This window comes from Megalobrama amblycephala, linkage group LG7 (genome assembly GCF_018812025.1).
Source record: "Megalobrama amblycephala isolate DHTTF-2021 linkage group LG7, ASM1881202v1, whole genome shotgun sequence".
In the NCBI taxonomy this organism is placed as follows: domain Eukaryota; kingdom Metazoa; phylum Chordata; class Actinopteri; order Cypriniformes; family Xenocyprididae; genus Megalobrama; species Megalobrama amblycephala.
Genome location: NC_063050.1, coordinates 31,445,235 through 31,589,413, shown reverse-complemented (window position 1 = coordinate 31,589,413; position 144,179 = coordinate 31,445,235). Strand labels below are relative to the sequence as shown.

The following is a 144,179-nucleotide window of genomic DNA, read 5'->3' as shown; positions in this document are numbered from 1 at the left end:
GACATAAGATCATCAGGCTATTGACACTCTTTGTTTATTTTTGTGGTGTGTGTTTTCTTGTAATTCAGTATTTTTAGTATTTTGGCAGCATCAAAGGTTAATGCCAACTTTGTTGTAAAGTTCTGCAGATATATGTAGTTTTCATAACATTTTCACCAACAGTCATTATTACTTAACTTAGCCTATTTTGTGATCTGGCTGTTTTACACAGGTAGCCCTATTAGTATCATATATTTAAGTTGTTATTTATCAGTTGGTGATTAAAAAGCTATGAGAATGGACCAAATTATGTTTTTCTACATGCAGATGTAACAGAAGATGGTGCCCCAGTTCATATACCTCCCACCATGCTGTCTTTTGTCTCTGTGTCCTACTAGTTTGGACAGAACCCCAACTGACAACAGAGGCTGGTGTGAGTCTGTAAAGTTGTACATAAACATGAATGCTTCCAAGGAATAAGACCCACCCAAGCTGTTAGCCTATTTAGCCTGTTTGAATCACTTAGATTAGATTAAGGCATCAGCTACAAACACTATTTTGTACATGTATCTCTGTATTGTAATGTTTTTTTTGTTTTATTTGTGGGTGAGGTAATAGGAGAGGGATAGGAGAGAGTTTTACATCAAAAGAATTACACACTTCACCTTACATATCACTCTGCCTAGCAAAGCAAGCAAACAAACAAACAAACAAACAAACAAACTTTTTACCAATTTACAAGTCAGTCCTCCTCTCTGTTTGAATTAGATTAAGGCATCAACTACAAACTTTAATCATGATCAATTGCGTAACAAAAGACATAGTAAAAGCATATAGAACTATTGAAACTCAACTACCCTTAAGATTCTCAGTGTCTGACCAAAGTCATTAAAGCAGTAAAAAATATAGATGCTGAATGGAATACCAGAATGTTAATTCACAGCAGTTACAATGATTAAAACCTCTCCTAACATTCCTACTTTTGTCTATCAGCCATGTCAACATGTTGCTATAGTTCTGTTGGCATTAAACAGCAGTATTCTGTGTAAATGGGCCCCAGGACTAAAGTACTTATTCAAATCGGCCAAGTGGATTGCCTTGTGTCTTTCTTTTGTTGTTCCATTGAAATTTTCATTTTTGTATTTACTACCCAACCCCATTCAGTGTTGCTATGTTGGGCTGCTCAGACAAGTAAAGCAATGTTGTAACAGCCACAGAGTTTAGAGTCACACTTTTTGGAGAAAATCAACTTACCAATGGATTACTTATAGTTGTCTTGGCATATAAGCTGACAGAATTTTAACATCGAAAACACAGACTTTTTATCTCACAATTCTCTGTTTTATTTTGCGATATCTTTAAACTAGACATCGAATACATCACTCTGCCCTCACTGCATACCTCCCTCCTAAGTGGGACAGGACTAGGCCCCGTCTATGGACTTTAATTGCTTCTTTGTTTACAGGACTTCAAAAGGAAACCTTTCTGTGTGCTGTATCCCCTTTTTCCACATTAACTCTCTAGTCAGGGCACATAAAAGAACAGTAATGGGCTCATTACTGGAGAGATGTGTCCACTGGGTTGTTCTGTCTCATATTAACTAGACTAGTCTGATCATGTCTAAATTTCCACATTTTTTGACGTACTCATAAGAGAACAGAATGTAATCAAATTATCAGTGAAAAGTAAATAGGGAAGTCCACACCACACCACATAACAATAATGACACAGATGAATGATATCGCTGGAGAAACTTTCAAAATGATTTAATTTCAGCTGATGAATGATAAAAACATTAATAACCAATTAGAATCTACCTGACTTTAAAGAGCTTGAGCATTTAAATTTGCAGACAACATAATGGCAGCTTGTGCTTATATTTGGGCCTTAGAACAAGATTATTGTGTGTAGTTTGTTTGTTTGATTTGATTTATGGTAGCTAATATCAGTTGTGAAAAGATGAGGAGCTGAGAAACATTCATAGAATTCTGCCCTAGTTTTCACCTCCTCTTCTCTGTGAGTTGAAGTTTGAGAAGTACTAATGTTTTCACCCCCAGTGAGACAATATTTGTAAAGGCAACTATACACATTATCTTAAAGTATTTATTATGAATCTGGAAATCATGCTTCACATGGGCTTAGGCTAGGGGTTTATCAAGACCTATTCACATTGAATGATAATTTTTGCACATTCAGTCTCTCATTCAGTTCAGTCTCTTTTTATTTCGGATTTTTAAGAAAACTTGCTTAATGAGGTATGAGCTTTAGGTCATGTTACTGTACATGAGCTGCTGCTGCTGCTGTTACACAAATTTCCATTGCATAAGTTGTGCTGTTTTGTCAAGTGGCATTGTATTTCTTTTCTTCTCTCTCATCATAAGAGCTGGATGGTAGACCTGCTGAAGGTGTGTTTGTCAAACAGCACCACCTATCGTATGGGGAAGAATTTTATCTTTATTTAGCCCAGTGGATAGTTTTGTGTCTTGGTGTAAATAGACCTCTCCAATGCATTGTACCTTGCATTTTGTCTGTGTGAACAGGCCTTGGCTTTAACTAAACAGAAATATGTGCTGCAGACAAGATTTTAAATAGAAACATTTTATTCCTATTCCTAATAATGTTCATTGAAAGCACAGTTTTGTTTGTGATGACGGAACTTGCAAAGTTGTGACCAGTTGGCCAACATTGCTTTTGGGAAACACACCATTGATTTAGTGTTTGATGTTTAACTCTCCATGTAATTATTGTTACTTTTAGTGCTCTTTGCTGTTATACTGTAGTTGTCTTGTCCATGTAGTGCCGGAATGTGCACTTTTCAGTGTTAGTCATCAAATTCTCCTCTTTGATTATTACAATTTTCAGTACAGTACCCACAAAATGTTTCTCTATATTATGATAAAGCACAATATTATCTTTTGTTTTGCTCACAGTTGACTCTGCTGTTTTAAATGATTAATGAGGTCTAAAACAATTAATTAAAACAAACAATATACTCAGATTCATTCAAACTAACTGAAGGCCTTTTTTATTGGTCGTCAGTTTGGTGGAATTATGAAGTTCTGCGACATAAATTAGAGCCAATCTTTATCCATTGTTTTCTCTATTGTCAGCTAAATGGCTCTTGCTCTGAGCATCTCTGGAAACCCCAAATGTAGCTATTGTCCCTCTTAAATAACAATAAACAGTGAACAGAGTAATTATAGCTACTATAAGAGAGAGAAAGAGAGAGAGAGAGAGAGAGAGAGAGAGAGAGAGAGAGAGAGAGAGAGAGAGAGAATATCTCTTAGAAAATCTCTGTGGCCCAAAAAGGTCTAAGAATTGCAGTAAAAGCTTGACAGGGCTACAGTGAAGTATTCATCCCCTTGGAAGTCTTCACATTTTTGGTTTTCCAACACTGAACCATAAATAATTTTAATTTGGCCTTTTTGACAGTGAACAACATAAATATATTCTTTCATGTCAAAGTGAAAACAAACTTCTACGAATTGGTTGAGAGTTATAATGGCCAATTGTGGTTTCATAATATATTTCAAATAAAGTTGCTCCCAAATATCAGTCAGACAGTCTCTTCCTGTCTAAGTAGGTTGTTGGGAAGTATAAGCTGCATTATAGGATTGGATGGATGTGGATTCGATATGGATTGGACCTTTTCCCTTTATTTTGGCAGCATTCATTTTATCCTATTCTCTACCAAGCCTTCCAGCCAGGGCCTGCTAGAGAGAAGCATCACCATCCTTAATGGTGTGGATGGTGTGCTTCTGATGATTGCATTTTGTCTGATGGCCAAAAATCTCAAGTGCAGCCTGCTCTTTACAATTCTGCCATACTGTTTCAATTTCCTAACTATTGATTTAACTGTGCTCCAAGGGATATTCAGTGACTTGGAAATCGTCTTGTATTCATCCAACGCCTTGTGCTTTTTAACTACTTTTTTCCTTTATGGTGTAAGTTCTGCTGCAGTACTGACTAACCAGAAGTTGGACCTTTCAGATAAAGGTGTGTTTATGTCACTGAAAATCTGAATAACTGAAAACAGGCCTATATCAAATATTTCTTTGTATATATATATATATATATATATATATATATATATATATATATATATATATATATATATATATACACACACACTGCACATATATACATATATATATATATATACTGCACATTGGTGGTGGATGAGGAGAGACCCCTGATATGATTGTAAAGCGCTTTGGGTGTACAGTAGTACATGAAAGCGCTATATAAATGCCTCATTCATTCAATCATTCATTCATATATATATATATATATATATATATATATATAAATTTTGATTATAAAAACAAAGAAATAATTATTTCTTGAACAAAGGAATTATATAAGTAATGTATAAAAATCAACATGGAACAACATTTACGTTTTACTTCCATAATGTGACATAAATGTAAAGATAAAAAATGTAAAGCAGCACTTCATTTTATACAACAGGAATTGAATTGTTCCATACCAGAATGGAGCCAAACCTGAATGCGAGTTTTCCAACAATTATGATGGCTAAAGTTCAAGTTCACCTTTGAGAGCATCTGGTAATGCTTATTTTTCAAATCTAATGTTGTTTGCTATTATTTCTAAAATCTTTGTGGCTACATTACTGCACTATCTTTTTGCAATATTTTAAAAATCTACGTAATCTACAACAGTATCCTGAAACAATGTTAAAATAAATATTAACTTCAGAGCCATAGCCTCATGGGCAGCGCTCTGACACACAGTGCTGGAGCATAATAGGTGACTTGAGATTGATTCCCAGCTTGACATCCTAGTTGATCCCTGTCTCTCATTCACTGGCCTTACCTAATAAAACTTAGAAAAGTGCCCCTAACAAAGCTATTAACATCATCCAAAAGGAAACGGCTAGAATATTAATAATTATTATTATGATTATGAATGATTGTGAAGACTTTTTTTTTCTTTGGACTGATGAAGTATGCACAATAAAACATGTGTGTATTAAGAAAATAAATGTTAAGTTCAGTGTTGACTTTAAACATGGAGAACGCACTATAAGATGTTTATGTAAGATTTTTTGATGTTATGTTAATTTATGTTATTTAAATACAAATACTGTTAAACTCTCCTTTTTTCATTTCTTGCAACTTTGACATCATGGCCAATATATAATGATTTTGTGCTTATTATAATGCTTAGGGACCAGTTATGCCAAAGTGTGTTGTGGTTGCCATCTGCTAAATAAAGAATAATAACTCCCAGTTCTCTGATAAAAATAATAGCTTTGCGTACGTGCATTTTATTTTAGTTTATTGCGATGAGAAGATAAACTGTGCCAGACAGCATCTCTCATCTACCAGACAAACACTTAATCTGTGACAGTGACCTATAAATTTAGAGATTATTGTAGTATGTCAGAGCAAAACCGACCCTGAGATTCTCAAGAGAGCCCAGTCTCATGACAAGTTCCCCATTGGTTCCTATTGTCTTCGGTTCCACCCCCGAATAGTCTTAAATGTCACTTGTGATGACATATAGCATGAAAATAAACTAATTCATGTTATGGCATCAGTGAAAATGTGAAATACACATTAATTCTGTTCCTGATTCGTTCCCATAGTGTGATATAGTCCATTATACACTATACTAGTGTCAGTCAGAGGCTTAGATAAATATCTTCTCTTCTCATCCACCAAACCAAGGTTGTTTCCCTCCAGGAAGTTAAAAATTAACTTTCTGAGCTCAAATTTGTTAATACAAACTGTATATTTCATTCTAAAATTGCTTGTAAAATGTGACACTTTAAAGGAGGTAAGAACTCTAAATTGCTTCCAGAAGTACGAGATTGTTTACAGCACATCCACTACTCGCATTCCTTTACTTGCTGTGTTTTTGATGCCTGGGGAGGGTAGGTGTTTTAATGTGGTGGATAGTAATCTCTTTACACCTTTTTCAGTTCACTTTTTTATGGTAATGGTCTGGGAAAGTGTTTTAAAAGCATAATGTGCCCTACATCAGTATGAGGAGACAACTAATACCATTTGGTTCCAAAATAAATAATCATTAAGATAAGCTGAAGATTAAATGTTTAACAAACACAGCATAACTAGTGTAAAATCTTGGGTGATACATCAAAATCATTTTTGAAACATTCATGGGTCATTTATACAATTAGAGAATATCTATAAAAATGCTTGAAATATTCTAAGACTTTGCAGTAAAAATTGGGCATGGCTAGAGTTCCTATAAAAAGTATTCACCCCTAGGACGTTTCTTTTTTTTTTTTCTTCTTCAATTTTTCAACAATAAACAACAAAGTGTTCAGATTGGCTTTTTTTGGGACAATGTGCAACACATAGATTTTTTCATGTCAAAGTGATAACAAATTTCTACAAATTGGTTGAAAATTATAAAAGCCAGTTGTCCAATATAGGAGCACTGGTGTAAAATCTTGGGTGACACATCAAAATCCATCACTAGAGACATTTTAGAGTCAATTTACTGCGTATATCACAGAAGTATAACACAACTGCATTATCAAGCGGACACTACAAAATTAACTTTGCTCTGCTACCAGTCATGTTGTGTCCAATCAAGCATATGTTCATTATTATAACCTATGGGGTGCCACCTCTTTCAGGATCAGGATTTAATGTGATACTCCTGAGTGTCTGCTTTTTACCAAGGGGACTGTTGAAATACGACCTCATATACTCTCTGGGTTTTTAAGGCTCCTTAAAAGGTAATGATAGAGATGGTATTTAGTGTGCTCTCTTTCCTGGACAGTTGTACTTTACCAGTACGCACAAGTCTTTTGTTTAGCTGAATGCAGCAGAAGGTCATGTGTATGAGAATTAATACTGTTTAAGAGGATTCCAGACAGATGGTATTTCTTTGTTGGACCATTGTGTTTTTTTTTATTTATTAGAAAACCCAAGCATGCCATCTAAATGTGGATTTTTGGAATAAAATAATTGCTGAAGCGTTTTTGCGCCTCTTATAGCACACATCACTTTTAATTCATATCTATGTGACCCCTGTCCTAATAAGTACTGTTCATACATTTCTGTCCTCCCATCAATTCGGAGAGGAAGGAGGACAGAGAGAGGGAGGGGGATGGAGAGAGAGAGAGAGAGAGAGAGAGAGAGAGAGCATGTGTGACTGTTTACAGCTGGGACTATCTGTTTATGTCAACCTGACTGGCAGTGGAGTGGCTGTTTTTCCTAGCCTCTGACGGATTCTCTCTCCTCAGCGTAGCTGCTTGTAGGTTAGCCTATAGTCTTCTCTAAGCCTTTACGTGAGACCTTCTTCGACTGAGCTCGTATCGTTTATGAGCAAGTTATTTACGCGAAATCCGATCTGACAAAATATTTATAGGCTATATTTGAGGTGGACTGTGATATACTCCTATATTGGAGCGAGAGAGACCAGGCAAAGGGAAATATATTCAAAATACTCGTTTCCAAATGGATGGGATGAAGCCAGAATCGACGGCTGAGGAGAATCAGGATGAAAGGGAAGAAAGCAAAGGTTTGTAACTGTGTGTAATCGTTTTCTGCTTTGTACTTCGACTCGGATTTATTGTGCTAGATGTTTAGAGAGCGGCTTAACCTATTTGCGAAGGCTTCGCTTGCGCGCCGTTCATTGCGAATGAATCGAATATTTTATTGATTGAAGTGCTTGTGATCCTCATCGTGTCATTCACTTATCATTAAAATGCTTTTACGCCGTTAATTCGATTAGAGAAAGCGCATGTTTTATCTAGGCACCTTTGGAGCGCTCGTGATGCCAAATCTTTCCTCTGCGTCTTTGGAGAGCAGTTTCCATGATGATTTGAATAAGAGCTGCTCCTGTTACCTTAGTGATTTCCCCTCAGCAATAATAAAGAAGAACATTTCTTTGTTCGGACCATATAGATTCATAAATATGAAATACTATACTATATTGATTATATTTCGAGCATATTCTAAATGTTGTGTTGTCTTAGTGTCGATAGTATTGTTGATGGTGACGAGGTGGAGGTGTCGCATTGTATTGAAGGTGTTGTTTACATTGCTGTAGTGTTCGCTGCTAAAACCAATGGACAAATTCCTCTGTTAAATTTGATAAATAAATTTGATGAATTCCTTTGCTGTTCAACGTTGCGCTATATAAACAGTTTTTGACAAAATCCAAAAACATTATGAAATTATTAGTATCTTTTACAGCTGACTAGTAGAAAATAAAAGCGCCAGATACGCAAATAGAATGCATGCTTTGAATATGTAAACTCTCAGCACTGTAGTGTAACCTACAGCACCGGATCCCTTGAAGAAAACATGTAATAAAATCTTCATAAATTTTGTGTCTTTAAAAACAGGTTATTAGCGATTACCGAGTTTAGTGATGATATTGGTGCAGGATTATCTGAACAAGGTTATTTATATAATAAAAATCATCTTAGCATAAGAAGTGCTCTAAAGAGGACTATCCCTGCCCCCCACTTGACCCCCACCAGATTTGACATTTTACATGCTGGACTATTGTTGTATAATATTATTATGCTGACTGAGTTGTGGATTTGCAGTAAAGTCCAGGTTCTCCACAAGCATCAAAGCAACAAGGAGGCTGCTCCTCCACTCCACCCACTGGTTATGTCATACAACTTGAATCAAGCCTTGAATGATTATGTTAATTTTCACTGCTCATAAAACCAAAAAATCATGACATTTAAGCAGATAATTCCATGTCTTTATTCTTTCTACCGTTCTTATTCTTTAATTCTTATCCTCTCTTCTTCCGTATTAAAATTTGACCAATTTTGCCATCAGCGCAATTAGATTAATGCATTATGGAAAGGGAGACCTAATGGTACCATATGTGTTGCAACTAAAATATGCAGAGAAAAGTAGTCTTTATGAAAATTTGATGCATTTCCAAGAACTCTTGGTCTCTGCCAGGTCATCTTTCTGTAGATGTTTCTCTATGGTTCTTCGATTAGAGGTTGAGCTTTGGAGGCAGAGTACACATAATTTGTTCACTGAAAGAATAAGTTCACCTATTTTTAACTGGTTTTATGTTTTTACACAGTTGGTAGAATATGTAAATTAATTATGTACTCTTTTTCTGTGTTACCTGTACCCAGATATCCCTGTTTATTTGTCTGCAAAAGTCTGCCGGATGACGCAAAATGCATCAAATTTACAGTGTGTGCAGAATTATTAGGCAAGTTGATTTTCTGAACATATTTTTTTCCCAAGCACATTTTACCAATTCCAATCCACATCAATCTTAATAACTACTATTAATATTGTTTTTAATCATTTATAAGTGATATATAATTGTTCATGAAGGCTGGAAATGAAAAATGCCTTATATTTAGGTGTGCAGAATTATTAGGCAGGTTTTCTTTTACAGGCAAAATGAGCCAAAAAAGAGATTTAACTCAGACTGAAAAGTCAAAAATTATTAAATACTCATGAGAAGGATGCAATACTAATGCAATATTAGAAATTGCAAAGTTAAAGCATAACCAAGGGACAGCAAAATGCTCATTGGGTCAGCGGGGTCAGACAAAAACAGGTGGAAAAGAAAAGACACATGTTAACTGCAAAATAATTAAGAATTAAGGTGAAGAATTAAGTGTGAAACCATCAGGAACCCTTTAGTCTCCAGCGCCACCATTTTCCAGAACTGCAACCTACCTGGAGTCTCCAGAAGTGCAAGGTCTCAGGATCTCAGAGACTTAGGTTAGCTAAAGAATCCTAAAAAATGACCCGCACTTGATAAGAATCACAAGATGAAGTGTTATAAAATACATGAAGACTGGGTTTTTATAGGCCTTATAAACAGACAGCTTGAGAGTGACTCCTGAAGGACCAGCACCACATCCTCTTGTACCACTGTTTGAAGAATTTATCTTCCAGAATCTGGCAGTAAGTTTTGGAAGATCATTTTTAGTCCATCTCTGCAAGACAGACATTTCAGGATAAGAGATGGACTAAAAGTGAACTCAAACACCTTACTGCCAGATTCTGGATAAATTCTTCAAACAGTGGTACAAGAGGATGTGGTGCTGGTCCATCAGGAGTCACTCTCAAGCTGTCTGTCTATAAGGCCTATAAAAACCCAGTCTTCATGTATTTTATAACACTTCAGCTTGTGATTCTTATTAAGTGCGGGTCATTTTTTAGGATTCTTTAGCTAACCTAAGTCTCTGAGATCCTAACACCTTGCACTTCTGGAGACTCCAGGTAGGTTGCAGTTCTGGAAAATGGTGGCGCTGGAGACTAAAGGGTTCCTGATGGTTTCACACTTAATTCTTCACCTTAATTCTTAATTATTTTGCAGTTAACATGTGTCTTTTCTTTTCCACCTGTTTTTGTCTGACCCCGCTGACCCAATGAGCATTTTGCTGTCCCTTGGTCATGCTTTAACTTTGCAATTTCTAATATTGCATTAGTATTGCATCCTTCTCATGAGTATTTAATAATTTTTGACTTTTCAGTCTGAGTTAAATCTCTTTTTTGGCTCATTTTGCCTGTAAAAGAAAACCTGCCTAATAATTCTGCACACCTAAATATAAGGCATTTTTCATTTCCAGCCTTCATGAACAATTATATATCACTTATAAATGATTAAAAACAATATTAATAGTAGTTATTAAGATTGATGTGGATTGGAATTGGTAAAATGTGCTTGGGAAAAAAATATGATCAGAAAATCAACTTGCCTAATAATTCTGCACACACTGTATATAAAATTAATTATATTTAGATAAATTTCTATTTAGAATTTAGATAAAACTACTATATTCTAGCATTATGGGTGGATTAAGAGAACACCACAGCCCCTTTTCTCTGTTTTCTCTAGCACCAATTCACTTTTCTACTTTTATTAAAAGCCCATCTTGCCAGCTGTGAATTCCCAAATTAAGAGCAATAACTTTTTTTATAAAATTTTTGATCTAGTATGTGTAATGAAAATGTCACAAATTGTTCTTCCTGTGATGGGACTCCTTGTCCTTCCTGTGATATAACAGCTGTGCAGTTAAAGTCGACATGAAACGGAAGTTGGGATAGTCTTTTCTTCCCAATTGTGATGCATATCCAAATGGCTTCCCGAACAAGGAAAAAATGTAGGGCGGGATTTTTGTCAGTCGGGAGTAGAGTGGTGCAGGGATGACATATTTTTGTAGGCCAACCCGGAAGTTAGCATTACCCTTGGTTCCCTCGGCAAAAAAACAAAACAAAAAAACAGTAGGATTTTTTTCCATTGGCTTTTGGATTATTGCAAGAAAATATGGTCTGTGACTAAGAAAAGCTTATGATTCCTACACGTTTTGTTCATCGTGATTGTCTTCACAAATGGAAAAGGTCAAAAGCCAATTGTAGGCTAAAAAAACAAACTACGCCACGGTCCATTTTCAAAAAAAACATTTTCCCTGAAAGTTTGAGTTATTATAGTTTCCAAGCGTGTGATTATAAACACAACGAGACTGTGGAAAGCGGACTAGGGAGTAGATGAGTTTATCAGTTCATCTGATCACTTTTAATGTCCCTCTGTAGTCCCATTTAGCCACTTATTAGCAACATTTTTTGAGACAATTAAACACTTTAATTCAATCGGAAGAGGGAATTACTGATGTATTTTTCGCAGAATTAAACATGAAAATATCATGAGCTCTTATTCACAGACCTTATTTCAGGTGTTTAACCAAAAACTCATTCAAAAAAATCTATTGTTCAGGATGATGGAACCAGTTTGGAAGTGCTAAAATGCTAACTCTTCTGAGTTTTGGCCTACGAAAACACATCAAAAATATGTGGATCATTTTTGCACCAGTAAACACGTCATCAGAGAAGAGAAGAGATGTTTCTGCTTAGTGTTTTTAAATCTTCACTTAAAACTTATTTTTTCAGGCTAGCATACAAGTGAATATTCTGTTTTTGTTTTTGTTTTTTTAAATACATCTTTGTCTCTTAAATTTGTTTTGATGTATGTTTCTATTTTTTATTCAGTGTATTTTATTTCTTGTAAAGTGCTTTGAGGTGCAACTTTTAAAGGCGCTATATACACTGAACAAAATTATAAACGCAACACTTTTGTTTTTGCCCCCATTTTTCATGAGCTGATATCAAAGATCTAAGACTTTTTCTATGTACACAAAAGGCCTATTTCTCTCAAATATTGTTCACAAATCTGTCTAAATCTGTGTTAGTGAGCACTTCTCCTTTGCCGAGATAATCCATGCACCTCACAGGTGTGGCATATCAAGATGCTGATTAGACAGCATGATTATTGCACAGGTGTGCCTTAGGCTGGCCACAATAAAAGGCCACTCTAAAATGTGCAGTTTTATCACACAGCACAATGCCACAGATGTCGCAAGTTTTGAGGGAGCGTGCAATTGGCATGCTGACTGCAGGAATGTCCACCAGCTGTTGCCTGTGAATTCAATATTCATTTCTCTACCTTAAGCCATCTCCAAAGGCGTTTCAGAGAATTTGGCAGTACATCCAACCGGCCTCATAACCACAGACCACGTGTAACCACACCAGCCCAGGACCTCCACATCCAGCATCTTCACCTCCAAGATCGTCTATGACCAGCCACCCGGACAGCTGCTGCAACAATCGGTTTACATAACCAAAGAATTTCTGCAAAAACTGTCAGGAACCGTCTCAGGGAAGCTCATCTGCATGCTCATCAGGGTCTCGACCTGACTGCAGTTCGTTGTCGTAACCGAATTGAGTGGGCAAATGCTCACATTCCATGCCGTCTGGCACTTTGTAGAGGTGTTCTCTTCACGGATGAATCCTGGTTTTCACTGTACAGGGCAGATGGCAGACAGCGTGCATGGCGTCGTGTGGGTGAGCGGTTTGCTGATGTCAACGTTGTGTTTCGAGTGGCCCATGGTGGCGGTGGGGTTATGGTATGGGGAGGCGTATGTTATGGACAACATGCATTTTATTGATGGCATTTTGAATGCACAGAGATACCGTGACAAGATCCTGAGGCCCATTGTTGTGCCATTCATCCACAACCATCACCTCATGTTGCAGCATGATAATGCACGGCCCCATGTTGCAAGGATCTGTACACAATTTCTGGAAGCTGAAAACATCCCAGTTCGTGCATGGCCAGCATATTCACCGGACACGTCACCCATTGAGCATGTTTGGGATGCTCTGGATCGGCGTATACGACAGCGTGTTCCAGTTCCTGTTAATATCCAGTAACTTCGCACAGCCATTGAAGAGGAATGGACCAACATTCCACAAGCCACAATCAACAACCTGATCAACTCTATGCGAAGGAGATGTGTTGCACTGCGTGAGGCAAATGGTGGTCACACCAGATACTGACTGGTTTTCAGAACACCCGGATTATTATTATATTATTTGTTATAGAGGGACGTGAAATTATTTTGATTAAAGATTATGAGGGCACATGAATAAAAAAAAGGTAATTATATACACAGATAAATCATTTATAAAAAATACTGCAATATTACTTACAAAGAATTGTCAATTTAGATTTTATGGTGACTTTTACATTCAAATTTGCCTCCTGGTACACAACACCTTATCACAATCAAATTAACAACCAATGCATAAAGTCCCACCCTTCATTTATTTATTTTTTTTGACAAGCTATTTTACTCAAAAATGTGTCACAATAGGGAAGTGAAGTCAGTCTTTTTAATGCAATTTAATTCCTTAAAATGAGTTTGTTTTACAACTTTTAGATAAATAATAATAAAAAAATAATTGGCATTACAGTTGCAGTGTGCAATAGTTCCTACATTTTCTAACATTTCTGTAAAATAAATAATGAAGACAGTCCAACATGCATACATATTTCTGAAATGCTGAATAAATCAGAATATGCACACTCGACTGGATAGTTACAAAGATTGTGCATGGGAAGAGACCAGATGAACAGGTGTTTTGAAGCTTCTTTGCTGAGGTTTAGAGGCTAATATGCTTGTCTTTTTGTACAACGGAATTATACAGAAATTTCATTCCTTATTTTGGACACCAGGTTCAGTGTCCTTCAAAGCTTTCTGAGTATTGATTATCATTCGGCCAATTCATTGTGCCATTAATTGGGTATGTTTCTCAATGAGTACAAAAAATCCAATAACGAGAGAATATGTGCAAGGAATGAGAAAAAGCAAAAGGTCTTTCTCTCTCTCGCACAGAAGAGGTGGCATGCACGCTCTTCTCTTTTTACATAACTCCTGCACTTTCCACATCAAAAGGATTACATCATTCCTATAACATGAAAGGGGAGGGGCATATAGGCTACTAAAGGTGGGGAAGATAAAAATGAAAATTGCAATAATCTCTTTTCACTTTAAGAGTCATTGTATATTTTACATCTGGTATTGCGATTAGGAAATATGTAGGACGAGTAACAATAAAGTAATGGCTCACAGAAATATGGAAATAACTGATGGAAAGAACATTCTTTTTTCCCATTATTGTCTACTGTAAATAATGGGAAATACTTTTTGTGGTTTGCTTTTAGCCTTTGGGCCAATATTGCCTGTTGTCGTTAAGGTAGTCTCAGCCTCAGACGTCACGCCCACGGACCGTTGGCTGAACGTCTGATGCATATGGCACACTTATCTGGAAACACTTCAGGAGTATCGAAGTCGTCATCTGGTTGGTTGAATTGTACAAGATGTCCGGGAGACGTGTGTGTTGCGTTCTTTAATGGTTCATGGTTAATGGTTCATGAATTAATCATTTATTAGATGCACACAGTCTATTATTTTTGGTACATCGACTTTCATTTTCACACCCCTTGTGCAGTCCTTGGCCAATTGAAGCTGCGATGGAGTCAAGACCTTCTGCCGTCAGTTTGAAGGTCTGGCTATGTGAGACTAGCGTTAAGGTATCTTTGTGGATGTTCAGGAACTAAAAATTATGACAATGGTTAGATGTTAGGGTACTAAAGATGAAAGAATTGATGCATGGATACTCTCAGATAGGCATTTTTAGCAGCATGGGTAAGTTAAAAAATGTCTTTTAAGTATTTTTTAAATTTCTAAATCCTCTGTAGTGAGACTTTTAAACTCTAGAGTAAATAGCATTTACTGTAAAACCTGTGCGTCTTTGTGTGCATCTACATGTGCGCATTTGTTTGTGTTAATGTGTGTGAGTATCTGATATGAGAGTCTCCAATAAACTGCACATCACTGTCAAACTTACAGTGGTGGAAAGTTCTTTATTGGAAAGTTTATGTTTCTTTGTACTTTTTTACAGTTTTTATTTTCCTGTTCAAAATGCTTTTAATTCTTCTTTATCTATACATGTCATAAGCTATAAATACACGCAGTACCATGCATATCTCATATACAATAAGCGTGGGCGAAGCTAAAGAGTGACGAGCATGTGCAGCTTTTGCGTAGCAAAGCTATCAGTGGTCAGCTAAACATGTATTTAAACACATGCAATACACCATCACATTATCCCTGGATAACTTTTGATTCAATATACTTTCATATTGTTTACATTATATGCACTTACCCGCCGACTGCCAACAAAACAGACATTTGATGCAGTTTTACTTACCACCCGCAGTTCCAACTCATTACCGCTGTGACCGCTCCATCTTTCAGTTTCAAACGATCTGTAAATCCAGCGTCAAACTGGGACTTGTTTATAAAACCATAAGCGCTGATCCTGAGGCCTCGAGCAGCCACGGAAAAACACGAGATATTCTCCGTTCATTTTAACCAATAAAAAAGTGATTGCAACTTTCAGACATGACTTTATCCTTATTTTGATAGTTTTTTAATTTAAGGCAGTTTCTATGTTTTTTTTTTTCTATGTTTTTCTTGCTCTCGCTCTGGTTGATGTGTGCACATGCGCTCCTCCTTCCATACAAGGAATTCCACCCTTTATTACGTAATACAGGGCCATACTAGAAAAAAAAACTTTCCGAAACATGTAGGAAATCTTAAGGAGTGTATTTGGCACAGAAATACTCCGTCATACGTCCAACTCGTTTTTTTAAACTTTGGCCATGTTTAGCAAGAGAATCCAACTCTTGAACAGTGTAAATAAGTCAGAATGCATGAAATAGCATTATACCCCCCCTTTAAACATCTCTCTCCTGAGGTATGAGGGCTGTGTGTGTTTGTGCTGTCTGAAGTCTATATACTGGGCTTTTCATTACCCAGTATCAGTTTTCCTGATCTCTGTTCCCATACTACTTCCCACTTTCATTCTTTTCTCTCTGTCTATCTCTCCCTCCATCTCTCCCCATTTAAATTCCCTCTTCCTCTTTCTAATTCAACAGCAGAATACGGTTGTCAGTCCTGTTTCAAAGTATATATATATATCTATGGTTTTATTCACTCGAATTCTATAACTGATCTACTCTGATCTTTAATTTCCAGCATGTCCACATGTTCTGAGAAACAAAATTTCGGTTATCCTATCCTGTGTGAACAGAATCATACTGCAAAAGTGTACACACTCTTGTGTTGTTTCATCTGGGGTTCCAGGTAATTCTAGTAGCTCACAGAGCAATTTGTTATCTGTTTTCCAGCGGAGCTGCTACCATGAGGTCTGTAGTCTAAATGCAGGCAAAAATTGAATTTGAACCATTGAGAGATGTTGTCGGTTAATTGGGATTTTACTTGCACCTGGATTGAACCCATTTATTGAATAACATTGAGTCAATTTTGACACTTTAGTCTTTCATTACTGTCACTGTGGTTGCAGGTGTTATTCAGAGCTATTGTGACAAAAGAAAGGAGCTTGAGGCTCCTGTGTTGTTGAATAAATAGGACAATTTTTGACCTACTGTAATACGGTTCTCAATTTCAAACGCTGATATGTGAGCTTAGCCTTTCTCAAGATTGCAGAGTACTGTGAGCATGTGAGAGTAATCACAGAGAAGGAAGACAACCTCATGTGCCTCTCATTTGGAACAACTCACTCAGGGCATGCTGACAGCCTCCATCTGCCACCACAAACTCACAAGTCTGTTAAGACACTTTTGTGTAAGAGTGTGTGGGCGAGTGGTTTCATAAGCATGTAGAAGTGTGCTTGTGCATTCATGTTTCTGTGTGCTGATGTACCTGTGTATGAATATTGGCTTGTGCTTGTGTAAATGTGTATGTGTGTGTTGTGTATAGGTATGAACAACACTAACAGGCAGGTTGGCACAGCATGTTCTGATCCTGCATGATGCCATTCATCCTCTTTTATATGGATCCTGTCCACTCTGCCCACTGGTGCTCAATCTGCTGTTCTCTCATTCTTTCTTTATCATATCTTTATCAGAGAGAGAGAAAACATATGTATTCATAGTGATTCCTTACACTTTATTTATAATTTATGCATTAAACTTTTGTCCAGTTCTAGAGGAATATTTGAAGCCACAATAACAATAAAGATTTATTACGTATGTCCGAGTGAAACGGCTCCTCAAACAAGAAAAATGTAGGGCGGGACTTGCTTTTGTTCATCGGAAATTGATTGGATTGTTGGATCGTTGTGATTTGCTTTTGCTACAGTCTCATGTGAGTGACTAGTTGTCCCGCCCTTACATTAGGATCCTTCAGAAAGATATACAGAGCTGCAGGTGCTTTATCAGCCAGAAATTCCAGGTTAGAACATCATGTTACTCTTGTAGTTAGTTCTTTTGATGATATTGTTATTGTTGATGGATTCACCTGTGAGAGGTCAGAAGTGAAGTTGCTGAAGTGCAAAGTTGTTTGTTCAAAATAAGTTATTTTTGAGTAATATTTAAATGTTGAGTTATGTAAATTACAGTATACTCAATATTTCATCAAGTGCTTTTGTCTTTATCATTTACCTTAAAGGATCAAGAACAGTTTGATTCCTTGGCTCCTATTTTAACGATCTAAATGCATGGTCTAAAGTGCATGGCGCAAGTGCGCTTCCATTTTATTATTTTAAACATATTGCATGAAATTAAAAGTTTTAAAAATTGTGTTGTATTAACTCATTTTAATTCATTGTATTGAACCCGCAGAACAAATCTATTTTTAGTGTAATTTCAAGTTGTTTATCAGCACAGGAACAGTAGGTCACAGTTCAGGATACCCTGCATTTACATAAATAATTACAGATTAATTCTAATTCTAACTATGTGCCATTTTTTCTGGAGCTGCTTGTAATTACACATGCTGCATTCACGCCATGTCATAATTACTGTAAATAAAGCTCCGTATGCTTTCGAATTGCACGGGTCATGTGGAAATCTCAATGGTCAGGTGGTACAGCGGCCACATGGTACAAGTTGTAGCTTACAGTTGAGTTTACTTGTTGTAATTACAAGTTCTACAAGCACCTGAAGGCTTTTTACAGTTCAGAAGCCTTACAATAATTACGACATGACATGAATGCACCGTTAGTTCTTGTTATTAGTATTTTAATTAATTATAGTAATGTGTAATATGTGTAATATGGTCCATTGTAAAATAAAGCATCACTGAACAGTACATTTCTTTCTCACCCTGTATGGTCAGGAACAGACAAGCTGTTGTAACTGTTGAGCAGTGTAGGTCTGAGTTTAGAGTGGATGTGTGCTGTGAGCTATACTTTGACAAAAAGTGCAAAATAGTACAAATGTGTGCCATGTGCATATGTTTTATGTGTTTGTGTGAATGTTTGTAAATGTGTACATGAGCATTTGAGTATGTTAAAAAGGACAGGGATGAGGTCAAGGCAAACACTTGAATTCCTTTCAGGCATACCTGATGGATGTGAACGGACAGTCAGCTACTGCACATACACACAAAAACACATGCAGAACTGGGTCTAAAACCCACAGCATCGAGCATTGATCAACACAGTCTGTTGGGGCTGAGAGGAGGGGCAGCCTTAAAAGCTGTCCACTTAATTATGGCCATTTACTCACTCTAAACACTGTCTGTCTCTCAGCAGGGTCACATTGCAGTCCTACATCACCTCCTCCACACTGATCACGACAAGCTTTACGTAAAAAAATCAGTGCTTAACTATCGTAAGATATATCTAAACTGATTTCTGATCAGTCACTAAAACAAGCTCAATTCAAACTGCATCCCACAAAATAGGTTGGTAGAAGAGTGAATATGTGTGGGAGATGACACTTTTTTGACAGGGGCTATGCAAATTCCTATAATGCCATTGAAACAGCATTTTCATTGGTTACCCAGTGAAGTTTACCTGAATGTTCTTATGCTTCATTTAAATGCTTCTGGGAAGCTTCTACTTCTAAGTGCATTTATGGTATGCCGCGCAATCAAGTCAAAATATTGTTCAACATTTTAGGGGTTCTATTACGCTTTTATAATTTTTTTTTTTTTTTTTTTTTTTTATAACATTTTTAACTTTTTTTGTGTGTGTAATGTTGCTGTTTTAGCATGAAAAAGGTCTGCAAAGTTACAAAGCCCAAAGTCTACTCCAGTTATTATCAGTAAGCACTGCTTCTGAACTCCTTGAAACACCTCGATTGTAGTCTTGAGGTTTCTTCTGGGAACGTATACATCACAAAATATTCCTCATTTAAATAATGCCGGGCCAAGCCATCCGCAAAAAAAAAAAAAAAAAAAAAGAGACAAGGCCGGGTTGAGTTGCATTAGTAGTGTGTTGAAACTCGCGGTTATGGTAAGGGGCATTTCCGAAACACACTGGGCCCTATCATATATCTGGAGCAATGCGGTGCCAGGCACAACGCAAGTGTTTTTTGCTAGTTTCAGCCCAACTCAGTTATCATTTTCACGTCCTGCATCACATTGTTTAAATAGCAAATGGATTTACAAATGCACCCATTTGTGCGCCCATGGGCGTCCTGGTCTGAAAACAAGGAGTGTTTAGGCGCGTTACTATTTTGAGGCAACTGCAATAGACTTTGTTTTGTTATTTAAAGAGAGTGTTGGTAATATGCGCCTATATGCGGGTGCACAAAGCGCGTACATTCTGCTTATTACATACACAGGGACACGCAGCAGCACACAAACATGCCAAATATTAAAAATAAAAGGATTACAATGTTAAAGATTATTATTGTGTGCATAAAGATAAAAATGCTTTGGTGGAATCCGGCTTTTCCCGTAGATGGTCTGCTTGCGCGCTTTAACCTCGGACATGAGCAGATCCGTTTCCTCGCTAGAGAAGCGTTCAGGTTTTCCGTCTGCAAATTCTGTCATGTAAATAGCGAATCCACCATGGTGCGAGTGCAACTGACTTTTAAAGGAGACCTATTATGCCTCATTTTACAAGATGTAAAATAAGTCTCTGATGTCCCCAGAGTGTGTATGTGAAGTTTTAGCTCAAAATACCTCACAGATATTTTTTATAGCATGTTAAAGTTGCCACTTTTAGTGGTTGAGCAAAAACGCGCCATTCAGTGTGGCCCCTTTAAATGCAAATGAGCTGCTGTGCTCGGCCTAAGAGGGCGGAGCTTCAAGAGCTCGTTCTTCCTGTCAGGATTCAGTCAGAACGCACAATAATGTCAGAAACTGCGAATATATGCTGCATGGAGATAGAACAGGTATAGTTTAGTTAAATTACGGTTATAACTTATATTGTCTTCTTGTTTTTAATCCACTATATTAGTACATGATAGCCAAAACTATACAGATGAGTTTTATGATGTTTATTGTACTTCACCCAAAAGATTAAGCGTCCGTTTTCACTCTAGAAAATCTCTGTAAGAGCTTAATAAAACACAGTACAAGTGTGCATTAAAATATTATCCATGAACTCTCTCTCTCTCGTTTGTATTATCATCACCAACATAGCGAATAACACAGAAACACTCGTTACAACTAACAGTAAACTAATATATAAAGACCTTATGCCTTTCACGTGGTGCTTAATAAACTTTATACCGGTAAATAAATTCAGATGAACTGTAATAAAGTGCCCTCTCACCTTCATTACTGCCGTATCCAGTATCACTCTGGAGGCTGTAAGCTGGATCACGAACAGTTTTTACTTGTATATCCTTGAGTAGCACATTTTAGCACAGTTTCTGTTTTGTGTCGTCTCTTTGTATTGATATTCGTTCACAAAGCAGTCCGGGGTGAAATGATTCGCACAGACATAAACGAATTTCGACAGAACTGAGGGAGAAAACCAAGTTAATCCACCTCGTTTTCATCAGCTCAGATTTTGGGAGTAAATGAAGAGAGCTCTGTGGATTAATCTATCCAGCTACAGAACACCTAAAACACTTGGGAGACGTTCTCTTCAGTGCAGCAATGGCGAATCACTCGCTGTGAACAACGCGCTCAGGGCGGATCTACGGTTCTATGTTCAAACGTCAGTGTTTGTCAACACTTGTGGGCGGGGCCTGTGGATTTTGTGACATCACACTGCCAGGGATCTGGAAACGGCTTGTTCTGAGACACTGCTTATGATTTATGGGGATTCAAAAAAAGGAGTGGGTGGATTTTTATCACTATAGGGTGGTTGTGTACACACACTGCCAACACACATTTATGTCCAAACACCATGTAAAAGTGAATTTTGCATAATAGGTCCCCTTTAAAGGGAATGGGAGATGAGACTCTGATTGGTTTATTCCAAATTACACCCAAAATACATCCATTTCTCATTAAGAGAATAGGGACAACACGCTGACCATTTTTCCTGTCCTTAAACTAGCAAAAGTGGATTCGGACACGCCCTTAGCGCACTTGCGCCGTGCGCTTTAGACCATGCGCTTAGATCATTAAAATAGGGCCCACAGTTTTGTATCCATGTTTTATATCAACACTCTCTTTCCACATCACAACCTGTATGATCTAAAATATAGTTTCTCACTTGTAAATACGACTTTGACTGGTCATTAATGTGATCCGAACACATAAATATGATATTTATGACTACATTTGAATTTTACATTAATACCTGGTTTTATGAAGAATTCTAACTGAAAGGACATGCCATTATTTGTAACCTTGAGCTTAATGTTATTCAGGCTATAAAATGATAGATCTCTTCTCTGGTGCTTTGTTTGAGCATTAGCATCATTCGATCTAAAGCTCTTTAATGCAGCAGGTGAATATACAGGCGTACAGTATATAGTCTTTGCACAGGGCAAATATGGGACATTTTGCCAGTGGCAAACATTAAAGAGAAATGTATAATGAGCCATAAGGGCAGAGAGAGATGGCAGGGCTCCAACAGCTTGAATAGATCGACTGTGTCTCTACCGAAACTGACATTGTGTCAGTGTTTTTCTCGCTTGAGAGAGAATTCTTCTCAGAGTGCACAGAAAATTGGCCTACAAATTAATATGCCACTCCTAAAAAGGAATGGCCTATAGCAGAAATATGCACATGACCCTTTAAATATTCACCAATGTTTAAATAAAGATGTTCGGATTCTTTTTCTACGTTTTTTTTTTTTTTTCCCCCACAGAATTGTGTTGTTAATTAATATGCTTGGGAGGTCAATGCTTCCCCACAAATGCTTAAATATTAAGATTACATTTAACTAAGTTGCAGTGCTGTTTAAAGAGCAGTTGAATCTGCACTCTTTAATACATTACAAAGCATTATCAGGGCCATAGCACTACCTGTGTGACTTTGTAGGTTAATGAATACAAATAGAATCTCTTTATATATTCCACATTTAGCAGAATAGGAGACAGAGTGGGAGGGGGTGACCCTGGTGAGGAAAGGGTCGTAAGGGGATAGTTTACCCAAAAAAATGAAAATCCTGTCTTTATTTATTCACCCTTATGTCATTCCAAACCTGTATGAATTTATTTCTTTTGTGCGACACAAAAAAAGTTATTTTTAAAAAAATGTTTCAGTGATTTTCAGTTTCATTGGGGTTCAGTGTTGTTTTGGACCCATCATACTGGTTTGGAATGAAGTATGATTTTTGAATGAAGTATCCCATTAAATGTAACGATTAATAATAGACAAAATCTTGCGAAACCCACTATCATCTTCCTTCAAGGAATCACAGTTCAGGTCAGGTTTATACACACTCACACACACACACTCTTTCCCCTAGGGTAGAGTATGAGTGGGAAGCATGTAGAAACCGTGGCATTGCGGAGACAGTCAGATGTGGGTGCACTCAACTGGGTCGTGGGTAGCATGCTGCCATGGCAACCACTTTTCACCAGCCCCCGGGCCAAAAAAATGTGTGTTCATTCTTTCTTTCCTGCCTTCCATCTCTACGTCTCTCTTACTCCCTGTTTCATTTGAGAAAATCTTGCTAAACTCTCTGTCAGAGGATCTACTGTAATGTTCTGAAAAGAGGTTGTGAGGAAAGTGCTCACTCTGATTGCTCATCACTGCAGAACATCTCACAGAGGAGCAACAACCCATTCAGAAGCCCTTTAAATAGTGTACACATACAAAATGCATGCTTTGTAGTGCAGAGAGCCTTGCAGTGGTTTGCAGTTTTTATCTTTAATTGTAAATCACATTGTCATGTCATTTGCATCTTTGGAAATTTCTGGAAAAAGGGTGTAAAACTTATTTACCCTAATGGAATAATTCATGGATTTCATTGCATGCTAAGAAGAGCTACACTGTATTTAGCCACTTTCTTATAATTTGACCATATAAACATCAAGGTTTGGCAAGTTTTACATTTGAAGCCTATCATGTAGGGCCAGTCTCGGTTTTTAACAGCTGTTGCTGCCTTCTAGCTACATGTATAAATTCATAAAACAAATTGCAGTCATAGCAGCTGCATCTGGCAGTGGTGTGGCCGCTGAGGTGGGGGTGGACGAAAGCAATTCCAAACCATTACCCATCTAGGTCTGTTCAACTCTTAAAACTCCTGCCTTTCTCTCTCTCTCTCTCTGACCTGACTTACCAAATGCAGCAATGCCAAATGCTAAATGAACATTGGTGCTCACTTTTAAGTCATTTAGTGCTGGATGTCAAGCACAGATAAAAGCTTACCTGCTCTATGATCCTTAAATGGGAACTGTCAGCTGTCAGAGCTTCAAACTGTATTTACTAACTGCAGAAATTAACGTGGGTTTTATTACCTTTGCTGGTGTTTTTTTTTTTTTTTTTTTTTAGTAAATTACAAAACAAATGATGCATATTTTAAAAAGACTTCACAATAAACATTAAGGTATTTCGAATTGGTCTTTATTTAAATTAAGTAAACTAAATTACACATGGACTAACAAAATTATTTTTTAGTTTTATCTTTAGTGAAGTCTACTTTCATTCATATTATAGCTGGCACAGCATATATCATATGATGAAATTAAGTTTTAAAAATCCAAAAAGTATTTTATTGACCTACATTAAGTATCATTTTGGCTTATATCTTAAAATATATTAATTAAGCATGGTAGGTCTTTATAATAAATAATCTTTTTACTTTGTATGAATGTTTTTGTCTTTGGGAAAATAAATATGTTTGATGAATATTAAATCAAAATTTAAGGTCTGAACAAAACCATAAAAATAATTTGAGAAAAAGTAATAATTTTGGCCATAACAAATTAGAATAAGTTGGTCCAAAGTATCAGTTTTTATCATTAAGGAGCTCATCTCCATAGGACGTCATAGATCTTCCAGTTTCATCATGGAGCGTTCTCAAATCCCCAGCTGCTACAGTTTTTTGAAGTTACATGTTTACAATGTTAGTCAAACTCAATGAAATGATATTGTGCAGAGCTTTATGACTTTTATATGAAGTTGTAAAATGTATTTTCTGAGATGCTAAATAGATGAAAGCTGAGTGGAGAGAAGGAGAGTGATGACCTGTGTAATCTTTGCCTTCTAAATTCTATACTAATGAATAGCTCATTGATTTCCTTTATGGCTGCCCTGTTTTGCCTGTCTATGGTCCATTAAAGCTCTTAAACACTGTTGATAAATGGAGAATGGTTCAGGCACTGTCACAGATGCCCACTGGAGGTGCTCAACAACAGGCTCCCAAGAAGCTCTGAGTGAGTGGACTTTTTTAGCCCAGTGAAATTTGAAAAGTCAAAAGGTTGTGTAGTTCACTTTATTTGTATTCAGTCTGACCATGTCATACTGAGGCTTCTGTCAGCACAACTAGAGGCTTTAGTGTAGACAGAATTTATCTACAGTGTAACACCTCTGGGTTAACATCATTAGCTCATTAACATTAATGGGATAGATTTATTATGCAACACGATTGCACAGCTGGTTCTCTCAGAGCTTCATCTCCTCTTTAGAACTCCCTGGCAAATCAGAGATAAGTTCCTGACCACTTATTTCTGCAGGACCTCCAGGTTTGAGCTGACTGTCAAAATAGACCATTTACATTTGTATATTTGATGCGCATGCTCAGGATTATCACTATAGTGTAAATGGTTTTGATATTCTTCTGCAGTGGAATAATCAGTAACAGTGTACATTGCATACAAAATACAAAGAAGTAAGTCAGTGAACTAAAAACTCTCTTTTTTGGAAAGAAAAGAAAATGATTTTGGAGTTTTTTTTTTTTTTTTTTTTTAACTGGAGAAAATTTCTAAAGCAATGAGATAGATATCCCAAAGATATTCACATGGCTGCAATTATGAGGTGTTGAGGAGACCAATTGCACTAGGTTGCCATGGAAACACCAGTGGCACATGCAAGAGTGTGCAATTTTACGGTCTTCTTTTTTTCGTGTGTGTGTGTGTGTTTGAAGCTATTTTTAACAAGCATTATATAAGCACTCTAAGTCACAAGCAGCATGTATCTCCCCTTTATCTATTGTCTCTGTTCTTCAGGTTTGTCTGACCTACGACTAACACTACTGGTTTACTTAAGCAATTAACTCATGGAAAGCATTGAGAATAATAACAAATGTGATTGAAAGAATATTACATTTCCAAATCTTTGGCTGATGCAACTAAAGTTGCATGTGTAACATGGCTTTTTATCAGGAAACAGTGCCATTTAAGCCTGAAAATATCAAGAATTTTTATTTTTATTAAACTCATTATATTCTTGCTAATGCCCAGTTATGGTGGAAACCATAATGACTGTAATGACTGCAGGAGATTTAGAGAAACAAACATTATTTAAATGTGACCTATTATGCCCTTTTTTACAAGTCTCAGGTGTCCGCAGAATGTGTCTGTGAAGTTTCAGCTCAAAATACCCTTATGGATTTTTTTTATTATACCATATTTTAACTGCCTACTTTTTGGGTGGGAGAAAAAATGCGCTGATTTGGTGTGTGTACCTTTAAATGCAAATGAGCTTGTGCTCCCCACCCCCAAGCTCGTGATTCTAATACACTGAGGCATAAATAATACAGGAGAAGCTCACACAGCAAATATAACTCTCAAAATGGATCATTACAAACCGTTCGTGATGCAGCATATCAGAATCATGTAGGTATGGCATGTATTTTGTGGATATTTGCTAACATTTGATTCTTAATGAGTTTGATAGCGTGCTGCACGGCTAATTGTTTGCGAAAAATGGCGGCGCCATGGGTGGGAACATACAGAATGCATCCATCAAACATACGATGGCCGAATCACAATTGGTGTAAACCAAGGTTTTAAATATACACAGAAAACAAGGGAAATAATGAACAACAGGTGAACGTAATTCGCGAACAGAACTCAGTCTAATAAGAACAGGGAACACAATGGAAATGAAACCACAACACAACTATACCTTGACATAGACATTGCGGGGTGTCCACAAACCACAGAAGGACAAATACTGAGATGAGCTTCTTTTTGACTTTTCATTGACTTCCAACGTATGGACAAAAAACAAACAAAATCTTCTTCTATGTTCCAAACGATGTCATTCAGGTTTGAAACAACATGATGGTGACAAAATTCCCATCTTTAAAAGGCAAAAGTGTAACAACATTATAGCAGTGAACAGAAATTAACAAAATTAACATTTTTAGAGAACAAAAACTTCAGTGAAAACATTACAATTTAATTTAATTAAAAGTAAAACTTAATTCAGTATTTTAATGCAATTAAAATTTAATGGTGATGAACGTTGGCAAACATTGGCAAAAATGACAATGAAAAACTTGTACAATGTAATTTCTTGTTGAAAAAATCTGTAAAACATGAGAACACAAATAGGATACAAGTAGCACTATTTCCTAATGTGCTTAAAATAATTTTTCCTGTCTTAAGTCATGTTTCATCCCCAAGCTTAACTACAGTAGCCATATGTTCTTTTACGACCACTCCTGATCTAGTCAGTCATGGCACACATTAAATTAAATTTCATATTGCTGTCAGATAACTGCTACAATCATCCTCGTCATGTAGAGAAACCATTTTACCTCTCTTTAATGTTCTATTATGAACGGAGCAGCAGCTGTTGTAGTAGGTAGCAGTGTGGAGCAGATGGTTATGCATATTCAGACAAGTTCTGTTCACTGTAAAAATGAATTAGCATCTCTAATGTGAGTGTGTGACAGGAGGGTCAGAAGGCCCATTGATGTCAGGAATGACCCTCCTGGTGTGCTCTTCTATTAGCATGACTTTCCAAGGACTTTTCAGTCAAAATCCCTAAAAATCCCAAGCAATTAATTGCTATTTTTGAACATTTTGAACATTTGGAAGCAGTGACAGTAATGTAAACCAATGTATGACCAACATCTGTAAATGTTTTTGGACATACCATGGTAATATGGTAAACTTTCAGTACTATGGTATATATCAAAGTATCATATTAAACTATAAAAAGTTCTATGCAAATAAATGAATTATTTATTCATTAAAATATTAACATCTGGTACCATCACTAATAAAATAATAAAATGTAGCTTCTCAGGCACACACTCAACACTCTTTTTTTGCATACCACAGATGTCCACAGATCATAAGTTGCAGTCCATCTCTTTAGCATGAGATGATGCATTATTCATGCATGTGGGGGAGTTTGAGTTGTTTAATGTCTCTGGAAGAAGATAAATCGGCAGAGAACAAAATGAATCAGCAGTGACTTCACTGCACACAGAATCCACTTCAGAAGACATGGATATAATTAGAACATTACATGTTCACATATTGAAAGGGCAGTAGTGGTCGAACAATATATCGCTAAGGCCAATATATCGGCCGACATTTAACATTTTGTAATTATCTGCATCATCTGATAAGTTTCTCTTTGGTTGATGTATCGGAAGCGGGACTTTTATTTTGACTAATAATTTAGATAAATAATTTAGATCGCCCCGCCTTAGGGTGACCACCTGAAATTGGGAGCTTTGTCCTGCGTCACGCAAGACTTAAATAGTGTCCCGCATTTCATTTATGTCTGTGTTATAATTTTTTCATCCCTGAAATTACAGTACCACATTATAAAATATAATAAAAAAATGTGACTGGCATTTAAAAATCTATTTGTGCAGCTGTCATATTCTAGCTGTGAAAATAATTAACAAACGCAGTCATAGAGAGAGATTTTCCCATTGATTTCACCTGAGTGGACAGTGCAAAGGAATAGCTAAGTGCGGGCCTCATCAAAGTCGGTAAACACAACTACACCAGTAGGAATTTCATCTCACATACTGGATAAGAACCATAAGAGCTGCTCAAAGCTGCCCGAACTGATGATTTAAAGCCATGTAATCATCCATCATGATGTTAAATATTTCCAACGAATATGCGCCGATCCCGTGGATCCTCGAGCGCCACCCACGGAAATAGTCGAGCACCTACGGAAAAACACAAGATATTCTCCATTTGTTTTTAACCAATAAAAAAAATGTAGGGTGAATTGCCCTAATGTGGGACATTTTTTGCATTTCAGACTTCTGTGACATATTGCAATTTGTAGCCAAAACATTAAATTCACACACAATACCATTTTTAAAAACCCAGGATGTCTCCTAATCAAATCAAAAGAGAAAATGGAGATAACACATTCATAAAAGAAATTATAGACATATTAGTGCTCTTAGTGCAAGTCGTCTAAAAAAATCTGGTGCTTCCTAATGTGGGACAGTTGTGTCCCTAATGTGGGACACTGAAAATTCTATGATAAAAGGCCAAAATCTGATGATGATAATAAGAATAATGATAATAATGATGATAATAATGATAATAATAATGATAATAATGATAATAATAATAATCATAATAATAAAAGGCCTATGAAAAGGCCAAAGTCTATGATAAAAGGCCAAAATCATTTGATTCATGCAGAATAGTAAAAATCTTCTTAAGTTAGTAATTCTCTTCTTGGTTATGGATGGACTGATAGATAATTGAACATCGTCAGAAAAATAATACAATATAATAGTTTTGATGCATTTATTGTAAAGACATTAGGCAACTATTTTCATAGGCTGTTACGTCATATATAGAAACGAGTTAAATGCACAGTCAGAATTCTTCACTGTTCTCTTCAACAGGCATAGCCTAGGCTTATTTGAAGGCAAAATATAAAATCTTGCAACCTGCAAAAAATAAATTTAAAAAAGCCTTGAACAAACTTTAGGCTGGATTTAACATTGAGTCAAAATTCATAAAAGTGCTGTGAACTGCATAAATGTTTATTTGGCCTAATGTTTTCTATTTCACTAAACAACAAACACACACAATCATTCTATTATTGCATAGCAACACTAAAACACTGTAAATAACCATTTTTGTCCCACAAACCATGCCCCACCACACATTTTTGACTGACTAAAGTACTGTCCCACATTAGGCAATAATACTGTCCCACTTTTTGAAACCACATTTTCTAAAGTGGGACACTAGGAAATTTGATAAAAATATGAAATATATAGTTTACACACAATGTTATAGTATTTTTTGATGGACATACATTTCATAAGCACATTAGGCCAAAAGATATCATGATTTTTTTGTTTAAAATTAATTTATACTCCTTAATGTCAAGTTTGTCAAAACTCTATGTCATTGACCTTTGGGTGGCTTTCATACAAGGTCCTTCCTTTTTGATGATTGTTATAGTCTCATATATGACTGGACATTTGAGAGGCTATGTGATTTTGATCACATGGCACCACAGCTTCAGATAACCTATAGTTTCACTGACATTCATGTATTTATGCGGGACCTACAAACACTAAACCTTAGGTGTCCCACATTAGGCAGTGTCCCACTTTAGGGCAATTCACCCTATTAAGACTTTCAGACACGACTTTCTTCTCACGTTAATAGTTCATTTAATGCGGGTTCTATGGCATTATTATAATGAAAAATGTCTAGAGCACATTATTGTAACACAGCACATCAAATGTGCGAGCAATCTCTCCGCTCACAGGTGGATTCTGGAGGCATGCACGCTCTCGCTTAGATATTACATGTGCATTGTCCTCCTGCATGTGCAGCCATTAATCTAGAATTGTCTTCTCTCCAGGATTTAATGTTGCCAGAAGCGCAACATTATAATGTGGGCACCCACTGCCAGAAACATTAATCGGCGCATATGCCAAGTTTGCCAACAAATATAAATCAATATTTACATGGCATAGTAGTTGTAAATGTATCTGTCTCACATGTGTCCCGCATTGTCCCGCAAAATCACATCTACTGTCCTGCAACAGATCAATAGCCAGGTGGTCACCCTACCCTTCCTTGGTCTCAACCTCTCATAGTCTTAGTCTTGTCTTGGTCTCAACATACACCAGTCTTGGTCTTGACTTGGTCTCGGTTAAGGTGGTCTTGATGACTACTATGAATACTTATTATTAGTAACAGAAAGGCAAATACTATAATACTTTCTCATCTACCGTCAGAATTCAGCAAATACACATTTTTATCATTTAAACAAGTGTTTGAATATCTAATAAACTTTTTTAATTTCAAAATCCTTGCAGACTTAGTTGAATCCAGCTGTGAGATCGTCTGAAGTGTGCATTTGTAGACAGCATAAAAAACGTGTACTCTGTGCTTGACAGTTGGTCTGTGCAATTTTTTTTCCAATTTCCATTCAGTTTTTTATAAAATAAATGTTTATAAAAATTGAATCTAATCATTGAATATTCAAAACGAGAAATGCATTTGGAAATGGCTGTAATTAATCTCTTCGTCTTACAGTAACAGTCTCACCTCATGTCATATGATGTGAGTGTGAAGATGGCTTGTCATGGATGGCCATCTGATTTCATCTGACATGATTCTGTCACAATGAGGTGTCAAAACACCAAATACATCAACTACACCTCTCTGGTGCCAAAGGCTTTGTTGCTAAAGCAATAAAAATATTCTCTGTCTGAAGTATTTCAAGTGGTCTCAGAAGTCTAAATCTGTATCAATAAGAGTAATACAATGCCCTCTCAATATGTTTAGTGTTCAAAAACAACACTTAAAATGTATGCGTGATTAATAAGCACAACATAAAAGAAATTCAAAGTAACATACTAGGAAGTTGCAGTTGCTGAAGCGAATACCGACAAAATCTCCTTTTCTCCCCCTACAGGCTGCTTTGAGTGTTGCATCAAGTGTCTGGGCGGTGTCCCCTATGCGTCTTTGGTGGCCACCATCTTGTGCTTTTCGGGTGTGGCTCTGTTCTGCGGCTGTGGGCATGTGGCACTTACGGGCACTGTGACCATGGTGGAAAACCACTTTTCTCGCATCACCTCCGACCATGCTACCCTCGTTGATGTGTAAGTGTGTTTGTATAAATAGCCATGAAAATGCAATACCTAATGATAACTCCCCAATAATAGCTGTGTTCATATATTTAGATTGTTACTGTCAGGTGCTTGAGCAGTTATAATTGTTACATTAAGGGCATATTTAGAGAGATGAAAGAAAGCAATTCTTGATATTATTTAATGGACCTGAGCTAACATGACCTATCAATGAACAGTTGAATTTCCAATCTTTAAAGGGTTAGTTCACCCAAAAATAAAAATTCTGTCATTAATTGCTCACCCTCAAACCTGTAAGATCTTCAGAACATAAATTAAGATATTTTTAATGAAATCTGAGAGCTTTCTGACCCTCCATAGACAGCAATTTAATTTCCACTGTCAAGTCCCAGAAAGGTACTAAAGAAATTGTTAAAAATTGTCCCAGATAAACGAAGGTCTTACGGGTTTGGAACGTTGTTAGTTCATGTTAGATAACCTGTTAACTGTCAGTGACACTTGGGGCCCTATTTTAACGATCTAAACGCAAAGTGTAAAGCGCACGGCGCAGGTGCACTCAGGGCGTGTCCAAATCCACTTTTGCTATTTTAACGACGGAAAAACGGTCCGTGCGCCGGGGCACATTTTTGAAAAGGGTTGTCCCTATTCTCTTAATGAGTAATGGGCGTAACGTTCAATAAACCAATCAGAGTGTCCTCTCCCATTCCCTTTAAGAGCGAGATGCGCTCGCGCCATGGCGGATTGATATTTACATGGCGTACACGCGATGAGTCAGTTAATATATATGTGTGTGTATTGGCACGATTGTTCAATTAATTAGCCAATTTCGTTCATCATTATAAGTAGTAATAGGCTGAACTGAAAATAGGTAGCCTAATTCTAATACACGCAATGACTATTCATCATTACATTTTTATATTTATGCAGCCTACACAATAATATTCTTTTACACTGTAATCCTTTTGTTTTTAATATTTGGCATGTTTGTGTGATGCGCATCCCTGTGTGTAATAAGCAAAGTCAACGCGCACGTGGACGCGCCCAGAGGCGCAGTTTCTACCAACACGTTCTAACAAAAAAAATAATGCGCCATTGACTTTAGACTTTAGACCAGGTTTGAGTTGGTCTATGGCGCAGTCTATTTTCAGCTCCTTAAAATAGCAATGCGTCTGAACACACCTCTTTTTTAGACCAGCACGCCCATGGGCGCACTAACTGGCGCAAATGCATTTACTAATTTAAGGACGTGGCGCTGAACGGGAAAACGCGAACGGCGCCGGACGCAAACTAGCAAACACACTTGTGCTGCGCCTTGCGTCGCATTGCGCCGGGTGTATTATAGGGCCCCTGGTGTGCATTTTATTGCCTTTTTCCCTATAACATATTTTAGTAGTCATCATAAATTAGATATCATTTGAAAGCTTAAACACTCCAAATTCATCCTGTGAAACCCGTTTTGAAATTGGGCATTGCTTTACCATGGAAATGGTATTTTAAATCTGTTTAGTAGACTCCATTTTTGTGGTATCAACTTGGTATCAATTTGGAACATAACATGGTTAGACATAATATGGAGTCCAAATTATATTGTAAAATATATATTTTGCATAAAATAAAAATGTTTAGTTCAGTACATTTGCTTTACAGTAAATTTATATAGCTTTTTTACACTTTTGAATTTTTGCTTTAACTTCTACAAGGATCTGCTGAATGTCTAATTTAAAAAGAGATCAAACTTTAGGACTGTATCCCAAAGCATTCATGAATTACAAGCATTTACGTTCAGATCTAAAAGAGTGATGACAGTTAACAGGTTAATGCATTAACAAACCCTAACTAGCACAACTTTATTGTAAAGTGTTACAGTTTATAATTATCTACCTGTTTGAATTCATGTCTATGACTGCATGTCCATATGTATGAAAATAATGACATGCTCAAGAGTGAGTATGTGGTGAGTAATGACCTCTAGAGTGCCAACAAATAACTGGCTGTACTTTCTGTTCCATCATGTCATCTTGAGCTTTACTGGGAGCAAATGGCCTTTGATTTCCTGTGTACATATTCAGTGTCAGTGGCCCTGTGCTGTATACACTGTACCACTGATAAAATCTGCCAAGAGTACATCTGCAGCTCCCACACCAAAATCCAATTAATCACAGCCAAAATTGTTTACAGAGCAGCAACTCTGGAAATTGTGATCTTAAATAAACCATGACTTTTATGTTTTGGTATTATTTTATTTAAACTGATCTGTTGTCATGCATACAAGTTAGAACTAAGGAATTGAAATTGAATAATCTCTATTACTCCATATAAATATAAATATTTGATAATGTTTAGGGATTGTTGCCCACCATAGATCTCTCACATTAGCACATTCACTATAGATAAATGTTTCCTTTGTTATACAGGGTTCAGATTTTGCAGTACATCATCTATGGAATTGCCTGCTTCTTCTTCCTGTATGGCATCATCCTGCTGGCTGAGGGCTTCTACACCACCAGTGCTGTCAAAGAGATGCACAGCGAGTTCAAGACGACTGTGTGTGGACGCTGCATCAGTGCCATGGTAATGCCAGCACGCACATACAAGCATGGACATACAACAAACCTAGGCACATTGGAAAAACATGCTTCTACCTACATTTTTGCAAAACTCTACAGACATACATACAATTGAGTTTCAGATTCCAGCGTTCCTTGGACAATACTATGTTTTGACTTCAAAACACTTTTGCCATAGTGCATGATTTGTAAACTAATACATTTTGATATTTGCATAATTTAAAGGGTTAGTTTACCAAAAATGAAAATTATGTCATTTATTACTCACCCTCATGTCGTTCCACACCCGTAAGACCTTCGTTCATCTTCGGAACACAAATTAAGATATTTTTGATAAAAATCCGATGGCTCAGTAAGACCTGCATTGCCAGCAATAACACTCCCTTTTTCAATGCCCAGAAAGCTACTAAAGACATATTTACAACAGTTTACGTGACTACAGTGGTTCAACCTTAATATTATAAAGCAACAAGAATACTTTTTTCTGCACCAAAAATAGCGAAATAGCAACTTTATTCAACAATATCTCGTGATGGGCGATTTCAAAACACTTCATGAAGCTTCGAAGCTTTACGAATCTTTTGTTTTGAATCAGTGGTTCGGAGAGCGTGTATCAAACTGCCAAAGTCACGTGAACTATTGAAGTTTCAAAACACTTAGGACGTAACAAAGCCTCGTTTACTGAAATCATGTGATTTTGGCGCTCTGAACCACTGATTCGAAACAAAAGATTTGTAAAGCTTCGATGCTTCATGAAGCAGTGTTTTGAAATCGCCCATCACTAGATATTGTGGAATAAAGTCGCTATTTCGTTATTTTTGGAGCACAAAAAGTATTCTCGTCGCTTTATAATAAGGTTAAACCACTGTAGTCACGTGAACTGTTTTAAATATGTTTTTAGTAGTTTTTGAAAAAGGGAGTGTTACTGGCAATGCAGGCATCACTGAGCCATCACATTTTATCAAAAATATCTTAATTTGTATTCCGAAGATTAACAAAGGTCTTATGGGTGTGGAACGACATGAGGGTGAGTAATTAATGACATAATTTTCATTTTTGGGTGAACTAACACTTTAACCAGCCCCACATAGCTTAGTGTAGAACACCATAGAGCATTAACCTTTTAGTGCCACTCACCAGACATTAAATTTCCAAACTGCTGTGATATACAACAACCAATGAATTACAATGCTGCCAGATTCACGTCATCTGTTTCAGATAAAACTGAATGCACTTTTAGCGCCACTCACCAGCCATTTCACTTTGTAAAATTGAATCATTTCACTTTGTGTAATGTGTCATGAAATGTGCAAGAAGCAACATAATATAATTTTGTGGAAATGTCGCCACAGGCATGATTTTCCAATGAGCGTGGGTTGGCAAATACGCTTTACATAAACATATACAGTACGAGCTCATTCAAATGCATTTACTCCCCTCCATAAACATTCAAATCTTGTGAACAGATCCGATGTGATCAGTGCTATGTACCCAAATTCCTATAATTGCAGCAGATGTCCAGTAAGATCCATCTTTAAAACCTTAGGCCCTGTATGAATGTGTCTTTGTATGTATGTCTTCGCTTGTGATGTTTTTTAAGCTGAGAATCATGTGTATGTTCACATGAGTGATTGTGATAATTTAGTGGCAGCACATCCAAGGTGATTCAGCTGTAAATAGGTCATCGTTCTGGTCACATTCATACTGTATACCCTGCAGGATTTAAACAGGATCAAAACTATGAGATTGTTCTGGTATATATGGATATTGAGTGGATATTTAGCACGAGGGGCTAACTGCAAAAACCTGAACAAGACTTCTCTCTTTTCTTTTCTTTTTTTTAAGTTTGTGTTTCTCACCTACATTCTGGGATTGGGATGGCTAGGGATCTTTGGCTTCTCTGCGGTGCCTGTTTTCCTCTTTTATAACATGTGGACCACGTGTGGTGCCATGAAGTCTCCTATTGCCAATCTCACCTCTGTGGACAACATCTGTGTCGATGTGCGGCAGTATGGTAATAACCTTGACCCGTGAATCATTAGATAATACCTGGTTATACTGATTTGCAAAATCAGCATCGATTTACAATGTAAGAAGTGAGTGATTGTAATAGAATGTAGCGGTTAGAGATAAATTTGTCAGTGCTAACTAGTGTACACTTCCTTTTACAAGTACAATCAGTCATTTCCATCCCTGGCATTTAATGAAACCCTTCCAGTGGGAAAATTATATAATCCTTCATTCATTTAATAATCTGTAAGTATTCAAGTGTATTGCTTTGGTATTCCTTATAACATTTTAGATGAATGTATGTAATCACTTTCAGGAATAATCCCATGGAACGCTACCCCTGGGAAAGCCTGTGGATCCACGCTAAGTGACATCTGCAATACTAGTGAGGTAAAGATTTACCTAATTTGTCCCTAAAGATCACCACATATGCACTGTAAGGACGTTTTTTAACCCTGTAAAGCATGACATGAAATATTAGTCAGAAAAATCAATAAAAAAGGGGACAGTTTAGAAAAAAAAAGGCTAACATTCTTAAGGAATGTTGGCTTGTTTCAGTCTTGACAGGCAGTGTAAAACATATTAATTTTCACCTTTAAAAAAGACAATTACTCTTTTTAAGAAAAGAGTATGACAGGTTAATTTTAAATGAGTAAAATTACATTTTGTGCAGCAAGGTAGTCTTGTGTTAGTTTCATAGTAATGTTAGTAATGAATTTCATAACATTTCATTGCAGTTCTATCTGTCCTACCATCTATACATTGTTGCCTGTGCTGGAGCTGGTGCCACTGTGATTGCGCTGGTAAGATTTCATTTCATTTTTTTCATAAGTAACTTGTTTATATCTAGAATAATTGCTGAAAATGGTCTAAAATTGTTTAGTAAAGAATTGCTCTGACGTGTAGAGAGTTTAGGATCTTTAGGCACAGATTGACCTGCTGTACTTGCTTTTATGGGGAAGTTTGGTCTCACACACTGGTTTGTCTCTCTTCCATTCAGCTCATCTATGTGATGGCCACAACGTATAACTTTGCTGTGTTGAAGTTTAAGAGCTACGACTACAGTCACACCACTAAATTTTGAGCTTTTTATACAAGGGCAACTGCAAAGTCTGTGAAAGTTGCTCTCAGAGATAGAGAGAAAAAGAGATAGAGTGCAAAAGAGGTCAGGAAAAAGGTAAGATAGACAGAGAGAATTGTTAATTGTTAAAATAATTGGAGAATTGTTAGTTCTGATAGCATTGGATTTATTGTATAGACAACGTAGTGCCAATTATCGTTATAGTCTAATGTTAAATAATGCTTACCTTTGTGTTTCTGTACTAGTTTGACAAGGTGTGATCTCTTGACAAACAAGGACAATACATTTCACTAACTTAATGTTTTCCATACATTTCCATACCTGTGTTAATCTAGGACCAAATTCATATAGCACCTATCAAGTACAGCACCTATGACCAGTCCAGAATAATGTAGCTTATTTACAGTTTATGAGAAAATGACATTTAAATAGGCAGAGTGAGAATGTAACTCTTCTGTCCGTCCAACAACACCTAATGGACAGGATTAAAACTAGAAAAAAACATAGTATTTGATAATTATGTTTCTCCTTTGGATTATATTCACCCTGAGGCACCAGTAGTCCAGAATTCAGTCAGATAGAAAGGGCAAGGTACGTACAGTAGATGAGAAGAGCATAGTTATTGCTTTTATGAAAGATATGAATGTTGTGTTAATGCTCAAAAGATGAAACTTTTAATTGTGCTACATGTACCTGTGAAGGGTGTGACTGTAACTCCTCATGTGATGTTTTGCATTCATGGAAATGACTAAAAAATGCCATTGTCTTTCAGAGCCTTTGTTGTTAGATTCATCCAGCTACTACTTAATTTAGTATTCTGTTTATTATTGAATTCAAACACCATATAGTTTCTGTGCCTTTTATATTATTCTCAAACCAGTATAGTTCCTGTTTTCAGAAATAATCAGAAATAAACAATCTTTGTTGAGAAGTTCATTTCTCTTTATTTGATAGATCTGATATCTTTGGATATCAGTAGTTCTTTCTTTTGCTTGACACCAGAGTGTTGATGTGCAGAACACATATTAGGTAGCTTTACTGACTGCAGAATTGATTGTGGGTTTTATTCTTTTTTCTGGTGCATAACAGAAAATATGATGCATATTTTAAAAAGACATAATAAACATTAAGGTCTTTCGAAGTTGTCTATATTTATAGTAAGTAAACTAAATTAATTATGAACTAATATTTTTAGTTCTATTTTAAGTGAAAATTCTACTTTCATATTATATTATAGCTAATGTAGCTTTTTCTATGGTGAAATTATGATGTAAAATGCAACATTTTGTTTAAAGAAAACATTGATTTACTGAGTGTGGTATTGTCTTTATAATAAATCAAACTTTGTATGAATGTTTATGGGAAAATAAATATTTTGGATTAATACATAGAGCTGCATGTTTAATTGTTAAAAGATCACGATCTTGATTCAAACACCCACATGATCATATTCTTAAATGACAACAATTCAGCTGTCTATTAAACCTTTGAAAAGTACAATCACAGCAAAATATTCAAATCTGCTTTGGTGCTGCCGTTGACCCAGACAGAGCAGTTGTCATGTATAAGTATAAAACAATTTACTACACAGTATCATTATTTCTCTGACTGTTACAATAATTCAAATTATCACAGAAGTACTGGGATAAACGTTTATAGTTCGGATATAAACTTCGATAGTGATCAAAATAGAGTAAATCACCTTTTGAAAGTAACCTGAAGCATCAAATAAAGATTATAGCAATTAAACATCAGTAAATTTCATTACACCAGTAGGTGGCGACATATGACTGTCTTTTTGAGTGAGTCATTGAATCATTTATTCAAAACTATTTAATTAATTAAATAATTTAATTTACAAATTAATTATTTTTATGCAGCAATTAACATTTTGTCAGAAACTCTAGTAAATTGTGCTATTTTTTTTTTTTTTTTTTTGCCTATTCAGAATTGTGGGAGAATCATGATTTCTCTTTTAAACAAACAAACAAACAAATGTGATTCTTAATTTATCCAGAATCATGCAGCTCTAATATTGTATCAAAATATAATTTGAGAAAAACTACTCAATTTGGCTGTATCTTTAAAGGTGAAGTGGCTGTAATAAAGTGCACGATAAAGGAATATACAACAAAATCAGTCTTGAATAATAATCCAACAAGAACACGCAGGAGATTTCAGGAGTAATAGTATAACAACCGCATAAAGATGTAAAAGAGACTGAACAATGAACTGAATGAACCGAAGGCTTACATACACAGACTGAATAAGCAACGGAAAACAGAACAGGTGCGTAAATTAAGAGCTATGGGAACTAATAAGCACAGGGAACTCAGGCAAACCAAAACAGGGAAAACAGAACCAAAACACAATGAAACAAAACAGACAGAGAACTACACGTTACAGTAACAAAATTATTTAAAAAAAAAAAAAATTAAGTTGGTCCAAAGTATTTTTTTTCCCAGTGTATTCTGATTGACTAATATTGATTTATGTGTGGTGCAGCTATAATAATTCACTGAGATTTAGTTACTTAAACAGTTCTTAGAGCAACTAATTAATACTGTCTTAACTCTTATAGCTTGCTTTGGCTAACTAACCCACTCATGACTAATCCTTCCCTACACCTGTTTCTTCTTCTGTCTTTCTCCCTTTCCCTCTCCCTCTCCCTCTATCTCTCTGTCTATTTTGTTTGTCTCCTTCCCATCTCTACTGTTCACAGATCCACTACCTGATGATCCTGGCAGCAAACTGGGCCTACCTAAAGGGAGCATGTCAGCAGACTCATGCCTACCAGGACATCAAGACCAGGGATGATCAAGAATTGCAGGATGTGCAGTCGCGCTCCAAGGAGGGTCTAAACTCGTACTCATAAACAGTTCTCTCTGCTCTGTTCTACCCCACCTCTACCTAACCTGCTCTCTAGAAAACACCCCCACACACACACATACACAAACACACACAGCCGCTGCAATTACCTGCCACCTTCAGATGACACTGCGCAAACTAACACTGCTAAGCAGTGCGCTATCCTGACTATACATCATAACAGTGCTATAAGTTGGTTATAATCATGATGAAACACGTTCAGGCAAGTTATTTACCATCTGTAACAAATGATGAGTGTAATCATCCCTGATACAATTAATAGTGATATGATGTGTTTTGCTCATTCACTTCATGGTATAAAAGACCACTGGTATAAAAGTGTATGTATACTAGTATTGTACTGTCATTTTTGCAAGTATTTTTGAATTGGTAGAAAGTGTATGTACAAGTGTAGAGTCATGGTTATAACTGGGTTATGTTTGGTTTTATGATGCATCGTCTTGGTGAAGCGCTGCTTACATGATAGACTGTCTGCACTAACTCCTCACAAACATTTTGCAGGAACTTCCTTTTTGGTGTTTTATACATATATAAATATATATAAATGTGTGAAAGTGAATGAATGTTGTTGTTGTTTTTTTAATTATGAGTGCCAGGTTGTGTATTGAAAATGTCTGTTTATTTAGAATCGTTCTCTGGGCTCTATCTATCTTAGATATCTGAATTCACCTCTTTTTCCAACTCTTTTTTCTTTTTTTCCCTTTTTTTTGAGGGGTGGGGGAATAATACAGGTTCTTGACAAATTGCACTAATATTGTAATAGAAAGCAGGTATATTAACACAAACACACACAGGTAAAAATATTTATCTTCAAAGGACGTTTTCTCAAATCTGTCAGTCTTGAGTATTATCTAGTGCTCAACCCTCAAAATTATATCCAGAAAACAGTAGCTGACTGATATATATATCTGTGAGGCAGAACAATTTAGATGTTTTTGTTTTATGAAAAAAAAAAAAAAAAAAAAAAAAAGACAAAATGATTTCCAAATAATGTCTAACAGAAACTGCCCTCATCAGCCATACAGGTTTTCCTTCAGTTTTGTTGCTAAATCTAGGTATTTTTCAGTCTTCTAGAATTTGTTATTATGGCAAGATCAATGTTTACCATGAGATTTATGAAATGATTGTGACTCCTCTGTGTGAGTTATTGCTATGTGGGTGTGGAACTCTGAAAATGGTTTGAATTTACAGTCAAATAATGCAGCCTTGTTTTTGCAGTGTATCTTTTTCCTAACTGGTTTCTCTCTCTTTCTATTACTACTTTTACAATATGACTCTCTTTTTAATGATCTGTCTTTTAACTAAAATAATTATTCTCTGTAATGTCTCTGTAAATATAAGCATGTTAGTATTGTCCACATATACAATTGTTTTACTACCAATAATATTCCATTTCTTGCTGTATGTTAAATTCTGTTAAAGCCAGCTTACAGGAATGTGTCCATTAATCTATTTACCCTGTTTTTGAAAAAGAAAATGTGTGCCTGGGTGTTCTATTGTTCCCTCATTATTGCATGAAGGAAAGATATTTCATTTTGTTTTGCAGTACTTTAAGTGATGTGTAGTCCATTGTTCTAATGAACTACAATTGACAGTGTCCCCCCTCCCCCCAAAACAATCCACTGTATGTTGATGGAAATTGTAGTCTTAGATGTTTCATAGTCCATTTTATTTGATGTCAGATGTTTTATGAATCCTGTATAGTGATTTTTGTAACCTTCTCTAGTAAAATATTTTCTATGATCTATATGAAATGTTTTGTGTTTATTTATGTTTTTAAAGCAACTGCAAAATATAGAGTATCATCTTCATATCTTTGCCATAGGCCTACTGCCAACCCACCTTATTTTTCAGGTAAGAGCGGGCGCGGCCATTTTTAAATTGAATGTGTCTGGCTTCCGGTGTCATTAGCTTCCAGTTATTTTTAGCTGTACAATACAGCTCGTTATGCTGCTTGATGATGCAAACAGGTATTTATTACCATATTATTTTCATATAGGCTATTGTTTTAATTATAAAGACGTTGGTTTGTAGCGCAAACAGTTTTACGGTTAACTGCACTTTGATATTAATTTTCCTATAGCGGCTACTAAAAATAAGAAAACACAGAAAACACCTAGGTGTAGGTAACTACCATCATTTCTATTTTAAGTCCTGCAGCTTGTGCATAAAAATGTGCATTTTTGTCGTAATTGCGCCACCTGGCGAGGGAAAAAGAATACTGCGCCCCTATTTTTGTTATTAAAAATATCTCAACATTGCTCAACATTTCATTGCAAAATTACAAATAATAGTAGTAATAAAATAAAATACAAATCTTGGTAAAATAATTAAAAACATAATGAAAACGATCATCTATAATCAAATACTTTTAATTCAGTAACAGTTCATTGCAGGATCATAATGAGAATCATTTTGTGACAGAAATTATGCACAGATATCTGATCCATGTAAAAGGAAATTCACACCTTAATGGCTTGGAATGGTATAAGTTAAGCATTCAGTTTTTACATTCTGGCATATTCAATAATAAATTGTTAGCCCATTCAAACTAAAATGATAATTAATACAAAATATATTTACAAATATGCTGCAAAATCACACTTCATGACTCAAGACATTCCAAAATGTCTTATGATGCAAGATTGTTAAATAAGACAAACAAACAAACAAACCTGTGCTAAAGGCACTTAAAGTAACGGCACATGTACATTACATATACACTTGAAAAAATGAGACAAAAACACATAATTAGATGTTCTAGTGTTCATGAGTGTAATAGCTGATGTTTATTTCTCAACTGTAAACAGCATTAGAATATTAGTCAGCTGGAGGATCTTACTGATCCCTGTTTGGTTTACCAACATTGATAATTTAGACAACCTAAATCATACAGGAAAGTAATCCAGTGCTTTGAAAGGATGACAAAGGTATGTGGACCAAAGAGATTATTTTAAAGTTTAAACAAGGCATGTAATTCTAATAGTCTCTTCATTTATGTTCATTGTTCAGAGATAGACAAGTGTTTGAGATTTATATAGCTCTGCGATGACAGAAATGCTGTACCAAAGTAAGCATACTGCACACAAGATGTAATTTCTGGCATCTGCCATATAGAATTGATGAGTGTGCATTTATTTGCTAGTACATAAGAAGTGTTTCAGACAGCTGTGTTCATTTCATTAAAAAGCATCAACAGCACGAGCCGTTAGAACGCGGCTTTCTGCGTATGTCAACAGTGTCTGTGGGCAGCAGATGTTCTGTGCGATCTTCAGATGCGAGCACACGCCTAACTGCTTCCTCAAAAGCAGCTGAGACATTAGTGGCATCCTTCGCGCTTGTTTCAAAGTATGGATATCCACCATTCTCTTGACACCACCTTTGAGCATCTTCCATTGACACCTGACGCTCCGTCACATCTACTTTATTTCCTAGAACAACAAAAGGAAATTTCTCTGGGTCCCTGACATCTGCGTAGTATGCAAACTCTTTCGTCCAGTTGTTGAGGTTCAGGAAACTTTGATTATCATCCACGCTAAATGTGAGCAGACAGCAGTCAGAGCCACGGTAAAAGGGCGTACGGAGACTTCTGAACCTCTCCTGGCCTGCTGTGTCCCAGATCTGTAGGGTAACCGTGTGACCGTCCACCTCCAGCTCTTTGTTAAGAAACTCTACACCGATTGTGTGGAATAGATGTGAATCAAACTTGTTGGAGACGTAGCGGTTCATGAGGGATGACTTTCCCACGCCACCATCCCCCAGCAGAATCACCTTCAGCAAAGACGATTTGGTGGTCATGATCATGAACTTTCATAGACCTGAAATGAAAACCAGAATTAGCAAGCTTATATATATGATATAGATATATATATATATATATATATATATATATATATATATATATATATATATATATATATATATTTAAATATATATTTAAATATAGAAGATATAAGAAAATCTGAAGTTGACAGTCTTAAGTTTTTGTTAAAAGTGGTAGTAGGCCAGTAAAAATTCAGTATAAATAGATTTATTTTTTATTTATTTATTTTTTTTGGTGAGAGGTGAGGTGTGTAGAAGCTGGTCCTGGAAAACGCCCCATTTTCAGAGCAGCCTGGCCTAAATTATTTATTTATTTATTAATTAATTAATTAATTAATAGTATCTTTACTATGAAGTTCTGATGAACCCTTTGACCCAAAACACTGTTCGTCACAAAAAAAATAGTTCTTTTTGTAGCCTACAGTCCTGTGACAGGAGTATCATCGGAGCCCCGGAAGCGCCGATCATGTGAGACATATCTTCACGGATAGTCCTCACTTCATAACTTAGTATATGGAAAATAAATGAAAGAAACCTTTTTTTAAAAAAAAATCAAAATCATAATGCAAGGTAGCCTATAAGTTTAATAAGTTTGACTTATTACATTGCTCTAACCATATGCTTTTCATTACGGAATCACATGAGTCTGAAAACGAATAAGTCTGAACATTTTGAAGAACTGTAGCAAATAAAAGTTTTACAGTGTAAAGCTAAACGAAACGCAAGCCTGGGCTACTCGTGACGTATTTTAATAGCAAACATTTAACAACCCGACAACGCTGTTCGTGCATTTACAACATAAAACATTTAGAATACGACGTAGGTTCAAGAAGTCAAGCCCATTTTTACTCGAAGTTAATCAATAGCAAGCTGAAGGACTGTTACAAGCGACTGTTTTCTCGTCATAAAGCAAATAGTCAAAGGAAACGTAATATTGTGGCAAGACATCGCTTTAGTAGGCTATAAAAGAAAATGTGGTGGCATTCCATTCAATCGCATGATAAAACCGACAGACTCTCTTAACAGCACCATCGTTGCTTTAAAGGTCCTCTCAAATTCTACACTTGGTATTTCGTACATTTAAAACATGCGTTAGAACAGACGCTTAGTTAGCTTAGGAATAATACATACCGTTGAGAATTTAGCAATGAGTGTCGAAGTGCTGTGTTAGCAGCGCCATTCCTAAAGTACAACCAGCATCCTCCACTATAAGGAGCGTCTCCAAGACATGGCGCCCTAGGCTGGCCAAACAAGCTACTTCTGTACTGAAGCTCATATGACCGAGTGCTCATTTATACGTAGGCCTAACATGAAATCAATTAATAAAACAACACGGAAATGAACTGGTTTAGTTTCATAACTGAGGGCAGCCTGATTATACAGTAACAAAAATGCTTTCAGTGTAAACTAAATATTCTCTTTGAAGTGCCTTTTCCTCAGTAATATTTGGTTGGCATACTGTAGGACATTAATTATTAACCTTCGTTGATTAACGACAGCATTATCAACGAGTCACTAACCAAATACTGTCCCTGCTAGTTCTACAGCACACATTCTCTGATGTCACTTGATCACAAACACACAGCTTAGAGATTTGTTAGAACTTTGCAAGAGGACATAATGCAATCTTAAAGATTACAATCAATGTTTGCCTCATCATGGAATGTTGCCATGAACAGCTTTACACATACCTTGATAACAGTTTACCCTATTGGCTAAATGTCTAACTTGTCTGAAGCACTAAACCAAATAGAAAGTTCAAGATGAGGTTAAATCTGTAATTAATACTTAAAACATATCAAGAGTCAATTCCTGTTGCTCAATAGCTGTCAAAGGGCAGCCCTGTCTCAACAGGCTAACATATAGCCTATATAAAATATAATTTCCATATGAATCTTTCCACATTCAAGACATGTCTGTTTCATTACAAATGTGTATGCCTTAAATCAGAAAACAAAGCTTAGATTAACAATATTTTTAAGAGAGATATCTGTTGCTTTATTTATTTATTTATTGGACTGAAACATTCAGCCTAGCCTTTGGACCCTATCTTGGGCAGATTACCAGGTCACATGCTCTTTGCATGTGGCACATTTTCTGTCACATGTTTGTTAAGCTTAGACATAAGAACATATTTAGTTCATGCTGCATGGGTTGTGCTTCTCCTTTTTTTGGTGATCTGAAACTAGAATTACTGTTTCTCATGCATTAATTTAGTTTAAGAATGTGGTCAAAGTCGTTAATAGAGTAGCAAAAACCAAACTCCTGACCTCTGAAAGAGACAGAGGAAAAAAAAAACTTACTTTTTCTAAATATTACTCTAGAATGTATTCAAAACCTTCACTTTCAAAAAAAAAAAAAAAAAATTATGCAGTGGTTCATCAATTCATGTTTATTAATTAAATTTATATAGGAAAGAGGTTGAATATATTTTACAAAAGGATCATTCCGTGTCAAATCAACCAAAATTCAGAAACTTACCCAGCTCAAATTTCTGATTTTGTTAAAATTTTTTCTAAAGAAAGGCAAACATAAATAGTGTGATGATGAAAGCCAAAATATTAAATGTCATGGATGCTTACTATACTTACTGAATAATGTATAAGATGGCAGTATCATTATTTTATTTTTACACAGAGATTGGTAGGTTTATTTGTAAATCTGTTGACTTTAGCAATCTTTGTTGCATTATATGGCAACGGTGACAGTTCAAAAATTGGAAAAAGCATTTTTTGTGGGTTTTTTTGCCTGAAGTTTGCATGCCTGTAACTCAAGTATTAAAGATCTCTTAATATCTTTTTATATTTTAGTTTTTAACAAACTTTTCTTTTAGTATCTGTATTTTCAAAGCCCATGTTTCAATTCCAGATATATTTGGATCTTAATATGGCTATAAGTGTGAATTGCTAAATTGTACACATTTTCATACAGCTTTTTTCTTTCTTTCAAATAGGAACAGCTGAAGAAATAATGTTACTAGAAACTAAACTTTTTCTATCAAAACAATTGCATAGAACCTTATTTTTCCAAAGTTTGCGTGCCTGTAACTCAAAAGGTATTAAAGATTTCTCAGTGTGATTTTAGATTCTGGTTATTAACAAACTTCTTTTGAAATCTTAAATTTCAAGGCCCCATATCATTCAGTTCCATAGATATGTGGATCTCAATGCAGGTCTATTTTGAAATTGTTAAATTTAGATGTTACCACATTGACATCCCACTATCTCTGGGATTGAACCATACTGGACCTGGAAAAATGAAGATTCCTAAAGAAATGTTCTTCAACACAATCAGTGTGCAAAGTGACCCACATTTGGTTTTTGACCCCTGAAAATGTGTACAATTTACCAATTTACTCAATGGAGCCCCATTGAAATCCCCATATCTCTGAAAATGAACCATATTGGGCCTTAAAATTAATTACGATACCATAAAAAAAGTTTTCAAAACCAGGATCTAAAAGGATATTAAGAGAACTTTAATTCTTCTTGAGTTAGGCATGCAAACTTTGGGCAAAAAACAAAAAGTGCTTTTTTTTTTTTTTAACTGTCACCATTGGCATATAATACAACAAAGATTGCTAAAGTCAACAGATTTTACTAACAGACGTATCGATCTCTGTGAAAAAATAAAAAAACTATACTGCCATATTTCTAACATCCTGTAATCTAGCTCCAAATATCAAGTGAAAATTGACATTTTGACCACCCTCTACAAAATATTGTATTTAGTAAATTTACACTCATGACATTTAATATTTTGGCTTTCTTCTTCATTTATGTTCTTCTTTCACCAGAAAAAAAAGAAAGAAAGATCAAAATAAAAAATTTTAGACAATGACCTCTGGTTGATTTGAAAGGGAATGCAATATATTTGAGAAAAAAGAAACTCATAGATAAATAAAGTCTGCATAACATATGATATGTAAAGCCTGGGTCAAAATGGACATGCACACAAAAGATGTAATTTTTTTAATGGTTAATATCTCCTAAAAAATCTTTTCAAAATGGACATGAATGCATTATGAGGGTTCATTGCACCAAACTGAAAGCCACAAGAAAGTTAATATTACTGGAAAATCTTTACTAGATTTAACTGTGCACAGAAAGGTCAAATAGTACAGAACAATACTGATATTCATCATATTAGTTATCAATACATTGCTCAAAGGCAAACCCAGCTGCTGTGGTACCACTGCTCTCCACAATTAGCACAGGTCATAAAAGTCATCAAATCATCATCTGCACTGCCACTCCGTACCCACGAGGGCAAGAACAGCATCCCTCGTGATATCTGTGTCACCCTGCAGTCCAAACTGCCACAGCGCCTGCAGCAAACTTTATTGGTGGGTGTCCCTTCCACTGCCTCTGGTAACTGATGCTCACTGATGCCCAAAGTGGTGTAACCTTCCCTGAGCTGTCGAAGTTCTGCCCCTGCCATTTCCTCTGCAGACATCCGGGCAAATGCCTCTGGAGTCAGCTGTCCTGACATAAGGCCTTGGCGTAGATGAGGGTTTTTTGGGTTCTTTAGGTTGGCCACCTTGCTCCTGATGCAGGACTTGTACTTAAGCTGGTTTCTTCCATAAAGAGCATGAACATGTGCTTCAATGTCCTGAGCAAGGGCTTTGTGTTTGTTCATATGATCTGAGTCTTTTTGCTGATTTGGGGTAAGAGCCTGGAGAATCAGCAAGATACATTTGGATCTCAATGCCATGGAGTCAGAGGAAGTGCTGGGCTGATTAATGTTTTGAGGAACTGATGTTCTAAAATCTTCCTCTCTATCAGATCTATGTGACGTTGTGGCTGGAGTGAAGCGTTGTTCCTCATGTTGTAGCTGAACAGATTCTGCAGCGTCGTTCGCTGGACAAGGCTTTTCAGAAGACAACTTATCTGAGCCCACACTACTGTCTTCACATTTGTCCTGTTTTACATCCTTTGTTATATCATGTTGCTCTGTGTTGCATGTAAATTCTTGATTCGCATTCCCTTTTTCATTTAAGTGCTGAGATCCAATGGTTACAGAGGGAATTTCCAAAGACACCTCAACATTAGGCAGGTTATGTGTCTCTAGTTCCTTGTCTTCCCATGTGTCTTTGTTATTCATTTTCAACATAGGTGACAACTTGTACAACTTCTTCCATTTTGAGAGCAAGCTCTTTGCTATTGTTTTAGCACTCACAACTGGACAGACCTTAAGTAGTTTATAAAGAACCTTCACAATCTCTGTAGTCTGAATCTGCTCTAATGTGACAGAAATGTTATTCAGATCTGTCAGTAATGGTACAATATCTTCATAGCTGCCATCACTGTGCAACTTTTCTATTTGTATAGCATAATGAATTATCTCTTTAGTATTCATGGCCTCTTATACATTAAACTGACAAGAAAGCAAGAAAGGTATTTAATCTAGTGCAAAACAATGTTGGCTTCAACAACGTTTAGCTGGCTTCAACAACGTTTAGCCTACATGCTACATTCGTTTATAAGAATAAACTGCTGCAAAATATGAATAAAATAATCGGTTTTTAAATCGCAGACTAACGCATCGCCTTCACCTTCAAACAAACACGTATATGCTTGGTGAAAAAAATCAGCAGTAAGAGCCTTTTAAAAGGGAGAATTCGCAGATCTTCCGCCATGTCAAATAATCCAATAACATTTTACACATACATAGCAAAACCGTCCTATAGAGGGCGTAGTTGCTCAACTTTTAAATTTTTTCCATAAAACACATTTAGTGGACACTTTTCCACAGTTATCAACATCGTATATGTAAGTTTTTAAAATATATTTTCATTTGTTAAATATGCATACATAACACTATACCTGTGCCTACCTCTCCTGTTCTCTCCACTATACAGTTAAAACAAGAAATTGAAACAAATATGTTTGGATTATCGGTTTCTGATAAATGGCCCTTATAGAGATAGTAAATCAATGAATGCACATATTTCTTGCAGTTCTCCAATGATAATCTGGGCTTTGATGCTGTTTGGACTGCAAATTCATTCTAATTTCCGGGAGTTGCATAATGCCTGAGACTGAGAGCATTTTATTAACCCCTTAACTGCCACCCCCCTTTTTTGAGCATAGACGTGAAAATGCACTATCCAAAATTAAATGGTTGTAATTCATGAATGCTTTGGACTACAGACCTAAGGTTGGTCTTTTTTTATAGAAGACACTCAGCAGATTATTGCTGGAGTCAAAACATGTAAAATTTGAAACTGTAAAATAGATATAGAAGTTTAAATTTACTGTAAAGCAAATATGCCGTACTAAACATTTTATATTTTATACAAAATTGGCATTTTAGTTGTGTTCCAAATTCGAAGTTTATACCACAAAAAAAGTTCCTATGAGATTTTGTTTAGGTGCTATACTGAAAAAAAAAAAAAAAAACACAGGGTGTCATCCACATTCCATTGATTTTTTTTTTTTTTGATGTTCTCCTGTAACAAATTAATACATTTCTGTCACAGTATTACTTCTATCACACAATAGTCCCCAAATACAAACCTTTCCAACGATATGCGTTTTGTCTAGATTATAAAAAGTTTTGATTAAAAAATAGTTAAAATAAATTTTGTAATATGAAACATGACACCGCCCATAGGGAGAGAAGTCCACTAAAAGGTTTTAAAGTGCTGTTTCCATGGTAATGGAATTTTAAAAACAGTTTTCAATGAATTTTGAGTGTTTAAGCTTTCAAATGATACCTAATTTATGTTGATTACTAAAATAGGCCTATGATATGAAAAAAGGCAGCAAAAATAAATAAATAAAGAGAGTGCCAAGCATCCCATTAGCGGGACGGTGACAGTTACTCTCATTCACTGCATGGTCAAACACTGGTATTTGTGTCTCATATGAATATGTTATCTGATTTAGTCTGGTCATTTTCTAGTCAAAGCTTATCATTAGTTGGGTGTTCCAAAAAACAATCTCACCACCTTAAGCTTCTATGATCAAGATGTAATGACCGGCTTAGATCTGATGTAACAGCTACACAGGATTTTACCTAGCAGGGTAATTTTCACCCATTTTATTCAAATAGATTAACTAACAAGATTTTAACTTGTGGCTCTGTCTGAAAGAGATGTGGAAGGCACTTCACTTTATGCATTTTGTAAATATGTGTACATTTAAAGTGCATGATGCATCAAATGCATTTACCCTTATAACTCTTCTCTATGATATATCTGTTCTTTGACACCATTCACCTTATATACGATTGAGATTATTCTTTTCATAAAATGGTCACAGGCCAAAAAAAAAAAAAAAAAAAAAAAAAAAAAGGAATGAAAACTCTCACAGGAGGTTTTGTGATATCCGGAATGGCTCCGATCGGGGTGCTTACATAATAGAATAGGACAGACTTTTGGATCATAGCCACAAATTATTCCTAACAACAGGTGTAATCTGAGAGTGCAAAGCTTTAAAAAGAAGAATCTGAAGTCTTTCAAACTTGTTTTCTTTGTTACTTTCCCACCCAGTGTTCCTATCTAGAGTTTTGGGTGGGGCTGCACCAACTCCCATGTATTCCAAATCTGCCTACAGAGAGACAGAAAGAGTTTTCTTAAGTCTGGGTTCCCGTAACAAATTACAAAATGGGGTCCCACTGTTTTTGGTATTTATTTACTTACACTCAACTTTAATTTCTAGACTGAATGGAAATTTACAGAGCTGAGAGTTATTTAGTTCATTTGCCACAAGAGGGGGATCAAACCTTAGTTTTTGTCCTTGGTTCTGTGTTCAGAATCAGAAGGAAATAAAAATAAATACTGTCATTTCCTGCTTGCTCTCATGTGGTATTCCAGAGATTGGTTTATAAGTACTGATCTAGGACCAGATGTCTACAAACTAAATTCAATGCTGATAAACAAAGCTGTTTAACATTCCACTACAAAGGGTAGCATGTATTGACATGCCTGTACTTGCAGAAGTGCATACATGTACATACATACAAATTCGTACAGCTATGAAGCTGCATGACCTTTCCCCTCGAGTAACATTCTGCAGCAATGTTCAGACAAAAGAGCACAGAGTGACACACCATTTATTTCCTGTAGATTATTTTAACATTACTCTCATTTCCTCCTGGATCTAGATATCTAGGTCTTTGATGTACATTTCAGGATTATATTTAAAGAAAGTAACCACAAATATTTATGAGAAATGTAAGGACACTGCCTTTTTGTTATTTATTGTATGTGTTGTGCAGTCTTTGGATTCTTCTTACATTATCAATAATATTGTCTTTATTCCACTTTATTGTAAATAGCATCCATTCTATAACATTTATTCATCTTGTCTGGTCATTGTTCTAAATATGAGGCCATATATAACTTAACCAAATAGCCAGACTAATTAGTAGTTTTGTATTACACAGATTAGATGTTTTTCATGTCTCTATCCTAAGATTATTGGTTTTCTAAATGACTGTAAGCATATGCTTACACATCTATGTGGTGGAAAAATGCTGTGGACTTTAACCTTATTAAGTGAGATAAGACAGTCTAACTAGTTTATCCCGTAGTTAGCCCTAGATTTTGTTCCTGATTAAGACAAGGGCAAATCCATTGTTGTTGTTGATTATGCTGATATGTGTGAGAACATGGATACACAATCTAACCATTAGAATCACAGTCTCACAGATTAGAACATCTGTCGTTCCACCGCCTCTTTTCCAAATGGCAAAATGACAAAAAAGTTGTTAATCAGTAATGAAATCTCACAATCTTTAAATCTCAAAACAATTGTACATTTTGCTTAAATTAAATGAGCTCAAATCACATGAACAACTGTATTTTTCTGACTGGTTTATTTAACCGGGAGGTGGGGCATTCCAATCCCTCAGCCAACATATTGAGTGTTCTCACATTTATCTGTCTCCTCTTCCATCTCTGTCACTATATGCGTATTTAAATAAATACACCTTTTGTATGTTTTGCCATTTTATCAATGTGATTTCTTAGCAATGCTTTATTAAGAAGCACTGAGGTGATTATTAACCTCACTGCGAAACAGAAAAAAATGGTTGAATCATTAATAAAAGGAAGAAGAAGGCCACATTTAACGATACTACTAGAGACAAGGGTGACATCTAAGTGATAGTTCACAAAAATAACACTTCTGTCATCATTTACTCACCCTCCTGTCATTCCAAACCAAAACGGCTTTCTTTTTTCTTCGGAACATGAAAAATGTGGGAAAATGTCTCAGTGTTTTGTTTGTTTGTTTCATTATTTTCCTATAAAATGGAAGTCAGTAGTCACTAACACTTTTTGGTTACCAGCATTCTTCAAAATATCTAAAAGGTGTAACATGTTCTTAATAATAACACATGAATTATGCATAATTATAAGCAAATAACACTAAACCAAGCCTTAACCTTATAGTAGGTACATGTAGTTAATTAATATTAGTCAGTACTCATTAGTGCAATTACACTGTAACAAGGATACTTTAAAATAAAGTGTAACTGAAGAAAGAAATGCATTTAATAAAGTTTTAAATGACATGAGGGTAAGTAAATGATGACAATTTTTTTTTTTTTGGGGGGGTTAACTGTCCCTTTAAGTTAGAGCAAGACATGGCCAGGTGGAAGACGATGAGGTTTAAATCTTCACTGGCAGATACAGTGAGACAGGCTTCTGCTCCTACAGGCAGACAGAGTGAGACAAGGTTAGACTTTTGCAGGCAGATAAAGTGAGACAGGGTAAGATTCTCCACAGCGGACAGAATGAGAAAGGGTTACTCTCTGCAGGCGGAGAGGGGAGTGGGGTGGGCTGAAGCCATGCTGCTGTGAGTGTGACCTTGAGTGAAAGAGAAAAAAAATTGCTGAAAGTTACTCAACTCATTGCTCAGGCTTTGCATTGAATGACAATAGTTATAACTACTGGTTACTGTTAGCCTGAGATTTGTAATTGTATGGTTTATAACGCCATTTCCTGCCTCTATAAAGGTCTCAATTGGTTGTACATGCTTGTATCTGTACTGTTTATCCTGCAGAAAAACATAACATCTTGCCAAAAACATAAACACATACTTTCAAAATGAACATTCGGTCTGAAACCTCACCAAGGGAAAAGCCTGTTTGTTTTGACTGGACAAAGTCTTGTTTAGGTTTAGTTTGATAGGGAATTGGGCAATCACGAAATTTGGTGCAAATCTTTCATGATAATTCCACTGTTGTTGTCATTATTCAGCATGTTATCCATTATTTCTCTTTGCATAGTAAAAGTATCTTTTTATTTTGTTTACATCTTGTAAGGGATGTTATATCTAAAATCAACTTATTTTTAGGTAGGTTCTGTAATCTTTAGAATTACCTCATATTGTTTCATGTTTATCACATCCTGTGTAGGTGCATCGTTTATTTAGGTTTTTTTTTTTATATAATAGAAAATAATAGTTAAGGTACATAATAACATACATTGTCAACTCAACATCTAAACTGTGCAGACTGTGAGACATGAGTTGAGCATATACAACAATAAAATTATTACACACTAACGCATACATAAGTATATGTGCTCTATCCAAAAGGGTCTTCCACTAACAAATAATTACAAAACCATGGGATGGATTGTTTACTATTCTGGAACTGGGTTAATTAGCCTGGTACTAAAACATTGTGATCAGGTGCACTGATATAGCAAAGTTCAGAAAAGGAGGCTGTATTTGCAAAATAATTGTGTTTATCAGTCTGAATTGGTATCTTTAAGGTCCTTTATTTATTCAACAGGTTTTAAATTTCTCATTATAAGTGTCAAATCTTACATTCTCTCACTTTGTTCTCAAAATGTGCTGGTGTCTCCCCTCCTCCTCCAGATTTCACAACAGTCTGCACGTCTCCTTTTCTCCTCCCTCGTCTGTATCTTGTCTGATCAGTGAGTAATTAAACATGTCAGAATTAGTTCCTTCACTATGAGAGTGGAAGAGTGAAACAGGGAGAAAATACATAACCTATTTGTAACAAAGCTTGTCAGTCACATTCTCAGCATGTAAAATGACCTCTGATATGCAGGTCATTTTAGTTCATTTATATATCTGAGGCAGTCAGTGCTGGATTTATGACTTTATCAGAAGTCTTCATGATTATTTTCAGTATGTCATTGTCACATTGTCACAATATCATCTAGCACCATTGTGTTATTAAATAACATAACTCCTGTTTATTGTTTTAGTGTGTTGTAGCAGCACAAGAGGATTCATTGTAGGGCCCACAGATTAAATGTTACAGCTGGCTCCAGAGCTGTGGAGGAAGTGAGTTTTCCACCTTCATAGTAAATGATTCCCTGTTGGTTTGACCTGCCTGAATTTCTTTTTCGGTTAATAGAGGTGGGGGGATGGGAGGACAGAAACAAATAAGAGGGAGAGATGATGTCATTTCTTCAAGTTTTGATCAAACATTTTGCATTTTCTCTCACATACAAATATGTTGAAGCGCATGTAAAATTACTGGAACTACACATTTTGATATAAAAAAAAAAAAAAAAAAAAAAAAAAAAAAAAAAATGTAATGCCACTCATGTCAGGTTTATATTTCAGCTGATGTAGCAAGACATATTTGGGAGCGTGGCAGAAATTAGGCAGGAAAGGGATGTAAGGCCAAATTCCACACAAGGTTTTTATAAAGCCAAGGCTGAATCATGAGAATACCAGCCATGACCTCTACTGTATCTGTTTGAATGTATGAAGTTAAAGAAACAGAGATATATATACACAGATAAAGTGAAAGTGTTTAAAAGATCCAAAATATCTCATAGAGAGTAAACAAAAAAGTATTAGACTTGGATTCATTATTAGACTAAAGCTAGATTCCGATAGTCGAGTACACACATATTTCTATCCATGCGCATACTCACACAGTTATTAAACATACACACTGCTATGAAATGGTTAAAAACATGGTTTGTATTTGTCCCACAAGTACAAAAATTGCTAGACGATATACAAGATACTTGTTGAGGTTGACTTGTGTAATGATTTGTGCATTCATTCATTTAACGGGAGTCCATTTCTGAGACCAGACAAAGTGTCATCACATGCCATTTAAAGGGTTAGTTCACCCAAAAAAGAAAATTCTGTAATTAATTACTCACCCTCATGTCGTTCTACACCCGCAAGACCTTTGTTCATCTTCAGAACACAAATTAAGATTTTTTTGATGAAATCCGATGGCTCAGTGAGGCCTCTATTGAGAGCAAAGCCACCAAACCTCTCAAGATCCAAAGGTACTAAAAACATATTTGAAACAGTTCATGTGAGTGCAGTAGTTCTACCTTAATATTATAAAGCGACGAGAATACTTTTTATATGCCAAAAAAACAAAATAACAACTTTTCAACAATGTCTAGTGATGTCTGATTTCAAAATACTGCTTCATGAAGCTTTGAAAGCTTTCGGATCGCGTATCAAACTACCGAAATCATGTGACTTTGGCACCCCGAACCATGGACTTGAACAAAAGATTAGTAAAGCTTTCGAAACTTCATGAAGCAGTGTTTTGAAAATGGACATTACTAGATATTGTTGAAAAGTCATTATTTAGTTTTTTTGGGTGCACAAAAAGTATTCTCGTCGCTTTATGATATTAAGGTAGAACCACTGAACTCGCATGAACTGATTTAAATATGTTTTTAGTACCTTTATGGATCTTGAGAGGTTTACTCTCAATAGAGGCCTCACTGAGCCATCAGATTTCATCAAAAATATCTTAATTTGTGTTCCGAAGATGAACGAAGGTCTTATGGGCGTAGAACGACATGAGGGTGCGTAATAAATGACATTATTTTCATTTTTGGGTGAACTAACCCTTTAAATGAATATGAAATAGGCCCCACTTTACACTGGCCTGGGAGTGGGACTATTTCTTAACCATTGTAGTGAGGCTTTAAAACTCATTTCAGTGCTAAAACATTGTATACATAAGCTTGCACTTCCCTTTTCCAAGAGATTATAGCAGAAGTGTACAACTCTCAGCAAACCTTGTGACTGAAGAGAAATTGACTCACTAGAAGAACTCTTTTGGTACTGTATATCTTTCTTCCTCTTCTGTTGCTTCAGCTTGCACTGTTACAGTATGAATACTGTAATGTTCAATAATATTCAATATCAAAAATCAATAATATGTGGAGGTTATGGCAATAATATGTCCCTGTTTTGCCTGAAATCAGAGAGATTCTTTACAGGAACTAAATGAGACCAGCATTCTTTGGTACTGAAGTCACAGTTTAAGGCATTTTAGTATTGCTTTTTTGATAAGGATAGAAAGAAATTTGATGAACATTGGGTGTTTCGCTGTATATGAAGATTAAAAACCATTTCACGTACACAAATTCAGTGGTTTTGGATGAGCCAGTTAAATGATCTGTTATGTAAAAAAAAAAAAAACTTCCTCTTCAAAATGACCAAACAACAATCATTATTTTCTGCAGTTTTTCAGGGGCCTATAACTTACATTCAACCATGATCTCACTTTGTAATCACAACCAAAACACATAACATTCCATTTGTTATGCTGCACAAAAATGTAAAACACACACATACACATGCACATGCACAAATAGTCCCACAAATGCACTCTTGTGTCTGGTGTCCAGCTGTCACGTAGAAAAGGGATCTGTTATCAGCTTACTGAGTGAGTGAGGTTGATAAGACTGAATAGGGGAATTTCTGGAAAAAAAAAAAAAAAAAAAAAAAAAAAAATACCTTCATGGTTTCTCACATCCTTATATAGCACTGATCTAGCAGTGAGGAAAAGAAATTACTAATGTAGGGTCACTTTTTTTTGAATGTCCAGGTTATGAGCGCACAAAGCGGACCTCCCACAGACAAGAATCCAAAAATCCACTCTTCTATTTTCACGTCTCACAATTCAACTAGCGCTGGGCCCCCAGCAGTATTGTTGAAGAGCCACAATAATGCTGAAAGAACGTTGAAAAGCTGAATCTCTGAATCTGTGTTCTGTGTGTATAGCCCATCTGTTGCATACTTTGTGTTTGCCAGGATGGCGCCAAAAGGGGCTTTGCATTTTTGCCAAGACATTTATAGACATCTGCTCTCTTCAGTCAGTTTTCTCACTTGTTCACCTCTCTCTCTCTCTCTCTCTCTCTCTCTCCTTAAAAATCACAAACAGACAGATTAGTGCTTTAACTTACATTAATATTGGTAAACATGTGACCAGTTTTCTGTGATTAGCTACGCTTACAATACACTTACAATAAGGTGCAATTTGTCAACATTAGTTAACGCATCAGGTATAATGAACTCAAAAACAAGGTTAATTTAAATTTCTATATGTATTTTTTAAGATATTAAATGTAGTTCCAAACGTAGGTTTGGGAGGAGCCTAAACATTCAGTCCTGTCAATCATCATTACGAGCGTATATAAGCAGCAGTCACTGCATCATCCCAGCGACAATTCTTCCAGCATCCCTCCTCCTCCTCCCCATCTCCTCCTTGATTTCTCTTATTTTCCCTCTGCGCAGTACTGTTATAGGGGGGGTTTAGCTCTGAGCTCGAACCGAGCCTCGGGTTCGAGCCTCCTTCGAGGACAGCAAGCCAAGTTTGTTTAGCATTACCATAACAACTATTAAGACTGATTGGACAGGCGAACTCGTGAATTAACAGTGAACGATAGTATTTTTTAAAGAATTAGCAGAAACCTAGATTAATGAATGCTCTTAATATTGTTCATCGTAAGTTTTTGATTCTGCATGCTAATGAATTGAAACCATATTGTAAAATGTTACTGTTGTTCCAACAGCAACAGGGACAAGTAGAAAGAGATAAATAGAGAAAATAATAGAAATCGTGAGGCAAATGGAAACAGGGCAACTGATTTCCATTTGAAAAGACAAGCATATGGGCTCAGAATCAACTGCAGGGCATAAACAGTGTTCACATACTCCACACAGTTCAAATGGCATTATATTTGTTTAAAACTAACAAACTAGAAGTGTTACTTGTTGTAATGGAAGAATTTCTGGTTCATAATCTCTATAAATATGCATAACACTATGTTGGAAATTTAGTTGTGTGACATAACCACACAGAGGATTGTAAGAGCCCCCTCACACACTACCCAGTGAGAACAAGAGAGAAGGTAGAGTTGACGTCAATGGAATGCTCTGTCTCTATAATATGTAGGACTCACTTGAGGAATGTTTGTAATTATAGTCAGCACTGGCTCCAACCTCAATTCTGTCTGCAGCTCTGTTCTGGATTTGAAAGTTTTTCATAGGATAATGTCTCAGGGCCTCTATTATGTAACCACACTTTTGACTGTTCAAGCCTTTAAGTGTCAGACAGCGTCATTTTTGCCAAACTGATGGTGATCACGGAATTTGGAGTATTTTGGAAGGCTGTCAGTTGTTCCTCTAAGAATGTGTTCCAGTGTAATTAATAAGAACATTTCCCCCCTGGGAGACATATCACTTTTAAAGGGATAGTTCACCCAAAAATGAAAATTCTGTCATCATTTACTCACCCCAAAGTTGTTCCAAATCTGTATAAATTTCTTTGTTCTGCTGAACACAAAGGAAGATATTTTGAAGAAAGTTTGTATCCAGGCTGCTTTGGGGCACCATTAACTTCCATAGTAGGGGGAAAAAAAAAATACTATGGAAGTCAATGTTGCCCTAGAACTGTTCAGTTTCTCACATTCTTCAAAATATCTTCCTTTGTGTTCAACAGAACAAAGAAATTTATACAGGTTTGGAACAACCTGAGGGTTAGTAAATGATGACAGAATTTTTATTTTTGGGTGAACTATCCCTTTAAGAGGCAAGCAAATGTTCTGTTGGTTAATTTAACATTAAAGTGCAGAACTTTTATTTGAAGGATTAAAAAAAAAAAAAGTTTTGGTGTGCAGTAATGTAATTTTTCTTTCCCTTTCATTCTGTCTATTTGGCTCTCTTTCTTCTGCTCTTTTTCTCTGGCATGTGCTCCATGGCTTAAAGCCCTGTTTACAGGGCCGCAGTAACAGCTTGTCAGGTCAGTAGCGATTATTCAGGGACAGTGGGTGTATCTGTGTTCAGATCAGTGTGATCTTTGAACCTTCCTTTGAATCTGTTATGTTAATTATGGTGGAATGTGGGCGAAACATAATTTTCACATAATTTAAACTATTTTTAATTTAATTACAATTAGGACATATTTTCTAAATATGTAAGGTTTCAAAATAAATCTGTTTATTTAATACTTATGATCACACCATCATCTAAATTTGTGCATTTGGTAGATGTGTTTATTCCGGGTGACTTACAGCACGTTCAGTGACGGCATCTTTGAAAAACTGACAGCAAAACAAAAAGCAACATTTGAAATCTTCAGCTTGCTATGCACAGACTATGCACTAGTTTCTTTGTACCAATAGCATTCCACTATACCTACATTAATCTTAGTCCACTCATAAACACACCTAATACTGTATTATGCTTGTCTATGTCATCATCAGCTCTGACCTTCTAAAAGACTTTGGTAGTGCTCTCAGCATTGCTGGCATTTTTTGCATGTCAAAACAAAGTGGGAGATTACAATGGACAAGTCTGAGCATATTTGTGTGTACATTTCGTGGGTGCAGCCCACAGCTTCAGTGTGTAGGGCTTTTAAAGCGTTTTTGTTCATCTTTGAATGGAACATTATCACACACTGCAATTTCCTCTGTTATAACTTAAAATGTTCCAGTAATGACAAGTGAGCTTTCAAGTACTAAACACTTGGCACCAGAATATCTTGTTACATTATGTTACATAATGCAGTGCAGATATCTGGGACTTAAACCACAGAAGGAAGATTAAATTAATATAAATGTTATTTCTGCACTTGTTTTCCTCCACGTAAAATATGAAAACAACGAGGGCATCATTTGTCATGTGCACCATGGCTATACTCTTGAAAACAACAATTTATGGGTGATTGAAAGTACATGTTTGTTTCTAGAGATTAAATGATATTTGTTGGAAGGTTTTTCTGTGACATCAGACTGTAAAACTCTTTTTGTTTCTAATTGAAATCTTTAAGGAGCTATTCACACATAACATGTTGGTTTCTGCATTCCATTAGTAAAAAAAAAAAAAAAAAAAAAAAAAAAAAAAAAAAAAAAAAAATTTAAAAGCACATTTACTCTCCTTCCTCCACATTCTCTACTGTATAGATCCTAGTGCTCCTTAACAACAGATGCATATTTCCAAAGCTTCTGCATAAAACTGGATTCTCAAGACTGTACAAGAGAAAATTATCTTTCCATCAGACTTGCTTGTCTTTGCTCATCTCAGAACTTCAGGGGAATTTCTATGTTCATGGTTTCACCATGTTCACTCAAAGTTCATAGATCATAAAGTGTCATTTTATTGTATTCATAAAGGATCAAATATAAATTAATTTATTGGATCAGTTGTTACATTTTAAAAGCAATGGGATAAATAAGCAAAAACCTTGCTCTGTTATTTATAGCCTACTTATATTATACATCATATACGTCAACATTTGGATCTGCTATATATTAGTATGTCAGGGCTTATTGATAGATCTTCTCATTGTTCAGGGTTCTAGGCATAAAAAGAGAGTCAACTTTTTAGCTGACAAATTACAGAATTGCTTGATAAAGATGGTTGTTTAGTAGCATTTTAGATCCTTGAATGCATAGCTTCATGCTACTTTCAATACTGTGTGCTGATAAAGGAAATGTATTTCTTTTATTTGCTTAGAGCCACAATTATTAATCATTACAATATCAACAACAATAACATTGGGAATAAGCAAAAAGTGAAAAGTGTAGGTGTCACACACATTTTCATTCTTTCTTTCTCTTTTTTTTTTCTCTTTTATTATAGACCATCAGATGAAAAGTTGGCCCTCTGGGTATACAATAAGATATTCTGTTATTGTCACATAGGTTGCAGCAAAGACGAGGAAGAGGATCTAATTGCAGCAAAATCAAAGTTTACAAAACAAAACACTCAGAAAACAAGGACACAGAACAACTGGTATAACACGCCATAGAACAGACAACTGAACTGAGGACTTAAAAACATAGGGTAAATGAGGACACTATGAGCTACAGGTAAACTTAAGTGAATAACTAGCACACACAAGGAAACAGTGTGTGTCTCAATCAGCTCTCTATAGTCAGGTTATATAATTAAAAAAAAAAAAAAAAAGTCAGAAATATATCAGTTCTTCTGTTATGTTAAATACCTGTAATACCTTCTGTTAAATACCAGTAATGATGTTGTACAATGAGGACATTGTCATGACACCGGAAATAGTGTCCAAGTGTCCCAATGTGTAGTGAGCCAGGATCCTTACTGTCCTTACCAGTGCCTGAATTTATGTACATGATATATACTGATTCATGACCTAGGAAGCTGATTGAGATGCATCCTAGGTCAACATATATGAAGGGAACAGAAACAGAACAAAACCAAAACAAAACACAATGAAACTAAGCAGAACAAAACATAATCCTTACAGTTATCTCTCTGAAAAGGTTAGAAAAATGGATTGATATTTAAGTATTTGGTGTCTGTGTCCCTTACAAAAAAGAACTGTAGTTTTTTTTCATGTCCTATGTATTCATGTATAGTTTTCTAGATGTAAAACTGCAGTAATCTTTTGTATGTGTGTGCGTGCATGTGCTGGGCCTGCAAGGTTTTTGGATCTGTTGTGATTATTGCATAACCACATCATGTCGACCTTAGTCAAGATCTGCAGAACAGGAATGATGGGCCTGGAGGCTGCCTCTGCATGTTTCGGCATAGCACTATTACACCAACACACACACACTTCTGCATTCTCACTGCGTGTGATGACAGGATCAAATAAGGATGAGGCAAGAAAGCAGTGATGCCCATCAGCAGCACTCACTGTGTGTGTGTTAGTGAATCTATAAAGATGCAGTACTGAGGAGTGAGGTCATAATATTCATGACCATAACAATAAGCTATAAATGGCAATAATTCTTTGCTATTACCTTCTCCATACACACACAAATCAACTTCATTTAAAGGGGTGGCTGATTATGATTGAACTTTTTTAACTTTAGTTAGTGTGTAATGTTGCTGTTTGAGCATAAACAACATCTGCAAAGTTATGCTGCTCATTGTTCAATGCAAAGGGAGATTCTTTTAAAGAATTCACTGTTTAAGAACAACAACAAAATGTGTCCCCCGAGAACATGCAACAAAAAGAGGCAAGGCCATGTTGGGCTGCTTTAGAGAAGAGGAAGAGTTGTTGTAGCAGAGTGTTGTTGCCACGCCATCATTTTAAGCCAGACTGCTTCACAAATGAGGGTCAAATCAATGCTGGATTTGCACAAAAGATTGACATGACGGCACATAACTCCAAAGCAACAACATAAATTTATCCACTAACCATTCAGAAACGTCCAGTTGCATTCTAAAAGTTGTAAGGATGATATGAAAGTTTGTTTTAACCTCTTGAGGCGCACCCCCATTTTTGAGCCCCAAACAGGAAAATGACAATCTTGAACTCAAATGGTTGTCTTTCCTAAACCATTTGGAATATGAGCATAGTTGTGATATCATTGAAAGTAGACAAATTGGGCTTTATTCTCAAAGTTAGAATTAATATATATTTTTAAAAAATTTAGACAAGCAGAAGTTTAATGGAATTATTTATTTATTTATTTTTTTTTTTGCGTAACATAATTTTATCATTAAAAAAAAAAATAATAATAAAAATGTGTGCGAAATCTAGAAATACACTGGGCCCAAAGCTACAAGTCTTAAGAAGTTATGTTTTAAGTTTGAGAATGATACAACAAAAAATGCTAGTGCCTGCTAGTGCCTTTTTCAAAAATGGCCACTTGGAGCTCCAAAGTGCCCCTTGGCAACAAAAATAATCTGAGGGCTAGAGAAAACTGTTAAAATTACTTTTATATGTACCATATATACTAAACCATTCTTTAAAAAAAATTAAAATTAATAAATAATTGTGAAATATTCTTAAAATTATTAATTATTAATAAATCATTTCACAATGTTAAAAGTTGGAGTTTTTATTTAAAAAAAAAAAAAAAAAAAAAAAAAAAAACTAAATCTGTGCACATGATTTTAGTGTTTTCATTGCTAAATGAAATGTCATTTATTGACTGACAGCTCTACTGACTTCATGTTGAGAGAAACAGGTTAAGAGCAGAGGTGTTGTGTGCGTAAACATGATGGTTATTGTAGCTCTAGACTAAATGTGACTCGCTTGCACAAAAACGTTCAGTATTTCTCAAAATGAATAAAAACAGTGAAAAGCAATCTCAGAATTTTATGCAAACCTGTAAGAATTAAATATATTAAATTACACAAATATACTTAATGTATTTAATCTCACTTTATTAACCAATGTCTTTGCTGCTGACCTTCAGTGATCCAATTCAACCACACTAATAAACAAAAAAATTACATTAGATTGGATTTAGAAATAAGTGTTGAACTTCCTTCTGTATCCTATTTTTCTTTAATGCAGAATGGCAGCACAGCTGAAAGTTTAGTTTGAGCTGTGCCCTTTACTGTACAGGCATAAATATGCATTTCCAAAAATAACATTTGCCCAAAATATAGCTTTTTTGTTGTTACTAAAAAAACAACAACATGCAAGCCCAGTCCAGGTGAGAAAAAGTAACACAAAAGTAATGTAACACACAGAAAGTAACTAATGCAATTAGTTATTTTTTTAGGGAGTAATGCAATATTGTAATGCATTACTTTTAAAAGTAACTTTCCCCAACACTGCTTGTGACATGTGGATTATCTCATACAAACTCTGATATCTGAATGGTCGAGACAGACATCTGCGTACATGTGTACACATGCAGAAGATAAATAGCACACACGTTGTTGGTTCGTCTTGGCATTGACTAAAAGTTTTGTCCATCAGATTTACTACAATGACAATGGCTGGAGAATATGGCTCTCAAGACACCACAATATAATAAGTAAATACAATATTATAAGTAAACATACAATATAAGTAAAACTGCTGCACTATTTAGTAAAATAAACTTTGGAGGCAGGTTTATTTGTTTGTGAGTGTCTAATGTACATGATCGAATACAGTTTTATACATAAACAGTGCTCAGATTGTATAATTTATTGAAGAACAATGATGGAGAGCAGATCGGTCAGGTGAAATATTGGATTTATCTCTTGATCACTATTTCATAACAAAGATCCTTTTTTGATTTTGGATGTTGTCATTTGTACTCCCAACACAAATTACAATATTACTGTTGCTGGAGCATCTATATCGTAAAACAGACACCATAGATTGACAATAAACCCTTAGAACATTTGTTTCAAATGATGTATAATTTGTTATCATTCTCAATATTTTTAGACAGTATTCTATATAGTAAATGTATAGGCTACCATGGTAAACAAAGTGACGTCAATCCCGAAGTCGGGACAGTATTTATTATATATATATATATATATATATATATAGGGGGCCACAGCAGAATTATCCACACATCGATTTGGCAGAGGTTTTTAATTTGCACTTAATATTTTTTTAAAGAGAGAGCTGTAATACTGATCTGCCTGTTATACTACCATAACAAAGTGATTTAAAGATCTCAGTACATTACGGTGAAGTCATGAAAATGTGGTGAGTCATTTCCAGAGATGGAGCCTCAGCTTTCAGTATGAAATGATATTTTATTAACAAAATTTGGGAGGAGCAGGTTCAGATAATTAACCTAATTAGCACAGGTGGAGAGCATATAGTTAATCAACTCAACCAATAACAAGAGGTATAAATACAGCAGACTTACCTTCATCTGAGAGTTTATCAGCATCCCTCCTCCACCCCTTCACCTCACTTCTGTTACAAGTACGCTGGCGCAGAGATGAGGCAGATACGGATTTCCACAAATATAGAACCACTTTAATTAACTCAGGCAAGGAACACCAAAACATACATTTAACACAACAGAGAACGGACAGGGAGTGCAGGGAGTGAGTCCATTATAAAGGCAGTGAAGATGATTACGTCCAGGTGAAGATGATGAGTGCTGATGGGGAGATGACGAGGGAAGTGGGTGCAGGTGTGGAGAACAGGAGGATAATGGGAAATGGAGTCCGGGGAACACGGGAACTGTGACAACTTCTAGTTCTATCTATTTTTACCACACTGGGGGGAGTACTCTGGGTTCGGACCAATATTCCGAGCTCGGAGCCCTCCCCCCTGACAGCATGCCAAATACGCATAACTTTATTTGTGAAATACCAGTTATTGTAAAAATTCACAGACACAAATTGGTGTTGAAAAGGTCACCCCACTTCAAGCTATGTATATGAATTAATGTTTTAATGTTATTTATATACTCATAATAACTTTGGAATATGGTTAAAGATTTGGGGTGTGGCTGAAGATCTATAGGTCAGAAATGACCCAGAAGGGAAAATTCATTGATTGGATAAAATTCCTTATCCAAACCTGGTTGCTCCGAAGGACAGTGCCTGTATAATATATCTTAAGTTGTTTTAGGATTAAAAAAAGAATCTCCTAAATAACTTGCTAAAGCATTGTAATGCCACAAAAATGTGTTTAAATAGATGTATTTTTAGAATTAAATTGCAAATACTCCTATAATCTTAAACAAGTCCAGGGAAGAGATTAACAATTCTATCCATTAAGTCATAAGTGAGCATAGGAATTAGACCTCACACAACCCCCACCAGTTTTTCCGGTTCATTTTAGTGCACTCTAGAAAAAACAAACAAAAACAAATTCACACAAAGTCAGATAAACAAACAAAGCTATAAAACTCCTCAAACTGTCAAGCACGGAATTGTCAACCCTTCCTTGAACATTGTTTGGGTATAACTTTTTTGACCTGATTTTAGTTGACCTGAATTACAGGCAATATAAATAATATTTTGATACTTTGCTCATCAAGATAAAGTATGAGTCATGTAAGGATATAAACCAAAACAGATGCCAAGTTGATAAATGTCCAACAGTAGCTGGATGTTGATAAAGCTTTTGAAACTCTGTGTGTAAATGCTCTAGCCTCCAGAAAATAGCCTTCAATTTGACCCATGCCTGAAGGCAAGAAAGGAAGGCTGTAGAGAATTTGGACACACTTTCATTCTCTCATAATCCATTGGTATTTCCTTTCAGAGTTTCTGTCTGAGCAAAAAGTACTTGCACTCTGTCGTCAAAAGTCCATTTCACAAAAGTAATTTCATCTTGTAATAAAATTTCCTGACAGAATACATAAACACTGTCTGCATGTCTCTATTTGTATCTATTTTTGTTCTAAATATACTGTTATGTTTTGATGTTTATGACAAAAAGTAATTGCAAATTCAAGGTTCTGGAATCACTCCATGCTATTGCAGCTGTAGTTAAAACAAACAAACAAACAAAAGACTTTCATTTCATGATGAACTGCTGTATTGTTTAAGTTGTTTTGGTATTTCATTCACTTCAAAATTCATCCATATATACCACCTAAATATGCAAAGCACAAAATGCTATACAGTAGCAAAACAGATTTCAAACTTCCTTAAAGCAGTTCTGTGTTTTCAGAACTTTCCATTGTTACAGGTCAAACCAAATAAAAGTAATTTGATGCTTACTTTGTCATTATTTTTAGATCGACCTTTTAATAAGTAATACATAAATAATTTTTTAATTTGAAACAAAAAAAATAATGTAACATTAATGTTAAATCAATTACAAACAGCCCATTAAGATAACAGTTAGACTCTGGTATTTAAGCACAGAACATATATATCAGTCCTTCACTTGATGAAAGCATAATAGATGAGTGGGCACACAGCAGGTCTTAGATGCCAAAGCTGGGCATGTGTCAATGGCAGAAAGACAGAAGGCAGGAATGGGCAAAGAACTGGGCAAAGAGCCAAGCAAGACTGAAAGCAATGGTGTGTGTGTACTTCTTTTCATATTTGCTTTGGGCATTCAGACAGACACACGTGCGGTTAAGGGGCTCTACTTTGTGGAAAACGAACAATGGACAAAAGAGGACACAAGGCAGAGCTGTGTCCTCATCACTACAGAAATGTTTGCCAGAAATGTAGTTCTCTCAGTGGGTGAGCAGCTGCTATTGGTGGTTAGATTTTCATTAGATTCTATTCATAAACCAGCTGCAAAATGGAACTTAACTTATATCATTCATTCATTCATTCATTTATATATATATATATATATATATATATATATATATATATATATATATATATATATATATATATATATATATATATATATATATATATATGTGTGTGTGTGTGTGTGTGTGTGTGTATTCTAATTTTAAAAATGAACCTGCAAATATATTGTTTTGTTTTTTTAAATGTAAGGGGAACAAATGACCAACTCACAAAATATGTGTTAGATGTGTCTTAATTATACCCCTCACACTCTCACACAATTTAATGGTTATAAATGCTACACACTCCATTTTTTTGACTTCACCTTTGATATACAACTTAGCAGGGAAGGAAATAAGAACTGTAGACTGTTCAGCTGCCAAAGAAAGCTGACCAAAACAGGAAGTGCAATCAATTCAATCCAAGCACATTTCCTGCTTCAAAGGCAACAATAAAAGCTAAGTTTAATGAAGGGAAATGTTTTGAGGGTGATTTCTTAGGGCCATCACTGTGCTTAGAGTCTTATTTACAGGAACGTTTCACCTCAGCAGATCAGAACAGTTTTTAGAATTTAACAGAGAGCAAGTTTCATCTTGTTCTACAAAATTAGACACTGAAGGAGAAGTAAGGAATGGACGTACTTTCATTTAGAAAGGGCAGAAAGGTTTAGCTGGACTGAAACTTATCCATGCAGCTAAGAGAAAAGTGTGCCTTTCTGCAGTGAACTAAAATCTGTAATGGAAAATGGCTCTCATATGTCTCATAAAAAGTATTTTCTCATACTATATATATATATATATATATATATATATATATACACAGTGGGTACGGAAAGTATTCAGACCCCCTATTTTTCACTCTTTGTTATATTGCAGCCATTTGCTAAAATAATTTAAGTTCATTTTTTTTCTTCATTAATGTACACACAGCATCCCATATTGACAGAAAAACACAGAATTGTTGACATTTTTGCAGATTTATTAAAAAAGAAAAACTGAAATATCACATGGTCCTAAGTATTCAGACCCTTTGCTCAGTATTTAGTAGAAGCACCCTTTTGATCTAATACAGCCATGAGTCTTTTTGGGAAAGATGCAACAAGTTTTTCACACCTGGATTTGGGGATCCTCTGCCATTCCTCCTTGCAGATCCTCTCCAGTTCTGTCAAGTTGGATGGTAAAAGTTGGTGGACAGCCATTTTTAGGTCTCTCCAGAAATGCTCAATTGGGTTTAAGTCAGGGCTCTGGCTGGGCCATTCAAGAACAGTCACGGAGTTGTGAAGCCACTCCTTCATTATTTTAGCTGTGTGTGCTGAGGGTCATTGTCTTGTTGGAAGGTAAACCTTCGGCCCAGTCTGAGGTCCTGAGCGCTCTGGAGAAAGTTTTCGTCCAGGATATTCCTGTACTTGGCCGCATTCATCTTTCCCTCGATTGCAACCAGTCGTCCTGTCCCTGCAGCTGAAAAACACCCCCACAGCATGATGCTGCCACCACCATGCTTCACTGTTGGGACTGTATTGGACAGGTGATGAGCAGTGCCTGGTTTTCTCCACACATACCGCTTAGAATTAAGGCCAAAAAGTTCTATCTTGGTCTCATCAGACCAGAGAATCTTATTTCTCACCATCTTGGAGTCCTTCAGGTGTTTATTAGCAAACTCCATGCGGGCTTTCATGTGTCTTACTCTGAGGAGAGGCTTCCTTCGGGCCACTCTGCCATAAAGCCCCGACTGGTGGAGGGCTGCAGTGATGGTTGACTTTCTACAACTTTCTCCCATCTCCCGACTGCATCTTTGGAGCTCAGCCACAGTGATCTTTGGGTTCTTCTTTACCTCTCTCACCAAGGCTCTTCTCCCCCGATAGCTCAGTTTGGCCGGACGGCCAGGGTTCTGGTCATCCCAAACGTCTTCCATTTAAGGATTATGGAGGCCACTGTGCTCTTAGGAACCTTAAGTGCAGCAGAAATTTTTTTGTAACCTTGGCCAGATCTGTGCCTTGCCACAATTCTGTCTCTGAGCTCTTCAGGCAGTTCCTTTGACCTCATGATTCTCATTTGCTCTGACATGCACTGTGAGCTGTAAGGTCTTATATAGACAGGCGTGTGGCTTTCCTAATCAAGTCCAATCAGTATAATCAAACACAGCTGGACTCAAATGAAGGTGTAGAACCATCTCAAGGATGATCAGAAGAAATGGACAGCACCTGAGTTAAATATATTAGTGTCACAGCAAAGGGTCTGAATACTTAGGACCATGTGATATTTCAGTTTTTCTTTTTTAATAAATCTGCAAAAATGTCAACAATTCTGTGTTTTTCTGTCAATATGGGGTGCTATGTGTACATTAATGAGGAAAAAAATGAACTTAAATGATTTTAGCAAATGGCTGCAATATAACAAAGAGTGAAAAATGTAAGGGGGTCTGAATACTTTCCGTACCCACTGTATATATATTAAAGTACCTATATTGACATTCAGCTAAAATTAATTGTTATTTGTTGGAGATCAATAAACATACTTTATATTCATTTTATATACACAATGTTACATTTACATTTTATTACTTAATATATTACCTTATTGAGCATTGATGTTATGATAATTTTCATTTATTGAAGTCAAAGCCCTTCAGTAAATGTCTTGAATAAAAATTCACAAACCTTTCAAAGGAGTGTCAATAAATTTGAGTCATATATAGGCCTACATATAAAGCAGTATATATAATGTATTTGTATTTATCATAATTAATTAATGTATAAACACGTTATAATCACTAACTAAAAACATAACTTTAAATTAAACAAAATTACCTTTTAAGAATTTTTAGGTTAAATGACCTCACCTGTCTCCAGAGTACACACATATTTTATAACAGTCTAGAAATTGCTATAAGTGAGGTTTATTACTGTTTTATTGAATTTGTTTAGCTACAAGTTTTAAAGTGTGGCAGACATTATCAAATGTATTTGTTACCTTCTTTATACACAGAGTTTGTTGCTGTCATGTTTGACCCTGATCTTAGTGACTGGCAGTTTGAATACTTCTGAATATGTTCATAATTTTAATATGAGCTTCAATTTTAATAATCATACATACAGTATTTTAACTACTTAAACTGGTAGTAGTTATGTGTTGGTAAAATGCTATCAGCTGCCATGGCAACGGCATCCAGACCAGAGCCAGTCATTGCCACCTTGAGGAAGCTACAGTAGTAAGGAAAAGAAACCACAGCAAGAAAACACTGAAAACCTATAAAAGGCACTATTCTGCAGAAGAGCTGTCTAAACTCTCTGTTCCTCTTTGACCTCTTCTAACAGAGCATCCTTTGAGAAGATAATACAGCCCAACACACACACAAAAGCACTATGAATCAGTTTTGTATAACATGAAACAACTGCAAAGTCATCAAAGAGATATTTATAAACAGAGAGTTACTGTAATACAGAAGAAGTAGAACACACTCTCTCATTGTAAAAGGTAAGCTAAATGAATTTAAATGAAAAAAGAATTAAAAGCATATTTGTGTCATGGTGTGTAGCTGATAAGAAGTGCACAACATAGGACATTTTTACAGAGAACTTTTAATTCAGTAAACAACTCGAACAGGAGAATAACTAGGAGAAATTAACAGCCAAAACACCATAAACATTCAACATCACAAGACAAGGGACTAACTGAAACAGAGGGCTTAAATAAAGTAAACAGAAGGAGATACTAATTAGATAATTAATACAACACACCTAAAAATGGAACCTAATCAATTAGTAACTATGGAGCCAAAAGGGGAGAGAACAAGGGGGAACTCAACCAATTAACAAACTAATTAACCACCCTACTTTTCAAAAAGACTGGGTTTAAGGGTGTCATCTGTGCGCCATTTCTATACTTATTTCTGACCAGGTTACACTACAGACTCTTATTTTTGGTGACACTATTATGGTCCCGTCCCAAAGGAACCCTGAGCCCTCGCAATCTTCTGCACTTTTCTTGGCATAATGCCACTTTTAATGGCGAGTAGAAGTCTTCTGCGGAGCTCACCTGAGTGCGGGCTCAGCAAAAGTGCACATTGAGGGCCATATCGGTCATAATGGGGGTGCTTGCGAGCACCCTTCTGAAACCTAAAATAACAAATGGGACAATCTGCGCCTACGTTGTTGTGAACTTAAAGGTAGGGTAGGCAGTTTTGGAGAGGCTAGCGATAGCAAGATAACTTTAAAAGCATGAGATCCTACCCTCCCTTCAGAGCGCTCTCCAAAGCCACGCCTCCTTTAAAACACATGAACACACACAGCAGAGTCTGCAAAATGTCACGAGACAAAAGACGGCGTTAAATTACCTCATGTCTCCAAGAACATATCATTACAATAATAATGAACGTAAACAACTTACAGAGCTCTTACTTGTACTGACTGCTGCTGGTTTATTTTGCCATTGATAGTGTTGACATAGACATGCATAAAGCCAAGTATGAGGATGTAAACAGCTCCAGGTAGAATGTCATGAATGGAAATACATGTTGACAGTCAGGTAGGAAATCGTATCATAGCATTCAAAACCGAATGCAATGATTGGACGAAAATTTTTTTGGTCCTGAGACTTCCACAGAAGATATATGTAAGTTTTAAGTGTGCAATTTGCGACAGGGTCTGTCATGTAAAACTGTGGGAACTTTTTCTGCCATTTAGCAAGGAGTATAAGCGATATGAGTAATTTTCACAGTAACAATATATATCGTCAAGTTTAGTTTAGTTGCAGTTTTCATGGACTTTCAGTTTGTTTAGCTTCATCATGTATGCCTCTTTGTCTTTGTTTCCGCCACTGATCAGTTGCCATGGACACTAATCATCACAGCTGTTTGTCTTTAGTCATCATCTCTCTGTATTTAAAGGGATAGTTCACCCAAAAATGAAAATTTGATGTTTATCTGCTTACCCCCAGTGCATCCAAGATGTAGGTGAATTTGTTTCTTCAGTCGAACGCAAATTATGATTTTTAACTGCAACCGCTGCCGTCTGTCAGTCAAATAATAGCAGTGGATAGGAACTTCAACTATAACAGTAAATAAAACTTGCTAAGACAAATCCAAATTAAACCCTGCGGCTCGTGACGACACATTGATGTCTTAAGACATGAAACGATCGGTTTGTGTGAGAAACCGAACAGTATTTATATAATTTTTTACCTCTAAAACACCACTATGTCCAACTTCGTTCAGCTTCCTGTTAGTGAGGTCAAAAAACGCGTTCTGACGACGGAAGTGATGTCTCGCCCATATACTTCAATGAGCGCGAGACATCACTTCCGTTGTCAGAGCGCGATCAGACCTCACACACCGGAAGCTGAACGGAGTTGGACATAGTGGTGTATTAGAGGTAAAAAATGATATAAATACTGTTCGGTTTCTCACACAAACCGATCGTTTCGTGTCTTAAGACATCAATGTGTCGTCACGAGCCGCAGGGTTTAATTTGGATTTGTCTAAGCAAGTTTTATTTACTGTTATAGTTGAAGTTCCTATCCACTGCTATTATTTGACTGACAATAATCATAATTTGCGTTCGACTGAAGAAAAAAAGTCACCTACATCTTGGATGCCCTGGGGGTAAGCAGATAAACATCAAGTTTTCATTTTTGGGTGAACTATCCCTTTAAGTTCCTGCCTGTTTCTCGTTTATTGTTGGTTGTTGTCTGTGCACTAGCACACGGTCACGTATGTTTACCTGTTATTCTGAGTTTTGTAATAAATCTTACATTATAGAATCTTCGTCTTTCATCTTTCATCAACAACTGACCTGAAGGATGTATTATGCTGCGATTTGTTTTTTTTTTGTTTTTTTTTCTGGATCAGGGCAGATTACCACCATCCCGTTGACCTCCCAGACATCACTGGCCTGAAATGGAAAGAAGCCATCATCCGGTGTCTGGAGAGCATCTGTCCCTGATCCAGGACCCAGCTAGACTCAGAGCCTGAATCACCAACTTCAACCACGGAGCATTCGTGTGTACCACCCACAGACAGAGAGCTACTACTCACCGCGACTCGTCAGCCAGAGCCCAAGGAGAAGAGGACAGAGCTCCGCCTGCTACCTTTAACCTCTTCGCTCCATCTCGGCCTGTCGACCTGTTGGCTCTGTCTTTGCTCCTCCCAACTTCGACTCCACCGGAGACCCTTGGACTTGTGGCTCCACCGGGTTCCCTCGTCCTGGCAGCTCCCCCTTGGTCAGTCGTCACACCACTTCTGCCACGGACTTGCGGGCTTGTCTGCTGCACTCCATCCCTCCACCCCTACAGCTGCAGCGGGTTCCTCCTTCCCCTTGGCATCGCCTCTGTCCTCCATCACACCGGCTCCACCTCAGCCCTCGCCGTGGCAACATAGTGACTTGTATATAAGAAATAACCAGTGACTGATATATACACAAACATACAAAGACAGAAAAAAAACAAAAAAAAAAACAAGCAATAGTTGTATGGTTGTGGTAGTTTCAACAGGTACAGAGGTAAATTAAATCCATAGTTTCATTAATTGTATTAATAATTATTATTATTATTTAAATGTCCTTGTGTTGTTGTGTTTCATGGACTTTTAGTAAGATACCAATATTGCACTTTTAATAACTCTTTTTAACATCAAGCACATCCCGCTCTTTATTACTCATTTGCCCATGTTTCTTTATCGCTCTAACATGTCAAGAACTCCTGCCCACTAAAAACTGCATGGATATATTTGCATACTGCAATATATAAACAATATAGAAAAAGTTCAAATGATTCACATTTTGTATCATTTCCATGATATATATCTTCATATTATCCAGTCCTATAGCAAAAAGTAATGCTTAAACACATTTGACTAGATAGTTGATAAAACCAACAACCAATTAACTATCAAAACTGACTGTAATATAAAAATTATCATTATTATAATATTAATATAATTGAGATTTGCCTTCAGTTAACTCAATTATTTTAATATTAAAATAATGATAATATTTTGTATTTCAAATACGTTTTAAATACATGTATCTCAAATCCCTGTAGGTCTAGGTTATCGTAAACATTAAAACAAAGGCTCAAATCATACATAGGCCTAACATACAAGTAATTTTTTAACTCCTACTTGTCAGTTCAGCTCTCAACTAGAGGCACTATAGGGAGTCTCAACAAACTTCCAAGTGGGCCTCAAGATGACTTAAAATGATTTAAAATAAGACAAAAAAGCATGAAAATAAGCTTAAACAACTACACAATGTTTCTTATTATTTCATTATTATGCCAAGCTCTAATAAATTGTATCAGTGCAAATTGTGAGTGTGGGGTGGCCTTCAAATATTGTTGTGGACATTGGAGGGGCCTTAAAGTCCAAAAGGTTGAGAATACACTGTGCTAGTATGGTGTGGTGATTTGTGAATATTGAAGCTTTGGCTATCATCAAGTCTGTCATTATGTGAATGAGAGGATTCACCCCTTCCTACACAAAATAACATCTGTCTTCAAATACTTTGCATGCCCAGACATGTAAATGCAATTATGTGTACCTGTGTTTAGAGTGAGTCTGTCTGTACATGTTCATGTTGACTTTCTGTGTGCTTTCTAGCATACTTGTACAGAATATTGTAGTGCATTTTTGACTTGATTAGTTAAAGGTGCTCTAAGTGATGTCACACGTTTTTAGGCCAAAACATTTTTTGTCACATACAGCAAACATCTCCTCACTATCCGCTAGCTGCCTGTCCCCTGAACACACTGTAAAAAAAACACGGTCTCTGTAGTCGCCACAAGCTCCGAAAACGGCAATAAAAACAAACTGGTGCAGCCTTTACCACAAAACATAATAAACATGCTCCAGCCAATAACCGACAAGAATGATTTTAAATGCACGTAAAAAAACACGGTCTCTGTAGTCGCCACAAGCTCCGAAAACAGCAATAAAAACAAACTGGTGCAGCCTGGACCACAAAACATAATAAACATGCTCCAGCCAATAACCGACAAGAATAATTATAAATGCGCGTAAAAAAACACGGTCTCTGTAGTCGCCACAAGTTCCGAAAACGGCAATAAAAACAAACTGGTGCAGCCTTTACCACAAAACATAATAAACATGCTCCAGCCAATAACCGACAAGAATGATTTTAAATGCACGTAAAAAAACACGGTCTCTGTAGTCGCCACAAGCTCCGAAAACAGCAATAAAAACAAACTGGTGCAGCCTGGACCACAAAACATAATAAACATGCTCCAGCCAATAACCGACAAGAATAATTTTAAATGCGCGTAAAAAAACACGGTCTCTGTAGTCGCCACAAGTTCCGAAAACGGCAATAAAAACAAACTGGTGCAGCCTGGACCACAAAACATAATAAACATGCTCCAGCCAATAACCGACAAGAATGATTTTAAATGCGCTGAAACAGTCATAAAGGCTGCAGTAAATACACTGCAGCGTTCATGACTGTTTCAGGAAGCACTGAGGGGAGGGGAGGGGGAGGGGAGGAGGAGGAGGAGGAGGAGGAGGAGGGAGGGTCTAGCTAGCCTCTGTTTTGTTTGACAACACTTCGAACGTCAACAGGAAGTTACTCCACCCAGGATCACTTAGAGCACCTTTAACCTAGACCATTGCCACATAAAATTCACAAGATTCATATTATTAGTTCACGCCATGTGCTTATGAGATTTTTAACATCAACTTAATAAACATAAAGTCTCTTTTTAAACTCAATCTGGGGTGTGTTGGTTAATGATGTTGGTTAATGATGTCACGCAGGTGATGGAGTAATAACTTCTTTAAATGAATCCGTTTGAGATCGAATTAATGCTAGATTTTTTGCTATAAATTACAGACATGGCACCTGATGGCTATTTCTCGTTTTTCTCAGTTATTTTGCTTTATTTCCAGATCGTTTATTTCCATAGGCTCGTTCTTACGTACTAGAGCACATACGTACATGCGCACTTTACAAAACATTGCTTAAAATCTCTTGAAAAAAATTAAAATATGTAAATTACATTTGTATATATTTGAAATAAAAGTATATTAAAAAAGTATAGTATATAAAAGTATACTTTGTACGTAATGCCAGCTTGCTTATTTTGCTCAAGAGAACGATTTATTAAGACCACATGTCATAAAAACAAGAAACTATTCTTCTAACCACAGCTCAAGAGCTGTCGTTCCAACCACACAAGTTTGCGATGTAGTTTGCTAATGTTCGTTTGAACTATGGTTTCGGGAAACACCAAATTGTTGAACTATGTTAGTAACGACGGAACTTGCAATGCTAGTTGGCTAACGATGCTTTTGGGAAACGCACCCCAGGATAGCTGCAAGTACCTCATTATTTTTAACAGGGGCAAATTTAGCATTCAGTCCTCAACCAAAGTTATCTATGTTGGTGGTCTCCCCATAATGAAGTAATGAGAGCAATAAGAGCATTTTGGGGCAATTCCTCTTTCTGTCCTGGGGCCTGTACCTGTCACGGAATGAAGGGAGGATGCAGATGCAAGTTAATCTCTTTATTAGAGCTTCACACACAAGGTTGTCAGTCACAAACACACAAAAACACATAACAGTCAGCAGGAGAGCGGTAACACAGGGACTTCGATGGGCGGTGAAGATCCGTGGTGAATGGTGATCGGAGAGCAGTGTCCGTGAGTCCGTGAAGTAATCCGTGAGTGAAATCCAGAGAGTAATCCAACGAGAAACACGAGAACCAGGAAACAGCGACGAGAAGTCCAATCCAGGGAACCACACAAACACGAGCAACACGGGACACTAACACCAGGACTCCACACAACGATCTGACAAACATGAGACGAAAGACAAGGCGTTAAATAGGCAGATGGTAAGTGCCCACAGCTGCCGCTGATCAATAATCAGCGGCGACGCCCACACAAAACAATCAGGTGACACACCCACACCATCACACAGACACCAGAATGAGACTGCGGATTCATGAACCGTGACAGTACCCCCCCTCCTAGGAACGCCTCACGGTGTTCCCAGAACTCCTTACCTGTCGATTGTAATCATCGATAAGGGAGTGATCCAGAATGTCCCTGGCAGGAACCCAACTTCTCTCCTCCGGACCGTAACCTTCCCAGTCCACCAAGTACTGGAATCCGCGTCCCCTCCGCCTAGAGTCCAGAATGCGATTAACCGAATAGGTTGGTTCCCCGTCTACGAGCCGCGGTGGTGGGGGAACCGGAGAGGGTGGATTAAGATGTGAGTGAAAAACAGGTTTAATTTTGGAAACATGGAAGGCGGGATGAATCCTCCTGTACGCCAGAGGCAATTTGAGTCGGACTGCCACTGGGCTAATAATTTTAGTGACAGGAAACGGGCCGATGAATTTGGGAGCTAACTTATTGGCAACGGAACGCAGCGGAATGTTCTTGGTAGAAAGCCACACTTTTTGACCCACGACGTATACGGGAGGCTTCGACCGGTGGCGATCAGTCTTAGCCTTGATGCGCGCCCTCACTTGCAACAGAGTCTCACGGGCTCTGTTCCAAGTGCGGTGGCACCTCTGGACAAAGGCGTGAGCAGAGGGGACCGCGACTTCGGATTTCAGACTGGGAAACACAGGTGGCTGGTAACCTAAGCTGCATTCGAACGGAGAGAGGCCCGTAGAAGACTCTGGTAATGAATTGTGTGCGTACTCAATCATAGAGAGTTGTTGGCTCCAGGAGGAAGGATTCTTGGACGCCAAACATCGCAACATATGCTCTAAGTCTTGGTTGGCTCTCTCGGTCTGCCCATTGGTCTGGGGATGGAACCCAGAGGAAAGACTAACCGTCGTGCTCCGCAGTCTACAAAACTCTTGCCAAAATTTGGACACAAATTGGGGACCCCTGTCGGACACCACATCTACCGGGAGGCCATGTAACCGAAAGATGTAGTCTACGACAGTAACCGCTGTCTCCTTGGCAGAAGGCAATTTAGTCAAGGGAATGAAATGGGTCGCCTTCGAGAACCGGTCCACTACGGTCAAAACGACCGTGTAAAAGTCTTGAGTTGAGTCTTTTAGCCAATCGAATATATTCTAGGTTCTTGTGATCAGTCCAAACGATAAAGGGTACCCCCGACCCCTCCAACCAATGACGCCATTCTTCCAATGCTAATTTGACTGCCAACAACTCTCTGTTACCAATGTCATAATTGCGTTCAGCGGGAGACAAACGATAAGAAAAGTACGCGCAGGGATGCATCTTATCGTCTAAGGGCGCCCGCTGGGATAGAACTGTGCCTACCCCCACCTCTGACGCATCGACCTCCACCACGAACTGACGCGAAGGATCAGGGGCAATGAGAATGGGGGCCGAAACGAAGCGGCCCTTCAGTTTGGCAAATGCAGCCTCAGCTGCATCTGACCACCTGAAGGTCGTTCTGGGGGAGGTCAAGGCGGTCAGAGGCGCGGCTAGTTGGCTGAAATTGTGAATAAAACGCCAGTAAAAATTGACGAACCCCAGAAACCGCTGTAGGGCCTTACGGGAATCTGGACTTGGCCAATCCACCACAGCCTTAACCTTGTCAGGATCCATGCAAATTCCCTCAGACGAGACGATGTACCCTAGGAAGGAAACAGACTGTGCATGAAATTCGCATTTCTCCGCCTTGACAAAAAGCCCATTCTCTAACAGACGCTGGAGCACTCGTCTGACGTGTTGAACATGTTCCTGGAGAGACGACGAAAATATTAATATGTCATCCAGGTAGACATAAATGAACTGATCAACCATGTCTCTCAACACGTCATTGACGAGTGCCTGGAAGACCGCAGGCGAGTTGGACAGCCCGAAGGGCATGACCAAGTATTCAAAGTGCCCTCTGGGGGTGTTAAAAACGGTCTTCCATTCATCCCCCTTCCTAATACGGACCAAATGATAAGCGTTCCTCAAGTCCAATTTAGTGAAAACGGACGCTCCCTGCAACCTCTCAAAGGCTGAAGACATCAACGGCAAAGGATAAGTATTCTTTACCGTGATGTTGTTCAGCCCTCGGTAATCAATACAAGGTCGCAGAGATCCGTCCTTCTTCCCCACAAAAAAGAACCCCGCCCCCGCTGGAGAAGAGGAAGGGCGGATGAACTTCGCTGCCAGAGAATCAGAAATGTATTTCTCCATGGCCTCCCTCTCGGGAACAGACAGAGAGTATAATTTGCCCTTAGGCGGAGACTTACCCGGAACTAAGTCTATGGCACAGTCATAGGGACGGTGTGGAGGGAGAGAAGCAGCGCGGGACTTACTGAACACTTCCCTCAGATCCAGATACTCCTTGGGCACGTTAGACAAATCCGCTGCCTTTTCCTGTAACACAGAAGCAGACACCGTGGGACAAGCAGACAAAAGACAAGACCTGTGACACAGAGTGCTCCATTCGGTGATGGTGTTGAGCTGCCAGTCGATCCGGGGATTGTGCTTGGTGAGCCAGGGGTGTCCGAGAACTACAGGTGCGTGCGGTGAGTCCATGAGCATAAACTGTATCCTTTCGTTATGGTTGCCGGAGGTGATGAGGGTGATGTAATCCATGGTCTGAGAGATGTTAGGGAGACGTTGACCATTGAGTGCGTTGACTGTAATCAGGTGAGTGAGCGAAGAGGTGGGTAGTCCGTGCTGTCGTGCGAAGATGGTGTCCATAAAGTTTCCCTCAGCCCCGGAGTCGATGAGTGCATCGCAGGTGACGTTGTAAGCCGCCCATCTCAGTCTTACCGGGAGAAGGGTGGATGGTGAGGACTTCTCAGCGGAGATCCTGCCCGATAGTAGCCTCAGATTTACTATCGGGCTTGGTCTTTTACTGGGCAAGACCTGAGGAAGTGTCCCGATGCACCGCAGTAAAGGCATAAGCCCAGGGATCTCCGCCTTTCTCTCTCCTCCCGGGAAAGCCGGGCTCTCCCTACCTGCATGGGCTCAGGATCTGACGCGGGACCGACCGTATCTGCAGCACTGGCCGTCCGGCCCTCCGCTCCCTGGGATCTGGTGCTGGGAGCCTCCAGGAGCTCCAGCCTCCGGCAGGGAACAGGCGGTGGGGGTGGCGCAGTGGGAGCGCGAAGCTGTTGTAGTTGCTGGGAGAGCACGTCCGGTGGAAGTGATGCTCTCCTGCTGCTGGTCCATGCGGGAGATGCTATGGTTGATGAACTCTGTTAAAGCTGCTGAACTTGCTGCATCCATGATTGGTCAGATCGTTCTGTCACGGAATGAAGGGAGGATGCAGATGCAAGTTAATCTCTTTATTAGAGCTTTACACACAAGGTTGTCAGTCACAAACACACAAAAACACATAACAGTCAGCAGGAGAGCGGTAACACAGGGACTTCGATGGGCGGTGAAGATCCGTGGTGAATGGTGATCGGAGAGCAGTGTCCGTGAGTCCGTGAAGTAATCCGTGAGTAAAATCCAGAGAGTAATCCAACGAGAAACACGAGAACCAGGAAACAGCGATGAGAAGTCCAATCCAGGGAACCACACAAACACAAGCAACACGGGACACTAACACCAGGACTCCACACAACGATCTGACAAACATGAGACGAAAGACAAGGCGTTAAATAGGCAGATGGTAAGTGCCCACAGCTGCCGCTGATCAATAATCAGCGGCGACGCCCACACAAAACAATCAGGTGACACACCCACACCATCACACAGACACCAGAATGAGACAGCGGATTCATGAACCGTGACAGTACCATGAAGCCGGATTAGCTGGCTAGCCAGGTAAGTTTCAGATTAGTTTTCTCCAATCCTGGGTTTTAGGTACCATGAAAATGATTTGGCTTTTAGCGGTGTTCATCACCATAGTAACTTATGCTCCACGGCTAACCTGCTCTGTCATGACATGGTTTTGTTCTGTGTAAGAGATCTCAAACCGAAATTGGACCAATCAGATGTGAGCAAAGTGACTCAGGATCAAAGCCTGAGTTGACTGAGAAAGTTGATGAACAGCATTATGGTACCAACACAGCCAGATTGGAGTGGTTTGGATTTGTCAACTTCAAACTAATCCTATAACCCCGAGTTTGATCAACTACCATCATGGTACAGGCTCCTGGTGCCCAACATTGAATGATAAACAACACAAGGTGATGAGATTAATAGGGTTTTAGGCTTTGCATATAAGCCAAGCTTCCACTCCTAGATACATCACGTGCCTGATCTCATTTGTTTGTGCTCAAAAACATTGCAATGCTTGATACAAGACTTAAAGTAAAAAAACTAATTATGATGTTAAAGATGACTAAATGCATTAAAAATGTATCCTGTTTAGAACATATCTTATCAAAAATCAGATTTGCAGACCTAGCCTACTATAGCTTTTAACTGTTACAAACATGTGAGCTTATGTTTCCTCTTGATTGGTTAACCCAACACAATGTCACTATGAAATCTCTATGTAATTAACTATACTCCTAAAAAATATAGTTTTTTTTTATTGACATCTATGGTTCCATAAAAAAACCTTTAACATCCATGAAACCTTTCCATTACTGGAAAAAGGTTCTTTAGATTTTTAAAATGTTCTCTACACTTTTTTTTTTTTTTTTTAAAGAACTATTCACTGTAAGATTCTTTTACCAAAAATGATTCTTCTGTGGCATTACTGTCTGGCTGAGAAGCATGGGCTTGAATAAGGGGGAAGAAGGGGTCTATGTGCAAGGGGGTTGAATCATTAACAGAGTTAATGCTGATCTAGGGTCAGCAACACATAATAGATCTTAGATGGTGTAGAATGCCTTGTGCTAATTAAAGTTTCCTCGACGTGAGACTGGCATGCACTATTATTAAAAGGGCTGTGGGTAATTAAGCTGCAGTCTCTCTTCCTACACACTGTTTCAATGTAATTAACATACATTACATTCTGGTCTGCACTTTAAAGATATCCCTTCAAATGTGGTTTGTATATTTTGAAATACTATAATACAATAAGAGAAGTCCATAATAATAAGTTAATAATTATCATATCCCGTGTCATATAAGGAAAAGACATAGGCCTAACACTCTTCAAAGGTACAACATATCTGTAATCTGAGGGAAAATGAATATTGTATACATGTTCCTTAATACATCACGTGGAAACACAGAAGGAAGTGACAAAGTTTAAAAATTGAGAACAGTGGATGTTTGTGTTGTCATGTAACTATGAGGAAGGAGACAGTTGTCTCAGTGGTCAGCACATACACACTCTCTCACACATGCGTTGCACTACAGCTGAATTGTAGTTGTTCAAGTAAATGTCATTATAGCTGCTGACTCCAGACTTCTGATGGACTTCTGAGAACTAACAAGTGCTTTTACTGATAATCTTGAGGAGATGCAGTGATGAAGCTGCTGGTAATGGGGTGGGAATGAGAGAGACAGACATGCACCGGATTGCCCACACACACTCTTGGCCTGAACTTTCGAGGCTCCATAATGGGTCAGTCTTTCACCACAGTATTGGCTTTGATTCTGCTAAAGCAACATTATTGATTAGTATTCCTAGAGTCAGTGCATCAGTTGAATCTATATATCATTGTCCATTCCACAGCTGCTGCACTGATTTATGTTACACTGGCATAACTTAAGAAAGAACACTCTGCTTGTGATATATCAGCAATAATCCTTCATTTTTTCCCTCACACATCACTACAGTAAGATACCTGAAAGCACTCTGCAGCACTCCTATTCCTGGCAATGTCAGTTGCTTGGCTGACATGTGGTATTAAATGTACACACTATGAAGCTGCAGATGTCAATGATGTCATGACAACAATCACTGGCTGATGTGTCACCCCAAGGACATGCACAATCGTATAGCTGCACTAGTGATGAGTTGATATTTGAAGGCAGGCCAGACAAAGGGGGAAAATGTCAATTTTGCATGTTTAAAGTTGCTATGAATTGAAATAGTGACAAATCTTTTCCTTCATATTTTTACATACATCTGAGTCTAATGGTCCGGATTATTTTTTACTTGCTTCTATGTATCGGTTGCTGATTGGATGTTGAAATGCATTTAAAAGTGGAGGCAGATGAACACAAGCTTACAGTGGCAAGGTTTAAGAAAACAGATGGTTTGGTGAAGTCCTGTATACGTCAACAGAGAGAAAAAAAATGAAATATGCATACATGGATGAATTAAATAAGATCTATAATATGCATTTAGAAAATAGAAACAGGTGAAGTTTCATTTCACGCATTAGGAGCGCTCCAAAATAATATATCACTAGTGAAACATCTACTATAATATAAGAGAATATTTGTGATGCATATGTTGTTGGCACAAATGTTTATTTCCTGGCCATCTTTTTGACCCAAGAATGGTTTAGTTATGACATGTATATTGGTGGATTACAATGTAAAAAAATTTTATCACTAAACCAAGGCATTGTAGGCCTATTTTTTTATTCCTCGAAAAATCTGTAAAAATAGGATGCAATATACTGTGTTAATATGAATTAATTTTCCGTATTGATTTTTCACAAGTGCTTTACCTGTATTTTGAATTATGCATTACATTGTATTGTGTTTTAGGGTTGAAGGAAATATCCATAAACATAAGGGAAAAGTAACTTGTCCTTTTTTCTAGATTTTTTTTTTCTTACATTGTACAGATAAAACACACGAGTAGTACGCCAATGATTGAGCAAAGGATCTTGGCTATGGTTGTGGTCTTTATTGCAAAGTCGTTATTTTAGGTGGTGTCTCTTGCTCAAATGTGAGGCTATAGCAAGCAGAACAAAAGAAACCACAGGAATGATACTGAGTGAGGTTGTGCAACATAGCAATATAAATGTCACATTAGACTATTAATTATATTATTTGTGTAAAAGAACATTGCAGTTTGCTGTAGTGTTTCTGGAGCCGATGATGGTCATTGAAATATCTAATTGGACAATGAATATTGTATGGAATATTTAAACATGCCTCCAACTACAATCAACAATATTGCTGTCTTGCTGTTTACAAGTAGGTCTTTGCAATCTTGAAAATTGTAAATATTGTTAAGACACTAACAATATTACACAATACACAAAATAGCAGGCATTTAAATAGGAGAATATGGCTTGGAGACTATATTATATTTTATATTTGAGATGATTCAGTTGCTTTTAATTCTTATATACTGAGAATGTCTTTAATACTTGAACGTGACTACAACACTAATACTTTCTCGTGTAAGTCAGGCTGCTGTGGAAACAGCAGTGCAGGCCTCTGTTTATCTTAAAGGCACTGTGATCAACAGATGGAATGTTTTAGAAAGTAGCAGTGATTGTTGAAAGCAGTGGAAGTAGCAGAATTGTTACTATAGTGTCATAGCTGTTGAAAATACATTATGTAGCCAAATTAACCACTGCTTATTACATACAGTGCACTCATGTAAAGTGATATATACCAGGGGTAGCGAACTACGGTCCTGGAGAGCCACAGTCCTGCAGAGTTCAACTCCAACCCTGATAAAAATTCACCTGTCTGTAGCTTTCTAGTAACCCTTCAGACCTTGATTAGCTTGTTCAGCTGTTTTTGATTGGGGTTGAAGCAAAACTCTGCAGGACTGTAGCTCTCCAGGACCGACGTTCGCCACCACTGCTATACTATATCTCAACTGCCTGATTTTTTTTTATTTTGTCACAAAATGTAATTATATTATCACTCAGCTCTATATATAAAGTTGGAATTATAAGTAAATCGGCTAAATGCGACTATAAGGCAAATTATAAACATTAAGAAATTATATTATTACAATTATATTACAATATTATTATAGAATTTATATTACTATATATACTATATTATATTAAGAAATTTTAAACATTAACATAATGATTTTTCTGTAAAACTACTTTGAAACAATGTGTATTGTGAAAAGATTTCATTACGACTTGACACTTTTGTTAGTTACCTTATTGTAATTAATAAGAATTATTTATCTTTTTTGTCTACTATGGAACTGTTGAATCTGCTAATTTAAAATAATATGACATCTGAAGGGTTAAAACATTCCCTTCTGAGGTCCTTCTCCAATGCACTCTTTTTTAGTAGCCAGCATCTCAAAGGCTCAACTTCATTTGCCTGTCTGAGCCAAGCACTAAGACATGAAAGATCACTGAACCACAATTCTATGTGCAACGGCTTGTGAAAAGCTAAATGGCCTCCCATTGGCTTTAGTCGAGACACACCGGAACGATCAATGGGCCAGCCAGGCTGTAGCTTTCTGCTGAGGTCACACAGTGGGGCAGCTTTGAGGCTGTGCCTCAACAGATGTCAGTAACATTAAGGCAGACAGTTGGGAGAGAGGAGGCTTGATACTGCATTCCATATCAAAGGACTATTAGGCCTGATGATATTCAGATATTTACAGTTTAAGTTAATCATACATTTCATAACATTCACTTTGGCACTATACAGCCACAGTTATTCTTCTGCTAGAGTGCAATAGTGCCTGTTCACTTTTTCAGCAGAAGTATTTTTTCTCCATAAGGACTTTTAAAAAGTCTTTGTTACAAGAGTTACAGGTCATGAACCAAACCAACCAGCTATGAGGTGAATCACAACATTATAAACTTTGATTTGAAGCAGAACAGTATTTGAATATCAGACAAAAAGAGAAAGGTACAAGTGTAGTTAAAGGATTAGTTCACCTTAAAATGAAAATTACCCTAAGCTTTACTCACCCTCAAGCCATCCTAGGTGTATATGACTTTCTTCTTTCTGATGAACACAATCGGAGTTATATTAATAAATCCTGATGCATCCAAGCTTTATAATGGCAGTGAAACAACGAGTATGAAGCTGAAGAAAGTGCTTCCATCCATCATAAACGTGTACTCCACATGGCTCCGGAGGGTTAATAAAGGCCTTCTGAAGCCAAGTGATGTGTTTGTGCAAGAAAAATATCCATATTTAACAAGTTATAAACTAAAAAATCTAGCTTCCGGCAGACCGCCTTCCGTGGTCAACTTCCATGGACCTCACTTATACTACTCCTAAGCCTTCCGTATTCAACTTACAAAAAAAAAAAAAAAAACGTTAGTGACGTGACGTTATGCTTCCTTTCTAAGTTGACTACGGAAGGCAATCTGGCAGAAACTAGATATTTTTCTTATACAAACACATTGCTTTGCTTCAGAAGGCCTTTATTAACCCACTAGAGCTGTGTGAAGTACACGTTTATGATGGATGGATGCACTTTCTTCAGTTTCATACTTGTTTCCCATTAACTGCCATTATAAAGCATGGATGTGTCAGGATGTTTATTAATATAACTCCAATGTTCATCAAAAAGAAGAAAGTCATATACACCTAAGATGGCTTGAGGGTGAGTAAAGCGTAGGGTAATTTTCATTTTAAAGTGAACTAATCCTTTAACAACTTTAATGAGGGAAAGATCTGCAATCTTATAAAGCATTGCATATGACTTATAATCAAATAAAAAAATAATGTATAAATATAAAAATATTGATTTAAAGATGTTGATTATGTATTTAGAAACAATATATTTTATTTTTATTGCAAACTGCTCTATACTATAGTAAGCAAATTGCCCTATAATATATAATAATACTAGTCTGTTTGTGACATTTTACCACTCCCATAAGGCCATAGGAGAGGATTTGTGAATGGCAGTGAACTGACACAACTAGGGCTGGTAGGTCACATGACAATGACAACACATTTGTACTTTAAAATATTTTTCAGCAGTCACAAACTACTTGAGTAGCCTATCCGATTTAGGATGCAGCCAGACTCTATTACGTCATTCGCAGTGCTTCATGGGAGTGGGTGGGTGCTAAAGTGTTCTTTCTTTGCTTGTTTCAGTTCTCTGATTGGTGGAGATTTCTTTGCAGAATCATAATGTAACAAAAGCATATACATCGATTAGTAACCTCTGAGCTAACAGTTGGTCAGTCTTTAAAAGTTAAGAAGTTATTAGTAAAAAACATTTCCCTGTCTATGGGATTGTTGCACTCTATAAATAAATTACAAAAATTCTGACCCAATTACAAGCCAAACAGCAGCTTCTAAAACAATGCCCACTTAGGCTTTGTTCAACAGAGAAGTCTATTCAATGAATGTACTAGGTAAAGTTATGTAACAGAAGCCCTGAGGACAAAGCCATTAATATACTCTGCCCAGACAGCTATTGACAGATTCTGTGGCATGCCTGAATTTGCACTTTATTTAAGCATCACCCTTTGGCATTTCTTGTCTTTACCAGGACATGAATGCTTTTTTTAACCTCCGATATAACATGATATATCTGATTGGCTAGAAAGATCTAACATGTACCCAAAAGCTTTTTTTTTCATTTTTGCTTAGGATCTTGGAGAGAATGGATACTATGGGGAGAGAGAGAGAGAGAGAGAGAGAGAGGGGGGGGGGGGGGGGGGGCTTAATGAGAGAGTGAGGGGGACTTGCAGATGAAGCGGACCTTTATTAATCTATCTGCTTGTGATGTAACTGTGACATGAAATGGACACAAACAAAGAATCTTCTAGTTCCTCGCTTCCAACCAGTGCCATTCCCAAGAGATTAATACAGTATTAAGTATAAATGACTTAACACCAATCCACTTACAAGGACACATGCTAAAAGTATGCCAAACGCAGCTCTACAGTAAAGAAAATCACCAGCGAATTAGAAGCTTGTTCTATCAAGGAAGTTATGTCCATTTTAACTGTCCTCTTTAAACACATGCATATAATTGGCTGTCCCTGAAGGCAGAGTTTAGAGCGTAATGATTATAATAACAGTTATGGTGTGGATTAACAATTCTAAATATTAATAAAAGCTGATTGTGATTACTCATTGTCAGAACCAAAGTGAATTAGCAAGATTTGTTTAAAATGGTTTCACTTTAGATTTTCCCTTGGCCTCCTCCAATGTTATCTATTGTATGTTTTTTTTTTACTTTTAAAACTTTTTTAGACCTGAAACTTGTCTTATACATATTTATATGGAATCTGTGTCACCATGCTAATGTAATTAGGTTTCAGAGGAAAACACTAATCCATGGTGCAGGCGGCAGGCTTCAGAAATCCCCAGCAGAACAGATCATGATCACAAGCTAATTGGATGGTCAGTCTAAGGGTGGAGACTGGAATATTTAGACATAAAAATCCATTTTGAGATCTTGCATATGGGAAAATTACAAAACAAGACTGAACACAAAAAAATCCTGATAACAAAGTTTTTTATTACAACAGTTTCAATGTTCCATTATCGATAAATGGTTTGTGGCAATATAACATGGTTGCTGAGGTTTTTTCATTTTACAAAACCCAAGAAAAAAAAATTTGATCTACAGCTGAAAGCGATCACATTGAATTTACATTTTGAACGATGATAACCGCCATACAATAAGACAACCAAGATAGGGCGCAACACAAAGCAACCCCAAAACCACATCGATAAAAAGGGTACAATCAATTAACATACAACACCCGGTCCTTATAAGTGTTTTCACATCTAGACTGAATTTGCTTTTTTTTCTCTTCTTCTTTCTTACCAATAAAAAAGCATTTCACTGAAGCAGCACTAACAAGAAGGTGTTAATCATTACCAACATAAAAATCCAAGATTGTGCAGTTTATCCTATAATTTGAAATAAAAAATACAATGCCATAACTTTGTGAGCTGGTCACTTTTCAACAAAAAGCCACGCCTCAATCGGATGATGAATATTTGGGGATATCCACTAGGCCACGCCCCCTTGTCCTATGGCAAAGTCGAAACCAATGCAAAATAGCCCACCATGGGCACCAGATGAATCCATGCCACATGCTCCTGGAAGTAGAAGCTCTCTCTTTCCTTCTCATCGCTGGACTAGACAAGGGAGGCAGTCCAGAAACATCTAGGTGTTGCTAGAGGGGTCGGCTCATCCGATCCGACAGTGATGCAGCTTTAGATTTTCTCTTTTTTTCGGTTTCATTTTTTTTTTTTTTTTTTTTTTTTTTTACATTTTGGTTACAAAGTTATACTGCTAAAAGAAGTGAATGAAAAGAAGGCAATGCAGGGAAGGGAGTGTGCACAGTGCATGATGGCAGCTTGTGTCTTCACGAGGCCGCCTGCTTCTCCTGTTCAATGGCTGTGGACAAAGAAGGAGGAGTAACATTTAAATTCACATCTTTGCGATCATTTTCACTCAATTTATGCTTCTAAATCTCATTTGATAACACTCTGTGCGAAGATTAACAAATTATATCCCAAGGACAGATATCGAAGTTTCCAAGCACAGCCTGCTAGTCAAAAAAGGACAATTTTGTGCTTAAATTCTTACTTTCTTTAGATGGCAGTGGGTTTTTCTCCTGTGTCTCAGTCTTCTTCAGCTTGCTTTTGTCGAAGCTGGTGACCTCATCCAGGTTTGGTTTGTCAGACATGATTGGTTGTCTGCTTAAGGAACAAAAGAGAATAAAAATGTGATTTGTTTTCCATGCTTTCTTGTCTATAAAAGCACTTAGGTCATTCGAAGAGAGCGAGGGTTGCTTCGCTAAAACACCCGAGGCAATGAAGCTCTTGAAATCTATTGTTCATTCGGAGGCTATTTGCATCACATCCCGTTGATGTTCATGACAGTGCCACACAGCTCTGAACAAAACCGCACCCTTTTTGAATGGCGTCTGAGACAGCAAAAAAATGAATATTTACATAACAATAGCAGTTCCCACGCTGAGATTACAAGAGAAGAGCAAATATGATAATTCAATACGACAGAGGATTGTTTTGCACATATATATTTTCTTTTTTTCCCTTCTTTTTTGCGTCAGTAAAAATCTGACCGACTTTTGCTCATTCAGCTCGGTTTCTTTCGTGTGCATGGTCGCAAAGACCATTTAGACTGGATTTCACAGAATGTTATTGCATTCAGGAAAAACCACCGCCCTGTACCGTTTTATCAGCCAACACACAATGCTGCCGTTTCTTTTAACGCCCAATTCACCAATCACACGTTATAACACATTAGCCTTCTCAGCCTTTGATACAAGGGAGCAAATGTGCCAACTGACATAATGAGTCACATCCTTATTAATGCATTTGCAGCACAAAGAGGCTTAACAAAGGAAAATAGGTTAACCGCCTTGATCGCCTGGAGTTATCGACTTTAAAGCAACATTTGCGTATTTGTTAGTACTATTTATAATGTTCTAAAAATGCTTTGAACACAGCATGTCATCAAATAAAAAAGACATATCCTGTGCTGTCCAGAATTATTTGGAAAAGACAGATTTCACACGTCCAATAAAAACACTGATATAACGGTTTGGGTTTTTATCAGTCGTTAACATGGTACCAATAGAATTATTTTATATACGTAGCTCTGAAACACATACCTTTGTAGACGGACTGTAGTTTGAAGTCTTAAGCTGAATTACGTTGCAGTACTGTGGCGCGCCAATGCGCAAGCATGAAATATATAGAGGGAGATATGCTAATCAAAGCTGACGTCAGTTCTCCTGGAGAACAGCACAGGGTTCAGGACAGGTATTAGGAATGTGATAGTATCTAAATTATTCGTTTTAATAACAGATACGCACAAACAGACGTCTTATATTGTTTACGACAAAGAGATCAATATCTTTGCATTATTGTTTCTTTCTTTTTTGAGTTTTACATTTAAAATGATTTTAGCAACGTGCCAAGACGCCATCTGGTGGACATGTTAGACTGTAACATTTCATTTTATGCACGAACATAAAATTTAATTGATTTTGTTCAGCAGTTTAGTTAAATTAGCAGGGGCTAATATAACAACTTAGATCGCGTTAGATATTGTATACGTGTTTTTAAAAATAAAAATAGATGCCATCTACAAATGATAAATTAAAACACATTTAGAGTGAAATATATCCCATAATCATTATAAATATTACGTCTCCCCCAACTCCACCACCACCGTTTGTACCTGTTTCTTAGGACAATTTTTTAAATTCTATATATTGTATATATACCATAGATATATACCTTTCGCAATAATCGTTGGGGGACTTTTGCGTGTTAGTGTAGGGGTTTTTAGTTTGGTAATGATCCGGAAGTGATCGTGAACACATGTCCGTTCATGTATTTAGAGGTTCTCACGTGTTGAACGATGCTTAATTTTGATGCTTAATTGATTGTTTATAACTTAATATCTCAGAAAACATGAAGTTTGCATACAAGGTATGGCAGTCGCTATTTTAGTCGTGATGTTCTTGTGAGTAATTGTATTGTTTTTCCTTTGATATTTTTGTGAGTTCTTGCCTGCTGGTTTACGAAATGTTTTTATAAATATTAAATAAAAATATTTTAAAACGAATAAAATAGACAACCAATTGTTTGTCTTATGTGTATGCCTGAAAGAGAATCGAATTGAACTTGTTTGAATTGAACTTGTTTGCATTTCCTTCTAGTTTTCCAATTTATTAGGGGCATTTTATCGCCACGGGAACCTGTCTTTCTCTAAAGATGGGAATTCTGTCATCAGTCCTGTCGGGAACCGCATCTCCGTCTTTGATCTGAAAAAGTAAGTATCTCTATTTCATAACCTTGAAACACGCTGATTTCATAGCCTGTCTAAGTGAGTTTGTGAGCTGAAAATACTCTCATTTACAACTCAAAAGTTATACTGATTTAAGCTGAGGAATGTTATTTGTCGTATTTCTTCAGTAACAGATCAGAAACCTTACCAGTGTCCACCACAAAGAACATCACCTGTTTTGGAGTCTCTCCAGAAGGGAATCTTGCCATACTTGTAGATGAAGGTATTGAAAAGTCCACCATTCTCCATGCATTTTTTTCTGTCATGTGTGCTGCCTTTGTTCAAAACTTTGAGTCCATTTTGTAAATAATTCAAAATCTAATTTGATCCTGAGAAACCAGTATAAAGATTATGAATCAAAGAATGGTTGTATCATAAAATCCTACTGAAATGTAATATTGAAGATTCTGCACCTTTTCTGTGTCAATCAAGTAAGCGAATTTGTGACATCAACCATGTTAACTCCCAGATTTCCTTGCTTCCAAAGAAGCACAAGGTCTTTAGAGGTCTTTGAATTAACACTGATAATCAGGTTTAACACAGTCTTATGGTGTTCATGCCGGCTCAAGTAACTACTAAAAGTAGCAAATACTAAGAAATTATGAAACTAATTGTAATGTTCAATATTTCATTCAATTTAATATGCTAATAATGTAATTTATAAGGGAAAAACAATGTAATGAATGAGAAAGTGTAAGCGTAAAACAAGCTTGGCAAAAATGTGGCGTTACAGTTTGTTAGTTTTTGCCAAGAAAGTTTAACACCGTTTGGTGAATGTGTTTCAGATGGAGCAGCCATACTGGTCAGCTTGGTCACTCGGGCAGTACTTCACCATCATCACTTCTATAGTCCTGTTCACAGTGTGTCCTTCTCTCCTGATGGAAGGTCAGCTATTACACACCTCCACACGCAATATGACTTTATTCATGAGTAACTCTTATATCATGTTCCTTTATTTTTTATAGGAAATTTGTAATAACGAAGGAAAATGTGGCTCTAATGTATCACGCGCCTGGAAGAAACCGAGAGTTTAATGCATTTGCATTAGACAAGAGTTATTATGGACCATTTGATGAAACAACTTGTATCGACTGGACGGATGATTCCAAGTGCTTAAAAGCTTTTTTTTCTATATTTTTTTTATTTTCTTTGATGTATGAATCTGGCCACCCAGCAACAGTGAATTTTACAGTAGTTTTTACAGTGAATTTTATACTACTTTTTTTAATGCATTAACATAAGTATGAATCACATGTTTTGTGTTTGTCTATTTTTACATACTGTTTTTCTATGGTACCACCATGTAACCAATTACACTCTCATTCTCTTTCACTGATATCTAGGTGCTTTGCTGTTGGTAGCAAGGACATGACCACTTGGATCTTTGGAGCAGAGAGATGGGCGAATCTCATCTACTACTCGCTCGGTGGTCATAAGGACATCATAGTGGGCTGTTTCTTTGAGAAGGGCAGCTTGGATGTAAGTTTGTATAAAGTGTCTGCTGCATTTGTGTAGCACAGGGGTAAATCAACTAGCAGCCCACCAACCCCTTTCATTACAGTTTTATTATGTCCACAGTATTTTGTACCATATTGTTGTATATTGAACATTAAAAAAAGGCATAATAGTGTAATTCATTGCATTTGTCTGCCTTGGTATATATGGCAACATTGTGATTGCAATTGCATTTTTTTCGAAAGTTGTAAATAAGTTGTAAATTTCACATTTATTTCGATGTGTTGCTTGGCTTTTCTTGGTAAAATTTACTAACAGTTGGGAAAATTGTTTCTGCTCCACTTTCTTTCAGTGTAGTATATCTTCTAATTAATCAGATCAGTTGCAAGCTCTTTTAATAAGACTTGATCAATCTCAACATGTGGGAGGGTTTCTCTTTCATTATAATATTTAAAACTACTGAATCTATTCTTTGAAAACTTTCGGGGTAGTGTCATGAGTGACTGAGTTAGAAAGGAACACTGGAATTACTGTAAAGTTTGTTTTTGCAGTGCTCTAATGACATACTCACCTATGGCACCTTTGAGCTGCTTTTCATTTGTTTTTACAGATGTACACAGTGAGCCAGGAGGGCACTTTGTGTGTGTGGGAAAGTGACACTGAGCTCGAGGGCTTACGAAAGGGTCCGAAATACTCTGAGAGAAAGAAGATGGAGGAGGAGAAAAAAAGAAGGGATGAAGTAGGGGAGGAAAACGAAGATGATGATATTGTGGAAATTGTAGGCGAGGATGGAGAGACCAGAGGAGATGTGATTAAAGGAAGCGCCGATACACCCAAAGAAGTAGAAGGCATCAAAAATGTTCGCTATTCACAGAGGAGCAAGTGAGTTTGTCAGTTTGTCTCTCAAACTATCCCCATCTCTTCAATCTGTTGGTCAATTCTTAAGACCTGTCCACACCAACAGGAATGTTTGGTGCGAAAATATGGTGCGATTAGCATTTTAATTGGATAAAATGGCAGTTAATGCATCTTTTCAAACTAAAGCGAACAATTTGCATGACAGATTTTTTTCACAGAGGTATTTTAATCATGATTGCCAACTACAAAAAGTCCCTAAATGTCACTAGATGACGTCATATGCTAATTAGCGTATTTGTGATGTTATTGTGTTGTAATTGTATTCTGCAATATTTTGAACAATGAACATATAATTAAATGCAATTATGACCAAACATAAGAAAATTAATAAAAAAAGGAGGAAAAATGAAATTATGAATTTTAGCATCTATAAGCAAAATAACATACTGCTTTCCTTGTGTACTGCTGTATTTCTGTGCTTGTGTAAGCACCATCTATTGTCAGAGTGATTATTCTGAACAGACAAATTACATGTGAAAACTAGGCTGAATTTTCATATTATGTTGGTCAGAACGGGCCTTTAAACTGATTATAAAGCATGGCAAAAGCCCTCATGTGTCTATATTAACATGCAAAATGTGTTTCTAATATTGCATTTAAACAGACACTATTTTAACAAGGAAGGTGATTTCAACAAGTTGACAGCGGCTGCCTTCCACAAGAAAACACACATCCTTGTGACAGGCTTCGCATCTGGAGCTTTCCACCTGCATGAACTGCCAGAATTTGACCTCATTCACTCACTCAGGTTTGCCATATATTTCAAGTGAATATTTGTCAGATATCTCCAGTTGGGCTGGGTGTCAATTTTTAGATGCAATTGGGATTCAGCTCTCTATTTGATTTATATTTTGGGCATATTTCAGCTATAATGTACTTTTTACTTGATTTAAAAAACAATTCTATCTCAGCTAATGCTGTAAGTTATACTGGGAACCTTCTAAATTGGTATGTTAGAATTTAAAAAATACACTATTAAAAATGAACAACAGATCCCAAACTATGCCATTAATTTGCCGTTTATTTAAACATTAAATAATCAATTCGAACAAAAAAAACTTCTCTATGAATAACAACCTTAAATATGTGTCACAGCTTGTTTGAAGAGTTTAGAATGTCTGTGAGTGTTTTTCTAGTGATTCATTCAAAAGACAATCTTCTTTTCTTTTTTTTTTTTTGTGAATCAGACAGCACTGTTTACACTGTTATTGTGTGGAGCCTTACCAGGACGGACATCATAATAGAAATATACATTTCATGTAAAGTAAAAGATCTTTGGGTTTTAGGAGTCATTATAGAAATTGCTCAAATGCACTTTTACCCAGCCTCAACCTCCAGAGTATCTTGTATTTCGATTCTCATCTGTCTTCAGTCTCAACCACTATTGTTTGTGACTACATTGCTTTATTCCATGCTGTTTATTGAATTGTAATATAGTATAGTATCACATCTAGTATTTCAGATCAGAGGATTTCTACCATTGTTATGAATCCCACTGGTGACTGGATTGGCTTTGGCTGTTCAGGTATAATTCTTACAACCATGTCTTTTTCTTGAGAGCTCAACAGTGTGCTATCCTGTGCTTCAATTTCTTGCTTCTGTTCTATGTTAAAGGTCTGGGCCAGCTGCTGGTTTGGGAATGGCAGAGTGAGTCCTATGTGTTCAAACAGCAAGGACACTTCAACAACATGAACTCTTTGGCTTATTCACCTGATGGTCAATATCTTGCTACCGGAGGGGATGATGGGAAGGTGAGTCCTCTAATGCTAGGTTTTTGTTGAGGGAATAAATAAGTGAGAGATTAAGTTAAACTGCTGCTTTCCAGGTAAAAGTGTGGAACACCAATAGTGGCCTCTGTTTTGTGACGTTTACGGAACACTCCAGCTGTGTCACCAATGTTGCCTTCACCTCCAGTGGCTTTGTGGTGGTCAGCGCCTCACTAGATGGCACTGTTAGAGCATTTGACCTTCACAGGTATGATGTTATTCATTTGAACTACATACTTGTTGTGCAGTGCTGTTTTCTTGGGTTTCCTCTATATTACTTGTTTGTTTTTGCCCTTATTTTAGTTATTTTAATTAATTAATTTTTTTTTTCAATGTAAGGCAGCAACAGCAAATTAACACATAGTGATGCACCGACATTTTGGCAGTCAAAAATATTCAGCTGAAACAGAAAATACAAGTTTTTTTCAACTGTTTTAGGGGGCCAAAATCATTGACAGAAACCGTGATGTTTTATTAGCACTTGCATTTTGCCATGTTAGCAGTGTCTTATGGCTAGGTTGATGATATCAAATTTCCCCATTTTATTCAATATTCATTTTGGCAAATGGATATTGTTACTTAAATCCCAAAACCAGTATGCCGTTCTCTATGCTCATCTATGCCGTTTTCAGCTGATGATTAAGAAAAACTGTACTAAACATTATATACTAACAGATTATTGTAGAAGTGAAATAAATTATGAAAGTGTAAATGTAAAAATGAAAATGTAAAAATACAATTGTTTATATTTTATAATATATTACAAAGCATGTTTTACTCTTAAACTGCAAGAAAATAAAAGCCAAAAATATCAACATTCCAAATTTTAGGTTGAAATGTTTCAAAAATGAGCTTTCAGTAATATAGACCCAAAGAAGACAGCCTACATTTATACTAAATATAAATAATAGGCTAATAATAAAAAAAAAAAAATAGATTACTGCTTGAATATTTAACTGTAATATTTAGTTACTGATTAAATAAATAGTCTGCTACAAAAAAAAAAGACTTGAAATGCCATATGGGACTCAAATCGGTGAATCTGTTCATTAAGAACCTTCCGAATGAAGCGATTCACTAGAATGAATCTGTTTTTCCAAAGCTACACATCAGAGAAGGAACATTTAAGATGAACTGAGTCAATAGAATAAATCGGACTTAACAGCACTATATACGAGATGGAACTGACAGTGTGGTTTACCTCCGCTCGCTCGTCAGTATACAGATGTGACATTAAAACAGAGATTGCATGCTACACTGCTAACTGTTGGAAAACAGTAGCTTTTTACTGGAAAAGCTTTTTGAAAGCAGAGCTCTTCTCAAAGCTATAAGTGTTTAGAGTGTCACCGTCATAATGAACCTTATACCTTATCACTTCATTTTGTAGAAATTGTTTACGCACAGATCACAAGACTATGTTGTTACAGTAGAAAAGAGCTGTACAATTTTGGATAAAATGAGAATCACGATTTTTTGGTTTCAAATAGAGATCACAATTCTCCAACAAATCTAAATATAAAACTAAACAAAATAACATAATTTACTAGAGGTTCTGACAAAATATTAATTGCTAGACTGTAATTGTTGGAAAAATGTTTCATTAATTTGAAATTATTATTTAAAAAAATGATTTTTAATAAATTCTGTGACTCATTAATAAATACTAGTTTCATTACTGGATGAATCAGTGTTTTTGAATGAAACCTTTGAGTGAATGATTCAATCACAGATACATTTTTCACTTGTTGCCACCTAGTGGCGTAAGATGTAATTGATGCAACCATTATTTGAAGCGCCAAGTTAGTTTCAAAAGGTGTTCTATTTTGATCGCTATCGTAGACATCAGTGTTTATCCCAACTTTAAGCTTTTATCTCAGTTCTTCTGTGGTTATTTGAGTATTTATAACTCAGAAATAGCTACTGTGTGGTTCAAAACTGCTCTCTCTGGCTCAGCGTGGCAGAACGAACACAGATTTGAATGTTCCGGTATGATTTTGTCAAAGGTTTAATAGACACAGGCCGTAGAATTAATAATCACTCTAAAAATGAAACAAACCAGCACAGTATTATCAGCGCGAATCATCAATGACGCAAGCTACAAAGCTGATCGAGTATACCGACGCAAAATAAAAACATACTATATGTTATATGTACTTGTAGTAATACACTTTTCAAATTATATATACACAACAGATATGATTATTTTGCAGTTTTGTTTTGTTTCCAGACCATTAGTAGTTTATTCTGGCAGCTTTGGTTGGGTGGGCCAGCCATCAATCTGGATGGGCCAGTGCCACCCTGGCAGCAGAACCATTGCACATCTCATAGCAACACTCAGCCATGTTTCATTACTGAATGAATCAGCATTTTTAACAAATCGGTTGAGACAAAGATTCAGTTGTCATCAGATGTAGCTTTGCACACTGCCAGCATCTAGAATGATTTTGATCAGCATTTTCATGTTCATATCAGAGGGCTCTGTCAAATTATATTTTACATTTTTTTACAGTTTATCAATTGATAAGATTTTGTAGTTGTTGCATACACGTGCACCCCTCGAAAGCCTGAAACCATATGTGTGTGTGTGTGTGTATGTGTATATATATATATATATATATATATATATATATATATATATATATATATATATATATATATATATATATATATATATATATATATATATATATATATATATATATATATATATATATATATATATATATATATATATATATATATATATATATATATATATATATTTTTTTTTTTTTTTTTTTCCTTTCCCTGGGCACAGATTACAAAATGTGGTGTGTGGTGCTGAACTCTCTCTGTTCTCTCAGGTACCGGAACTTCCGTACCATGACATCACCACAACCGGCCCAGTTCTCCTCACTGGCAGTGGACAGTAGTGGGGAGCTGGTGTGTGCAGGTTCTCAGGACTCCTTTGAGATCTTCCTATGGTCCATGCAGACTGGACGACTGCTAGAGGTCAGACACTGCTGAATTAGTGTGTTCATTTCTGATCTTACAAATGCATGTGTAACAACATATACAGTTGTCAGATTGTCAATAAACAGTTTGTTTTTATTAATTTGTGTAATAGAAATGATACTGTAGTTACTGGCTAGCTTAATGTTAGGTTTGACATTTTTTTTTTTTTTTGGCCCAGTGGGTCCATAATTTTCTTTCTCAGCCAAGAATTTTCATTTTGGTGCATCACTTTGCAGTTCATGTGTAATTCAGTTCTTTGTAACTCTTTATTGCTGGAGCAGGTGCTCAGTGGTCATGAGGGTCCGGTCAGCAACTTGTGCTTCAGCCCAGTCCAGTCTGTGCTTGCCAGTGTGTCATGGGACAAAACTGTCCGGCTGTGGGACATGCTAGACAGCTGGCAGACCAAAGAGACACTACGGCTCAACTCTGATGGCAAGTTCACAAAGTGACTGTTAATGTGAAACAATTCAGAGAGAAATAGAAATGAAATGAAAAGGATGTGTTATTTATAGATGTCTTGCACCTGTACTCATTCAGGACTGGCTGTAACGTATCGTCCTGATGGTCAAGAGTTGGCAGTGGCCTCTCTGGATGGTGAGATCACATTCTGGAACCCTCAGACTGGAGGACAGACTGGCTGTGTCGCTGGCCGCCATGACCTGCAGATGGGACGTAAAGAGACAGACAAAATCACTGCTAAGCATTCTGCCAAGGCAAAGTAAGTCACAGATGGTAGCAGAGGGGCTTGGAAATGGACTCCAAATTCTTCTTAACATACAGTAAAAGCTAAAAATAAATAAATAAATATTGTTAGCCTAAAAGTCATTCACACACAAAATTATTTAATTAAATTTACCTTGAAATAGTGGTTCAACGGATCACAAAACTCACATTTCGGATCATATTATGATTTTTGAGTCATGGATTGGATCATTTTTTGTATTAGCAAGAAAAAAATATTTTGGCGGTAACTTTGCTTTTGCTAAAGCACACCTTAAAGCAACACCATGGAACATTTGCTCACGGTTCCCCATGTGGTTGATAAGAGCAATTGTCTGTTATCAGTGTCGTAAAAACTGTTGCTATATAAGCTTCCCCGTGGGCAGCGCAATACACATGAATTTGTTGACTAAGCTGATGGAACCAGCGATTGCAGAAACCTTATCTGGAAACCATGTCCACCGACCAGGTAAATTAGCCTGTGTTACACTGTTCTACAAATATTACATAGTTTTATTTATTGTTACTCCAGAATTGAAAAGTACAATGACAAAAAGAATGGTAGTATGTTAGCCTAGTTTTTTTGCTCACATAATTCATATGTAGCATTGTTTGCAAAGAGTTTGTATAATTTGTATAATAGAATAATGTATAATATAATATAATAAAATAAAATGTTGTCTGCATGGTTTTGAGACTTATCATTAGATTATCAATTAGATTGTTTTGTCTTATAGTTAGCTGTTGGCTAACTCCACCCATGCTACGAGTAAAATATGTGACGTATGCTGTAAAGCAGGTCACTCTCCTCCCGTGGCAGGGGATGAGCGGGGCTGTGTGTACCGACCCAAACACGAAACTGGCAGAGTGTGGTTGTAGATGCTAGGAGGCTGCTCAGGTAGCAGCGGCAGTAGAATTCGTCGAGTTAAGAGTTGTTCTGCCACTAAAATAATTTTAGGGACATTATTTTAAGGTCGAAAAACTACATAAGCCGCGTTTCCACCGAAATTACCCGGAACAATTGTACCAGGAACTTTTCTCCCAGGAACTTTTTGTCCCCCCCCCAGACCTGTTGCCTTCTGCGTTTCCACGCGGTCTAAAGTACCGTGAAGATTAGGCTAATTTGTCCGGTGACGTAGTACTGCGCGCGACTGTTTCTTCCTGTCAGTGACGGACCACTCGTTTCGTCTGGAAAAACATGGTGTAAAAAAAGTTAGATTGATTTTTTTTTTTTTTTTTTTTTTACTACAACGACTTTAAGACGATATCATTTAGATGTGATATATACATATATTTATTTACCTTCAACCCACTGTTCATCGGATTCCGGCATGGCTTCCAACAATGCAGTAGCGGAGTCTTTTGTCACCACTGAACCAGAAAAGGACGGTCTGTGTCCTAGCAACACATCCAGGCGGTCAAACCACTTGTTAGTACGCCGATCGGAACCACTTCTATTGTTGTGATCCTTTATTTTCTTGTAATCTTGCTTTAGTTTTTTCGATCAACTTCTCTCGGCATTGTTTTCCAGTGTGCACAATCCCAAGCTCGCATAACCGACTTACTGCTGCGTGAAGTCGACCAATCAAACGAGGCGTGAATCCGACCAATCAGCATGTTCAGCACCTAGTCCTACCCCCGAAAGTTCCTGAACTTTGAAAAAGTACCACCTCGCCATCAGGGACTTTTCTGAGGGGGAAATTTTACCCGGAACTTTATTTAGTTCCTGGTTCCTGCGGTGGAAACACACCGAGTACCAGCCCAAAGTCCCTAGTTCCTGGGTAAAGTTCCTGCGGTGGAAACGGGGCTATAGTGTTGCTTTAAGTAGTCCGATACCACACCAAAAACTGTTTTGTAGTTTGATTAAAGGATTAGTTCAATTTCAAATAAAATTTTCCTGATAATTTACTCACCCCCATGTCATCCAAGATGTTCATGTCTTTCTTTCTGCAGTCGAAAAGAAATTAAGGTTTTTTTAATGAAAACATTCCAGGATTATTCTCCTTTATAATGGACTTCAATAGGCTCCAAACGGTTAAAGGTCAAAATTACAGTTTCAGTGCAGCTTCAAAGGGCTTTAAACGATACCAGACGAGGAATAAGAGTCTTATATAGCGAAACGATCGGTCATTTTCAAAAAAAATATAAATGTATATACTTTATATAAACAAATGATCACCTTCCAAGTGCTTCCGGCAAAACCGCATTTTCGTATTCTTCAAAAAGCTTATGCTGTTCCTACGCCTTCCCTATTCTACTTACGGATATAATGGAACTGGCGGTGCGTTCGTTCCGTAAGTACAATAGGGAATTGTACTTGTAGGAATATTGTAGGACATACAGCGTAAGCTTTTTGAAGAATACGAAAGTGCGGTTTTGGCGGAAAGATGCGAAAGAGGAATCCATTGGGAGTTGGCACGCTGTCTGAAACACGTCTCTGTGTGTGTGCGGCTGTGCGCACAAATAACAGTGCATGAGTAGGCCTGCCGAATTAAATTCTCTTTTGCCTCTTCCAACACTGGAATGGTTTAAAATCTATTGAATGTGTAAACTAGCAAGACAAAACGTGCAAATTCTAAACTTTCAGTCTATGGTGGTTAAACTTGAAATTAATCCGCAAATCACATGCGTGCCCAACCGTGGTGCCTGGTCCATACGGTCCATAAGTATTTAACTCTTGACTTTAGGGATGGAATCTTTAGACAACTTATGATTCAATTCTGTATTGGTTTAATGAGTTACAGTGTCATTACAAAATTATTCTCAGGGTATCTTAATTTTTCTGCAGCACTCTAGGGTAGGGCTGCACGATTAATCGCATGAGATTGTCATGCGTGTCTCATCAGTAAAGCCGGTTCTGTGATTAGCGGTAAATGTCCATCACCTGCTTTCAAATGGAGCGGCACTTAATATACAGAGCCGTAGTTCGCGGACAAGCTACGCAATATCGCGTTCATAATCGAAGCCGATTCATCTGCGATCAATCGTGCAGCCCTACTCTAGGGGATTAAATATTTGGTGATCTAAAGGGACATCACATTACACTTCATTTCGTTGACTTCCATTTATATGTATGCGAATGCAGGAGGCAGAAAATGTAAGCTTGTAAATTTCGCTGCGTTCCACAGTTCCACCTGCATATCTCTATCACGTGATGATGTGTGACCAATATAAGGTTATGTCACGTCTTGGCCTCGTTGCTTAAAAGAACGCAAACTATAAATATACAGGATTGCAACAAAGTGGAGTAGATTGCATATTTTTATATTATATTTTTTTTTAGAAAGATGCAGAGTGTGACATCATATTATGCCGGCTGCAGTGTCCATAAAAATTTCACGTATTTAAAGTCTAGTGCAGGGGTTCTCAAAATCGACATTCAAAGGTCCAAATCTGAATTTTCATCCATGTCAAAGGTCCGGAACAATTGGTTATTACAAAACGTTTTTAATAAACATGCATAACATGCACTAAATTTCATAAATCAACACAAATTTTTTGAAAAAATGAAGTGCGTTTTGCATTCAAAATACATTAATAACAAATGCAAAAGTGGCAAAACAATAAAAGTGTCAGCATTTTTTATGAACAAAACAAAAGAGGTAGGCTAAAAGTAGCATGGTGCAAACTACAGAGCAGTCCAATGTGAGAAATTTTACTGTCTGTCTTCCATCAGCTGCCTAAACCGTGGCACAAAAGGTGTTGTTGCTAGACGGAGACACTGGCCTAAATGTTCATTAGTCAAGCTGCTGCGGTTTGAGTTCTTCACAATATTCATTGCTGAGAATGCAGACTCGCACTGATAGATCGACCCAAACATGGTAAGAACACAGATGGCTACTTTGTGTGTTATTTCATAGTGCCGTTTGACATTTCCACTCTTCACAACTCCAACGGTCTCATTACAAATCAAACAGAATGGCTTTGTGTTGGATTGGGGCAAAATGACCGCATACCTCTCTGTCCAGTCATCTTTGAAAACTGTTTTCTTCAACTTTTCTTTTCTTGGAAACTGACATCCTCACCCATCCAAACGCTCACTGCGGTGAAGTGTCGCCAGATTACCCAGCCCGATTTTGTCAAACGTCATACGCTCACTGGATTTCATGACAATGGTGTCACGCAGGAAAACTTTAAATATCTCGCCTTCGCTTTGATTTCGGACCATCTCCAAAAAGACAAACTAAACAAATGATTTACAAGTTTAAAATGCATTTATCAAAGTAGGAAATCCACACTTTTAATCCCTTACACACAGTTAGTGCTCTTGAAACAAGAAATGGAGGTGGGTCCGAATTGAATTCCCTCCAGTCTGACTTTTTTTTGGGTAATCGCTTTGTGAATCCCTGAATTAACAACAGAATGAATTCTGAGTTCTGATTTCCACCCCAAATAAACTTCAAGTAAACGTCATTAAACACTTATTTCCTCTTTAACTGATTTGTAGGTCCTTCACCTCCTTGTGCTACTCGGCGGATGGTGAATCGCTCCTTGCAGGTGGGCAGTCAAAGTTTGTGTGCATTTATAACATCAAGGAACAAGTCCTGATGAAGAAGTTTGAGATCTCCTGTAATCTCTCTCTGGATGCTATGGAGGTACATGCTTATTAGCAGACTTGCTTGTTTGTACTGCAGACTCCTATTTTGATCATATTAAGAGAATTTCTTTAGTAAATTAGTCCATTAATAGTGATTTGTAGACTAATAATTAAAGGATAAGTTCACTTTCAAATGAAAATTAGCCCAAGCTTTACTCAACCTCAAGCCGTCCTTGGTGTATATGACTCTCTTCTTTCTGATAAACACTCTCAGAGATATTTTAATAAATATCCTGATGCATATGGCAGTGAATGGGACCCACGAGTAAGAAAGTGCTTCCATCCACATCCATCCATCATAAACGTGTACTCCACACGGCTCCGGCGGGTTAATAATGGCCTTCTGAAGCGCGTTCGCATGTTGAATATGGAAGGCAGAATCTGGTGTAAGCTAGATATTTTTTAACTTGTTAAATATGGATTTTTTAAATTATTTTTTTTTACACAAACGCATCGCTTCGCTTCAGAAGGCCTTTATTAACTCCCTGGAGCCCTGTGAAGTACACGTTTATGAATGGATGTGGATGGAAGTACTTTCTTCAGCTCGTTCACTGCCATTATAAAGCTCGGATGCGTCAGGATATTTATTAAAATATCGAGTGTTCATCAGAAAGAAGAAAGTCACCTAGGATGGCTTGAGGGTGAGTAAAGCTTGGGCTAATTTTCATTTGAAAGTGAACTAATCCTTTAACTAACTTATTAAAGGGGTCATGAACTCATCTTTTGACATAATAGGTCATTGTGCGATTAAAAACATACTGTAAGTTTTATAACTCAGAAGGTCCTTGTTCGTCCAAAAACAGCTATTGAAACCAAGCTCCCAAAATGATTTTCTACTTCCTTGGTTTTATTACATACATCAGCACAAGACTGCCTACACAGACATAGATTAAAGCCTGCTGCTTTCATCATTGCCTCTTTGACCCACCCATTGATGTATTAGTAAAGTGACAGGCAGGTGAAATAAAACAGACTTTTACTTTTTAAAGATAAAATTAAGAAAATAAATTGGGGCAGTCATAAATTTAAGTATTTTAATATTACTGTTGTTGTTTAAAATAAAATGTTATAATTTATTACTGAATAATTTTGTACAGTACAAGAGTAGTGTTACTATAATTTCTTTATTTTTTTAATTAAATAAAAATGTTTATCTTTTTTTAATTTTTTTTTTATAATTATTATTGTGTAGTTATATTGACTGGGTTCCATTAAAAACCAACATTGTGAATGTGACCTTTGTTATTTAAATGTTTAAAAACAGAGCAATATATGGGAGCAAGAAAAAAATCACTAATTTTTGGGTTAAATCCTGCAGTCTTACACACTTGCGATCAGTTTTTATCAGAAAAAAATCTGATTTGTTTTCCTAAACTGCGCATGCAGTTTCATAGCCAGTAAAAAATATTTATTAATATTTGTATTCATAAATGTTAAATTGTCAAGTTACTGGCTAGTTTAGACCCTGGATGTAAGCATTCGTGAGAGTGCGGAAATTGCATTGCAATGGCGAGACCATTGCGTTTGTGCGCTCAAAATGACTGATACAATACTCGGCATTGCAACCTTTCATGCAGTGGAAGTAGATCTGATTATCTTATCAACACTTTTAAGGATTAGTTAATCTCAGCAGCTGTTACAAAGTTCCAGATATCAAATATGTATTGTATGCAAAGATGTTGCCAATAATAGCAGTGGCCGTTTACATAAGTCTTAAAAGAGACCCGTCTATTTAAACAGTGTTCAAATCAGAGGGATAAAATCCTACTAACATTTATAAGTGCACCTCAGGAATAAAAAAATAAATGCAGTTCAAAGGGTTAGTTCAACCAAAAATGAAAAGTATGTCATTAATGACTCACCCTCATGTCGTTCCAAACCCGTAAGACCTCCGTTCATCTTCAGAACACAGTTAAAGATATTTTAGATTTAGTCAGAGAGCTTTCTGTCCCTCCATTGATAATGTATGTACGGTATACTGTCCATGTCCAGAAAGGTAATAAAAACATCATCAAAGTAGTCCATGTGACATCAGTGGGTTAGTTAGAAGTTTTTGAAGCATCGAAAATACATTTTGGTCCAAAAATAACAAAAACTACAACTTTATTCAGCATTGTATTCTCTTCCGGAATCCTTTCCTTTGAAGTGATTCCATTGAATCCTTTCATCTGTCGGCGTTGGTAATGCACTTTTACGTCATTGTTTTTGGCGATTAGGACATCCGCGACATGCACACTTACGCACCATTTTAAAAAATATAGCAATACCAAAATACAAACAATGTAGAATAGCTTGAATACAGCGTGCGTCTTCCTCAGACTGTAAACGAAGCTCGGGCGCACCGGATAACACGTCAGCAGCGTCTTACGTCAGCAGCGTCACTGCGGAGTCGTGAACCCAGATTGACAACAGACCCGGAAGAGAATACAATGCTGAATAAAGTCATAGTTTTTGTTATTTTTGGACCAAAATGTATTTTTTATGCTTCAAAAACTTCTAACTAAACCACTGATGTCACATGGACTACTTTTATGATGTTTTTATTACCTTTCTGGACATGGACAGTATACCATACATACACTTTCAATGGAGGGACAGAAAGCTCTCGGACTAAATCTAAAATAGCTTAAACTGTGTTCCGAAGATGAACGGAGGTCTTACGGGTTTGGAATGACATGAGGGTGAGTCATTAATAACATAATTTTTGGGTGAACTAACCTTTTAAAAAGAAGGTCCTGTGTTTTTTTTTTTTTTTTTTTTTTTTTAAGTCTGTAAATCAATTGTAATCATGCAATATACATTAGATTTACATTTCAAAATTATTTTACACTTGCCTATATAGCAATTCTGACACGTTCTTTTGTTTTCAGGAGTTCCTCGACAGGCGTAAGATGACTGAGTTTGGTAATCTGTCTTTAGTGGATGAAGGCACAGGGGATGGAGATGGAATAGAGCTCAGTCTTCCCGGAGTCAAGAGAGGTGAGTCCACTCCTTATTTATCAATAAACCAGTTTAGCTAAGCATTATGCTTTTAAGAGCATTGAAAGTATAATTGGATATCATTTTTACTCCTTTCTCTCCTCATCTCTCAGGTGATATGAGCTCCAGACGCTTTAAACCAGAGATCCGTGTTAGCTCTCTCCGCTTTTCACCTACTGGTATAGTTTTTGTATATACAGTACAACACATTAAGAGTGATATACTGAAAGATTTGATATGATGTACAATTTCTTATATTTAACCATTCAGCATTTAGTTTACCAAGACTTCCCAATATTTTCATTAAATAATGAAAGGAATGAAGTTTTGGCATTCTTCTCCATTCAGGACGCAGTTGGGCAGCAGCCTCCACTGAAGGTTTGCTGATCTACTCTCTTGACGCTTCACTGGTGTTTGACCCCTATGATCTGGACATGGATGTCACACCAACAAGCATACGGTGGCAGGTGAAGAAAAAAGAGTGGGCATCTGCAATTTTGCTGTCTTTTCGCCTGAATGAAATGCCACTCATAAGAGAGGTTCTGGAGGCAGTGCCTTATGACCAAAGTGCGTTCCTTTTTAAAATACTGTTACATCTGTTGTGATTTCTTGCCATATTCAAAATTCATAATTTTGTTGTCATTCTTTACATATTATTGTTTGACATTTCAGTTACAGTGGTATGTAGCTCACTTCCAGATGTGTATGTGGATAAGCTTCTAAACTTTGTGGCCACAACATTGGAGAAGTCCAACCACCTGCAGTTCTACCTCAGCTGGGCTCAGTGTCTGCTCACCTTACATGGACAGAAGCTCAAGAATCGGTCAGCAACATAACTCTTTTCAGAATAAGCTCACACTGGTTATTGAAATCTTGCTGGTTTTATTTTTATTTTTTAATGCACAATTGTCAACCTCAACTATTCAACTGTTACCGAAGTAATTGGACACACATTTGTTTGAAAGAAGTTTCTTATGCTCATCAAGCCTGCATTTATTTGATTAAAAATACAGAAAAAACAGTCAAATTGTGAAATAATATTACAATTTAAAATAACTGTTTTCTATTTTAATATACTTTATAATATAATTTATTTCTGTGATGCAAAGCTGAATTTTCATCAGCCATTACTCCAGTCTTCGAAGGTTAGTGCAACCAAAAATTAAATTTCTGTCATTACTCACCATCATGTTGTTCCAAACCCGCAAGACCTTCATCTTCGGAACACAAATTAAGATATTTTTGATGTAATCCAAGAGGATATTTATCTCCAATATAAAGCAACAAAATTACCAAAATTCAAGTTCCAGAGAAGTAGTAAAGACATTGCTAAAATAGTCAACAAGACTATAGTGGTTCAACCTTAATGTTATAAAGCGACGAGAATACTTTTTTGTGCGTAAAAACAAAACAAAAATAACGACTTTATTAAACAATTTCTTCTCTACCTTGTCAGTCGCCTACACAGTTGATGCAGTGCAGCGCTTCCGTGTTTACGCCTGAACGCTGGCTCGGTATTGGCCGACACTGTTCACGTTAGCACCACGACGCATGTCAATACTGACGCCGGCCAATACTGAGTTGGTGTTCTGACGTAGAACCTGGAGCTCTGCAATGTGTTTTCAACATAAACTGCATAGGAGGATGACAGGGTAAAGAGGAAATTGTTGAATAAAGTCATTATTTTTGTTTTGTTTGTTTTTGCACACAAGTATTCTCATCGCTTCATAACATTAAGGTTGAACCACTGTAGTCACTTTGACTATTTTAATTATTTCTTTACTATTTTTCTGCACCTTGACTGGTAATTTCGTTGCTTTCTATGGGAGATGAGAAAACCTTGGATTTCATGAAAAATATCTTAATTTGTGTTCTGAAGATGAACGAAGATCTTATGTGTTTGGAACGATGTGAGGGTGAGTAATTAATGACAGAAATTTCATTTTTGGGTAAACTAACCCTTTCAGTGTCATGATCCTTCAGAAATCATTCTAAGGATGTTTTCACACCTAGTTCGTTTAACCCTTTCAAACACTCTCGGATAGATTCAGCGTGTATATGTGAACAAACCAAGTGATCTCAGACCCCCCTAAAAGGACCCAAAAGCGAACTGTACTCAGACCACCTCCAGAACTTTAGTTCTTACTTGAATGCTACCGTTAAATAGTAGTTAGTGTTTTTTTTGAATGCTTTGGCTATACATGGCAACTGAGAGCAACTCTCTCTTATGTGTATCTAACTCCACTGTTAGTCTCACATTTCAAATGATTGCATGTAAATTTTGTTTGTATTTTCAAATTACAAAAACTTTCATATTACTTGTATTTTATTTAAATGCATTTGATGAGTAATTATTTGTAATTTGTAACTTAATACTTTATGTATTTGTGCCCATCTCTGCATGCATGCATGCAGAGGCTCTGTTGTTTCTTTTGATATATTGCATGTTCAACTGGTATCTTTTTATTTAAAAAAAAAAAAAAAAAAAAAACTTGCAGGGAAGAGTTGAAGATACATACTTTTTTGATCATATATAGATTATCATTTTGCAGGTCTATATACAGAGTATCAACATTTATCTGTTGTTGGTGACTACTGTAAGACTTTGTGTCTCATTTTCAGATCTGGAGCCGTACTGCCTACTGTACAGCAGCTGCTGAAGTGCATCCAAAGACACAGTGATGATCTGTCCAAACTGTAAGCTTTTTTTCAGTTACAAATTTCTAAAATATGTATGCATGTATTATTTTCCTTTCTTAGTAATTTTGTGGATTTTCAAATTAGTTCAAGTCTCTTCCTATACACACTAGATATTCATCAGAATTAAACATTGTTATGTTTTCTTCCCAGTTGTGACTGGAACATTTACAACATTCGCTATGCTGCTGCTCTGTCCAAACAGAGAGGGATGAAAAGAACAGCAGCAGAATCCCTCAGTGATGAAGAGGATTCATCAGAGGCAATGGACTCTGCGGGTGATGAGGAGAATATGATGGAGTCTGTAATTGAAAACTGAAATGCAGATCATAAACACTTCAACTGAAATTTTACAGAGCCAGCACATCACCCAAATAAATGGAAAGCAGGTCAGGGCTAGGACAAGGAACAGAGAGATGTTTTGTTTTATTGTTCTGGTGTGTGTATTCTGTCAACGTAAACATAGACTGACTGTACAAACCTGCTAGAACTGGCATGATGCATTTTAGATATATAGAAAATATGAATATAGGCTCAACTATTGATAAACCTGTTGATACTTTTTTTTTTATTCTTGTATGCTGAAAGATGTTTTATGTTATTGTAAAAAAATAAATTTTGATTTAAATATAACAATAATTATAAATATAACAATGTTGACCTGCTTAAGAACTTAACAGTGAATATTTTTAAATTAGAATAGTCCTACCTTCTCTAGATGGCCTAATAATGTGTTATTATTGAACATGAGATTTCCCAAAGGATACCTGTAATGATTTATGTCCCATTTATCTGCAGCTGTAATGCCAGGCTTTGTGGCAGGCTGTCCATAATATTGTCAAAGAACTGCCCGTTTATGTGGCATTTTAAAATGGTTCATAATGAAGACTGGAATGCTTGGATTAATTCTCTAATATTCCTTAAAGACAAAGCTCCCTTTGTCTTTAGGCTAAAGTGTATTATGAAAAGAACATAAAGCATGCAATTGATTTCACAGTAATGTTTATTTTATTAATAAACAAAAGCCATAATAAAAAGAAAAAAATGGTATTTGTTTGAGTATTGTGGTAGATTTTCCCCTACACACCTGATTTACCTGGTGTCCCTGACACCTACAAGAATTATCCTCAGGTGACCCACTCTGCCCGCAAAGGTTGCCTAAGTGTAACTACTGCTCTAACCATATGATGCCTAAGAGTTATGCTAGTTACCTGACTGCAATCAGAACCCCGCCTAAGACTCTCACTCTGAGTCGAATGATGTCTCGTCCCCTACAACACTGAACCTGGGAAATAGATTTCCAGTGTCTAAGTTGCAGCGCTGCACAAAAGCAGAGACTCCATTTGTTGTCCTTGAATGCTTTAATCATCAGTTCTCATCAATCTCAGAGAATCCCTCTTCTCCAAAAAAAAAAAAAAAATACAGCAGGTTTTATAGGATTTCGGGTACATCACACAGTCAGTATAACATGATCTATTACTCATAATCATCAATCTTAATATATTGGTTCAGATTTGAGAAAAACAACATAGTTCCTCTACCACGCTTACTGGCAGAGTAAATTGAAATTTGAACAACTGAATCACAGAATCATCAAAAATCTCCAGGTTACTAGTTCACTGATTACTCAATAGGTCAAAACATTTTTTTTATAGACTTCTTATATCTAGAAGGATACTGTCTAGCCAGCACAGCAACATTTTTCCACTTGTTGCAACACACAGTCCAACACACAGACTCTATTTAAAAGTTCGCTTGTTAGGCCTGTAGGAGAAAATAAATGTTACTTCATAATTAGTTAGTTTAAAAATTCCATACAGTGTGGTATAGTTTTAAGAATTATGCATTCCATATTCATCTAAAATATTGTGCCATTTATTAGTAAACAAGAAAAAAAAAATTGATTTAGGCGTGCTCAAGCTTTAAATTGATTTTGCTGTATATAAATTCATTTTTGGTCAGTCAGTCAGAAGGTTTTCTCGCCACAAGAAGAAAAACAGCCTCAAAGTCAGACACGGATTTGTTCTGGTCATCTGCAGACAGTATATTAAACTCGTGGATAGAGAGGCCTAAACATCTGAGCGCTTCCTCAATATCATACTGATTCAGTTTTAGACAAGAAAAGGGCTGTTCATCCACCTTGTAGAAGGTCTCACCCAGAACACCTACCATGACCAAAAGTCCACCAGGACGCAGGAGCTTGGTCAGCCCATGTAAAGCGCGACGGTATGTCTGAATGTCTTTACACGCTGCTTCCAGGCACAGAGATGTAATCACGCAGTCAGCTGGTTCCAATGTGTGCGGATAGAATGGATTCTCCAACCGGACATCACATTTTAAAATATTTTTGACTCGTTGCTTCAGCGAAGCCTCCAAATCAGACGGGCTGAATAGTTCAAAGATGAATTAAAAGCGACATAAATAAATGATAAAAAAAAAAAAAGTTAGTATGGTAAGTAAGAAGTAGCCTATGGTATCATGTGTAAATATATGAAAATTTTCCTGTTAGGCAATTAAACTTGAGAGCGAGTTTTCAAAAAAAAAAAAAAAAAAAAAAAAAATCAACAACCAAAACTGCCCTTGAAAAAACACCAAATTAATATACATATAGGCTATTAACGTTACCTTTTCCCCTCAAGTTCACAAACGCACTGCAAAATAGGTTTCCAATCTAAACAGCCTTCTTGGTTTTTCAACCATTTTTCAAGTTCTCTACGATTGTTATCAGCGAAATCAGACAGCACAATTTCGTCATAATATTCGCATGCGCTTAAGACGCTGTGGATAGATGGTCCGCTGCCAACATCAATCAGCCTCTGACCTCTGTGTTTTCCTTTAAAACAGACATTTGAGTCAAACTTTTTTAGAAAAAAAAAAAAGTTAAACATTTAGATCTAGCTATTAGATTGACTGGGGTTACTTACCCGTTGAGAAAACTCGGCTAAGGCATCTTAAAATGAAAGTAAGGAAATCTTTCTCGTCAGAGTGACCGCGAGGGCAGGAATAGAAATTCTTAGCATATGCACACGAGTCAAAATGCTCCTGATAGAACTCCCCCTCAGTAAAGTTCATGCATTCACTCATGGTTACAACACGTATGTGTAGTTGTTTTTAAAGAGCAAACTGCCCTGTCCTTCGTAGCATACTGGACGGAAGAACAGTAAACAGAAAAGGCGGAAATGGGTTGTCCTTGTCCCTTTCCAGACTTGCGCAACTGACGCTAGAAATTGGTGGCGTGCATGTACGTACAGACCTGCTGAGTCAGGGGCGGAAGGACAACAAAAAGAGCACTAAAAATATTACTTTAATGAACATAATATATTTAAACATGTAAATTGTTTATCAAATAAGTCACTTGGCTGTATTTAACTTAGTACGTGTCTGACGTGTTTTTGATGGCTAATGAAAAGCGACAGATGCTTTTTACACTAAAGTAAAAATAGCAGTAGGGCCTATTGTCTGTGCACAAACTGTAAATAGTTAGATGCTTTATTTGCACTAAATGTTAATAGTTGTTAAGTGCTATTTATATTTAGTGAAAACCGTGCAAATATAGGCCTATTATAAGACTATAATACGACATATTCAGTGTATATGATTATATTTATTAATTTGTAAATGAATCACTTAAAGAAAATACAGGAATCCTGCTGGATTTTCATTTTTCTGCAGGATGTTTGCAGGTTTTCTGTAGGGATGATGAAATCCTGCAGGACACATTGACAGTCAGTGGCCGGTTGCATAAACTGCTTAGACTAAGTTAGTCATGGTACTGACTTTTTAAGATCAATTACATTAAAAGGTAGATTGGTCTAATTTAAATTGGAAAAATAAGACCCTTGGTTAACTGCTCAATTTCCAGTTTTACTTCTGGAGAAACCATAGAAACACCAAAGATGCTTTAATGTATTGTGTGTTTTATTATACAGGTGAGCAACTGTTTGGATACCTTCATCAACATATTAATCATTGTTATATAGCACAGTTAGTCTTATTGTTTGAATCTCTTGTTTTCTTGATTTTTTTTTTCTGTTACCCCACAATTTTAATTCATCAAATAAAATGACCTGTATGAGTAGTAATGAGTAGTAATTCAGGACTTGCGGCTGAAATAAAATAATGCGAATTTAAGTGATCAAATATAACTGTAACAAAGTTCAAGTTCAGAGAAGAAGGATGCAAACACATTATAGTAACTTTAATCATATGCATGGACAATAAAAGCATAATAAAAACAGCAAAGTAAAATGTCCCAGGTTTACCTTTTTATCAATAAAATGCCAATCCAATAGTTTACTTTTAATCAAATTCCCATCTAAATTATCTACCTGGTAGGTCCTAGACACAGGTTGAATGCTTGTCTGCATATGATTCAACTGGCAAGTTCAGCTGGGTATATCCGTCTTTCTTTTAAAATGCTTATTGCTGTTATCCCTGATTCTCTGTCTTTGCTGATGTTATTAATAGTTGTTTTCATTACATCAACGAAGGCATGTTCTTCTCCTTGCCCATGACCTAAATCTACAAATGATCATATTAATGCTACATACCCATGTTTGGTTTGTACAAATGATCATATTAATGCTACAGTTTAGTTTGAACTGCATGGTTAATTCTTTTAGACATTTTGCTCCTTGTAGGAACTGTGGACGAACCAGACAATTGAATCATTCAGATGATTCTTTTAAACATAATCCTAATTCAGAATCAAGTTCCGACTCCAGCTCGTCTGCGGAGTAAACCCAGGCGGATTAATTTTATGACACCCCATGCTCCTGATAGCAGGAGGAGTGACAAACCAAATGGTCACCAGGAAGATAAGATTCTTTGATCACCCAGATCAAAGAAACAGAGGAAACAATGCAGGCCCCATTTGTTCTCTAAAAGACCTAACCTCACAGAAAACTCAACAGAGACTGTTCTACAAATAAAACTACTTCGAAATTGTTCCAACAATTTTAATGGACTTATCAAACATCTTTTAACTACATACATTTTCCATTATGTGTCCACAAGTACTACCTGTAAACAGTTAGGCTTTAGAACACTCATAATTCATGTAAATATGTTAACTCTTGACTGAATGACTGAAAGTATGACCTATTTGGACTTGATTTATTTCTTTTCATCTTTCTTAAATCATGGCTTGAATGAAATCTGTTTAAAATGTATCATATTCCAGTTAATAGAAATTATGTTAAAATGGCACTCTGCTAAAGCAGAGACAGACAGGGATGTAACACTTATGTTTTATTGGGGGCAGAGGAAGGCCCTCTTGAAACAGGACAATGTCGGATTGGCCAAGACTCCTCAGAGGTGTGACAAACAACTAAGTTTAAATGATCATATTGCAAGATAGTGAACTAGGAGTTGGTTAGTTCTGGTCAAGGAAAACAGAGCAACAGAAGAAAGAACCGGTCAGCCATGACCAGAGTACCAAGAACAATGGAGTAACAAGAAGAACAGACAAGCCGCTCATTTCAAGCCATCCAACTTCCACTCACTTTTCTTTTCTTTCCTTAATTTTCTTTTCCGTTGAAAGTCTCGTGTTCTAAGTTTCGCACAAAGTTCAACCAACGACTTCTGCCGCTTCAACTTTAACTCCAGCGACAAAGAGACTTCCCTTTAATTTTTCAGCAAGCTCAAACGTGATTAGGTTCTACCGAACACAACACGGACCTTGAATACCCTGCGACAACTCATCGACTTGGAAAACTCTTCTCTACACGCCAACGAGGGATTCACATTCAAAGTCGACGCAAGCAAGTACCTCCAGATTAAAACTGAACTGGTGCATTTAATGATTCATGGTTCGTTAAGGTCAGATCTTCTGAAAAAGCATAACTTTGCTAGAAATTCATCATATCACTCTCTCTCTCCTAAACTCCTTCTCTCTCACTTCCTGTCTTACTGCAACGCGTATGAATGAATGAATGAATGTATGTATGTATGTGTGTGTTCGTGGTAGATTAGCTTGTGTTAGAATAAATAAAGTCTTTTATAGATTTTAAAAGAAAGTGTCTTGTATTATGTGCTTCTATGATTTAATGTCTTAAACTGTGATCTTAAAAAGTTACCGTGCTCTAATCAGTGTTTTCACGATACAAGAGCTTATTACGGCTCAAGCAAATGAACGCTGGACGACTCAGTTGCTCGGTTGTAATCTAAACAACTCTTTATAATTCCCTATAAACATTTCATTTGAGCTAATTTTACTTTCTAGGGTGTTTTCCCTACATCCTTTTGCATGAATTCACTTGCAATTAACCACAGCCCTAGAATAAAGGTTTGTTTGCACTAAAACCTGACTCTTGAAGGAGATAAGACTCTCTTGGTTAGCTGTCATACATGTGGGCATCCAAGAAACATCACATTAGATCTACTGATACACTTTGTCACTATCTTGTAGCCTTCCAAAAAAATTTTAACCAAGCTTTTGCTTTCTTGTGTTTGTTCATCATTGAAGACAGCAGCAATGAGTCTTGGAACACGCTGGTAAAAGGTTACAAGTTGTTCTGCTACAGCTTATGTGCCATAAAAGAGACTGTGTAAGTGTACATTCTGAGTCTCTTATAGGAATGCACTGTGACACAGACACAGCTTTTACAGACACAGCTACATGTACACGTGGACATTATAAGACAAATGGCACTTAGCATACAAAGACTCAAAACAGCCCACAAATGCTTTTAACCCTTGTGCGGTCTTCGGGGTCTTTTTGACCCGCAAATGATGTTTGCTCAAATAAAAAAAAAACGTTCTCTTTGTCCAAATGGCATGAGACTTTGTACGGTGGTTAACACTTTTAAGATCTACAAATAAAAAAAAAAATTGGAGTGATATCTTGTTTTTATGTTAGTGTAAAAAAAACAGTTACGTTCGTGGTCTTCGGGGTCTCTGGAGACCCCGGACAACAGAATGTAATTTTGTAACAATATAATATATTTTTTAAAAACAAATGTAATTTTACTTTGTTTATTAATGTTTTTTCTCAACATTTGTGCAGTTTTTGGAGGATTCCTGATATCTTTTAAATTTATATAAATAAATTAAAAAATATTTTTTGAAATAGGTTTTTATGCATGAACAGCTTTTTATGTAAAATTCACTTTATAAAAGGCCCAGATTTCTAACTTTCATTCATGTCGATAACATGGATAATTTGACATGGTTTAGTGTAAGATTTTTGCCCATCTTTTGAAAAATGCAGTTTTAAAAGTAAAAAAACTAACATTTTTACCAGTAGATGGCTGCAGAGCTCCACTATTTGCTATGTGCTATTTGAATGACTGAAAGACATCTTTTCACAAGTGTTTTTTCAGTTGGATTCATATCTAAATGTTATGAAATCACAATTATAACAATAAAAATTACTTTGTCAAAGTTTAGCATTTTTTGTGCAGGGCAAAATAAGTTTTTCAATAATAATTTTATAATAAAAATAATAAAATAAATAATTTTTATTTTTTGTGTGCGCACGTGTGTGTGTGAGCATGTCCATTTTGTATTGGGGATGTTTTTTGCATTTTTGGAAGTGTGCCACTTCATTTCTGTCTGTGTGTGTTGTGCATTGTTTCTGATTTTGAGAATGGATTTTGTCGTTTCTAAGTGGGGTCTCTGTGGGTTACATTATTGATGATATTATTGAAAAAAAATATTTTTTTCAGTACAAAAAATGCTAAACTTTGACAAAAAGTAATTTTTATTGTTATAATTGTGATTTCATAACAGTTAGATATGAATCCAACTGAAAAAAACTTGTAAAAAGACGTCTTTCAGTCATTCAAATAGCACATAGCATATAGTGGAGCTGAATTGGGGGGGAATTGAAGGAGAATGTATGTGGCTTGTATTAAATGTTGTACCGAGACTTTGTATTTGATTATATGCCATGCATAATCATATGCAAATCCATCAACTATGTTAAAAAATAGCAGCAGCATTAGAGGAGATGGACATTTTACACCATGTTCGATTCAACAGCTTTACAGCAATGCTCTCCATTAGTTAAACTGCATGACATTCTGTACCGCACAACGAGCCACCAAGTCACAAATGCAAAGCAAACTGTGGACATAGACTATTGATTTTTCTTCCTTCCACTGACACAGCAACCCTTGATTTTCAAGACTTCACATTTCATTAACAAATGATTGTAGAATCAAGTTCATTTATGTCTTTCTATCCCCAAGCCACCAAGAATTACATGCTTTGCCCTCAGATTGGGAAGGAGCTATTTGATTGTGACTTAAAGTGGCCAGATGTAAAAAGGAGAAGATTTGAAAATTGGAACACCATTTCCTGACACTGTTTTGTACATCACAAACCTCCAGGAGTTCACCAACCGTTTGGAAAACCCTGAACAAAGCAAACCTCATTATTTACATGACTGAGGGGGCAAAAAAAGAACACGGGTTAACAGATTTTGCAGGGGTAAAGGAGTTTGTTTCTTATCCTAAATCTTTTAGCCAAAAGGTCAACTTACAATTTAATTTGGACAAGTCTTGTTTTCATCATTTTGGTGTCTTCTGAAGTGACAGGGGAGCAAGTTCACTTTGCCCATAACTTTCTACAGTTTGCAGATTTTAATTTTATTTGACTAAGTTTACTTGAGCAGAAAGAATTGTGTAGAAAGAACTGAAATACAATAAGATGCAGTATGTGCTAATGAATGAACATCACCACTTTTAATCAAAGAAATAATATTGCATGCACCAACATCTGTAACCCAGAGATGTTACTTTTTGCAAATGTTTAACAATCAAAGCCCATACACTGAAGAAAACAAATGACTAAAGTTTAATACTGGCTACTTTTTGTAAAACATTTTTGATTTTTTTTGTTATGGTGCATTTCAAGTATTTATGGATACAAATCAAATGGGGAAAAAAGGAAGTACCTTTCAGAGTACATTATAAAAAAGCTCACAAAACAGATTTATTCTTTAAAATGCAAACTAATGCATCAAACAAGACTTAAATTGGCAATTGTATTATTAGAAGTTTGGCAAAACAACAAAAACATACAAATTCATTTTTTCCTCTAAAAAAAAAAAAAATTGTCAATATCTGTATAATGAAATCTTATAAGATCTACGACGATAAGTATGAGAGAAAATCAAGTGGCAACTATCAAATTAGATATTTAAAAAGGAATCAGTTGCTGGAACTGAAAGGAAATTCTTACTGTAAAATTATTTTGATCTATGTTAACATCCTTCTTCATAGTTTCATTGAGCTGCACAGTATGTAATTAACATGCACAATTTCAGTGACATGACCAAAAATAAGACAAAACAATGCTCAACAATTAATAACAGTATGTTTGTTTAAATATAATTACACAAAACTTGCCAGTAATTCTTTAGATATTGACTTAACACTACTCAAGTGACATCTTTTTTAATGGTCTCTCTCATATAGGGGTAAAAACTTCAAAAACTGAAACTATGCAGTAGTGCAACTTATGTCTAGCAGGGCCACAGTGTTTTGGACCAGTTAACTTGACTTAGATTTCTATGCACAGTATTTTTGTCAACAAAATGACAAACTTTTCCAACAGACAAATGCAAATGAATTTGTAAAAGAGGAAAGATGTCACATTATGTACATTATAGCAGGGTTCCCTTGCTGTTATACACAAAACAGCAAAATACATTATAAAGTGCACTAAAACGGTCTCCTGAATAGGTTTCACAGGTAACTGAATTAATATTATATCTTGCTCTTTCAAACTAAATGTCACCACCATGCACAGACACACGTCTGTGACTGTCAGTGCCATTTAAAAAAAAAAGAAAAGAAAAAAAAAAAGACAAAGTAAGCAGCACTCAGTTGTGTTAATCAATCTTTCAATGAAAATTCCAATACTAGAAACACTGAGCCACTGCAACTTCAGTGTCAATGTTCCTTCTAGTGAACAGTGTGAGGATACTACAGTAATGCTCTGCAGGTGCAGCCACATGACATGAGAAATGTTGATGTCGTCATATCAAATATGGTCAATAAAACTTCCTGCTACATAGCCAGAAAGGTCTTCTTATATAATTTGGAGGCACTATGTCTGCAGGAAACATTAACAACCTCTATTTCAGTTGGAATGTCTCTGACGGGGCGAAGTCTGCCAAAGCCATAGCACATCTTGAGTTTCATGGACCCGCTTTTGTTCTTCTGACTTTGTCTCCTATCTTCTGAAATGCAGAAGGGTTCAATTCTACTTCTGCCCTGCTTTAGTGAGAGAAAAAGTTAGAAGTTAGAACAGCAGAAACTATGTTATACAGAAAGTTAGCATGCTTGGAAATGTTGAAGATAGCGAGAACGGATAGATGAGAAGGGATGATCGGAGACTGTGAAGAAGTGAAACCAACAATGAATAGAAGTGATAGTGACAGTAAAAGCACATTTGGCACAGACAGGGAGATTCCTAGAACAGGTACCTTTTTCCCCTTACCAAATTCACCAAACCAAGCTACAAATTTACAGCCATCAGTAACATAGCACTCTCCAATTAATCAAAAAATGAGCTGCCATGAATATATCTCATCACACAGGACCTGTTCTATAATTTCCTCTTTATAGACCCACAGGAATTGAAATGCTAGTCTATGCAATTCATTCATACTACATGACATCTACTTGCATCATACAAAAATAACTATTGTGTGGTGGTTATCCTGAACGTTACCATGTGAGTATGCTTATGTTCAACACTCTCTCTCAGGCCAATGGACTTTAAGCAGCAGGACACACATACAAAAACATGCATCTATCTCTTTCACCATCTTGCAGTCACGCCCACACACTCACGCGCTCTCACACTGACCTGCAATGTACTTTGCTCCAATTAACATAAACATGCTACCCAGAATGTAAAAGCCCAAGGGTACACTACTGAAGATACTAGTCTCCTCTGTTGGTTGTCCAGAACACAGGTCCATGTCACGCAAGACAGTGAAAAGAAAGAGAGAACAAGTGGGACAATTAAGTAACTACTGATTTTGTGAAACTGAAAAACTAGTTCCTTCTCCTAGAGATTTGCTTTACTGCAGAGTTTAGTTCTACCTGAACCAGGTAATCAATAACTTTCCAGAAAAGTAGATCTCCAGAAGGAAGACTTTGTACCACTGCTAAAAAAAAAAAAAAAAAAAAAAAAAAAAGAGAAAACCTTTGTGTTCTTGCAAAATTCTGAACATCCATTCTCCCTGACTTTGGACATTTTGGGTCAATATCTCTGGTTATTGATTACAACAAACCCTACATCAATCTTTGACTACTGTTGTGGGCCTGGTTGTATCCCCCCCCCATTGAAACAATGTGCAAAAGAGATCAGATCATTTTCCAGATTTTCAAAACATTGCCATGCATGTATTTACTGAACATGCAATTACTGAATTATTTGCATTTGCAGAGAGTGTTTCTTTGATTATTTGATTATTTGATTGATCAAATAATCAAATCAAAAAAAAAAAGAAGAAGAAGAAGGAAAAACCCACACACACCATTTCCATTATTGACTGGCTCAGTGGTTTCCCAGTTCATAGCCCTCTGTACAGCTTTCTTCCAGCGAGCATATCGCAGTTCACTCTCTGCATTTATAAAAAAAAAAAATGTCAGTTTCATCTACAACTAGAATGCTAATCAATGGTTAATTATTACACACATCACAACACAACATTATAGCCTGGAAGGTTCCAAAAAGTTTGTCAGTATTACATTGAACCATGTTACAAACAAAATAAACAATGAATTTTATGCAAAAACTATATATTGTGCATACAATTTACATTATAGTTATGAGCTGCAGTGTGTTGGATTTTAGATTCCTTTACCCTCTGGGTTGATCTGAGGTTCAAATTTTTCTGAAGTGACCTCTGTGAGATCTTCTGGGTTCAGGCTCCATACACTGACCCCCTCAGCTGCTCCTGCTGCCATGGCAGCACCCAGAGCTGTGGTTTCAGGCATGGATGGCTTTACTGTAAATGAATACAATTTACATTCTATATCTGTCCATTTCTAAGTGTTTATGTACATCCTTATGCACAGACGCACAAGTAAATCAATAATATTTAATCCTTTCAAAAAGTGATGCACTTTTTCAGACCCTTTGTATGAAAATGTGCAACTTACCAACAGGGATACACAGTATGTCGGCCTGCAGCTGCATCAGTAACCGATTGGACGTCATGCCTCCATCAACCTGGAGCTGAGACAGATGAATACCACTGTCCTGGTTCATTGCATCCAGAATCTGAAACAAATTTTAGCATCCTTTAAAACCCCACAAAAACTTTTATTTTTCACAACATACACACTCAAATTTAGAAACACACCTCTATCCTTAAGACTGTAAAAATAAGTAAGGGATAATGTACAGTAAAATAGACCCTGCAAAATAAACCACAACAGGGTGATCAGGACATGAAGTCTGTGGCTGACTACATTATCCTGCTTATTACACATCCATTTACAAATCAAATGAACATCAAAAGAAGATGTGAGTTGAAATTATTTTTTTTAGTTTTTAGAGACCACAGAAATGCTTTGGACAAACGGTTAATATTCATCTGTCAAAAATTATTTTAATTAGGACACACAATCACGCAGACCCATGCCAATTCATGGAACATACCTCTCGTGTCTGGAAGCAGACAGCTTCGAGTGCTGCAAAAGCCAAATGACTCCTATTGGTGAACTGTGTTAGACCACAGATGATTCTGTTGTATGCAAGAGGCAGAGGTTCAATGTTACACATTTCACATGTAATAACACGTAGCACTGCAACTGGACTTATAGGAAGAAAAAATGCATTAATATCACAAGCATTCTCACATGATAACATTTGCAATAGGATTTCTCTTTTTATAAAAATCTGGTGCCTTACTCTAATGCAATACTCATTATACTCAGGCTTTGGTGTTTTTATGTCACTTACAGAGAAGAGCTGAAAACGATCTTTTAAATGGATGGATCAGTTACTCACCCTCTGGCACTTGGTTCCCAGTATGGCGCATATAATCCAGAGAACGCAGGGACAAAATAACAGCCATATGATGTTCCAACATCAGCAGCTAACTTTTCTAAGGTGAAAAGTTAAGTGTTTATACTGAAATATTCCAAAACTGGGTTAAATGCTTTTGTATTGTGTAGAAATATAATTTTTATAATAACACACCGAGTTCTGTAGAGGTTTGGATAATTCCAAGGTTATCCTTTAGCCAACGCACAACTGCTCCTGCAATGGCAACAGAACCCTAGAAAAGAGCATTGCAGATGAATAAGGTTAAAGGATTGGTTATATTACTTTAAATCACAGTAATTGTGAGAAATTAATAAAAATTTTTAATGTTTTTAGAGGTGGAATAAAAAAATTTGCCAGTTCTAACAACTGTCATGTAAACAATAGGGATGCACTGATCTGATATTCATTATTGGTCAAGTCAAGTCACCTTTATTTATATAGCGCTTTATATACAACACAGACTGTTTGAAAGCAGCTTTACAGTGATGACAGGAAAAATGATTCAATGATGCAAATAGAGTTCATTTCAGCTGTACAGCAGCTCTAAAAGAAAATAGTGTCATTGTTCAGCTGAAGTCAGTTCAGCGTTGATTCAGTTGTGTTGTAAAGATCATCAATTATTAAATTAGTTAATTTCATCTATAAAGAAGTTCAGCAAAAAACACTGATGTCATCATCTAGCTGATATTCAGAATTTGCATATCAGATCAGTTATGAAAAATGGTATCAGTGCATCCCTAAACAATACATGAATATTGCTTGGTAAGAAAAAGTCTGCCAGGAACATAATATGTAATGACAATTATATTAGTAAAAACAATGCCAACATTTAACAACATTACCTCTAGTGCATAGCAGGCTGGCTTGTCACGCCCTAGTTTATATGCGACCGTTGTCAGAAGTCCATGGTCCGACATTACAGGCTTCAGAAAAAAACAATGGCAGATTAAACAAAAAACACAAACAATGTGTTTTAAAAGCTATATGTAAATTGAATACCTTTGTTCCTACATTCTTAAGAAGGAAACAACCAGTCCCATAACTGTAAATAAAAAAATTAAAATAAAAAAATTAAAACAAAAACATAAAAACTTACATATTTGAGCATCTTAATTTAGTCTCAAACATTTTTGCATGTTGACACATTAGGCTGTGTGGACAGCAACAGTGATATTGCTGCATATGAAACATAAAAGGCAGATTAACAAAATTAAATCATACGTATTTTTGGCTTGTCCGTCTTTGAAGCACATCTGTCCAACCAGTGCAGCAGACTGGTCACCAAGACACTGTAAATTAGATGCACGACAGAAAGTATTGTGAATTTCTGTTATCCTTGAGGATCTGAAGACATCATATTTTATATGCATTATGATCAACTTAATTATCCAACTTGAAAAAATAATCATAACAATGTATATAACACACACAATCAAAAGTTAAGAGATACTGGCTGAATAAGAGGAAGACAATAAGAAACCGTAATTGTTCTAATAAAAATCGAATAATCTTACCCCCGATATGGGGACACCAGTTAAAGGGCCAGATTTCTGTAAAAAAACAAAACAATCAAAAATTAAAAAGTAAAACATTAGGGGAAGAATTTAATAATATACAAATAAATTTAATAATTTACATGCATTACACCACCCCTGCTTAATGGCAAAACTCTAACACTTGAGTCAGTTTAAAATTAATAGTCTACTTTCTAGTGGATATGAGGATCTTTGGCATGTCAAAATCATCCGCTGCTGTGTGTTCTAAGTATCTTCTCTAAACATACCCCACAAATGGTTAAAACCACACAGAGGAAACAGTGACTCTACAAGTATGTGTTGAAAACGGAGTAATTGAGCAGCTTCATTTTCATTACTGCGACTCAAGATGGTGTGTCCTCATCCATAGAGAGAAAAAAAAAGAAAGAAGAAGCAGCAGCCAACAATGAACGGTTTCACAGACAGGGCTTAGGCTAAGCCAGGATTAGGCTTTATTTCAATTAAGGTATTTAGGTAGCTTTTATAAACATACCCTAGAAAAAAACATTACTGGTGTACATCTTGAGACAAAACAACGGCTCTGACATTTTTAAGAGATGTCAGTGCAAGTTACTTTCAGTTAAAACAGCTCAAACATGCATTTTAGTCTGGGATTAGCTTAAGCCTTGTCTGTGAAACAGGGGGTATATAAAAAGCTCCTAAACTGGCATACACTTTAAGAGCTGTCGGAAAGGATAGGCAGTACACCTGGCATCAAGCCAAAACACAGTGGAAAAACAATTAAAAACATCCGGTCCATTTCCAATAAGACCCCAACTATAAATTGCATTTATAACCAAGAAAAACATGTTTGCGCTATATTGGAAATGCACCAAATTCTGTGATGACAACATGACACAGCAAAGTTGTCTCAGACATGACAGTGTGTGGACAACTAGAGAATACTCACCAGATTAGAGCTGATTTTCTATCAGTCAGCCCAAAGAGATCACAGGACAAAATATAATCATGATAAAGAGGGACATACTAAAATTTTCAAAGGGTGAAATGACTGCTCCACAGCAAAGTTCAAATTTGGATGGAAAGCATTTTTTGGGCTTGTGGATTTTGTGTATGTACAATTGAAGTACAAATGGAAAAAGTTACTGTTTGACAAGCACTGCTCTGGAGCAAAGATCATTTCTCTCTTGCACAGCATGCAAAGAAATATTTATATTGGACCCTGAGTAGGACACATTTTAAAGTAGTGTGACAATTTCACACACAATCCTAACAACGCATTATGTAACATAAGTACAGAAATCAATTCTCTCTTAAGTGGTGAAACACTTACCATCAAACCATAAATCTCTGAAGAACTTCTCACTTTTGGCAGAATTTCCATTGGTATATCAAAATATCTATTTAAGAAATATATGTTATAAATACATATTAAGAAAGGCTGGAATCGGTGAAGGCTGGAAGATTTCCAGATTTTTTTCAGATTTTGCAGAAAACTCAGTGATACCCAGTTGTTTACTGTATGGTGGCCAGTTTTTTTCTGTAACCATTTACATGTTCAGATTTTTAAAGTCATGTAGTGTATTTCAGCCTTAATGGGATACTCCATGCAAAAATTAAAATTCATCATTTACTTACCCTCATGTCTTTACTGAATTTATAACTATAAACCTAGCTTTCGACAAACTGTTATATGCGGGTTCATGAGAACATCGTAAAGCGCTTCGTCAGCACACTGTAAAGAGTGACTTAAATGTGTTCTGAAGCTCACACCAGAACCACAGAGAACATCACTTCTGTACACGTTTCTGTACATTTGTATTATTTGAACTCACAGAGATAGGTTATTTTTCTAAAAATCTTCTTTGTGTAAGAGATAATGATAAGAGAATTTTAATTCTTTTGTGGATTATCCCTTTAAGTTACATTCTTTTTGACAACTGTATATGCAAGTTAGTTTTACTCCAGAAATATTTATAAAAAACTGTATGTATGCATATATGTAATTACGTGCAGAGCTCTGGATCCCAGTCCAGAGTGTGAATATTGAATAGCATGGTCCGGCTGGCATTGGTCACATCTGTGCAGTGAACACCTCCTTTCTTCCCCCCTGTCAAGCACTGAAAGTAAGGGGTTATCATCTTTTATTTACACAAGATTAAATATTTACATCATGATCACTTCATACTAATCAGAGCTATTTTGCAGTATCAGTAAGTGTGAGAATTATTATTTAGAAGCCTGACGACACTGGACTACCACAAAGCCATGCGCTGATTTCTTCTTTTACCCTTTAACCCCAAACTCATATACACAACAACTATAGATTGCATAAGAGATACCTCACTGCTACTGCTCTTACCCAGATAAGCCAGGAGTCAACCGTTCCAAACATTGCCCTGTGGGAAAGCACAGCTTCATGGACCTTTTCCACATTATCCATCAACCAGCGTAACTTCACTGCGCTGAAGTACGTGCTGATGGGGAGGCCAGTCTTGTGCTTTATGAGGCAAGATAAGAAATAACAAGTATTATTCAATACTATAGATATACAAAAACGGTGCACTTTTCTTACTTATGAATGGAAGAAACTGCAATGCGCAATATGGAGGAATACGTCCCGTCTTCAAATTAAAAGAGCCAATGGCCAATTCGTAAAGTCAATCCCTGCAGCTGCCATTAGAAGCACCGGTTTCCATAGAAACCTGAGACTCGTGCTTAAGACTGCACATGCGTATTGGCTGGTCTAGCCTGAAAAGTATGCTTTTTCCAATGCTATTTGAGCATAAGAAACAGCATTAATGGGACATTTATGTCAGATTTTGTTGCTGATTTGAAATGTTATTTGTGAGTTCATCAAGCAGTTTTTGACATTTCAGGATTCCCCCATTCAAACAGATAGGACTTGGTCTCAGATGCCCGAAATAGCTGCCCGGAGGTGTTGCAAACATGGTAGCTGAGTGAACAGACTTTCCTTGAAAGGGGATTTAGTATTATTACATTTTGCCAACTTTGAGTAAGAGATGACATATAACTTGATCACAATTATGAGTGGACTTAAAAGTCTAGTGAAGAGGCTTGTTGAGCAGAGTATTTCCTCAAAGCTTTGACATAAATCCATTTGAAAAAATAAAAAATAAAATAATCAGCATGGGCCATACTGTGCTAGTCCCTTTTCTTTTTAAATAGTCAAAAGTGTGACTTAGCTTTTAGCAACAGCTTTTGACTGAGCAATAGCATAGACTTAGCACAGTTGTATTAAAAATTAAGTTAGATTTAATATGAAACTGTTACTAACAATAAAACATAATTTTTAGTAGTGGTTATGATGCGTGGTGAAAAGCTTGAAATTTATGTTGATGCATTGCGGTGGAAAGACATCAATAAAACAGCTTGTAAACAATATGTCACGAAGCATTACTTTTACTTTTTGACTCAGGCAAGTCATTCAGGGTCCACAGCTTATCAGTTCACCAGAGAAATTAACTTTTTCGCTAAATATATGCACTATATTAGCCTATATATTCATTATATTTTATTTAACCTGTTAGTGATGTCTTGATTATTTAATGTATGTTTAAATAAATCTTTCATGAAAATGACAGCCACTGTGTAAATGATTATATTTCAACAACAAGTTGGAGTAAACATAATTTTATAAATAATTAGATTCAGAAGTTAATGCAAAAACTGCCTTATGTGCAGTTTACATGTTTGCATATAATTTGTTATTTGAGTGTTGATTATTATATCTAAAAAAAAAAAGCAACTGAATTCAGGCTAATGGTTTGGGCTCTGTTAACCTTTAATATTATCGTAATGTGCAAGTAAGGACTCCCAATATAGTTTACAGCATTCACAGAGTTAATTATAATTGAATTCATTTAAAGACAGAGACACAATTTATTCAGTAAACCACTGTTTAATAAAAAAAGCAATTTTATGTTTAGTAGTTTTCTCACGCTTTTTCTAGTTTTCTGACGCATTGAGCCATCAGTTTTGTACCTTTATACCCCTATTAAAAATGATTTTATATAATAATGAATTGTAGATGTAGCTGTTCAATTCTTGATTACTGAAACACTGGCACTCTCACCTTGAGGTGGTTTTTATTCCTGCTAGGAGTTTTGTTGATGAGTCTTTCTACTGTGGACTGGGTCCGCAGATCAAGCCAAACTAAACACATCCAAATAAATTAGGAATTATTGGGTTCTTTTATTTTTTTAATAGATTCTGAACTGTAAAGCAATAGATACAATCTCTGATAAAAGTGCTATTTATATATAAAAGTAAGGCAATGTTACTTACCTATAGCATTGTAAAGTGGTTCCCCTGTTTCCTTGTCCCAAACAAGGGTGGTTTCCCTCTGATTTGTCACCCCAATGGCTACACAAGTTAAAATAAGTGAAGAAATTTAAATAACCATGAGAGTGTAATAGCAGGTGCATGGAGAAATAGCAGGTTGTTCTGGTACCTTTTATGTTCGAGATATCAATGTTGAGCTGGGTCAATTTCTCACAGGTCCTGTCCATACACTCATATACAGACTGAAGAATCTCTTTTGGATCCTCCTCCACCCAGCTGAGAACACACAATAAAACACTTTAAATGTCAGACCTGCAACATGAAACTTGCATAAATCTTAAATAAAGCACACTGAACACAGTTGGCAGATGACATCATTGCCACCCAAGTGAATGGAAGAAATCCTATTCAGCTCATCTAGAATAACAGCATGAACAAATAGTGAACTTGTGATTCGAATCACAAGTTGTACTATTACTATATTGCATAACGCATTGCCACATTGAATCAGCATGTGTCATCTCATGACAGAAAGGACACAATACTCACCCCTCTTTAGGAAAGCTCTGTTTAATCTCAACCTGATGGTGGCTGAGAAGCTCTGCAGTTTTTGCATTGAAAACCTACAATTAAAAGAAGAGAGAAATATGGCAAGTCTGTAGTGCTTCAGCAACATTCCATAACAAGAAAATAAAGAAAACTTGAATTAAAACCACTTATGAAACATCTTGCTCATTCAGAAATGTCAGATGAAACGGTCCAAAATGGCACTCAAAGGTTAACCTATTTTAATGTAGAAAATTAACTTCTTACTAACTTATTCTTTTATTTATTTATTTTTTTGATGACATGAGTCAGTTATGCGTGCATATTTCCAGCAGATGGCCTGACCAAGATTTTTCTTCCAAACTGCCTCAACCTCAATTTAGAGAAAGACAGAAATCACAGGTATAAAAACTCAATGTTTTGGAGAAAGAATACCAGAATAGCATTTCCCTGACCTAATCTGACTTTACCTGCTACATTTCAGTGTGGAATTGCAGTCATTTGTCAGTAATGTTGAAAACCGGACATTCCAGCTGTTACAAAAGGCATTGATCACAGAGTTTTATTTCATTCTGAGCTTTTCTGTTGAGTAACAATTCCCGCCACAACATTTTAACAATATGAGTAATGTTTGTTAGGCCGTGGAGTTACAGTCACACCCCATTTTAACACGACCACACATTCTTATATTCATCTTTGTCTTCCTAATGGACAAAACAAAAGCACAAGACACAAAGAAAAGACATCAAATTGCTTTGTGCACTATTAGTGTCATGACCTTGTCAGATCTAATACAGGCCTACGTAACATATTAGGCCCACAACAGGCAACAGTAACATTTTCTAACGGATCACAAGACAGATTAAAATAAAGGATGAAAGGGGTTTTTAATCTTTTAGATGCCATGGACCCCCAAATATGATCCTCCCCAGTCAAGGGACCCCCATCCTAAAATTTAAAAGGCATCTATATAGTTTCTTGTATAAATATCAAATTTGTACTGTGAAAAAAAAAATCATACTAAATAATGTCAAAATATTATTTTGAAAACGTTAAGTTACATTATTAGGGTGCATTCATTTAAATAGGGGCATATTTTGCCATTCAGACGACTAGGAAAAATGTCCCAATTATCCTGAATTAGCCTTTTATTTTGTTTCCTACTCATTATAGCCTAGTACTGTACTGTTAGATGTATTTATTCATTTACTTATTTTAATCTACTTTTTATTTATGTGTCTATTTTATTTTTTAAATTATTATAAACTTTTTTTTTTTTTTTTACATTGATTTATTTACATTGTTTTTCTCTAAAAAATTCCACGGCCCCTAAGCACTCACTTGCTGCTACCTGGACCCCACACAACACATATCCTATATACTGTGTGGAGAAACCGTCCAACATGTGATTGACTTGTGTCATTTAAAAAGTTGGCATGTTCAAAAAACATAATTAACGTTACAGCTGTCATATTAGAGTGGGAATTGAAACTTAGTTTTAAGCAAAACATTTGAACTTGGTAATGCTGCTCAAATTCAAACATTGTGTAACTGGGTAAAACAAGTTTAGCAAGTTAAATTTCAGAGAGAGAGCCAGAAATTAACAGCATCTGGGCTGAACGTGTTCACTCGCCTAGTGTCAAAATATCCCGTCGGTTGCACTCAAATAAAAATTTTCAGACACAAGCATCGAGTAAACAGAAAGCTAACTAGAAAGATTCAGCTAATGTTCAAATGTCATCATACGGAAGACTAAGCAGAACCAGAACCTAACGTTACAATCCATTTGGGTAACTTGCACGACAGCTGATTCAGAACTCCTGCCGAACCGGCTTCAGTATCTTTATCTGCCGGCAGCACATGTTGGCAAGGGCACGGAGGACTCTCCATTCTCTGGATGTATGCGAGCCACTTCAGTAAACTCCACCACAACCAGATGACATGTCCTTAAGATGCCACTTACCAGAAAACGTGTGGAACTCGTGCCTTGGTCGATAGCAGCTACGAGGGGGCCAAGCATGATTCTGTTCGACGATGCAGCCATTATACTGTTCATTGAATTAGTGAGCGTGAATGACCACAGAAGCCAGAAATACAACACTGGACACTCGCCTCACCGATCTGCGCTCCGCCCCCTCTCCCGCTCAGACTTCTGTGCGGCACTGACGCCATGATGATGACGAAACACACGCCCGTATGGGAGGAGAGTTTTTCTAAGGAACATCAGTCTATCAATCTATCACACGTTGAAATCTAAACTTTGGAGTTTAAACTTTTTATTATAGTGAAATGTAATAAAATGACAAATTGTACAGATGCAATAAATTATGTAATATATGTATTATCATATAAATAACACAAAGAGTGCTGCACTAAAGCCAAAGGCTTTGTTCTTGGATACATTCACACTGTCAGTCCAAATCCGATTTTTTTGTGTATGAGATTAGAATCTGATCAAAAATTATTGATGTCCATATTGTGTACCACAACGGTGAACATAATTTCACCACGTAGCTACAACATGTTCCTGGATCAGCATCTTTGTTGATCCTGGAACAACATTACAATCAATCAATCAATCAATCAATCAATCAATCAATCAATCAATCAATCAATCAATCAGAGGGACATGTTTACAGTTTATGTCAAGTTTAGGGTTACTACCAGGGTTAGGTGCTTCTACATCAGTGTCAAGGGTAGGGGTTTAGTGGTAGTGATGTGGTTAGGACTAAATTTTAAAGGCCCACTGAAGTGCCTTGAAATGCACAGCATTATGCTAAATTCCAGACAGATCGGAATTTGGATTTTCTCCACCTTTAAGGAAATAATGTCTGGAATGCCACTCAAAGTCTGACATTTGGGGTGTGAACTCAAAGTACATTGATCAACCCCGACCTCAGCAAAACACGCCATTTATTGACGTAACTTCCAAGATGTCGGCAAGTCCACTTCCATTGAGAATAAACGTAAAAACATTAAGTTTATGTAATGATACCTTTGTTTTTGCTTTTTGTCTGCTGTTTTCAAAGTGATTTTATGTTATTTTCATTCTGTTTTTGCCATAATTGACAGACAAACACAATATGCTCTCGTTGTGAATGGCGACATCATGTCGTTATGTTAACGTGACATGTGATGACTGGAACTCACTGAGGTCTGAAGTGGGACATTTAATTTGGGATATTCCCAGGTCCAACCTCGTCTGGAATGCAGCATTATATTCAATGTGTTGACGTAATTTCCACTAAAACAGGAAGACAGGGCGGGACATATCGAACATCTCCTCCCCTTTTTTTAAAATAACCAATAGCGTTTAGTTTATATCACAGCTTGGCCGCTGGGCTTGGTAAAGCCGCAGTTTCCTCCTAACCGTTTCACCTCCAAAAATCCTTCATTATCGCTTTAAAATATAGCATTCTGTGCAGACTTCAAATGGGTCTGATACATTTTCTGGTCTGCGCCGACTTGCGTATATGATCCGCTCTGTGCTATCTTCTGGACCAGAGCAGACTGTGTGCGCACTGCAGCGGTTCGCAAACATGAAACCAGACTTCATTCGCCCCAATGGAAAGCACATTTACACTGTCTGAATCGTTAGGGTGTTTTCACACTTGGTCCTTTTCAGGGGTCTGAGCACGGTTTGCGTGATTTTTTTTGGCCCATATGTGAACATTCCAAATGATTTACGGTTTGATTTCATCTTACAGTGCGGTTCGCTAAAAACACGCAATCTGAACACAAACCGCTCTGGGCTCACTTGATTTTTCCGTTCGCAAATTCCAATGTAGTCATCAGGTGCATCCGTAAATCAGCTGTTCATCATGGTTGCTTCTGGCAGATCTCTACAAATTTTTCGTTCACAATGTACACTTTCTTATTGTAATTTCAACTACTTTCAAACTGTGTAAGAGAGACCCGCTTGCGTGCCTTGCAAGTTTAAAATTTTTGATATATGTCTTATGAGCGCACTCACCTAAAGCGCATGCACAGAAAACCAGCTGTCACAGCGTGTGTACTAAACTGAATTATTTGTAGCATCTTATTGAGTTTAAAGTGTCAAAACACTCTAGGTTAACAATAAACAGGCTTTATCTTGAATATATGTGAATATATCTGGGAAAAAAATTGTGTATGTTTATCAGTATAATGGATCCATGCATAACTGTTCTTAAAGTGACAGTGATCAGTAGAATCAGTATACATTTTATTCATCCAGTGAAGAATATGCAGTTTTATTTTTTTCATTTTAGTTATTCAATTTCTTACTTGAATTCTGCTTTTAGGTATACCTACTGTACATGAAAAATTTAAAGCAGTTTATTTAATTTACATGTTTCTTTTAATGTATTTGTTCTTGTTTTTTATGCTTTTGATGCTATGCTGAAAAAAAAAAACATGATAAAAAAACCCAATTCAAAATAAATGTTTTTTACAAAGGTGGATGTGTGATATAATGCAAGAAGACGGATTACAACAAAATTTGTATTTTTGTGCAAAAGATAAACAACTTAAGCTCATGTAACAGAATTTGTAATAATGATGTTTTACAAAGTAATAATAATAATCTTTTCTTGGTTAGTGAGGCACATACAATGTAAGTGAATGGGATCAAATTTTGAAGGCCATAGGGTCAAGCCATCAAACACTGAACTGGACTAGATTCAAAAAGGAAAAAGTATGAACACAAAGAGGTCTGAGACAGCATTCCTACTTAAGAGGACCAAAAAAGGATCAGAGTCCTCTTTCAGGGACAAGGGCAGTGTGAACGTAAAGAGAGCTGGGTCCTTTTTCACTTGGTTCACCTCTTGGTCCACTTAAAGGGGTCTGAGTTTGGTTCATCATAAGTTTGGTTCAACCATTCTACAGAATTGGTTCAAAGACAGAGTTGGAAACATCTTGAAAAAATGTGTCTTGTTCCAGTTCTAAACAGTTGTACACAGAATTTCTTTTTTTCTTTTTCCAGATAACAATCAAAAAACAATTATGTCACAACCGAAACTTCACCGGTCATCACCGTTTTAGTAGCCTACTTTATTACCGAGCCTATAGCTCAAAGATACTAATCAGTACATGGTTAGCTAACACAGTTCTGAACAGTTGTACACACATAAAAACTAAATTTTATGGAATAACACCTAAAAAGTTTGCAGAAAAATGGTGTTTGGTAGTGATGTTCCTTAAAGTTACACACAGATTTTCAGACTTTTGAACATTTAACTCAAAATGATGGAACCTATCTACTATGAAAGAGAGGCTATGAGAGGGAGGGACATGGGAATATTTTCTGATCAAAAATGTAGAAAAATCATTCTCGGCCAATGGACTAAAACATACACTGTTTCAGTAGTGACATGAAAATACAGGACACATTTTTTTTTTACATAAAGTTTCATGATTTAAAAATAGAAATATAAAACAATTTTTTTTAACTTCAATTTTTAAAAATAAAATCTATTTTATTTCTATTTTTAAAAATCAAAAATATATTTTTAAAAACAGCAATGGAAAAAATGGCAAAAATTATTTTAATATCATTTTCACAAGTTGAAATTTAGGGGTTAGTGCATACTACGATGCACTGTGTATTCTGACACCTTTTATCAGAACCAGCATTTACTTCTTGAGCAATTTGAGCCACAGTATCTTGTCTGTTGTATCGGACCCCATGTGCCAGCCTTCGCATGTGCATCAATGAGCCTTGGCCGTCCATGACCCTGTCGCCAGTTCACCACTGTTCCTTCCTTGAACCATTTTTGATACTGAACACTGCAGATCAGGAACATCCTACAAAACCTGCAGTTTTGGAGATGCTCTGACCCATTCGTCTAGCCATCAAAATTTGGCCCTTGTCAAACTCGTTCAAATCCTTACGCTTGCCCATTTTTCCTGCTTCTAACACATTAACTTTGAGGACAAAATGTTCACTTGCTGCCTAATACAGGTGCCACCCACTAACAGGTGCCGTGATGAAGAGAAAATCAGTGTTATTCACTTCACCTTCATAATGTTATGCCTGATCGGTGTATATATTATATTATTTCAAATATTATTGTGGGATTCAATAGATAATAGAAGGATCTTAATAAACATCTAAAATTTGAATACTTAAATGCTTTGTAAATGTGTTATTTGGTTGTGGGACAGCAGTTTGCACCAATTCTGTAGAATGGCCCATACAGTTCACCGTGTAGAAAACATAATGTTATGAGTGAATTAGTGACCAATTTCAGCTGCAGCATCAGCATCAATTTATAATTTAGGGGGCGGGACGCTTCAGATTGTAGAGCATTTGATTGGACAGAAAATCTGATGAGAAGCTGAAGTGCAGCATGATGTCATCAAAATCATTGATTGGCGGAAGTGAGAGACTGTAAGTTTTAAACTCTTATATCTTCTAAATACGAATTTTGTCATTGTTTTGGAGCACAAAGATAACAGTAAGTCTAACATATTCATACTAAAATTCATACTCATAAAATTCATATTTACACCAAAATCAAAATTTAAGTTTTTTAGCTTTTATTATTAATATGTTAGTCTTAAGGTGCACGTCAGCTTCTCATCAAATCTTCTGTCCAATCAAATGCTTTCTAGAATCTGAAGTCACGCCCCTCCTACACTATAAACAGATGCTGAAGCTGCGGCTGAAATTGGTCACTAGTCGGCGCAGACCAGAAAACATATTGGACCTATTTGAATTCTGCACAAAATGCTGTTTTTTAAAGCGATACAGAGGAGATTAGGAGGAGAAACGGTTAGAGATTAGAAGGAAGCAAAGCTTTACCAAGCTCAGCGGCTCTGGTTGAGCTGTGATATAAATGAAACGCTATTGGTTATTTTAAAAAAGGGGCGGGGCTGTTCGATATATCCCACACTGTCTTCCTGTTTCAGTTGAAATTACGTCAACACATTGAATAATGCTATATGTTCCAAGACACTTCAGTGGGCTTTTAAGCTTTATTCCGTGCTGTCGACTTTCAAAAGATGTCATATTGTTATTTTATGCTCACCCACTTTGCAACAGCCAACAACATGTTTCTGCAGCGACTTTAGCATGTTTCCTATAACAATGTCTGACGTTTTTTTACGTGGAATGAGAAAGTCACATAAACCACACAAAATCAGTCCTAAAATGGATTTACAGAAATGTAATGTCATGTTCATATGAATGTAGCTCAAAGACTACATTCAGAATGTCAGTCAAAATTCAATTATTTGTGTATCCAATTGAATCTGATATAAGTGTATCCTAGCTGAACTGCTGCGGCCAGATGGAGAAGAGTCATGGAAAGTTGTAGTGGCACCTGTTGATGTTTCAGCCTTTGAGTTTTCCAGGAATTTGTCAAAGTCTTAAAGGATGAAGGAAAGACTATGACTAACATATAGGCCTTATTCTCTCCACACAGTTCCAGTTCCCCTGAGTCCATTATACGTGCAGTGGGCGAACTTCTGGAGAAGACATGAAAACATCAGGTGAAACTAATGCTTATCGATGACTACGTATCTTTTCTGGCACTCTTCTAATACAGTCTAGAAAACTGAATAGACCAGGCAAGATTAATGACTGAGGAATGTGAGTGTTCTGAAAAGGAAAAACAGTGAAGAATAATGGAGAGTGCAAAAGGGCTAACCCTTGACATTATCAAAGCTGTTCGACTTTCGAGTCCTGAGGCAAGTGCTTCTCAATACCTTGAAGCGTTAGAAAACACATTTAGAACCTCTGAGTCAGTGGAAGATCTATATTTTGCCTTTCGCCTCTTAAAGGTGCCATCGAACGTTTTTTTTACAAGATGTAATATAAGTCTAAGGTGTCCCCTGAATGTGTCTGTGATGTTTCAGCTCAAAATACCCCATAGATTTTTTTAATACATTTTTTTAACTGCCTATTTTGGGGCATAATTAGAAATGCACCGATTCAGGCTGCGGCCCCTTTAATTCCTCATGCTCCCCTGGAGCTCGAGGTTGCCTTAAACAGCATAAACAAAGTTCACACAGTTAATATAACCCTCAAAATGGATCTTTACAAAGTGTTCGTCATACATGCTGCATGCATACATCAGATCATGTGTGTATAGTATTTATTTGGATGTTTACATTTGATTCTGAACGAGTTTGATAGTGCTCCGTGGCTAACGGACTAAAGCATTACACACTAATTATTGGTTTGTTTGATTGCTCTGGATTGCTCGATTGCTCCTGTCTGCCTCTCTGCTCAGTGTTTTGTATCTCCGTATAGCTTTGTTTTCTCTTACTTTTATTGAATCTCGTACTTTTTGTTGCTTATATTATCATTACTTTATATATATACTATTGCCCACCACATTAATCTTAGGTCGCCAGCTTGTAATCTTTGAATCTAAATCGCTGTTACAACGCGTTTGCATCTCGCTAGCTTGTTTAACTTGTCATCAGTCTCGCGCGCTTCTCTTCCAACGCGTTCATCAAACAGCTGTGGCAACTCGGATCAGTCTACAAACACGGTGAGTTATGTCATCCTTTCCCAGTGTTATATCGTGTTCCATCTGTCACATGTTTAGCATAGCCCTCTCTGTCAGCGATGAGGGATTTACATGTCATAAATGTAGGGAAATAGTCAGGCTGACAGAGAGAATCTCAGAATTAGAGACACGCATCCAAACTTTAATCGAGGATAGTAAGAATGCAGGGGCTTCAGATACTGTTTTGGATGCGACTAGCTTAGTGAACTCTGTACATTGTTCGGTTCTGGCTGTAGAGCCCACGCAGCAGGGCACTTGGGTAACGGTGAGGCGGCCTAGTCGCGGAAAACACCACTCTTCCGTTCCAATAAGAACATCAAACAGGTTCTCCCCACTCAGTGACGCACCCACTGAGAATCCTGTTGAAAGTGCCCTAGTAATTGGCGATTCTATTACACGGAACATGAAAATAGAGACACCAGCCACCATAGTCACATGTTTGCCGGGAGCCAGAGCACCTGACATCAAAGCAAATTTAAAAGTGCTGGCTAATGCTAATCGTAAATACTCTAAAATTATTATTCACGTCGGCACAAATGATGTTCGACTTCGCCAGTCGGAGATCACTAAAATTAACATTAAAGAGGTGTGTGAACTCGCAAGTACAATGTCAGGAGAAGTAATTTGCTCTGGTCCCCTTCCTGTTCGTCGGAGTGATGAGATAGTTAGCAGATTATCATCACTCAATGGCTGGCTGTCTAAGTGGTGTCCGCAGAATAATATAGGTTTCATAGATAATTGGAAAAGTTTTTGGGGCAGACCTGACCTGTTGAAAAGAGATGGTATTCATCCCTCCCGGGATGGTGCTGCTCTTCTCTCTAGTAATATGGCACATAGTCTTAGAGCTGAAACATGACAAACTACGGCCCAGGTCAGGAAGCAGACAGACTGGCTAAACCGACCGTCTGCTAGCTGCCTCACGTTACAGAAGTCAGATAAATCCCAACACATAGAAACTCTTGCACCTAGATATTATCAAATAGAGACTGTGTCTGTACCCCGAATTAATAAAAACAAAAAACTTCCAAACCCATTTAATGGAAAAAATTTAATTGATGTTCAACAAATAAAAAATGGAGATAATAATGATAAACAAATGATAAAGCTTGGATTGTTAAATATTAGATCACTTTCTTCAAAAGCACTTATTGTAAATGATATTATCACAGACAATAATCTAGATGTGCTGTGTTTGACAGAAACCTGGCTAAAACCGGACGATTACATTACTTTAAATGAGTCTAGTCCTCAAGGTTATGATTATCGACACAATCCTCGACAGAAAGGCAAAGGGGGAGGTGTTGCTGTAATTTATAGTAATATTTACAGTATTAGTCAAAAGTCTTTCAAATATAATTCCTTCGAAGTGATGGTGCTTTACGTAACATTATGTAAGTTGACATTTGTGTTGGCTACTGTATACAGGCCACCAGGACACCATACAGACTTTATCAAAGAATTTGCTGATTTTCTATCAGAGTTAGTACTAGCTGCAGATAAAGTCCTTGTTGTTGGTGATTTTAATATCCATGTAGATAATAAAAAAGACTCATTAGGATTGGCATTTACGGACATTCTAAATTCTATTGGTGTTAGACAACACGTGTCAGGACCCACTCATTGTCGTAATCATACTTTAGATCTAATATTGTCACATGGAATCGATATTGACGCCGTTGAAATTCTGCAGCAGAGTGACGACATCTCAGATCATTATCTAGTCTCGTGTATACTACATTTAGTCAAAGAGGAAATATGGTAGAACCATCACTTCTACCACTAAAGATCGCTTTATAAATAATCTTCCTGATCAGTTTCATTACCTTCTCACCAGACAGCTTAGAAGACCTCGATGTTGCAACAGAAACTATTGCCTCTGTCTTTTCCAGCACATTAGATTCAGTCGCTCCTTTGCGTTTAAAAAAGATTAAGGAATTTAATCCAACACCATGGTACAGTGAGCAGACTTGGGCCCTAAAAACTGCAGCCAGAAAAATGGAGCATAGCTGGAAGAAAACAAAACTAGAAGTATTTCGCATTTCGTGGAGAGAGAAAATGATTGAGTACAGAAAGGCCTTAAAAACTGCCAGATCTGCCTATTTTTCAAAACTCTTAGAAGAAAATAAACACAACCCTAGGTATTTATTTGATACAGTGGCTAAATTAATAAGAAATAAAGCCTCAACTTCTGATGTTCCCAAAGAGCACAGCAGTAATGACTTTATGAACTTCTTTACTTGCAAGATTGATAATATTAGAGAGAAAATTATAACCATGCAACCGTCTACTACAGTATTGTGTCAGACATTGCATTGTAGTGTCCCTGAGGAAAAATTCATTTCATTTACTGCTTTAGGAGAGGAAGAATTGTCTAAACTTGTTAAATCATCAAAATCAACAACATGTATGTTAGACCCTATACCAACTAAGCTATTGAAAGAGATGCTTCCAGAAGTCATAGATCCCCTTCTTAATATTGTTAATTCATATTTGTCATTAGGATACGTACCAAAAACTTTTAAGCTGGCTATTATTAAACCTCTTATTAAAAAACCACAACTTGATCCTAAAGAATTAGTCAATTACAGGCCGATCTCAAATCTTACTTTTCTGTCAAAAATACTAGAAAAGGCAGTTTCATCGCAACTATGTTCCTTTTTAGAAAGAAATAATATCTGTGAGGATTTCCAGTCAGGATTTAGACCGTACCATAGTACTGAGACTGCTCATTAGAGTTACTAATGATTTGCTCTTATCATCAGATCGTGGTTGTATCTCTCTATTAGTGTTACTGGATCTTAGTGCTGCATTTGACACTATCGATCACAATATTCTCTTAAATAGACTTGAAAATTATGTTGGCATTAGTGGAATTGCATTGGCATGGTTCAAATCATACTTATCTGACCGTTATCAGTTTGTAGTAGTAAACGATGAGATATCATATCGATCACAAGTTAAATATGGAGTACCGCAAGGCTCAGTACTAGGACCGTTGCTTTTCACTCTGTACATGCTACCCTTGGGAGATATCATTAGGAAGCATGGCGTTAGTTTTCATTGTTACGCTGATGATACTCAGCTCTATATTTCTTCACGCACTGACGAAACTTACCAATTCACAAAATTAACAGAATGCATAGCTGATATAAAAAACTGGATGACCAGTAATTTCCTACTACTAAATTCAGAAAAAACAGAGATTCTAATTTTTGGAGCAAAAACTTCTTCACGTAATAACCTAGAATATTGTCTAACACTTGATGGCTGCTCTGTTAAGTCTTCGTCGTCAGTTAGGAACCTGGGTGTGCTCTTTGATACCAATCTTTCATTTGAAGGCCATGTTACTAGCATCTGTAAAACCGCTTTCTTCCATCTTAAAAATATATCTAAACTACGACATATGCTCTCAATGAAGAATGCAGAACAGTTAGTTCATGCGTTCATGACCTCAAGGTTAGACTACTGTATCGCTCTACTGGGTGGTTGTTCCTCCCACTTGATAAATAAACTACAGCTCGTACAAAATGCAGCAGCTAGAGTCCTTACTAGAACTAGGAAGTATGACCATATTAGCCCAGTTCTGTCGTCACTGCATTGGCTTCCTGTTAAACATCGTATAGATTTTAAAATCTTGCTAATTACTTACAAAGCACTAAATGGTTTAGCCCCCCAGTACCTAAGCGAGCTCTTAATGCATTATAGTCCTTCACGTTTATTGTGATCTCAGAATTCAGGCCAGCTGATAATACCTAGAATATCGAAATCAACTGCAGGTGGTAGATCCTTCTCCTATTTGACACCTAAACTGTGGTACAACCTTCCTAGCATTGTTCGGGATGCAGACACACTCTGTCAGTTTAAATCTAGACTAAAAACGCATTTCTTTAACCTGGCATACACATAACACATTATATATTTATATTTTCAAATCCGTTAAAGGATTATTAGGCTGCATAAATTAGTTCAGCCGGAACCGGGAACACTTCCTATAACACCAGATGTACTTGTTACATCAGAAAAAGAATGGCATCTACGCTAATATTAGTCTTTCTGTTTATCCCGAGGTTTACCGTAGCCAACCAGATTCGGGGCCGTTTCCAGATGAGACTGAGGACCGGTGCCTTGACACGACTACAATGCAGCCCTGTATCAGCAGAGATCGAGTCGACTAGATCATCCATTGTGAAGACCAGGGACGTGCACAGGAATTTTGAGGGGCAGTTGCTCTGACCTAAAAAAAAGGGCACTCCCCTACCTATTTTTCTAATAATTCAACGGCCCGTCGTCAATTATTCCTTACTTGAATCACAGCTTAAATAGTGTTTTGACATCGACAACCCAAGTGCATTTTACCTCAAACTTGCGTCTAGTTAACTTTCTAAAGTAGCAATCGCTTGTCGGGTCGACATTAACACACTGACAAAATTATATTCAGAATTAAAAATATTTTTATACCACTTTTTAATGTGTGATTGTGTAAACTAAAGGTTTTCACGAGATACCAACCTTTCGCGAACTTGCTTCCAACACTCATGGAGGCGCGGTGTGCACGGAGGGGAGGGGCTGTGCGCGCGAGACGCAGGGAAATGAAATGCAGCTGAACGTTTGCTCTATGAAAGACATTGACAAAGACGAAAACTAAGGACATTTAATCTATAATTTAATTTTATTTTAGTTAGTTTTGCCAAACACACGTTACAGTTTTGGTTAGTTATCGTTTTTTGTAATGCCTCGTTTTTATTTCAGTTAACGACGATGTTTTTTCCCACCTAGTTTTCGTTTTTTCGTTAACGATTATAACCTTACTCACCTTTCCGACAACGTTAAGTCGTCTCACCCGACAACCGCGACAATCTCCTTCTAGTGCCGCTCATGCAGGCTCAGCTCAGGTGCCGGTCGCGTGCAGCGCTGCAGCCACATAAACAGAGTTTGCCCTTCCCCTACTGACTTTCACTTTCGGACGGGTGCCCGAATATGGAAGTGAATGAGGCTTTGCGATTTTTATTTTATTTATTTATTTATTTATTTTATCTAGGCCTACGTGAAATTCTGCATCCATTGTACGATTTTTTTTATTTATTTTTTCCACCTTGGAAGGGCAACGTGAGTCGAGAAGGGCATATGGGCAGTTGCCCGGGCAACCTGAGCAACCCCCCTGTGCACGTCCCTGGTGAAGACATCATCGACACGACAGCCAGTGCCACAGTTTCCTCAAAATTATAATCACGATTATTAATCATGTTTATTCTATCAAAAGAGTAATGTAACTATGGCTATTTTGCAAGTTCTTTACCAACCTACACTTCACCCAAAAGGCCTGTAGGTGGCACAAAGACTTAAATTTAACCAACTATGATAACTTCGTTAGATGGTAAATCAATACAAAACATGGTTTTGGTGAGCGCTTTGTAATATGTATTCACATTAGATTTTAAAGCAACACAATTCGTTTGCAATAAGACAAACCAGATTCAAATTGCCCGGCAAATTCGTAAAGCAAAGAAAAATCATTTCTAGCTGATCAACATTATGAAAACTGGTAAAACCTTTAGGAACTTCAAAAGATAAAACAGCGAAATTCCTAATATTACTTCCAATATTTCCAAATTATGTTCATTTTCATAGAGCGGGCCAATATCGTGACGATTATTTAAAATCAATCGAGAGAAGTAGATATCGTTATGGTGATAAAATACGATT

The 144,179-nt window shown here is 36.7% G+C and overlaps 8 protein-coding genes and 2 long non-coding RNA genes across 18 annotated transcripts in view; 4 read left to right on the top strand and 6 right to left on the bottom strand.

Annotated features, from left to right (window-relative positions):
* The window catches only part of gpm6ba (glycoprotein M6Ba), a 54,768-nt gene extending 12,984 nt beyond the window's left edge, over positions 1–41,784 (top strand). Inside the window, exons 1-7 of one of the 3 annotated variants that reach the window (XM_048197060.1) lie at positions 7,137–7,500; positions 31,316–31,502; positions 33,905–34,061; positions 35,903–36,071; positions 36,384–36,457; positions 36,805–36,870; positions 39,871–41,784. In XM_048197060.1, the coding sequence (XP_048053017.1) occupies positions 7,437–7,500; positions 31,316–31,502; positions 33,905–34,061; positions 35,903–36,071; positions 36,384–36,457; positions 36,805–36,870; positions 39,871–40,023 (870 nt within the window). In that variant the 5' untranslated portion in view covers positions 7,137–7,436 and the 3' untranslated portion in view covers positions 40,024–41,784. Of the gene's footprint in view, positions 1–7,136; positions 7,501–31,315; positions 31,503–33,904; positions 34,062–35,902; positions 36,072–36,383; positions 36,458–36,804; positions 36,871–37,067; positions 38,080–39,870 lie in introns of those variants that run through there. The other 2 variants (XM_048197062.1, XM_048197061.1) reach the window with 2 other exon arrangements.
* Positions 41,785–42,393: 609 nt separating this feature from the next.
* On the bottom strand, positions 42,394–45,263 carry LOC125272308 (ras-related protein Rab-9A-like). The gene is made up of 2 exons (XM_048197075.1): positions 44,991–45,263; positions 42,394–43,855 (listed from the first exon to the last, which is right to left on the bottom strand). Exon 2 carries the CDS (start codon positions 43,839–43,841, stop codon positions 43,230–43,232), a length of 612 nt encoding a protein of 203 aa, XP_048053032.1. The 5' UTR covers positions 43,842–43,855; positions 44,991–45,263; the 3' UTR covers positions 42,394–43,229.
* A 2,658-nt stretch (positions 45,264–47,921) lies between these two features.
* Positions 47,922–49,949, bottom strand: LOC125272294 (transcription elongation factor A N-terminal and central domain-containing protein). The gene has a single exon (XM_048197045.1). It carries the CDS (start codon positions 49,215–49,217, stop codon positions 48,024–48,026), a length of 1,194 nt encoding a protein of 397 aa, XP_048053002.1. The 5' UTR covers positions 49,218–49,949; the 3' UTR covers positions 47,922–48,023.
* A 2,581-nt stretch (positions 49,950–52,530) lies between these two features.
* LOC125272320 lies at positions 52,531–66,293 on the bottom strand. The gene is made up of 3 exons (XR_007185817.1): positions 65,659–66,293; positions 54,644–54,746; positions 52,531–53,676 (listed from the first exon to the last, which is right to left on the bottom strand). It is a non-coding gene; the product is annotated as an uncharacterized LOC125272320 (long non-coding RNA).
* A 7,267-nt stretch (positions 66,294–73,560) lies between these two features.
* LOC125272322 lies at positions 73,561–74,762 on the top strand. Its single transcript, XR_007185819.1, has 2 exons — positions 73,561–73,603; positions 73,850–74,762. It is a non-coding gene; the product is annotated as an uncharacterized LOC125272322 (long non-coding RNA).
* Positions 74,763–89,150: 14,388 nt separating this feature from the next.
* LOC125272311 (thymosin beta-11-like) lies at positions 89,151–91,461 on the bottom strand. Of its 2 annotated transcripts, none has more exons than XM_048197077.1 (3): positions 91,305–91,461; positions 90,254–90,366; positions 89,151–90,061 (listed from the first exon to the last, which is right to left on the bottom strand). In XM_048197077.1, the coding sequence occupies exons 2-3, from the start codon at positions 90,351–90,353 to the stop codon at positions 90,030–90,032; spliced, it is 132 nt and encodes a 43-aa protein (XP_048053034.1). In that variant the 5' UTR covers positions 90,354–90,366; positions 91,305–91,461; the 3' UTR covers positions 89,151–90,029. The 2 variants fall into 2 exon arrangements, with proteins under 2 accessions (XP_048053034.1, XP_048053036.1); XM_048197079.1 differs by having other exon boundaries at positions 90,254–90,363; positions 91,305–91,456.
* Positions 91,462–91,970: 509 nt separating this feature from the next.
* pwp2h (PWP2 small subunit processome component) lies at positions 91,971–111,664 on the top strand. Its single transcript, XM_048197021.1, has 21 exons — positions 91,971–92,130; positions 92,361–92,473; positions 92,617–92,711; positions 93,274–93,373; positions 93,454–93,597; positions 93,832–93,967; positions 94,554–94,825; positions 95,466–95,609; positions 96,316–96,386; positions 96,476–96,612; positions 96,687–96,835; positions 99,471–99,618; positions 99,903–100,053; positions 100,159–100,339; positions 104,789–104,936; positions 107,809–107,917; positions 108,031–108,096; positions 108,266–108,484; positions 108,590–108,740; positions 110,540–110,614; positions 110,768–111,664. Exons 1-21 carry the CDS (start codon positions 92,113–92,115, stop codon positions 110,931–110,933), a joined length of 2,793 nt encoding a protein of 930 aa, XP_048052978.1. The 5' UTR covers positions 91,971–92,112; the 3' UTR covers positions 110,934–111,664.
* A 292-nt stretch (positions 111,665–111,956) lies between these two features.
* On the bottom strand, positions 111,957–113,813 carry zgc:64002 (uncharacterized protein LOC393330 homolog). Of its 2 annotated transcripts, XM_048197065.1 has the most exons (4): positions 113,539–113,813; positions 113,240–113,447; positions 112,784–113,000; positions 111,957–112,378 (listed from the first exon to the last, which is right to left on the bottom strand). In XM_048197065.1, exons 1-4 carry the CDS (start codon positions 113,696–113,698, stop codon positions 112,373–112,375), a joined length of 591 nt encoding a protein of 196 aa, XP_048053022.1. In that variant the 5' UTR covers positions 113,699–113,813; the 3' UTR covers positions 111,957–112,372. The 2 variants fall into 2 exon arrangements, with proteins under 2 accessions (XP_048053022.1, XP_048053021.1); XM_048197064.1 differs by having other exon boundaries at positions 111,957–113,000; positions 113,539–113,811.
* Positions 113,814–119,267: 5,454 nt separating this feature from the next.
* Positions 119,268–132,130, bottom strand: gk (glycerol kinase). Of its 5 annotated transcripts, none has more exons than XM_048197030.1 (21): positions 131,942–132,130; positions 129,982–130,055; positions 129,602–129,708; positions 129,436–129,513; positions 129,224–129,303; positions 127,490–127,627; positions 127,138–127,247; positions 126,461–126,527; positions 126,077–126,094; positions 125,146–125,181; positions 124,853–124,920; positions 124,631–124,673; positions 124,474–124,554; positions 123,785–123,863; positions 123,593–123,689; positions 123,242–123,326; positions 122,740–122,860; positions 122,442–122,585; positions 122,112–122,198; positions 121,436–121,522; positions 119,268–120,840 (listed from the first exon to the last, which is right to left on the bottom strand). In XM_048197030.1, exons 1-21 carry the CDS (start codon positions 132,032–132,034, stop codon positions 120,827–120,829), a joined length of 1,707 nt encoding a protein of 568 aa, XP_048052987.1. In that variant the 5' UTR covers positions 132,035–132,130; the 3' UTR covers positions 119,268–120,826. The 5 variants fall into 5 exon arrangements, with proteins under 5 accessions (XP_048052987.1, XP_048052988.1, XP_048052991.1 ...); XM_048197031.1 differs by having other exon boundaries at positions 119,268–120,837; XM_048197034.1 differs by lacking the exon at positions 121,436–121,522 and having other exon boundaries at positions 119,268–120,837; positions 131,942–132,129.
* A 6,653-nt stretch (positions 132,131–138,783) lies between these two features.
* The window catches only part of LOC125273152, a gene marked incomplete at its 5' end in the record, with an annotated part of 8,348 nt that continues 2,952 nt past the window's right edge, over positions 138,784–144,179 (top strand). Inside the window, one exon of the mRNA XM_048198418.1 lies at positions 138,784–139,314. Coding sequence (XP_048054375.1) covers positions 138,784–139,314 — 531 coding nt within the window. The remainder of the gene's footprint in view (positions 139,315–144,179) is intronic.

Coding starts and splice junctions, on each gene's coding strand:
- LOC125272308 (XM_048197075.1), bottom strand. CDS start 43,841: ATGATCATGACCACCAAATCGTCTTTGCTGAAGGTGATTCTGCTGGGG.
- gk (XM_048197030.1), bottom strand. CDS start 132,034: ATGAACAGTATAATGGCTGCATCGTCGAACAGAATCATGCTTGGCCCC. Junction 123,864..124,473: donor CAGCCTGCTATGCACTAGAG/GTAATGTTGTTA, acceptor GCTCTTTTCTAG/GGTTCTGTTGCCATTGCAGG. Junction 122,861..123,241: donor TCTGCTTCCAGACACGAGAG/GTATGTTCCATG, acceptor AATTTGTTTCAG/ATTCTGGATGCAATGAACCA.
- pwp2h (XM_048197021.1), top strand. Junction 92,474..92,616: donor TCCGTCTTTGATCTGAAAAA/GTAAGTATCTCT, acceptor GTATTTCTTCAG/TAACAGATCAGAAACCTTAC. Junction 92,712..93,273: donor TGCCATACTTGTAGATGAAG/GTATTGAAAAGT, acceptor AATGTGTTTCAG/ATGGAGCAGCCATACTGGTC.
- LOC125272311 (XM_048197077.1), bottom strand. CDS start 90,353: ATGTCTGACAAACCAAACCTGGATGAGGTCACCAGCTTCGACAAAAGC. Junction 90,062..90,253: donor CCCACTGCCATCTAAAGAAA/GTAAGAATTTAA, acceptor CTTTGTCCACAG/CCATTGAACAGGAGAAGCAG.
- LOC125272294 (XM_048197045.1), bottom strand. CDS start 49,217: ATGAATACTAAAGAGATAATTCATTATGCTATACAAATAGAAAAGTTG.
- zgc:64002 (XM_048197064.1), bottom strand. CDS start 113,698: ATGAGTGAATGCATGAACTTTACTGAGGGGGAGTTCTATCAGGAGCAT. Junction 113,448..113,538: donor TAGCCGAGTTTTCTCAACGG/GTAAGTAACCCC, acceptor TCTGTTTTAAAG/GAAAACACAGAGGTCAGAGG. Junction 113,001..113,239: donor TGTGAACTTGAGGGGAAAAG/GTAACGTTAATA, acceptor TGAACTATTCAG/CCCGTCTGATTTGGAGGCTT.